Here is a 124,213-nt window from a genome sequence, read left to right as displayed (position 1 = left end):
AAGGGTCATTTGAAATGTATACATCTAAAATCTGAATAAATAAGCATTAATTGATGTATGATTTGTTAGGATAGGACAATATTTGGCTGACACACAAATATTTGAAAATCTGGAATCTGAAGGTGCAAAAAACTCAAAATATTGAGAAAATCGCCTTTAAAGTTGTCTAAATGAAGTCATAAGCAACACATATTATTAATGATAAATACATTTTTGATAAATATACGGTGGGAAATGTACAAAATGTCCTTATGGAACATGATCTTAAGATATCCTAATGATTCTTGCCATAAAAAAATCAACAATTTTGACCCTTACAAACAATGTATTGTGGGCTATTGCTACAAATATACCTGGGCAACTGATTTGTGGTCCAACATTTGTTAACATAAAAAACAATAATAATATTTGTATAATATTGTTTAATATGAATTAATCCTAATTAATTTTAAATTGTTGCGCTTCAGCTTCAAAACACTGGCACGTGATAAAGTGCTTGTGTTAATATTCCTGCATGTCTAAGCTGAGCTCAAACATGTTCAGAAGTGCATCATCTACCGTAGTGAATAAAAGGGTCATATTTTTAATAAAAAGTAATCTAATCCCTGCGAATTGTAAGTGCAATTTCACAAATCCTCCAAGAGCAAGTGTTAACAGTTGTCATGGATTGATAAAACAACGGAGAGGTAAATATTATTGAAAGGGCACAATTGTGGTTCCTCAGGCAATATAATCCTTGAATCAAAATTTTTCACTCGAAGCTTATGTATTTGACATGACCGATATGTTTATCATCTGTTTGCTTTTATAGCTGATGACACACTTTGATTTTAAAGGAAGACTTTTGCATTTTTTCTTTTGACATTAATCCTTGAGGTATAAGGTTATATTGTAAGTTGTCCCGAGGGCCTGCAGTTGCACAAATATTACGCCATATAAAATCCTTATTGACTATATAGCCTATCATAAAAACAGTTTTGTAGGGCAAAAGGAAATTTGTATTAGTGGTGTTTGTGATTTATTACTTTATTTGAATTGAATTGAAATTGAATATTACTTTATTGCTCATACTTATTTGGGTTTGGGATTTGATCTACACTTCTTACTCTACGTTTTTAATTGATTGTGTGCTTTGTGTTAATACTTAATCAGAGATCAGACTTATAGATATATTGATCTTTTGGGACCTAATACCCATAAAAACAGCCTGCAACCATCCTAGTGCCATAGTAGTGATGTATTTTAAATGGACAAAAAAATAGTTTGTGTGTATTACAGGCCTAATGGTTAAGTGGATATTTGGGACCAGTAATAATTGCACAGTGTGTGCCCTGAACTAAATAAATGTGACCCAGTCTATGAAAACCCCGTTTCACAAAATGCCTTCCAGGAAAATGAAGAGTTTCGTTGCAAAACGAGATAACCACCGTTTTTTTAATTGTTCAGAAATCTCGTTTTTTGGTTGTGCATTCCAATTAATTTCAATGCAACTGCAGTTGGTTTGTTTTGATTTAAACCTTCATAACTTAAAAAATACAGCTAAGTAGCACCATAAAACAAAATAATAACATGATAACATAATAATAAACATGTTTTGTCAAAAATGTTAAAAAATGGATTTATCTCGTTTTGCAACAAAAATCTTCAAATGTTCTTCTATAAATATATAAACATACAAATTTATCAAATGAAAGAACAGACCCTCTGCTTTTAATCAAACAAACAAAACAGAAAAAACATTTCATCCTATCTATATTTGTTCTCTTTTAAAACCTCTTGAATTTCTTCAAAAATACAACATTTTGAGCAAAAAGCTGAAATAACTGAATTTTGTAAAGGAATTTTGTTAGAGATCAGATTGAGAACAATTATCAAAATATACACAGAGTTTAAAAATAATTACATTTGTTTTTGCTTCAGTTTCTTTTTTTATTGGATAAGAGCGCCATCTAGTGAAAAACAATGAAAAAACAGATTACCGTAAAACTCGCCAAGAAAGCATCATGTGCAGGAAAATGTTTTCTCTTAATTGACAAGATAACTCATCAATGGTGGAGAAAGAGAAAAAGATTTTGAGGGTTCGCTTTAACATACCGTAATTTCTCAAATAAAGACCGGGGCCTTTATTTACTTAAACTGCGGAAGGTAACAGGCTTTTATTTGAAGCAGGCTTTTATTAGAGACAGGCCTTTATTTCAAATTCCATCTGTTTGATAAATAATTGGTTTAAATTAGCCGTTAAATTAAAAGCGATAGCGTTCTATAGAGATCATTCATTTTTTAACAGTATATTTTTTCAAGGTTGTTGAAAAGTCCGTCACTAGCACTAAATGAGACCCATCCAATGTAGCTACTGCCATCTATTGGCAGCTGTGCATTATGATGAATTTGAATGCATTTCAGAGATAACCAAGGCAGATGAAGGTGAGTGCTCGCGCAGTTGACATCTCTCCTTTTGAAACACGCTCTGGCGCGAATACGCTCACACTGTGCGTAACTAAACTTTGTTTATCGCGCGCGCGTCTCACCAAACGTACGAGGCATTTATAGTTGACGCGCTAAGCTCTCACTCATTTCCCCCGGCACTCATCTTTCCCCGGCCTTAATTTGAGACCGGCCTTTATTTGTCCGCGATGACCATGCCCCCGGCCACTATCAGAGGCCCGGCGTTTATTTGAATAACGGCTTTTATTTAAGGAATTACCGTAGGCTAATTGAAGTAGTAAAAAAATCCACCATGATTTACCAATATGCCATTTCTTTCTTTTTTTCCACAAAGCATAAAAGCTACAAAGTTAAAAATAGCCCATAATGTGGCATTCACACCAGACGCGGAGAGGCTGCAAAAACGCGCTATTCGTAATTGGATGCTTAAACATTTTGAGTTTACTCGCTTCATTTGCACGCGAAAGCCGCACGTGGAATTCTAGTCATTCGAGGCTTCTGTAACTCTGCTGCTCTAATCACTTAACTAATAGAGCAAGCTCCTGATTGGTTAACGCAGCGCGAATATCCGCCAAAGTTTAGATTTTTCAACTTGCGCGTTTCCCGCGGCAACGCTCCGCACTTCGCACGTACCACGCCGCAGGATGCCTATTTGCGTCTTTGCATTGACTTAACATATAAATCACTCGCGCTTGCCGCCTCTTTCGCATCTGGTGTGAATGCCACATTAACTGTGCGTCAACTGTGAGTTTCCGCCAAAGCTCAGATTTTTCAACTCAGGCGTTTCCTGCTGCAATGCTCAATTTGCATCATTTGTGCGAACTAGACACGCGAAGGAGGTGGATTTGCGTCTACCGCGCCGTGCTAAACGCGCGTGATGCCTCAACCGCGGCTGGTGTGAATGCAGCATTAGATTATGAGACACATCAGAATAAACAATGTTTGGTGTTATTGAGGCTATACGTCGGTTATGTCAATTGCACATAAAGTTTTTCCTTTGCGTGTGTGAAAAATTCACGTGCACAGAACAACATTGTCAAATCAATCTACGTCTACGCTGAATTATGCATGCCAGGCCAGTGGGTGGCGTGTCACTTGCACCCCTCCCTTTCGAAGCACAGAAGCTATTGTAGCCATCTCAGGACATCTCAGTAGTGACAAACGCGCTCTATAGAAAAGTTTGTCCGTTTAGGGCTACTGTAGAAACATGAAGGCACAAAATGGTGGCTTCAATGTAAGGGGACCCGCGGAGTGTGTAGATAAAAACATCTCCTTCTAAGGTTATAAAAACAATACAGTTTATTTTGTAATGTCTTTATACAACACTGAAAACACAGTTATCTATACTGCCCTCCAAAGGCTAAGTGCAGTATCTACGCAAACACTGAAACTGAGAAAAATGGCTTTAAAGTTTTTTACACCAGCCAGTCAAACATGTTACTGCAATTTTGGCACACACATTTCTCTGAAATGGGACAAAATTTAACCAGGAGACTTTGTCACAAGACACAACAGATCTCACAAAGCCCATTTTAACCCTTAACTCAATTTTGACCAAATGCGTAGTACTGTGCTTTCGCTTTGTAGGGCAGTATATTATATTGCATTGTTGTCTAAAGATCCTTCTAAAATTTACACACTGCACCTTTAAGCACCTTTATTTTTGAGAGCGTATAATGCATGAATTTTTGTTGGAATTTTTTGAGTCGTTTTGACAAATGAATGCATGTCGTACATGAATAACAGCTTACACATTCTGAAGACCATCTACTTTTGGGTTCCCAAGAAGAAAGAAAATCATGCAGGTTTGCAACGACGTGAGGGTGAATGAAGTGTATGACATCATTGCAAATGCTTGAAAACTATATTTCATCAATCAAACCCATCATTGCTGGAGTGAATTACTGCCTATTTTACTGCCTTTACATTTCATTTCCACTTTTGATGTATAGAAATCCAAGCTTGCTGAAGGATATTTGGCCTCAGAGGCTGAAGCTGAGGCGACTGGAAACAGTTCAGCGCAGAGGAAGCCAACATCTCAGACGCATAACACAGATGATATCTGAGCAGACATGCCTCTCTTCCTCCATTACCATTAGCGTAGAAGAGAAGAGAAACACGCCATGAAGGTGAAGAAATGAGACTTTATACATTACGCATGTCGTGTTGAGACCTGCAGGAGAAAAGACACAGGCATGATGATACTAAAGGTATCAATATCATGGTCTGATACCAATCGCTGTACCATCGGCAAAATACTTTTATGTAAAGGGCAACCTTGAGAGATAAAATGTAACAACTTCAATCTTTATAGCAAGAGCGGAGAGACGTATTTTCCTGATTATTGACCCCGTTTTACTGTGCACACAACAAGTCTTTTGTTTCACGGGAAAGTGAAAGTAGGCCACAACACGATTAAAGGCTTTTATAGTTTGTATTGATTAGTGTAACTTCTTTCAACTATCATAAAGCTCCTACATGTAAACAGTATAGGTGTAGAGTGCAGTTAAATGGGCCGTGACTGCGGAAACAGATTATAATCCCCCGGTTTCACAACGCTTAAGGTTATCCTGGACCAAGCTGTCTCAACAGAAAATAACATGCACTGACAGATCATAAAATATGCCAGTGCCATTGATTAGGGAAGTACTTTTGGGAGGGCAGTGGGGGCACTGCCCCCCCATACCAAAGCCAATTATGATATTGTCTGAGCTATTAATGAAATAAAAGTGTGAGAATTCATATTTTATTTGTCTTATCTTAATATTTTAAGGGATAGACTGAGAAACTTCATGCTAAAATAGTTTTGATTAGTTTAAACCATGATTAAAAGCCTGAAGCCGCACTTTATCGCTAATCTCACCTCCCCAGTGACAGCTTTGTACCTTATTTTGAGATTGCAGGGTGTGAATTTAAAGAAAGTAAGTGACATAAATGTAAGATTTATGCTTATAAGTTGCCTTAGAAATAATCTTCTGTTTGAAATAACATTATCAATTATGAACTATTATTAAATAATAAATAATAGATTGGCCATTGCTTTTTTTAGATGTGTTAGTTTTATGTCTCCTGTATCACTCAGTGAATTAATCAATACATTCAGTTATTATAAACAAAGTGAGTTTTATATGTGACCACAAAAGGAGCAAAGGTATATTGCAGCAATAGCCAACAATACATTGTATGGCTCAAAACACTTATGCCAAAAATAATTAGGATATTAAATAAAGATCATATAGCATAAAGATATTTTGTGAATTTCCTATGTAAATATATAACAAATTAATTTAGCAATATGTGTTGCTAAGGAACTCATCTGGACCACTTTAAAAGTGATTTTCGCAATATTTTGATTTGCATCTTTGCAAAATATTGTCCTTACAAACAACCTTATTTATTCAGATTATCACATTTGACAATATTTGACCCTTATGGTTTTGTGGTCCAGGGTTACATATAAAATGGATCAGGCAGGTGAAACCTTAAACATCAAACTTGCACCAGTTCCTTTAAAAAAAATCACTTGAAATAAAATGTCATTGGAATATAAAATGCAAAAAAAAAAAAAAAAAAAATTAAACAATATATATATATATATAATATTTGTGAATATAAAGAAATCTGTGAATATTTATCTTATCAATAGCTAGACAATAATCACTCATTAAGCGTATTGCATGAGCAAAATAACGCATTATAATTTATACATCATTGTAGTGTAATACAAACCAGTTGTGAATCCCTACGACTCTACACTTTCAAAACCTTCCCACTCACTTTCATTGCTAAAGTTTCTTAACAATTTTATCACACCTGTTGATTATAGATACGGTAGGATAGTAAATCTAGTGTGTAAAGATAAAGTTCCTGGTACACTTAATCATACATCCCTCAATACAATGCTATAAACATAAACTCTGTTCAAAAACCTAGTGAGCTACAGGCCTGTGTAGTGTTTCAAAAAGTTAGGACGCTGCCAAATAGCTCAGTAGGAACTGGAACAGAGCCTTTAAATGAGAGCAACATCTGTGTGTGAAGAGGGTAAATAATGACAATTATTCCCATTCGGAGCATTGAACCAGCAATCCGTCATATAAAGCAATGTGAGTCCGGAAACAGGAAATGTCACGGGAAGCACAGGACAGAAGACAAGAAGCGCTGAACTTCAATCTGTCCATGTTGTAATGTGTGCTCGGAGTGACAGCACTCAAAGCTTTATGAAGACAGTACAAGGAGCCACGGCACTCAAAAATTGCAATATGATTGGCTGAAACACCTGGGCAGCTTTCCCTCAGGTCCTCTCTTAGCTTTGTTTAGCCTCTTAAATGCTGGTAATGAAAAACAAAATTAATTAATACATTTGGAAGGGTGACATGAGTTTTCAATATTGTATACTATATTTTTATTTTTATATTGATGCGCTTTAATCTTATCACCAAACACATTTATTATTCACAGCTTGTCAGTCTTTTAAGTTATTGTACGCACCGTCCTTTTTGAGTCAGCAGGCATCCCGTCTATCTTGCGCATCAGTTCCTTCACCCATTTTTCTCTGGGATCAGCGCAGAACTTACGCCCATGTTTTAATGTGAAGCTGCCGAGAAAATGTATTTATTTATAAGATAAATGGATGGATAGATGGATGGACTGATGAATAGTTGGATGAATGAAAAGTTACTCACATAGTAGCTGAAATGTTGCAGCCTCCATCCATCTCCTGTTTTCTGTAGCTGATCACTTTGCTCCTCATTGAATGTCTGACTTTCTTGACGTACTTCAGACAGCAGTCCTCATACGTGCCTATATAACAATAAAAATACATTTGCAACACATTTGATGACCAACTAAATGGAGTATCACAACTTTACAGGTTTTCAAATGGATTTTAATTGAACATAGCTCAATTATAAAAAAAATTGATCAGTATATTAATTTTGAGTTTGATGTTATTGTAAATCTAGCACATGTGTATATCGTGGACCATATCAAAGCATAATGCTTGTAAACAGTTCAGTGTACTTTTGTATATACAAAAGCATTAATATTGTAGTAGTGTTGATGGCAAACTTGGCAAAATGATCTGTTCTTTATGGCAAAAAATATATTTTTTATATATAATTTTAAATATATTTAAAAAAATGACATTTTATATGATATTTAAAAAAAATCATTTTTTACCAATATATATTTTTTTGGCCATTTAAAAAATAAATATATTTTAAAGCATTTATATTCATGTTGCATTGGAAGAAAAACGTTGTATGTTACAAACCTGTAAACTTAACCGGTTTGAAAAGATTATAATTACATTTATTTTAAATGCAAAATTATACCTTTAATTTTATACATTTTATACAAACACTGTATGAGTTGTAAAATTAGAAATGTATTTGTTGCCCCTGAAACAAATTTTATATGTTAATTTAAGAAGGTTATATATTTTCAAATTAAAATGTATTTAGCATATATTTAAAACATATTTTTGGCCAAAGAAATACATTTTTTTTACCATACGGGGCTAATTCATGTAAAACACTTGCACATAATCATTTTTGTTACTTACCTTGTGCCTCTGTGAGGTACAGGAAACCCAGAAGGACGATGAAGACGATTAAGCTGAACCGCATGATATCTCAGTGTCTCTACTATAACATGAGACAGAAAATCAAGTTCACTAAACTGTACTGTACATACTAAAAACTTGAAACCACTATAAGCATTATAATCATGAAAGGCCTTTTCTTTCCTCTTAGTGAGCCTTGACCCTTGGAATCTGTCATCACATTGAGTGACAATAAAATGCTTACAACTTTACCGCTGATGCTGTAAAAAATTAACCTCAAATCTATAAACTCTATACATAAGCAATGTAAGTTCAAATCAGCTCTAAACATTGGCAATCTGCAAAATTCACTGAGTAATATTTTCCAATTACCTATTAAGAATGCTAAAACAAAAAAAAATCATGCTGTTTATTTGATTTTATATCAATAAGATAAGGAGATCTGTTAGACTTTTAAAACATTAAGATTTAGACTAAATAGCTGCTGTAAAATTTATTGCTTTTTCTTTTTTCGTCTACTCACCTGCAAGAAAAGATGAAAGTGCACGGTCTTTCCCCAAGACCAGAATTCTGTGCCCGTTTCCAAATTGCATTATATTTATTATGAGCCCAACCCTGACACCTGAGACAGGTAAAGCCACACCCATCTGACAGGTAAAAAATGAAAGCAATTGATGAGGTCAGCTTTCTCTAGAAAGTTATATGAAAGCAAGTAATGCGGTACAAAGTTTCATTTAACTTTCTCTCCTTTATTATTGTGACACAACATGGAAATTGTTTTTACACTGTAAAAAGTGAAAAGTTGGTTCAACTTAAAAAGCAACTTCAATTGGTACACCTTAAAAATGCCACTTTACTTCATTCAACTTGAAGAGCACCTATGGTCCGATTCACGTTTTTAACTTGCTTTGGTGTGTAAGTGTGTACTAGTACATGTTAATTATCAGAGGTGTATAATACTTAAGTATTTTAGTTACATTTTTCAAGCATCTGTGCTTTATCAGAGTGTTTGTCTTGGGAAAAATTTACTTTTCTTTACTAAAAAATGTTCACTACATTCTAAAGCATAAAATCATACTGTGTATTCATTATATATTGCATATTAAAATTGATTTAATGCCTAATTACATAAAAATTGTGTACTTTTACGTTCTTGAGTAAAAGTACGAAAAAAATTTTACTTAAGTAAAAGTACAAAAAATTACTAGATGTTTAATGTACTTAAATATTAAATATAAACCAAAAACTTGAAATTATGAAATGTAGTGGAGTAAAAATTATGATAAAAAGTTTTGGAATGTTTGTTTTCCAAAGAAAAACACTAATAAAGTACGAATAATTGAAAATTTACTTTTATGTAGAAAGTAAAAATACTTAAGTACTATACAACTCTGTTAATTATATGCAAGTACATACCCCAAAGTAAACGACGCTGCAAGTTATCATCTCCAACGTAAATCTCTTTTCTTGGACTACAACACACAGATTGTAGGCAACAGTTTACCTCCGGGTCTGTTGACGTAGAGAAGACCGACATTATCATAATTCCTCTTGCTTTTACTCACAGCCTGTAAATTAATTCCTGTCAGCATTGCATTGTGGGCGAATTTTTCAAACATGGTAAGGAGCGTCACATTTCTGGCTGACATCAGAGGTATTCAGACCAAACACAATGTACAGATTAGCTGGCCAATCAGGGACACAAAGCTTTTCAAATCCATGCGTTTCAGGAAAGAGGGAAATCTGGAGCTAAAAAATGTACGGTATGTGTTTTTAACCATAAACCACTTAAAAACATTGTATTTTACCAAATACACAAAATAACATTGTTTTTTAAAGCAATGAAATAGGCGCTCTTTAACGTTTTCACCTAAAGTGAAACACGTCACTAGGTGTTACCAATTAAAGTAATTTTTTAAGTTGATCCAACTTTTCACTTTTTACAGTGTAGATGTTAGGGGGTGATAACTTTTCCATCCACAGAGGTGCAAAAATCATTTGACATCCAGCTGACAGAATCACAAACTAAAGTAAAACCAGTAACAATGACATGAATCATGGATAAATTAGGATTAGGATGAAGAGTTAAGTTCAAAGTATAATGTGATTTCAGATAGCATTGCAAAAAGTTGTGGGTTCAAATCCCAGGAAACACACATTTTGGGGCAGTTTCCCGGACAGCACTGTTAGACTTAACTGTAATCTCTACAGTTACTTACCACAAAATGCCCAGTAAAATACCATAATTTTTTTCCAGTTCATTACTGTAATATGCATTGCATTATGGGTATTAACATTTAATTTACAGTGATTTACTGAATGTTTTGAATTTGCGGTAGACTGCTGTAAAACAACAGCAGTAGTGCTACTGTAGTTGAATAAAATAGTGTTATAATGACATGTGTGACCCGGGTTTGATTCCCCTTCAATGCAATATTTTTTTTAAAACTAGGTAACACAGTAAGGGTATTATACTGTAAAATGGAACTGCGGTAAAGGCATCATATTGTAAAAAACATGTACAGTTATGGTACTGTAATGGGGCAGTTACAGTAACTCACTGGCATCACGTAGCCAGTGAGTTACCGCATATATACAATAAAAAGTCTAGAAATGAGGGATCCTAGACTAAAATAAATGTCCAAACTGAAAACAACTTGCACTGACATATCTTAAAATACATCAGTGCCCTTTGTTTTGCCTACATATGCACGCAAGTAATGTTTTTAGTAAGGCATGTTTGTTAAAACTAGTTTGTAGTTAACAAGTAATGCCCAACTTTACAGCAGAAAATAATATGTTTACAGCCTGTAAGGGGCGTGAATTTTTTTGTAACTCATGCGTTTAAATTATATTAAGCCTTAAAGTTTTGCATATTTAAGGGCGTGGCCACTTGAGTGATGGGTGAACAGCCACTGCTATCACTAGAATCGAGCTAGGCGGGCGTGGTTTCAGACACCTCAGCTTCACCCAAGTCCCGCCTCTTTACCCATTATTCGGTTATTCATGAGTGATGCGTGGTGACTCGCGGCCAAGATGGCGACGACTATTTTAAGCTTCAAAAAAGCTCTTCACAAACTTATGGGTGACGTCACATACACTACGTCCATATTTTTTACAGTCTATGGTTTTTACACATGCACTAATCTGATATATTTATTACACGTTTTTAATAAAGTGTTTCTTTGTATCACTTTATATGAAGCTGACCAGCAATCTTCAATTTAAGGCTACATTTCCTTGTCTTACATAATGGCACCTCAAGGCACCAATTCTCGGTCAAGTTGTGTGTTTATCTTTGAGTTCTTGCCAGGCGTTGATGTCAAACACAAGCCACTGTGAGGCAAATTCTGGCCTTGCAGCGTGTTTTTTAAGCAACTTAATCCGAACAAATCGGTCTGTTTCAACTTGACTTCTGTCGAATGAGACTTCAAGCATTTTGCAATTCCACAGAACGCAGTGACATGAGCACTGAGCAATGCATCGGATTTCAGCATCTGAAGACACACTTGTGCTTTCATCTTAAGATGTTTAAATATCATGTTTCCCACTTTAGGAGCATTTCAGTGTGACACATATTCAGTGATAACTTACTTTTAGATTGTCAGTTTATTCATAATTGTTTTATCTAGTTTTGTTGGATTTGACTTCACACTGCGCAAGCTGTAACTTGAGCAGTAGATCTTTAAATGAAGTTCATGCACAAAAATGCATAGCAGGTGTTCATTTTACTAATGCTGAATTTCAGATTTCTAAAGTACTGAACTTATCTGCGTAATGTGTTTGCATTTATAGTCACTTTAAGGTAAATCTGTTAAAAAAAAGGTTGCATTGACTTTGTATTGCGAGAGGCTGCCTCCTTGTCATTTCTGGCTTATAACAAAAAACAGAATAATGCCTAAAAGCTGCTGTGTGACAAGATGTACAGCTAACAAACCCAAAAAAAAAACAGAAATACGTTTTTATAAGCTGTCGACCCCAAAAAACAAAAGTGGAAACAGGCAACTTTTCATACTACTATTAGTAGAACAGCGCCCACTAGGGGAAAACGCAGTCAGCAATCCACTATTTCTCCTTAAAGGCTGTGTTTTACGGCTCGACACCTAATAAAAACGTATTTCTGGGTTTTTTGGCTTGTTAGTTACACATCCTGTCACACAGCAGCTTTTAGGCATTATTCTGTTTTTTGTTATAAGTCAGAAATGACAAGGAGGCGGCCTCTCGCAATACAAAGTCAATGGAGACGGTTGGATTGTTTTCCCCCACGGTGGGCGTGGTTTTCAAATTTGCATAAATGCGCTGTCTCTATGGTAAATATTACGGCTGTCAATCGATTAAAATATTTAATCTAGATTAATCGCATGAAAAGTAAACTCGTGATTAATCCCTTAATTGCACATTTTTATCTGTTTTATATTTACTTTAAGTTAACACTTTTCAAGTTTTAAATACTCAGTTTTTTTATACGTTGGTGTGGACAAATATGGATGATTTATGCAAATGTATGTTTATTATTAGTAAAAGAGTCTGAAAGTTAAATAAAAAAGTTTAAGTTTTCACTGAGATTTAAGATTTTTTTAAGGTTCATAAACAAAATCACCGCATCCATACCATAACATCACTGGTAAAACGAATAGATTTGGCACACACAAAGTCAAAAACAATATTAATATATGTTTAATTTTTTTTCTTTATTATTGTTTGATTGACATTGAGACAAACAGCTTTAAGATCTACTGTAATGCAAGGATCTAATATAATGTTATACATCAGATATTTTTCCCCAACAGTTAATCAAACATTTATTTAAGACATAACAGATTATATCTGCATGAATTCTTGTCAAAACAGATATTTTTAAAACTGTAATTCTGTCTATGTGTGCATATATCGAAGTCACACACCTTTGTGCATGCTTCAGATGTGTCAGTCAGCACGAGGAAGATCGTTTTCGAGTCTTGTAGCTCTTAATAACTCTTTAACCATGAATCAGGTCCTGAACTTTATCTCATTTAATAACCAACCTTTTAACATCAAGCAAGTGCTGCACTGTATTTTCTAATTTTGTTTTAAAACAATAACCAAAATCTTAGACGTGCAAGTGAATAGACACGCATCATTTTAGATGTTTGAAGACTATTTACTGCCTAAGGCTCTGTCTCAATTTATCCAACAACATACTATGCCTTTGGTCAGAAATTGATCCTTCGCTAAGCCCCTCTCTCCTTACTGTTGCTATGCCGGTCAAGGATTTGCACCTGACAAGTCTATTACAATATGTACGCACCGGTGTCAGGCGTTCTCAAGGAGATAATTTGCCATTTTTGGTGAACAGGTGAAATATCTGAGAGAGCAAGAAAAAAGATACTGCAGTATGAATTTGAGGGATATATCCACAACATAATATGCAACCGATTAGAGAATAATTTATATCAAAATTAAAGCTAAAGTTTATAACGTTAGGTCTCTTCGCAAGCAGCAGTCGCCTCATACGCTGACCATTCAAATGGAAAACACGCAAATGGAGCTTTGTTTATGCACAGCAGGGTAAGGGAAATATGTGAAAATAATCTAATATTTAGGCTATAAATCAAACACAAGACATCAGCCTGACCACTTTGCAATGATAACATTTTCCCGCTTAGAACTAACCACGGGAGAGACGCGATCGGATTGGGGTACTCAGGGGTAGGCCGTCCGTTAAAATAATGCTAAAGTATTTTCAGTCAGCCTCCATCTTGCTTTCAATCATCTTATTTTACATTTAAATATATGCATTATGAACAAAGAACCGTCATTATTGGCAAGCAATGATGTACTGAGTTAGCTAGCCAGCTAACATTAGCGCCCTGCTGAAAAAAACAATAAAACCATTACAGAAAATTCTAATGGTTTTATTGGGAATTGTATTGGTTCTAATGGAATATGGCCCAAAACACACTACAGTGTATTGGTTTTTGTTGGTCTCTAATGGTTTGTATTGGTTCCATGTATTGGTTCTAATGGAATATGGCCCAAAAACACACTACAGTGTATTGGTTTTTGTTGGTCTCTAATGGTTTGTATTGGTTCCATGTATTGGTTCTAATGGAATATGGCCCAAAACACACTACAGTGTATTGGTTTTTGTTGGTCTCTAATGGTATGTATTGGTTCTATTGGTTCTATATATTGGTTCTAATGGAATATGGCCCAAAACACACTACAGTGTAGTGGTTTAATGGTAAAAGCTAATGGTTCATTGGTATTTTAATGGAAACCATTAGAATTTTCTGTAATGGTTTTATTGTTTTTTTCAGCAGGGTGTTCTCTTACATTGGCGCAAACGCGTATGTGTTTTTGTTAATCATGTCGATATTTGTTGTGAATTCCACACTGCTTGATCCACGTCTGACATTTCTCCAATTGGGTTTTAAGTTTCGGGAAGGGAAAAAATCCACCACTCCATCCTAAATCTTGGGATACCGGGTATTAGATTTACACAATTGGTATTCACAATGCTTCGGCATGTTTTCCTTGCCTGAAACCCTTACAAAAATTAACCATGGTTTTACAGTTAAAACCAAAAAACATGGTTGCTGTAGTAAAACCGTGGTAACCAACAAAATAACCATGATTTTGACAACTATGGTTTTTAAAAACAATAGTTAAACCATAATAAAACCATAGTTTGGCTGATAGTAATCAATGCACCAAAAAAACATCCCTGCTGAAAAAACAATAAAACCATTACAGAAAATTTAAATTTTTGGGGAATTTTATTGGTTCTAATGAAATATGGCCCAAAACACACTACAGTGTATTGGGTTTTGTTGATCTCTAATGGAATGTATTGGTTCTATTGGTTCTATATTGGTTCTAATGGAATATGTATCGGTTCTAATAAAATGTGGCCCAAAACACACTACAGTGTAGTTGTTTTAATGGTAAAAGCTAATGGTTCCATATTGTTTTTTTCAGCAGAGATGGTTACTACACTTTTACCACAATAAAACCATGGCTATTTTTCGTAAGGGAAGATTTTCAGACCCCCCGCGCCTGTTATGGTTGCCAACCCACGATTGGCCTGTGGTGGTTTTCAGACGTGGCTTAGCAAAGGGTCAATTGCGCGTTGTGTTTATCGCATGTTTTGACCTGCATAGAAAAAGTCAAAATTCCCAAAGATACAAAAATGGGGTCTTTCAACCACGATAGCAACCACCCAGAACACCCTAACAACCCACAACCCCAAAGCAACACCCTATAGCAACCAAGCCCTCACACCTTAGAATGCTGTGTAATAAAAACTCAAAAGATTGGATTCATTTATGCATTATAGATTTTCATTTTTAAGCTTTACCTTACACTCTTAAGATGATGCTAGAAAGGGTTATTTCAGTGATACCATTGATGAACCATTTTTTGGCTCCCCAAATAACAGTTTGATTCTGTGAAATATTGAAATAGGGTTGTTTCAAGAAATCAAAAGTGATATAATGAATAACTTGTTTAATGTTTACTTTGATGCATACGTGACTCCGCATATGATCTTAAAGGATGAATTGAAGCGTTTATTTCCCAAGCAAACTTCCCAGTATCGTGTGCCGTCTCAGGTTGTATCATGTTCTGACAGTGTTCATATTTCGAACTCTTCTGTCAGCACAACATTAAATCATGTGTTTTAAACATGTTGCCTCCATGGCGCCTCGTTTCGATTTTAGAGACACAAGAGCGCCAATATGGGAATGCGGGATCTTAAAGTGGCCATGTGATAGCTTGAGTTGTTATTTATGGGCTTTTTTGAGACAGTTATGCTTTTGTTTCTCACGAGTGTGATGTTCCAGACATCCGAAAGGTTATTTTTTGAAAGATCATCGAATTAAAAAACAAAAAATTTAAAAAATATATTTTGAATGTGTTTTATAGGTTATGTTGTGTTTTTATGTTAGGTTCTTTAATTTTCTTTTTCTTATATCATCTAATGCAGAAAACATTGATGTTCCCTTAAACAAATTAATGGATATATTTTACAGTATCAATGTAACATTTACCATGGTACAGTGATGGCAAACTATATTCCTTCCTCAGAAGCATTATAAGCCTATTCAATGTTGTAAGGATAGATTATATACATGCATGTACTGGATCGATATATATAGATTATATTGTAACACTTTATCCCACATGTTGTTCTGCCTTTTAAAGTTCAAGCTCAAGGCACATAAAAATCTCATTTGTCCAAACAGTGGCATATAACTGGCACAACCCAGAAGAGGGTGTGGAAGAGGGAAAAATGTTGGCATGTACAGCCCTCTTTCCCGTAAGAGATCAGGATGGGTTATTGGCGCTGTCGTTTAAGGACAGCACAGATGTATTTTAAACAAAAGATCACTTGAAAATGATGGTCTGCTGCCAAACGCACTAGTGCTGTTTTCTTTTGGCCTGAATAAACAAATATGCACATTGTCCTCCTCATGCTATAAGAATCCTTTACATGTTGTGCTTCTGAGGTCACTTTCTTAAAGGGGCCATGGCATGAAAATCTGACTTTTTCCATAATTAAGTGCTATGATTGGGTCCCTAGTGCTTGTATCAACCTAGAAAATTTGAAAAAGATCAACCCAGAAACTTAGTTTTGGTAAACCATTCTCTACAAGCACATGAAAAAATAGGTTGTTGAAATTTGGCTCTCCTTATGATGTCATAAGGAGCTCTTATTATAATAATACCACCCCTTAATCCAGTAATTCTCAAAATGTGGTCCGCGGACCCCTAGTGGTCCGCCAAACCCCCCCAGTGGTCCGCCAAAAGATGACCTAAACTAGGCAAGTGTTTATACAATCGTCACTTAAATAGATTTTTAATGCACTTGCAAAACTGTGATATCAGTTCTTGCCACTCTGTTTTAATAACGTAAAAATGGATCGGTGGCTAAACCAAAGAGGAGTCAAAAGAAGGATTAAGCGTCAACTGAAAGCAGCTAAAATCCACAGATCTATTAGTTTTGTTATGTACTAGTTTTTGTTTCATGTGTAAAATCCCTGTAATTTCAGTGATTTTGGACATTAAGGGGAACATTTTTTTTTAGTATTTTATTGTTACCATAAGTTACAACCATAAACTTCATATATCCACCACCTCAGTTTTAAACTAATGCCTCTTTGGAATGACATTAAGTGGGACCTAGGCTGTTATACGATGTTTAATTGCATTTTTTTTTCATATGTGCAGTTTGTTGTTCATATTAAGCTTATAACTCATTTCACATTCAAATGAAATAAAATTTATATAATAATTTCTGAACATAGCATTGCATTTTGTGTTTAAAAAATTAGTTTTTGACTTGAAACAGTTGCATATTAAACTTAAATTTAGCTTATCCTTCCTATTTTGTTGTTTTTGGGGGGCGTGTTAGAGTGGGATTCTGTTAGGTGGTCCTCAGAAAAAAATTGGAAGATAAAGTGGTCCTTGGGCATAAAAAGTTTGAGAAACATTGCCTTAATCCAACCACAGCACTGCCATTTAGTGCAGAGAAAAAAATAATTCACAGAACAACTGAGTTTCAATTTCAACAAACCACCATCATTGTGATCAGTGTTTGATCTTCATCAGCTCATTTGCATTTTAAAGGACACACCCAAAACGGCACATTTTTGCACACACCTACAAAGTGGCAATTTTAACATGCTATAATAAATTATTTATATGGTATTTTGAGCTAAAACTTCACATATGTGCTCTGGGGACACCAAAGATTTATTTGACATCTTAAAAAATTCCTGTGACATGGCCCCTTTAAATATTTTTAGGAGGAAGATATTGGTGTCATTAATCATAATCAGATCAGATTTGCCACAAGCAGAAAGACTATTTAAACAGTGCCAAAATCAGCCACAGTATTTCTGTCATAAATAATCAACTAATCTATGGGCGCACTCATATCATACCTAACCAAACTGTGCCCGAGCACGATTGTCCACCCTCCCTACTCCCCCCAGACAGTACTTTGACCGAACAAAGCCCCTGCTTTTGTCATTAGGATGTGATTGATTTGAAGAAAACAGGAAGTAAAGCACATAACACTGGAACCCATCGTGATGTTGAGTCTGTGTTTTGAGTATGTGTTTTGAAAAAAGTCAACTTCATTTTATAAGTTGTAGCAACTCATCGTCAAGATATATAATAGTAAATTGAAATGACTTGTAAATCTGAGTTGATTCAACAAAAAAAAATGAAGGCAGCAAAGATTTTTTTACAATATAGTCATGAAAGATTAAAACGGCCAAAAGAGCTGCAATCAAATCAATAAATTTTAAGTTTATTTAGGTATTTAAATAATGTTTTATTTGCCAGAAATCTTTCACATGTGGTCTACAAAAATAATGTTCTCTCAACTCATTATATCTGACAAAATTAAACTATTCTCAAGTGACATCACAAAAATGTAACCAAAAATGAAATGCACGTGTTACACTCATCTGATAAAAATAAAAAAAATAAAAATATCTATTGGAAACAGACTCTGCGATAGTCTTCAAACTTTTGATATGCCATTGAAATGGTTTATTATTTGTCTATTAAGCTTTTTGCAGACTGTATTGTGTTGTAGTTCTCGAGACCGGTCTCAAGACCACTTTTTAAAGGTCTTGGTCTCATCTTGGAATCGACTGCATTTTTACTCGGTCTCGCCTCGGTCTCAGACAAAGAGGACTCGGAATTTTATTTCAAGACCGGTCAAGACCACAACTGATGGCACATCACAAATTTTTTTTTTTTCATTAATTTTATGCAGGTTATTCAGGTTTGGCATATGATGTTGGCATTGTTTAAGCATTGTTTAAGTTTCTCCAAATGATAAGTTTTAATTTTATTACTAAAAACACCTGCATTGTGTTAAGTGGATGGCACGCCATGCAAAGACCGTTCAGAATAAATGGTTAAGTTGATTTCAGCTCTTTAGTGTTTGTTCACTTTTATTTGCATAAAGACAAAAATAAAATCCCACATATCTGCAATGCCTTTGATTATTTTATCAACTTCTCTGATGGCATACACACACACACACACACACACACACACGCTTGACTTGGTCTTGACCTGTCTTGGTCTTGATTCGGTCTCGACCCTTTAAAGTCTTGGTCTTGTCTCAGTCTTGGTCTTGGTCATGACTTGGTTTCGGTTAAGGTGGTCTTGACTGCAACACTATGTATTGGTCACTTATAAGATATTACAATTAGGCCTTGTAGATATCAGGCCTATAATGTGCACTGTTATCCTTGAACAAATAAGTATGCTTAACTGTACATAAATCCTGAAATATTCCCTCCAACACTGAAGTGTTTTAGTGCACAATTTGTACGAATTTCTCATTCATCTAGAAACTTTAAATTGAATCAATTTATCTTAGCTTCGATTCTAGCCTGTTGATTGACCTGTTTTCATCATGCATAAATTATACTGCCACTGTTAGGTCTGTGGTTTTGCTGTTTGCTGCTGGGCTTACACGGTGGTGGTACCCAATGCCATAAGTACTTGATATCTGAATGATTACAGTCTCAATAAAAATACAAATGTTTTCATTGGGCGGTACCCTTTCAAGTCTACCTTAAAAGTGCATATTAGTGTTTATTAATGTGTATATAAAGGTGCATATGGAACATATCTGTATCTACATACACATATTAGGACCTTTTTAAAAGGTACTGTTCTTGTGACAGCTTTTGTTCCTTTTTTTTTTTTTTTTTTTGAGAGTACACTGTAAAAAGTAAAAGTTGGATCAACATAAAAAAAATTACTTCAATTGGTAAAATATTGAAACATTTTTAACTTAAAGTTAAAATTTAGATTTAATTTTTTTTTTAAATTTAGGCGTTACCAATTTGATCCAACTTTTTACAGCGTGACAGCTTACTCTGTGCAAGATACAGTTAAATGCCTTAAGCGACCGACCAACATAATACAAATGCACTTTGAATACCTTATTAAGAATCGTGTATATTGGTTTTTATAATTAAAAGTGCTTCCATCATAACTGTGCCATTGGCTTTTCATCACTGCACATGTATATGTAAACACAGATCTCTTTAACTTTCTGTCTGGTTGGAATGCATAATGAAAAGTACCTTTCTGAACCTTTGATCCCCTATAATTTATATGTTTTCTCCTTCATTGAGATATCTTAATCTTTTAATCAAGAGATTATAGCTTCATTTTTCGTCTGAAATAATCACCCACATTTATCTTCATCATTTCATCAGAGGTATCTGCTGTCTATATTCATGTGGTTACATGGGTTTGCCTAAGGCTGGTTTGCACCAAATAAGTAAAACAACGCCTCACTGCTAGAATATTCTCATCTCATTAAATTCCTTATTTTGCAGGTTAACAAAATGAGGCGTTAGCTGCTGTTTAACTTTTTTTTATAAAAAGTGACACTATTTGCAGGGTTAGTCCTTACCATCCTTTAACCGTCACTGTCCCGAATGTGGAACTTTGGCATTACATTTTAAAACAATAATTTCTTAGTCTTAACCAACACTAATCTTGACAACCTATATATTGTTGGAAAGCTCTCAGATTGAGGTTTTCATATTTCATCACCATTTTGCAAAAATAATGTTATAGTACGAGTAAGTTTCTAAAATGTCACTGGCCAACAGGTGAGCCCAAGGTGTGTTTACATATTTACTATTAGATATCCTATAATAATCTTGACCACCTATATATTGTTGGAAAGCTCTAAGAATGCAGTTTTCATATCTCAAGGCCATTTGATGATAGAATGTAGTATTGACAGTCAGTTTGTTAAATGTCACTCACCCCGTTATTATTATATATTCATATTTGTTATATCCTATTATAAATCTTAAAAAATCTTGACAACCTATATATCATTGGAAAGCTGTAAGAAAATAGTTTTCATATTTCAAAGCCGTTGGATGATAGACATTTTGTAGTGACAGCCGTTTTGTTAAATGTCACTCACCCCGTTGGAATACATATCCTATTATAAATCTTAAAAAATCTTGACAAGAATCTTGAAAGCTTTAAAATTTTAGTTTTGATATTACAAAACAATTTTTTATTAATAATGATGCAGTGACAGTAATTTATTCATTTGTGATTATACAGCAAACCGTTGACACCTAGTGGCCTTTGTTGGTAAAACCACTAAAAGTGGCAAAAACCTCATTTTTAAAATTTGGATCAAAACTAGTTGAGACTTATGGCTTTATTTTTGTAGCATTTTGGGAGTAAAAATTTTTCATTTCTATGGGTTTTAAATATAAAATATATACTTTATTGCATTATTTTTATAGTTTAAAATTAACTTAAACTGCTATAACTTTTTTTTTTTTAGTTTAATATTCTCCATACACATCAGTGAAACACTTTAAAGCGTCTTCTTTAAAAAGAGACCAAGATTTTGCTTCTAGATCAAAGAATGCCAGAGTTATAATAATTTGAAGATGCACATAATTTTTTTTCACCCCCAGTGAAAGGGTTAAAACAAAGATACATTTTCTACACTGTTAAATAAGCACAATTGTTATAGACTATATCTGAACTTGTATTGGTTGCTAAAGACAGAACCTGCAATTATATTATGATATAAAATATATGGACATTTGAAAAATATATATAAAAATAATAATTAATATATTTAATCTAAAATATGCAATACCACAAAGCATCAATCTTAGCAATTTACGCCATCGTGTGGTCAGATATGATTACTGCATGCAGGCGTTATTTCCATCCTCTACTACACATGTCGCCATCAAGAAAATGCAAACACTATGTTTGTTTTGTAGTTTGTTTACGTTTGTGCATAGTAATGTGGGCGTTTAGACGGATACAAAGTCATTTTAAAGGGGAATTGTCATTTATTTGTTTATATTCTTAATATTCAATACAGTTCAAATCAAATTCAAAAATATACATTTAAAAACATGTTTTTTCTAAAATAGACCTGGCAGCAGTATATGTTCAAATAATATCCGTTTATAGTGTATAAATCTAATTAAATTTGATTATGTAGGCCTATTTCTCTGGTCTATTTGTATGTATAATGTTTATGTAGACGTAACATAATGTTATTATTTGTAAAATAATATGAATCATCATATAATGAACATATAAACATTACAACTAAATTTATAAAATAACAACTATTTACTTCGTGAACAAGTCCACTTGTGCCGCGGTGCATTGTGGGTGTGCGCGGAGAAGTAAAATGGCGGACTTGGCGAACGAAGGTAGGCAACCGTGTGAATTCGAGAAACGCGTAAAACAAAAGAAATGAACAGCCACCGTGATCCGTCCATGTCACATTTATGTTAGTTAAAGTGCCATGCATGATTTTGACACCGTCCGTGTTTATAAACGCCTCCATGGTGGAGCGCGTGCGGATGTTTAGCGCAAATTAGCCGACGAGTGGCTTAGCTTAGCGGGCTACTCACTGACAGACTCTGTGTGTATGTATGCGATAAAGCTAACAGGCTAACCCCGGCCTCTTTGCGTGTTTCTCTTTTTGATTTTTAGGCGGGTGGAAACGCACGCGCTTGCCTCAATACTCTCGCGCGCGACACACGCGTGCACGCTGTAACATCTCCAGAACGTTAAATCGATGCATGTCGAGCATTTCATGAAAGTTTTAACTGCACGAAAGATTAACATAAAGCATTTAAGGTTTTAGCATTGGCCTACCGATGTTTCTTTTAGATTGTTAACGTTACTGGTATGCGTACATGTTTAGGCATTTTTGCCGTTAGCGATCTCCTCAGCTAAGTGTGATGAATAATTAGACCCTGTCGAAAACGACATACATTTAAGACTTGATATACATTTATACACGGAGGTTAAGTGTTGGCATTTTGTGCTAAATGTGTTTTCTGTAAAACTGCTTTGCTCCAATCCAGACTGAAAAGGACAAATGTAATTGAAAAGTGATCTAAACAGCTAACATGTTAATAATCCTACAGATGACGTTTGTGTATTTAACTACATTTGGTAATTCAAGTAATCAGGTGGCATAGATGCATTTATTTTGGACATTATTGGCTTTTTGTAGTGTAACCTATTTTGATGCATTTACTTTCTGTGTTATTTAATTCCATAGTAAACAATACATTTATAGGCCAGCAAAATCTTTGATATTTGCATTTTGTTAAACAGTCCTGTTTTACTGTTCTTTGATATTAATTCTCTCCAATGCACAGAAATGAAACCAAAACTCTCGTGGGTGGGGTTATGACTTGCACCACTCGTGTTTGGGAAGACTTGTTTTGTTTCCATCCGATTTGATTTCACAATACGAATATGGTATAGATCTAAAGGGTGCATCGATTCGTGCACAAATCAGATTAGAGGTCCAAAAAAGTGTAACGGTACATTCACATTATGGAAGGCGTGTCTAAAGCGTGACATACAGCCAATCACAGTGGCCGCAACACACGTGCCTCTGTTCGCCGGGCTTGCTTTAACATAATTGGCTGGGTCTGCACTAGGTTATTTGCATAAGGCGAACTGATTGGCTGACGCACGCGTTGGCGCTTGAAAAGTTGAGAAATACGGACTACCGGTACCTCTGGGAACTTGACTGTCAATTTCGTCACCACTCCTCTTTGGGGGGAAAACAAACTAGACTTCACATAGACTTCAATACAAAATAGCGGAACAAAGCAACGTTCGTACACAGCCGACAGGCGTAAATAACTTAAAGTGACACTTTGTAGTTTTTTAACCTTCATAATATATTTTCAAGACCCTTGTGATGGTACATCGACTTAAAATAGGTTGAATGACATGTCTACCATAGCCTGATGGGGTCTGTATTGTTTTTACTCGTACTTTTAAACTTGAGGTTTCGGGTAGTAACCCAGGCACAAAACAAAAAACTACAAAAATCTGCTTTACGGCATACGTCGCATACGTCACTTCCTGCACTTCCTCAAATTTGGACGTGAGAGCGCAACTACTTCTTTTCCTGATGTTTTTGTCATGGCCGAAGCAGCAACTAAGAAAAAGAAACCCAAGGTTTTTTTGGAGGAGACCAGAAAGAGAAAAGGGGAGAGTGACAGAATAAAAAGAAGGATGAGGATCAATTATATTGGGCCAGCGTTCGCTCGCTGGTGTGAACTAAAGGAGGAGTAGGGTTTTCTGACTGATGCTGCTTGGCTCCATGCTTTTGTACTAGTAAGTAATGTTATATTGCTTGCATATATAAGTCCTGTCTGGCGGCCGAACACTTTTTTTACGTGAATTTTACTGGAGGCTACTGGAGAGTTTAGAGAGAGACTTATGTTACGTGACATTGTGGCACCGTGGTGGCGTCATGGACCTACGACAAGGCGGCTCCAGGTTCGATTCCCTTTTAAGTCAATATATTTTTTTTATATAAACTTTAACCAAGCGACCACCGTTACAACTGGCTTGCAAACGTGAGCTACGCAATCTTTTGGTGTTTGAAAAAAATAAAACCCATGAAATTATATTAAATGACACATGACATGCATGCTGGAAGGCACACTTTGTGACCTAAAGAGTTGTTGTCTTTTCCTTTGCGACATTGGTGCGGCGCTTGTGGCCTCTAGGGGCGCTAGACATGAAAAATACATGTCTAGCACCCCTAGTGGCCAAAAAGTTCCATGGTGTGCCTTTAAGAAATCACTCAATATAACATGTCGAGTAATTATATGTCCACCCTGCCCGCCATACAGCACGAAAGATACATTAACACATTTCATTTGGTCATGTAAAAACATGTCCCTTTCATTCTCCCAGCATCAAATTTGTGTAACAACGCTACCCAGTGGCCAAAGTGTCTTACCTGGACATTTACTCGTACCTCATCGAGTCAACAGGGAAGCCAGTGAATGATTTTACTTCGTATTTGAAAGTTACTTAATATATATTATGTGTCTATATTTAGAGTACTGAGTGCACTTTTCCGTCCAGCTATACAACTAACTGGCTAAGCGATATTTTCAAAATAGAAATACACATTTTGCACTGGGAGAATGAAAGGGACATGTTTGTAAATTGACCAAATTAAATCTGTTAATTTATCTTTCGCACTCTATGGCAGGCATGGTGGACATATAATAACTTGACGTGTTTAATCTGAGTGTTTTCTTAAGTTATTTACGCCTGCCAGCTGTGTACGAACATTGCTTTCTAGCTATTTTGTATGGAAGTCTATGGGAAATCTAGTTTGTTTTCCCCCAAAAGTGGGCATGAACGTGTTCGGAGACATTCTATGATGTTGCACCGGTTGTGCTATGTTCAGCTTCTGCCGTGAGCAAAGGCCATGACGTTGACGGATCCACAATTCAGTTCGGCAACGCATGATGTCACTCATTAAAAGTAAATGAGAATCGTTAACGTGTACGCCCCATGTGAATGTACCGTAACCGGCCCGAATCACATTTTACCTGACGTGTGTGACAATATTTTTTAAAGAAAGACCCGATGAGACAAACCACAGGAAATTAGATGCGGTTTCGACCTAAGCGAGTGGCAATTTTTTTTTTTTTTTTGGTATCTGACGACGACACCAAGCTAACCACTAAAATGTGCATTCAAAATGAATTCACAGGTCTGGCTCAATGAAAATTAACCTACCGCCAGCCACACTATGTCGCAAGCGCAAAAAGATGATGCGTTGGAAAGCGTTGAAAATGCATTGGTCCATTTGGCAAAAATACATTTATTTTAAATTACCCGAGACCCGATGCCGCTAATTTTATAATTGATTCGTGTCTGAAGCACACGCGAAACATTTAGACCCGAACTGTCTCGGGTCAGACCTTGGGTTTTCGGATCTAAGTGGACCTGCGAAGATCTCCTAAATCAGATCTCCCCCGGTCCAGCTGCCTCCTCATCCAGGGTTCCCGTCCACCTCTTGCCCTGGGGTGAAATGTAACCCCAAGCACACATGATTTACCCCCATTTAGGATTCTGATGCCCTGCAGTACAGCAGCCCGGAGTGATGAGGTCACCCATCATGAGGATCTGGCTGTGTGTGTGTCCATTGGATGCCTCACCGCATGACCCAATTACAATGATGTGTGTAGATTTGGAGTCGGGCAGATGGAGGAGAGTTAGATAGTTATTTGTTTAGGAAAAGTAGCTATTTACAGATTTGAATGGTGCTTCGTGGTGTGTAAATTAACTTGTTATTAAGGACATTTGACTTTTATCTGTATGGTTTGGTTTACAGCTCACTTCGACATTGCATGTATTCCCTCTTTGCTTGTGTGTAACATTTTTGTTTTACTACCCTGCAGTTTTGTTGCTGTCATGGTACTGCATCTAAAAATATCAGAGCCTGATCCGCCAGATCATGTGTCTTTGTTTATTTATGAAGCATGGTTTTTATTTTAAAACCATTTTGATGTGCCAGTAGCATCTTGTGTTTAACTAGTTTGCCTGGTTATTTTTAAGTTGATTTAGACTACAGATTTTAGGGGTTGGAAGAGGTTACAATTTACACACAGTTTAATATTTACAAACTTAGGTTAAAGTTCTTTATAGCTATTGCTCAACTGAGTTCCTCTTAAATGTTGTACGTTGTTGATAAACACACACACGTGTGACTACATGGTTCTGTTTTGTTTGGCAACTATACTGTTATATGTCTACTCTTAGAGATAAAGTTTTAAATATCATTCTAAATTTAGAAGAATAGCGGAGCCCACCCCACAAATACAATGATATGGAACAAAAATATCATTGTGATAACTTGAAGAGCCATGTTTTCAACAGCTGATGAATGACAAACACTGACAGTCAATCCAAAGCCATTCGAATTCAAAGGTCTTTAATTCAGAGTTGAAGGCGGGTGAGCTAGAGGTCTTCTCAGGTCCAATGCAATGTACCCAACCAGAATCACTTTTTACTCAAACACAACGTGCACATTTTTTTGAGAGACAAACCCACGAAAATTAGACCCTAGTCTGACCCGAACCATTGGCAATTGTTTTGAATCCTACTCAATGTAAACCGCACCGACGTGTCTGCATCTCTGCATCCATGCATGCATCAGACAGAAAGAAACCCCATTGGCTTGTTAGCATGGGCGCTGAAAAAACACCCATTATCGGATGAGAAAGTGTTTGTTGACAGTTTCTATTAGTAATATTAGCACAATGACAGATCGCGGTCATACCTGGAGTTGCGAGGAGGTGCGGGCGGAGCCTCAGAAATTAGCTGTCTTTGCCGTTTGTAGTGCATTAAAACAATGCAGTGTTTCCCACAGGATTTTGAGGATACTATGGTGGTGATGACGTTACCCGCTAATTAGCATATATGTGACGTCATCATGTCGTGTTTGAGTTTGATCTAGTGTTGGCACCTGAAATATGTTTCACTTCTACTCTTTGATCTGTATCTGTATTTGATCTGTATTATATATCAAATTATATTTTAAGCCGAATTAAGCTGTTTTAAATAGTGAAATAAAAATGTTAATGGAATCATGAAAATTCTATTTGTGGGGGCCAGTGTTAATTCTGTGGTGGGCCACCACAAATAAATCAATGTATCGGAAACACTGAAATGAACAGTTTGTCTAAAGCGCTGTATATAATCTATGTATATCAACCACGGACATTTGTGCAATTTTGTGCATGTTGATTCTGACCAATCGAGAAGCAGTTTAGGAAATACGTTCAAATACATGGCCAATGAGTGATGTGGATCTTATCACATGACTGAATTTTGGTTTGTTTCAACTAGTGCGGACCGGAGCATTTAGTGTCTGAATCGGTACATAAAATCACAGACGTCGTGTGGGACACGTTAAACCTCAAACGTCGTTTGGAACTTTAATCCCATCCGTATAGTGCTTTTGTCTTTGGAGCAGTTGCGCCTGCCTTTATAACCGTCCAGCTCACACTATTGCGATTCGTTTACCACCACTTTCATTATTACAATTATCAAAATAATTGATTAGTTGTTGCAGCCCTATAATACATCTGTTATCTATGTTTTGCTTTACTATTGTTCAAATTGTCTCTGGATAGATTAGACTCAAATGTTTGGTCAAACAGGGTTGTCTTTTTTATTTTCTATACTATTTATATTTTTTAAAAGCTAGCATGATACATAGCTTAACAGGTTGTATAATTTTCTGTGTTTTTTTATGTTTCACAGAGAAGCCAGCCATAGCTCCTCCAGTCTTTGTGTTTCAGAAGGACAAAGCCCAAAAGGTTTGTCTGCTTTCATCTGTATTAAGAAAATATTAATGAAAATAAACTTAATATCTTTATCTGTATTTAACATCTACCATGTTTTGAGTGAAATCTAGTCCTGCCTCAGGATTAGTCGCGACTAATCATTTGCAGAATAAAATAATTATTATACACAGTTCACCCACATATATTATGTAAATTAGTATAAATATTTATTATATAAATATACTTTTTTCTTAAAATTATACATGCATGTGTGTGTATTTATAAATGCATAATTATTATACACAACACACGCACGTATATTATGTAAACAAAAACTTTTATTTTGCAAACGATTAGTCACGACATACCAAAAAGATTTGAAATTGTTTCCCAAACTTTGATACAGAAATATTACTTACTGGGAATCATGTAGGCTTTCTTAATATTAGCCATTCTAGTTTTTTGGAATCCATGATGGCTTAAATATATGTTAATAAAGGCACTAGGTTAATTTTGTAAAGGCAGAAATATCCTGGGAAAAGATTCATAATCCATTATGTACACGGTTTTGTATTTTATCGCAGTGAAATTATGCATTTTTAATAAAGGTTCAGGCATAGCATATAATTCATGCCAACTTTCATCGTTGCCAGGTTCACCCACCAACTCTGGGTTCTAGTTTGGCTGGTATTGAGATGAGTTTCATCTGCCGTCTGACATAGATACAAATCATCTCCAAAATATGAATTCCCAGAAACCAATTAAGCAAAGCAAATCAAACAGTGCAATGTTTCAAATGGTTGTTTTTGACCCGGCCATGAAATCGTTTGAAATGTGAATCTTAAGATGTTGTCTTCCAGTAGACTTTGTTTACTTAGCCAACCAATTAAAATGTTTTTTTTTCCATCTGTTCTAGAGATCCGCAGATGGGTCGAGCGCGGAGGATGGAGATGGTGAGTTTACAGCAAGAAGTTACAGATGGATAAAGCTCAGTGTCATAATCAGACGCTCATGTTGTGTCAGACGAAGCTGTCTGCGAATTCTAGCTTTAGTTTCTGATCAGTCTGCCGAATTTGCTTTGCCCTCAGATTCGGATCGAGATGATGGAGAGTACTGTCCCCCAGTAAAGAGAGAGAGGACCTCATCTCTGACCCAGTTCCCCCCGTCACATTCAGGTGAACATGCTCTCAGTAATTCCTATACGGGTGATTCTCACGAAAACTTGGTTTTAAAAATGTCAAGCATGAAAATGTAAAAATTGCTTAAATTTCCTTTTTTTCCCACCAGACATTGAAAAACAAAGTCTGGAGTAAATGGGAACATTATTTTAAAAACTTTTACTTATCATTTAACACTTTTTGTAACATAATTTAAAAAATGAGTCCTAAAAAATCTCATTACCGCAACAGTCAGAAAACATCAACACTGACATATTTTCAAAATGACATGACAAACCTGAAAGAACATAATTTGGAGATTCTGCACATGCATTTAAAATCAAAGTATTATGCTTCTATTAATTAAATTAACATTTAATAAGCATCTGTTGCGGTAATGATAATCAAAATGTCGTGTAAGCATTCTGACAAGACAATATTTCAAATTAACTGTAAAAAAATGATCTTACCTGGTAGCCATCTTGAAGTAACTGGTCCATGTGCTTGGTCACTCAAAATCAAACTTTATTAAAATTCTGTATGTGTGCTTAAAATGTTCTCAAAAAGTGTTGCGGAGGATGAGAACATCAGGCATGGACACATCATTTTCCTAATTTTTCTTCATTATTATTATACATGAATATTCAGTAAATATTTTTTCTGTCATCTAAAGTAGTCTAGCAAAACATCCATTTATTTTTTTTTCTTAATATTTTTGTGTTAATTTGATTAAATTACAACATAACGCATGTTCAAACACAGCCGGACACATTGCGGTAATGAGAATTTCAGCAGAAAATGAGATAAAATTTCCAATTATAAATTCTTATGTTGAAATCACACATTGTGCAAGGTAGAACACGGTATTGTGTTAATTCTGATGCTTTTTAACGTTACTATATTACACATTTTAAAGCTAAAATCATTAGTGCCGTGGTGTTTCAATGGTTTCGTGAGAATCACCCATACACGGTCGTTCATTCTAATGGGTTTGACTGGTTTGTCGTTGTTTTTGTTTTATCAAACTGACAGTATAATACTGCATCTGTTTTTTCACCTGTTACAGTTCCCAAGAATAACATCTTTATGCCCTCAAGTTTATGCCAGTCTCCAACTGGCAATTCAGACTCTGAACCAGGTAAGAAATCACCATTATTTATTATCTATCATTCCAGTTTTCTCCTTTTGTGGCATTCACAAAAGTGGCACTGGTTTGTTATTTTACTGTGGTACCTCCGTATCAAATGTGCTTCTGTTTCATGTCACTTAATGAAGTTTATTTATCTAAACAGTTCGGGGGAGAAACATGGTCATGTAACTAATAAATGCAACAAGGTCTCTATATAAAGCCATCCCTCACTTCTGTCTCGTGACTATCCCATTTAAGGAGGAGGGAGAGCCCTCCCCTCGGACAACATGCCAAATATGCTTTAGTATCATATCTGATTACGTGTTAATACAAACTCGTGAAATACTGATGAATATGAAATGCATTATCAATGCTGAGATCAAACATACAGTAGTTGTTTTGTTATAGCTTGTGCATGCATGTGTATTTTTTTATTTGCACAATTATTTTATTTTAAAACTAGTTGATTAACAGGTACAACGTTATCCAATCACAGACCCAGCCTGAGTCTGTACTAGGGATGCTCCGATCGATCGGCCGCAGATCGGTATCGGCCGATAACGTCATTAAATGACTCGATCGGTCCTTGCTAAATTTGCCGAACTCCTAAACCGATCTTTGTGTTTACTTTTGTCAACATACGGCTCCTGAATGCGGCTGCAGTTAGAGACCATTTTTACGCAATGCGAGCATTTTTATAATTTGGATTTGGATTTCTCTCTTTGCCTTTGCAGAGATAAGTGAATTTTCTATGAGGACGCGATCCGATCAACAGCCCGACGCGTCTTTACATCCCCATCAAACAGTGTATACAACACACATCTATCGCGGAGAATTGCATCCTCATGCCAAAAGTTTATTATTTGCATGCGTTTTAAAGTTTTGAGCGTTTAAACTTTCATTTTCCTCACAGCTGCTCTCGTCCGCGTGAACGGAGGGATCTCTCTCACGTCTTAAAGCTACAGTAACCTAATTCATCTCTCAATAAAATCACTTTCTGCTTTTGACTAAGGAAGTGTTATACTTCATACGAATGTGTGTATGTTTAATTCATACAGTTTAGACTGTGAAGTGTTTTATTTTCAGCACTTTTATATTGCTTAAATATGATATATCAGGCCACTTCTTAATTTCATGATTTTAATCATTTTGTGTGTGCTCCCACGACTTGTGCTCCCAAGTCTTACATAAAGAAAAGGAAATGTGTTTTTATCAATAAGGTGGATAAAGTGCTAATAGTCTAAGCACAAACCTAACCAAGCACACCAAAGCCAAATGTTTTTAAGCTGGGCGCATTCAGAGGCCTGTGTGATACCAAGATCTTACAGGAAGTGGTCAGAGCAATTTTCTCTGATGGAAATGAGCCACAAAAGGAGAACTTTAGAAAGATGATGACTGCGGCTGTGTTAAGAATACTAGTGCTTACTGCACACTATCATTTAGTATCTGTTAAAAATAGTAGGTAAACAAACATTCGGTATGCAATAAAAAATTGTGCTATGTTACATTGTTCTTGCATTGACCTCACCACATTTTAGTTTAGTTCTTTTTCTCTTTTGTCAAATGTCGTTTTATTATTACTTTTGGTTTTGATTATTGTTTGACATATTGGATTGCATTGTGGTTTAGTATCTTACACGGTGTTAAAGGGGTCCAAAATAGTGTTTATTTTGAAAAGCAAGCGCTGTATGTTCTGTGATGTGACTAGTGCAGATGCATGCATTGCGGTGTCAATACTGGAACGATATATTGTGCGGCCCTAATGTACTATACATGGTGCATAAATATTAGTATGAACAATCTTACGGTGTCTTTATTGTTCAAGGCACACACCGCTCTGTCTGATGTTGTGTCTTAATGGAATAGTCCATTTTCTTAAAAGAAAAATCCAGATAATTTACTCACCACCATGTCATCCAAAATGTTGATGTCTTTCTTTGTTCAGTCGAGAAGAAATTATGTTTTTTGAGATTTTTCTCATTTTAATGGACTTCAATGGACTCCAACACTTAACACTTAAAGGAATAGTCTACTCATTTTCAATATTAAAATATGTTATTACCTTAACTCAGAATTGTTGATACATCCCTCTATCATCTGTGTGCGTGCATGAAGCGCTGGAGCGCGCTGTGACGCTTCGATAGCATTTAGCTTAGCCCCATTCATTCAATGGTACCATTTAGAGATAAAGTAAGAAGTGACCAAACACATCAACGTTTTTCCTATTTAAGACGAGTAGTTATACGAGCAAGTTTGGTGGTACAAAATAAAACGTAGCGCTTTTCTAAGCGGATTTAAAAGAGGAACTATATTTTATGGCGTAATAGCACTTTTGGGAGTACTTCGACTCGCCTGAAAAGTCCGCTCCCCTTCTCACTCTCATAATGGGAGAGGGAGGGTGTTACTGCGCCGAGTCGAAGTACTCCCAAAAGTGCTATTACGCCAGAAAATATAGTTCCTCTTTTAAATCCGCTTAGAAAAGCGCTACGTTTTATTTTGTACCACCAAACTTGCTCGTATAACTACTCGTCTTAAATAGGAAAAACGTTGATGTGTTTGGTCACTTCTAACTTTATCTCTAAATGGTACCATTGAATGAATGGGGCTAAGCTAAATGCTATCGAAGCGTCGCAGCCCGCTCCAGCGCTTACGTGCACGCACACAGATGATAGAGGGGATGTATCAACAATTCTTAGTTAAGGTAATAACATATTTTACTATTGAAAATGAGTAGACTATTCCTTTAACTCAACACGTAACAGTTTTTTTCAACGGAGTTTCAAAAGACTATAAACGATCCCAAACGAGGCATAAGGGTCTTATCTAGCGAAACGATTGTCATTTTTAACAAGAAAAATTAAAAATATGCACTGTTAAACCACAACTTTTCGTCTAGGTCCGGTCCAGCGCGACCTAACGTAAATGCTAAGTGACGTAGGGAGGTCACGTGTTACATATATAAAACGCACATTTGCGGACCATTTTAAACAATAAACTGACACAAAGACATTAATTAGTATCATTTTGTATTTTTCTTGTCAAAAATAACAATCGTTTCGCTAGTTAAGACCATTATGCCTCGTTTGGGATCATTTAGAGTCCTTTGATACTCCGCTGAAAAAAACTGTTACGTGTTGAGTTAAGTGTTAAGTGTTGGTGTCCATTAAAGTCAATTAAAATGAGAAATATCCTGCAATGTTTTCCTCAAAAAACATAATTTCTTCTGGACTGAACAAAGAAAGACATCAACATTTTGGATGACATGGTGGTGAGTAAATTATCTGGATTTTTCTTTTAAGAAAATTGACTAATCCTTTAAGAATGAACTTTGTGTGTTTGTTTATCCATGAGATTTTTATCTGGTGTTTCATAAGAGATGTTTACTTTAGTGTTTTTTAACGATTATTCTGTTTGTCTGTCCCAGAAGAGAAGCCTGTCGGGTTTAGGTTGAAACCTCCAACCCTCATTCATGGCCAGGCCCCAAGCGCAGGTAAGATCAACTCATTCCTGCTCTTCATATTTTACATGCAAATACACATGACCTTATACTCATGTTCAAAGGAGATCTGGGAAATTGTTAGTGTTGTAAAATACAGCCTGAAAGCATTAAGAAAAGGAATTGACTTCTTGTTCCTCTTTCGTACCCCTTTTTTTTATTGTCTTACTCTGCTGAAAGATCTTTAAATAGATTTCGAGATCATTTTAAGAAGTTAAATCTAAATTGTTTAAATTAAAATATTTAAAAACTCGCATACAAAAACCAAGTCATCTCCAACAGGCATAGTTTGCATCAGTAGCTATGAGTACATGCACAAAATTTTCTCAGTCCGATTGGAGGTTATGACAGTTCATTTGACATGTACCCTAATCTGATTAAAATGTTTGTTTACATGTACACTATATGATGACTTATCACTGCCCAAAACTAAACAACTAATAAATGAAAGCTAGTGATGCACCGATGTATCGGCCACCGATATTTATCGGCCGATTTTTGATGAATTTGAAACCATCGGCATATCGGTAATAGCACAAGAAAGGCCGATACCGATTGTTTATTAATTAACTGCATAAAGAAATCCATTATATGTAAAAAATGATTTAATGTTGTTAATAAAATAAATGCTGAATAGCAAAAACAACCTTTGAAGGTTGTCATGCAGTCTTATTATATTTGTTTTAGCTTAATTTGTGCCTCTCTTATTATGTTGGTCAGTTGAATGTTAATTAGATCCAATCCATGTTTAGTAAAAATAATTTGATGCAGAAATAAACTAGCTAATAGACCAACTGTGTAGTATTGTATACAAGTGTTTAATATCGGAATCGGCCAGAAGTTGTCTGTTTAAATCGGTATCGGCCCAAAAAAAATCCTATCGGTGCATCCCTAATGAAAGCCTTTAATTTTTAACCCACAGAAAAAAATCAGCTTATGGAAACGGTTTAAAAGTACCCCAAATCTAAAGTCCGCAAAAAACGCAGGGGACTTGGCAACGCAGCGTACAGCATCTTTCGTCGAGTTCACACTTTGTCTCTGGATAAATGTACAAAGTCAAAGTTGATTTGGAGAAAGTTGTTCTTAAGAAGATTTCAGATCTAGACAATAAAAGAACACACTTTCTGAAAGGCACGAAGCTATTTTTTTGCTTTATGTAGCCTAATGTTATAAAATACATGAACGCTGCAAAATGTACAGCATGTGATCCCATTACCTTGGGGTGGCAGTGGCTCAGTGGTTCATGTAGGTTGTCTACAAACCAGAAGGTTGGTGGTTCAATCTCCGGCCCCACCTCGAGGTGTCCTTGAGCAAGACATCTAACCCCAGCTGCTCCCGACGAGCTGGATGGCGCCTTGAATGGATGACACCGTCGTCGGTGTATGAATGTGTGAATGGGTGAATGCGAGGCAACTTGTAAAGCGCTTTCGATGGCCATAGGTCTATTAAAAGCGCTATATAAATGCCGTCCATTTTACCTTAATAATGCATGTTTCCATTGCCTCGCTATTGCATTTTCCCGTGACGAGAAAAAGTTATGCGTATATAAGAGGTTTAAAATAAGACGTGAACTCTTCTGCGCATGTGCACAATGTATTTTTGCATCCGATTAAGAAAATACTATGATTCACGCGTTTACATGCATACTTTTCTCCTGATGCTCGGACTGCACCACACCTTTTAATACAATCGAAATTTGCATCCAATCGACCTCAGTTTTATTGATTAAGGTGTTTACTTGACGGCTTTTCAATCCGATTGGTTGCATGTAAACGTACCTAGTGTTAGTCAACAGGAATCATCACCTGAATTGCTGGGATGTTTTTAGTTGAAGTTTTGGGGTGTGTGTGTGTTTATCCTGCTGTGTTTGGTTTCTGATTCAATCCGTCAGTAGGTTGTTTTTCAGGCGTTCCAAGTCAAAAGCCTAAGGAACATCAACGTAGTGTACTGAGACCAGCGGTTCTGCAGGCACCACCAGCCAAGACCCTCACGGATTCAATCAAGACCAGTATGTCCTTACACTAAACACTGCTGTTTCGTATAGTACTTCCCTGTTTTTAATGCATAGCTTTTCTTTTTGTTTTAATTTGTATTTGTTTTAATAATTTTTTTATATGTTCTTTTATGCACATGTGAAGCGCTTTGAATAACCGTCTTGTATGAAATCTGCTATGTAAATGAACTATTTTATTTGCCTTTCTCAAGCAAGTGGAGTCTTATGTATTTAGATTATTGTGTGTGACAATTCACTCTAGATTGACTGATTCCTGGTCATGTTATTCCAAATGAAAATTGTCTTTTCGCAGACTCCAGCTGTGGAACAAATGGCGTGGGGAAGTTTGATGATGCAGCGTCAGAAAGTAGTTCCGTTTTCCAGAACAACACAGAGAGCTCGGACAAGTCGCCGGTGAGTAGGGGTGGGCGATATATCGGTATAATTACCGGTATTGTGTCACGCCATGATATGGATTTTGCAAAACCGTTGATACCGGTGTTACATATTTATAAAATCTATTTTTGCACTTATCAAGGTTCCCGCAGGGTGTTAAAAAAACTAACCTTCAGAAGGTTATATTTAAGGCCTTAAAACGGCCAGATCTAGGACTTAAATTTAACTTTATGATTTTTTGTTTTTTAAAAGACCATGCGGGAGTTTACCCAAGTCTCCGTACCCATACCTCCGTTCCCGAGATGTGCTGTCTACAGAAACACAAAAAGAAAAGCTCAGATCGCACTTGAATCCATTTTTAATCATCATTTTTTTAAGAGAATGTAGGCTATTATAGTGCACGCAAATCCTGCCAAAGGCTATATTTCAGGTGTTGTGATCTGTATACAGTGGGTTTGGCAAAAAACAAGCCTGTGGCTTACCTAAGCATTGCCAGGTTCTGAAATATAGAGGACCCAAAAGTGAACAAAATCGACACTGCTTTATTAAAAATCAACTTAAACAGTCGGGACGTCACGAGGCACCAACAGCGCGTCAACAGTGTTACACATTTAGGAGGCTTTTCTTTACCTCACACACAGCTTCCAGCGTGTTTAACGGTGTTACTCCCTTTTTTTTTACTGCGCACTGCACTGTATGCGCTCTCCAGGTAACAGCAACGATTGCCGGGTGGAAAGCAAGAAATTAACGTAATAAACCATAATTTGCCAAAAAGTCCATTTATTTTCTATTTTTCGATTTTTTTTTATTTATTTTTTTTGATAGCGCAAATTAGGACTGGCCGGTATGACGGTATGTTCCGTTACCGCGGAATAAAATGTCAGACGTAACAGATTTTTCTATTCCGTCTATTCCGCGGAATGCAAATAAGTGGGCGTGGCTAACTCTGCCCACACGCATGTTAGACTTAGTGTGACGGGAGAAACATGTAAAATAATTCACTAATAAAAAATAAACGAGTTATTTGTGTAATTTTATAATAACTGCCAGTGAATCCACCGCGGGTCTCGCAGCGAGACTCTCTCTCTCTCTCCCTCGATCTGTGCTCATGCAGCCGGCCGGTTTCTCGTGTGCAGAGGTCGGTCTCTAGGCATGCGCAAGGAGCTGCGACGCCAAATAAAGGGTTCTTCTCGAACATAAAGCTAACAGTTGGAAAGTTTTCTTAACTCTAAGCAAGCTAAGACAAAACTCGCGTTTATATCAGTGACACGTGTGCTGCTGGAGCGATGTAGTTTGACGTGCCATTTGCTTATACAAACATTGATCGGAAATACGAGAAAGAGACGCAAATGTTAAGGTCTAATAGAAAGTAAAGGTGTCAAGACCTTAAAACAGACTTCATGATCATCACATCATATCATAGCACCTGTCATATTTATAATATCTAGGTATTCATCCTGTCTGTAGGTTTTTGCATATGTTTATACTTGTTCATTTTACATATTGCCTATTTTTAATGTAATGTATGCATAAATACAAAATACACTGAAGGCATACTATAGCTTCAATAGTCTATAAAATTAATAACTCAATTATAAACAAGATTCTGTCTTATCAAGACTTAATCTGTTGTTATCTTCTGGGCATTTTCACTTTAACATTATTAACTTTAAATGGCTCATAATTTAAAACTGCGGTGAGCATTTAGTTAAAAGCTAGAGTGAGTGGGAAATTTCTGTACATTTTTATAATAAAAAACAATTTAAACTGAAAAACATTTATACCGTGAAATATACCGTTCTGTGAAATAAAATTACTTTTTTCGTGGAATAGATTTTTGGTCATTCCACCCACCCCTAGCGCAAATGGTTAAGGAGTTACGGTTAAATTAAAGCACTTTCAGAGTCCTTTAGCGGATAACGTAAGCACCATACCAAACACATTAAAAACTGCTTTTAATGGTAAATTTCGTTTTCTTAATTCATATTTATTAATTAGAGAGGCTATTAAACAATACATAGTGCATATTTACGCAAAAAAACGTATGAGTGGAGTGTTTTTGGCACTGTGAATCTGCTGGTTAATTAAATTAAATGCAATAAATACATTTATTTATATAACTTGTATTAATAAACTGCTTTTATTAATGTGTTCAGGGATTAATAATAATTTTAAAGTGATGCAGCTGGCATCTCCCATCAGATGTTCATATTAACAACAAAAAGAAAACGATACTGAGCCAGGGTTATTATTATTATTTACAATTAATTAAACGTGCCTTTATGAGTCTTTTTATAAATCTTGTTCTTTGTATATTTATAAATCAAACAGACACAAGATATACACAGCACACAGTTTTAAAGTTGTTGGACGTAGTGTAAAACATTGTAATAAGCCACATACCAGCAAACGACAATACTAAATTCCATACTTTCATACTTACCATATTAGTGACAGTATGCATAAGAAGATGAGTCCACCCATCCACACAATGGTACATTTTAAAGGAATAGTCTACTCATTTTCAATATTAAAATATGTTATTACCTTAACTAAGAATTGTTGATACATCCCTCTATCATCTGTGTGCGTGCACGTAAGCGCTGGAGCACGCTGCGACGCTTCGATAGCATTTAGCTTAGCCCCATTCATTCAATGGTACCATTTAGAGATAAAGTTAGAAGTGACCAAACACATCAACGTTTTTCCTATTTAAGACGAGTAGTTATACGAGCAAGTTTGGTGGTACAAAATAAAACGTAGCGCTTTTCTAAGCGGATTTAAAAGATGAACTATATTGTATGGCGTAATAGCACTTATGGGAGTACTTCGACTCGGCGCACTAACACCCTCCCTCTCCCATTATGAGAGTGAGAAGGGGAGCGGACTTTTCAGGCGAGTCGAAGTACTCCCAAAAGTGCTATTACGCCATAAAATATAGTTCCTCTTTTAAATCCGCTTAGAAAAGCGCTACATTTTATTCTGTACCACCAAACTTGCTCGTATAACTACTCGTCTTAAATAGGAAAAACGTTGATGTGTTTGGTCACTTCTAACTTTATCTCTAAATGGTACCATTGAATGAATGCTAAGCTAAATGCTATCGAAGCGTCGCAGCACGCTTACGTGCACGCACACAGATGATAGAGGGATGTATCAACAATTCTTAGTTAAGGTAATAACATATTTTAATATTGAAAATGAGTAGACTATTCCTTTAAGGAAAAAATAGGAAAAGTTAAAAAATCATGTCTATGTCCAAACCTTCACTTATTAGTTACATAAGGTTAAAAATACAAATTTTGCCAGTAATTTAACTAAGGTTTAACTACAGTGTTTTATTTCGTATGGCAACATACCGTAATACCGCTAAACCGGATGGAGAGTGGAAAATACCTTGATATGAATTTGAGCTCATGCCGCCCACCCCTAGCGGTGAGATGCCAGGTTGATGTCTTGAGTTTGTCAATAGATGGAAATGCTTAATAAAAGCTTTCTTTTACTTCAACTGCTGGAGCATGGCACTGGCAACACAAGCGTTATGGGTTTAATTCTTAGCCCAATCCTAAACTTTCTAGAAAAAAATATGTAGTTGGAATGTACTGCATTTTGCTTTTGATAAAAATGACTGGAAAAAAAATATATATAATATTTAATATATGTCCATTTCTTTACAATAGAAATGATACAGCCACTGTCTTTTTTGAGCAAGAACATGCAGACATTAAATCATGTAAAGTCAGATGTGAAGTCTCAGCAGATTAAACCCTCACACAGACACTGATCGACAGACAAACACAACGCGTCTCAGACTTCACACGAGTTCACAAACGAACATTATTGTAAACCCAAAAGCAAACGCAGTAAAAGACAAATATAATGCATGCACTGTAAAAGGTTCAAACAGAAAGCTGCATCCTCCAGAGGTCGCATATGCAGGCTGCATACGTCATCAAGGTTTATTTCCGATCATTAACTGAGCATTACATTTGCATGTCGTGTGCATATTGCAACAATTTGCAGTTAACTAAATAATTAGTAAACTTTATAATTGTTAATAGTCTCTAATAAGACAGTCTTTATGAAGTAAATGCAGTTTAAAAATGCGACCTCCGAAGGATGCAGTATTTTATTGGAGAAACGGCCAGCATTTCACCTCCACAAGAAATCTCGCGAGACACATTTAATATCGCGAGATCTCGTCGCACGAGATCTTGTCACACCCCTAATATATATATATTTCTATATTTCTACTATGGAAGTCAATGGTCACTATCTGCTTTGTGTTTACCATAATTTCTCAAAATATCTCCTTTTGTGTTCATCAGAAAAAAGAAATTCATACAGGTTTAGATCAACATGAGGATAAGTAAATGATGTCAGATTTTTCATTTTAAAGTGAACTATCCTTTTAATGTAGCCTATTTCAGAAATACGCCAAAAGGCCGCGGACCTGGCAGCGTAAGTACGCTTAGCGCGCGGTGAGAAGCAGCGCCGGATAAACATGTAGCTTGTGTTGCATCAAGAAAAAGTGCCTAACTTTGCGTTGCATGCTTGACATTGAGCACAAAGCTCGCGCTGTGTGAAAAAAAGGCACCTGAATTAAATTATAAGCTCACAGCTGGCGCCGTATTAAGTTGACACATGTTTGTGCGGTGAGATGAAGAAGCGTTGTTTAATGATAAATGTCCACACTGTCCGACAGTGGTGCAGGAGCATGTGACCAACTAATCGATAATGAAATTCCTGATGAAAAAAGACAGAGACTTTTAAAAGGAGCCAGGGAAAAAAGACCTAATGCTGAAAAGTATTTGAGGCCATCCTGATGAAAGACAGAGACTTTTAATGACTTGAACGTATTAAGATTAATTTTGTTTCTTTGCAGAAGCGAGAAAAGGACGGTGAAGAAAATGGAGGTGGAAGGAAAGAAGACAGCAGTCAGAAGGACGGTGGAGTGGACTCGACATTTGTCTTTGGCCAGAATATCAAAGAGCGAGCAAAGGTCAGTGATTTCGTTTCTGGGCAGGGCTGTGAAGTTAATCGTTTTTTATTCAAATGATTACAAAACACGATACAGTGGGGCAAAAAAGTATTTAGTCAGCTACCAATTGTTCAAGTTCTCACACTTAAAAAGATGAGAGAGGCCTGTAATTTTTGTCAAAGGTACACGTCAACTATGAGAGACAAAATGAGAAAAAAAATCCAGAAAATCACATTGTCTGATTTTTTTAAGAATTTAATTATAAATTATGGTGAAAAATAAGTATTTGGTCAATAACAAAAGTTTATGTCAATACTTTGTTATATACCCTTTGTTGGCAATGGCAGAGATCAAACGTTTTCTGTAAGTCTCCACAAGGTTTTTACACACTGTTGCTGGTAGTTCGGCCCATTCCTCCATGCAGATCTCCTCTAGAGCAGTGATGTTTTAGGGCTGTCGCTGGGCAACTCAGATTTTCAACTCCCTCCAAAGATTTTCTATGGGGTTGAGATCTGGAGACTGGCTAGGCCACTCCAGGACCTTGAAATTATTCTTACGAAACCACTCCTTCTTTGCCCGGGCGGTATGTTTGGGATCACTGCCATACTGAAAGACCCAGCCACGTTTCATCTTCAATGCCCTTGCTGACGAAAGGAGGTTTTGAGTCAAAATCTCACGATACATGGACCCATTCATTCTTTCCTTAACTCGGATCAGTCGTCCTGGTCCCTTTGCAGAAAAACAGCCCCAAAGCATGAGGTTTCCACCCCCATGCTTCACAGTAGGTATGGAGTTCTTTGGATGCAACTCAGCATCTTTCTCCTCCAAACACAAGAAGTTGAGTTTCTACCAAAAAGTTATGTTTTGGTTTCATCTGACCATATGACATTCTCCCACTCTTCTTCTGGATCATCCAAATGCTCTCTAGCAAACTTCAGACGGGTCCGGACATGTACTGGCTTAAGCAGGTGGACACATCTGGCACTGCAGGAATTGAGTCCCTGGCTGCATAGTGTGTTACTGATGGTAGCCTTTGTTACTTTGGTCCCAGCTCTCTGCAGGTTATTCACTAGGTCCCCCCGTGTGGTTCTGGGATTTTTGCTCACCATTCTGGTGATAATTTTACCCTACGGGATGAGATCTTGCGTGGAGCCCCAGATCAAGGGAGATTATCAGTGTTCTTGTATGTCTTACATTTTCTAATAATTGCTCTCACAATTTATTTCTTCACACCAAGCTGCTTACCTATTGCAGATTCAGTCTTCCCAGACTGGTGCAGGTCTACAATTTTGTTTCTGGTGTCCTTTGACAGCTCTTTGGTCTTGGCCATAGTTGAGTTTGCATTCTGACTGTTTTAGGTTGTGGACAGGTGTCTTTTATACTGCTAACAAGTTCAAACAGGTGCCATTAATACAGGTAACAAGTGGAGGACAGAGGATCCTCTTAAAGAAAAAGTTACAGGTCTGTGAGAGAAAGAAATCTTGCTTTTTTGTTATTGACCAAATACTTATTTTCCACCATAAATTGCAAATAAATTCTTAAAAAATCAGACAATGTGATTTTCTGGATTTTTTTCCTCATTTTGTCTCTCATAGTTGAAGTGTACCTATGATGAAAATTACAGGCCCCTCTCATCTTTTTAAGTGGGAGAACTTGCACAATTGGTGGTTGACTAAATACTTTTTTGCCCCACTGTAATTAATTCAAGCGATTAATGTGCCACTTTTCCGTTTTTGCCGTTTTGTTTTGTGTTACGAATCTAGCGCGTCATAATTAGCTGCACCACGGCGCACTTTCTCTCGCACGTGCAGTGAGCTGTGCTTTCGCATCTGTCTGAAGTCAGATCGCTAAGTAGTAATCTAAGTTTATATTTATATGCAAGTTTTATGCATTTTAAGTGAGCGAAGGCCAACCTATCACTCGTGTTTAAAATATGAATAGCGTGCCACTGGACATATGTGTTTGTATCCACATCTGAATGCACAACTGCTAGCCTGTTGCAACAACACTATAAATGCATTGAATTAAGTACAGTACAACTAGCTCCCTCTAAAGACGCATAGATCATTTTTTACGTTTTAATGTCCCTCTTAGGTTTCATAAATCCCCCTGTACTAGTCATCAAGTTAGTGATGGTATGGGAAATAAAAATGAAAATCTTCTTATGATGACTCTATTATATGGTTTATAGAGCATATCAAATGATATCCAAATGTGGTAACCACATACCATACCTCTGCGATCTTCTCCATCCATATCAATACCAGCGATGCATCTTGTTAATATTAAATGTCTTTGAAGTAACTTTCTGCCTTTTAATGGATTCCAACATAAGTAACAAAACGGTAGTTTATTGATAACAGAACTACATGGTATTTCATAAAAAAGTGTAGTTTGTATATTATTATGAAAATATAAATAAAAATGTTTTTTAATTTTGTTCAGGACTACAAAACACTTAGGAAATCATTTCCTAAGCATCAAAATTAGGAAATTTTATAGACTTTCCAAAACAGCAGTTATGGTCAAAGGTTGCACCAAATGATTTGATGACACTTTAAAAAACAGAAAATTTACAAATGACGAATGGCTTTTAAAAACTTAAAGGATTAGTCAATTTTCTTTAAAAAAAATCCAGATAATTTACTCACCATCATATCATCCAAAATGTTGATGTCTGTTTTTGTTCAGTCGAGAAGAAATTATGTTTTTTTTTGAGGAAAACATACCAGGATTTTCTCATTTTAATGGACCCCAACACTTAACAATTTTAATTCAGTTTAAAATTGCAGTTTCGAAGGACTCTATACTATTTCAAACGAGGCATAAGGGTCTTACCTAGCGAAACGATTGACATTTTTTGACCAGAAAAATAAAAAAATATGCACTTTTAAACCACAACTTCTGTTCTTCCTCCGGCTGTGTGATGAGCCAACGCGACCTCACGTAATTGCGTAATGACGTGGAAAGTTCATATGTTACATATACAAAATTGCGGACCATTTTAAACAATAAACTGACACAAAGACATTAATTAGTATCATTAGACATACAACAACGTCGGAACGGTCCTTTTTCTCCACACTTGTAAACACTGGGGCGTAGTTTCGATACGTCATCCGTGACCTCTTGACGTGATGACGTATTACGTGAGGTTGCGCTGGCTCATCACACAGTTGGAGAAAGACGAGAAGTTGTGGTTTAAAAGTGCGTTTTTTTTTATTTTTGACAATCCTTGACAATTGTTTCGCTAAATAAAACCCTTTTGCCTCATTGGGAGCGTTTATGCATTAAAGGAATATTCAATTTTCTTAAAAGAAAAATCCAGATAATTTACTCACCACCATGTCATCCAAAATGTTGATGTCTGTCTTTGTTCAGTCGAGAAGAAATTATGTTTTTTGAGGAAAACATTTTAGGATTTTTCTCATTTTAATGGACTTTAATAGACACCAACAATTAATACTTAACTCAACACTTAACAGTTTTTTTTCAACGGAGTTTCAAAGGACTATAAACGATCCCAAACGAGGCATAAGGGTCTTATCTAGCGAAACGATTGTCATTTTTGACAAGAAAAATAAAAAAATATGCTCTTTTAAACCACAACTTTTCGTCTAGGTCCGGTCCAGCGCGACCTAACGTAAATGCGTAGTGACGTATGGAGGTCACGTGTTACATATATAAAACGCACATTTGCGGACCATTTTAAACAATAAACTGACACAAAGACATGAATTAGTATCAGTTGACATTCAACAATGTAGGAACGGTCCTCTTTCAACACACTTGTAAACACTGAGGCGTAGTTTCGATACGTCATCCGTGACCTCTTGACGTGATGACGTATTACATGAGGTTGCGCTGGCTCATCACACAGTTGGAGAAAGACGAGAAGTTGTGGTTTAAAAGTGCGTATTTTTTTATTTTTGACAATCCTTGACAATTGTTTCGCTAAATAAAACCCTTTTGCCTCATTTGGGATCGTTTATGCATTAAAGGAATATTCCATTAAAACTTAAGTATTGGGGTCCATTAAAGTCCATTAAAATGAGAAAAATCCTGGTATGTTTTCTTCAAAAAACATAATTTCTGATTTTTTTTTAAAGAAAATTGACTAATCCTTTACAAGTGAGTACATGCATGGTGGAATTACTACATATTTGGTATCTTTTTATGCATTAAAACAAATAATAATGCCATCAGACAGGAAATGTAGGTGTCACGTCATTGACTGGTGACTGTCTTTTTTATAGTTGGAGGAAAACAACACAGTCAGCAACTCAAAGGACGGCACACAAGATTCTGCGAGCACAAATTATTTCCTACAGTACATGGGCACCCCTAGGTAACCGACTTTTAACCTTCTTGAATCTTTCCCGCATGTTCTCTTTCTCTGGGTCAAGTATTTATGCCCGGTTCTGTAAACCTTTCTCTGTTTGGTTTTCAGCACTAACGCTGCCAACAGCTCAGATAAAGGCTCCAAGTTTGTCTTTGGCCAGAACATGTCTGAGAGAGTCTTGGTGAGTAAATAATCGGGTGTTTTTACTTCAGACAGATGTGACACTTAAAGGAATAGTCTACTCATTTTCAATATTAAAATATGTTATTACCTTAACTAAGAATTGTTGATACATCCCTCTATCATCTGTGTGCGTGCACGTAAGCGCTGGAGCGCGCTGCGACGCTTCGAAAGCATTTAGCTTAGCCCCATTCATTCAATGGTACCATTTAGAGATAAAGTTAGAAGTGACCAAACACATCAACGTTTTTCCTATTTAAGACGAGTAGTTATACGAGCAAGTTTGGTGGTACAAAATAAAACGTAGCGCTTTTCTAAGCGGATTTAAAAGAGGAACTATATTGTATGGCGTAATAGCACTTTTGGGAGTACTTCGACTCGGCGCAGTAACACCTTCCCTCTCCCATTATGAGAGGGAGAAGGGGAGCGGACTTTTCAGGCGAGTCGAAGTACTACCAAAAGTGCTATTACGCCATAAAATATAGTTCCTCTTTTAAATCCGCTTAGAAAAGCGCTACGTTTTATTTTGTACCACCAAACTTGCTCGTATAACTACTCGTCTTAAATAGGAAAAACGTTGATGTGTTTGGTCACTTCTAACTTTATCTCTAAATGGTACCATTGAATGAATGGGGCTAAGCTAAATGCTATTGAAGCGTCGCAGCGCGCTCCAGCGCTTACGTGCACGCACACAGATGATAGAGGGATGTATCAACAATTCTTAGTTAAGGTAATAACATAGTTTAATATTGAAAATGAGTAGACTATTCCTTTAAAGGGATGCTTTACACGAAAATAGGGCTGGGCCGATACCACTTTTTCATGTCTGATATCGATACCACAACCTTGAGTATCTGTCGATACCGATCCAATATCATCTCTATCGCTCTTTTAATCAATTAAGCTGTAAATAACACATGTGCTAGCCGTACAAAAACCTTAAACAGAGCTACAGAACTCAAACATTTTACTGTGCAACAAATGACTCAATGAAACATTGTGCAATACTGCTGCTTCATTTTTATTTTAATGTTTCAGATTAGTAGCAACATTTATAGTTAACCAGCAAAACAATTAATCATCAAAAATTAAATTTAAGGTGTAACTTTGGACAATTTAAAGTGCAACTTTGTGCAAATTCATGTTGCGCAGCAAGTTGCGCTTTACCCCAAGTTGGATCAGATTGTACTTCCCGGCTTATTCGATATTCGATCCTGCCATTTTTGCCAATATCGGACTAATGTCGATACTGAATATCGTATCGGCCCACCCCTACACGAAAACTGTAATTGTCATCATTCAGGGTTCCCGCGGGGTCTTAAAAAGTCTTAAAAAGTCCGAAATTTAGAAAGTTAAATTTAAGGCCATAAAAAGTCTTAAAAATGGCCAGATTTTCACCCTAGGTCTTAAATTTAATTAATCCAAGTCTTAAATTTCTTGTCTCCATTTATTCCCGAAAAGGTTGTCCGAAAAAAATAAAATGGTAAATTAAAATGCTGTAGAACAAATCAGTGACGGAGGAAGAATGTATTTGATGGGTGGGCCTCTAAAAAGAAAAGTTCTGCACTTTGCGTGTCACTGAATGTCACTTCAATCCAATTTTTAATCATTATTTTTTAAAGAGGATACAAATGTAGGCTATTATAATCCACGCAATTCATGCCATAAGCTATATTTCAGGTGTTGTGATCCGATTGTATACTGTAGGTTTGGCGAGAAACAAACCTTAAATGCAGTTTTTTATAAGCAAAAATCTTTTCTGTGTTAATTAATACTAGCCCGTGGCTTACCAGAGCATTTGCAAGGTTCTGAAACAGAGGACCCAGAAGCGAAAAAATCAACACTGCTTTATTGAAAATCAACTTAACAGTCAGGCCGTCAAGTCCCGCGCCATCAACAATGAGTCAACTTTAATGTTACACAGTTTTCATATGCAGCCTACAAATGCGACCTCTGGAGGCTACAGCCTTCAGATTTAGAAACGGCCTTGTTTGCAACACACAACAAACCACGAACAGCCTTTTAATAGTAAATTTCCTTTTCATTTCATTATTGTGTAATTAGAGAGGGGAATAAATGCGATGGCGTAATAGCGCATATTTATGCATATAACGTATGGGTGGAGAAAGTGTAAAACATGTTAACAAGGCACATATCAGCAGCTGACCATACTGATCTTCCCATATTAGTGGATTTTATTTGTCAAAAAAAAAAACTATAAACAAAGATATAATAAAAATATAATGTTTTGAGAATTTCTGAGATCATTGTGCCGCTTTGGTCTTAAATTTCACTCATAATGGTCTTAAAAAGGTCTTAAAAAGTCTTAAATTTGACTTTGTGAAACCTGCAGGAACCCTGTCATTCTCACACTCGTGTTGTTTCACACCCACATGACTGACTTGGTTCGGTGTGGCATACATTTTTTCTGGGGTCTGATGTAAATGGAGTCAAAACAATATCATAAATGTTTTCCCGTGCATCTTGTTCCAGGTCTTAAAGAGCATGATGGACGGATAAATGATGAACTATTCAGAGTTCCCACAAGTCCTTGAAATCCATATTATTCCCTTGTGTAGTGTAGGATAATATCATAAAATCTTTTTGCATAGTTGTGTTTGACAGATGAAAACGTCTCAAGTTACGTATGTAACTGTTGTTCCCTGAGAAGGGAACGAGACGCTGCGTCTCCCTTGATATACTTCCTGCGTCCCTGTAATGCCGTCTTTGGCAATATTTCAGATAGCGATATACTTCCTGGCTCCCGCATCACCCTGTCTTTGTTGTTAAGCATCACCATTGGTTGAATTTGATATACACATTCGGATGCACTTACCCCTGGAGGCGTCCCTAAAGTGTCACCGCAGTGACGCAGCGCGAGTTCCCTCAAAAGGGTAACAATGTATCTTTAAACGTAACACGATGTAACCTTGCTCTCACTTGAAATGTGTCCCCACATTTAGTCCTTGAATTTTAGGGTATTGGACCTGGAAAGTCCTTAAAAGGTCCTTGAATTTGAAGTTAACTAAGGTGTGGGAACCCTGACTATTCTTTGACTGTAAATTATTTAAAAACACGAGTAAAAACACAGCGGGTTATGTCTTGGATGTATTACGTATGTATTTTTGTGCGCTTTATTTTAGAGCCCACCTAAGGGAGGCGAGCCCTCAACAGAGAGCAGTAAAGATACTTCAGCTCCGGTCTCTGAGCCGTCATCGCAAGAGGCCACGCCTGAAAAGAGTATGTGCTTATTTTCACTGAGTACCATCACAAGTGCAATGTATGTACCATTGTTGGCAGTATGTACCATACAGTTGGGCTGCTTACAGTACAGTCCTGTTGATTTGTACATATGTGCACATAAAATATTTTTGTCCTCCTATGTGCGAATGCCAGATCACAGTGTGACCGAGTCTCTTGAAGAGTCTGCAGCCGCCTACACCAAAGCCACTGCCAAGAAGTGCATTCTCGAGAAGGTGGAAGTCCGTACCGGGGAGGAATCGGAGAGCAATGTCTTACAGGTGAAAGATGTTAAAAAGATTACCGGCTGGTCTCATCCTTTTATGCGTGACCGAAAAATAACATTACTCTTACTGGTCACTAAAAGCGTCATCAGACTAGCCAAAATGTACACGAGGAACAGATTATATGCAGATCTGATGTGAATCTTTTGTCCACAGATGCAGTGTAAGTTGTTTGTGTTTGACAAACCAGTTCAGTCGTGGGTCGAGCGAGGCCGCGGACTGCTCAGACTCAACGACATGGCGTCCACCGACGACGGCACCTTACGGTCTAGATTAGGTAAGAGACTTACCGACAAGCCCATCCCAACATTTCACAAGACTATGAATAGATCATCATCAACCAATCCGTCTTTCTCTTTATCGTAGTCATGCGAACACAGGGCAGTCTACGGTTGATTCTGAACACAAAGCTTTGGCCTCAGATGCAGGTGGACAAAGCCAGTGAGAAAAGCGTTCGTATCACAGCAATGGATACGGAGGACCAGGGTGTGAAAGTCTTCCTAATATCGGTAAAACTCTCCTTTAATACTTTCACTCACACAAATTGTCTACATTATGTAACTTCAGTCATGAAACCTTGAATTGTTTTGAGTTTGCATATCTTTTGCAGTTTATTCCCTTATACTGTTTGTGGCTCATTCTCATGTTTTACTGGTGTTTCTCAGGCGAGCTCTAAAGATGCCGGTCAGCTGGCCGCAGCTCTGCATCACCGAATCCTGGGACTGCGGAGCCGCCTGGAACAAGAGCCCGAGAGCACGCCCGCCCCGGCTGAACCCGAGATACCCCAGTCAAGCGATGATGATGAACCCGCTAACAATAACAGCACCAATAACAACACCGGTGCTGCAAACTCCAGCGTCAGCGGTACGATCCTTTTTACTTTGTGTGTGTATAAAATGGTTTGATTTGAACCTGAATAACTAAAACACCTTTAATTTAGAGCGACTTGGGATGTATTCACATTATTTGAACCATACCCTAGTATGTTTGACCCCAAAGTATGGTTCGTTGGGCTGGTGTGATCGATCCGTGTGATCGATTCAAAATCGATTCTTAAGGACCCGATTCAATTCAAAATCAATTCTTGACTTACTAATTAGCATATTTGTGACATCATTACGTCACATTTGCGCTGAAAGCCAGACTAGTGTTTGCACTTTTGCTACTAGTCTCTGAACTGTCATATACTGTATTTTAAAGGGACACTCCACTTTTATTTTTAAATATACTCATTTTCCAGCTCCCCTAGATTTAATCATTTGATTTTTACCGTTTTGCAATCCATTCAGCCAATCTCCGGGTCTGGCGGTACCACTTTTAGCATAGCTTAGCATAATCCATTGAATCTAATTAGACCATTAGCACCGTGCTTAAAAATAACCAAAGAGTTTTTTAAAACTTGACTCTTCTCTAGTTACATCATGTACTAAGATCGACAGAAAATTTAAATTTGCGATTATTATTTTTTTGGGCAGATATGGCTAGGAACTATACTCTTATTCTGGTGTAATAATCAAGGACTTTGCTGCCATAACATGGCTGCAGTAGGCGCAATGATATTACGCAGTGCCCGAAAATAGTCCCCTGCTATTAAAAAAGTTAACAAAGGGACTATTTTCGGGCACTGCGTAATATCACTATGCCTCCTGCAGCCATGTTACGACAGCAAAGTCCTTGATTATTACGCCAGAATGAGAGTATAGTTCCTAGCCATATCTGCCTAAAAAATCACAACTTTTAATTTTCCGTTGATCTTAGTACACGATGTAACTACAGAAGAGTCAAGTTTTAAATAGGAAAATTATCTAAACTCTCTGGTTATTTTTTAGCGCGATGCTAATGGTCTAATCTGATTCAATGGATTGTGTTAAGCTACGCTTTAAAGGAATATTCCATTTTCTTAAAAGAAAAATCCAGATAATTTACTCACCACCATGTCATCCAAAATGTTGATGTCTTTCTTTGTTCAGTCCAGAAGAAATTATGTTTTTTGAGGAAAACATTGCAGGATTTTTCTAATTTTAATGGACTTTAATAGAGCCCAACATTTAATACTTAACTCAACACGTAACAGTTTTTTTAAACGGAGTTTCAAAGGACTATAAACGATCCCAAACGAGGCATAAGGGTCTTATCTAGCGAAACGATTGTCATTTTTGACAATAAAAATATGTACTTTTAAACCACAACTTTTTGTCAAGGTCCGGTCCAGCACGACCTAACGTAAATGCGTAGTGACGTAGGGAGGTCACGTGTTAGATATATAAAACGCACATTTGCGGACCATTTTAAACAATAAACTGACACAAAGACATTAATTAGTATCAGTTGACATACAACAACGTAGGAACGGTCCTCTTTCAAGACGCTTGTAAACACTGGGGTGGAGTTTCGCGTTCGTCCTCTGTGACCTCTTGACGTCATGACGTATTGCGGTGACGTAGTGGGGTCAGCTGGCGCATCACGACCGGATCTACATGACGAGAAGTTGTGCTTTAAAAGTGTATATTTGTTTTTTTTCTTGTCAAAAATGACAATCGTTTCGCTAGATAAGACCCTTATGCCTCGTTTGGGATTGTTTATAGTCCTTTGAAACTCAGTTGAAAAAAAACTGTTAAGTGTTGAGTTAATTATTAAATGTTGGGTTCTATTAAAGTCCATTAAACTTAGAAAAATTCTGCAATGTTTTCTTTAAAAAACATAATTTCTTCTCGACTGAACAAAGAAAGACATCAACATTTTGGATGACATGGTGGTGAGTCAATTATCTGGATTTTTCTTTTAAGAAAATGGACTAATCCTTTAAGTGGTAGCGCCAGACCCGGAGATCAGCTGAATGGATTCCAAAACCGCTAAAAATCTAATGTTTAACTCTACGGGAGCTGGAAAATTAGTATATTTTCAAAAAAAAGTAGTGTCCCTCTTTAATGCAACTAAGTGCTCAATAATGTCATTCTTGTATACATATATTTTGTTTCCGTTGTTGGACATTAAAACCAGAAAAAAAAAGGATTAATAATGTTTTTTTGCTCTAAATGATCAATAATGATGAATAAGGGTCGTATCTAGTGAAACTATCCACATTTTCACGAAAAAAAAACTTTTTAACCACAACTTCTTGTCTTGCACCAGCCGTGTGATGCACCAGCATGACCTTATGTATTACGTAATCACGTCGAAAGGTCATGCATGATGTATGCCAAACTACTGCCCTAGTGATTACAAGTCCAGTGAAAGAGGAACATTCAATCATTGTTGCATGTGTAATGATACAAATTAATGCATTTGTGTCAGTTTATTGTCTAAAATGATCTGCAAGTGTGCTTTTCACATATGTGACACATGACCTTTTGACGTGTTTACGCAGTACGTAAGGTCATGCTGGCGCATCACAAGGCTTGTGCAAGACAAGAAGTTGTTGTTTAAAAGTACATATTATTATTCTTATTTTATTTTTTTTTTGGTGAAAATGATGATCGTTTCGCTAGATAAGACCCTTATGCATGACATCTTGGATGATCTAGTTAATTATCAGGATTTTTATTTTATGAAAGTGGAGTATTGTTTTAAAAGATGGTAAAGGAGTTCAATTTAAAGGGGTTAATCCAGTACTAAATAAAAGTAATAGCAATACATTACAGCAGCATATTTTTTGGAATGGTTAATCACTATTAAATAGCCAACATTGACCATCTAAATATTCACAATGTCAAAAAGATGTGCAAAGTGATAAACGGATCAATATCTAAGTTTTGTCAGTGTCATCTGATCACACAGTGATATACAGAGTTAACATCAAGTTCATTTCACTTTTAGGCAACTGTGAGAACAGCGAGACGGCAACATCTGAGAGCACATAGCACCCTGATCCACCGCTTCACCGACAACTGCCCACCAGGATTTTAGTGCAGGCATCTTTGTGGACAGCCCAGACCTGCACTGCCCCTCAGACCGGTGCTGTGGACCCCAGGGGCGGAGTCTCTCTTACCCAAACTTCTGTAGTTAATTTTCCCTTCTACATTTATTGTAAATCTGGAATTGATTTTTTTTATCATTTGGTTTGTTTTTAGTTCTTGTTTTTCCTTTTGGACTGCAAATAAACAAATTAAAGACAACAAAAAAGGAAAAAAAAAACACAGAGACTTCTCCATGTATGGCTTTGGACTTGGTTGCTCATCATATTGATGAGCGTGGGGCGTTTCTCCATTTAAACATGGCTCATCAAGACTGCTGTTTCTACCGTGGGACCGTTTTGTACGCATTCTCTATGTCTCTCTCTCTTTCTCTCTTGGGCGGCTCTTGGCTTCAGAACACATCAAGACTTGCAGGCTCTTGCATCATCACGTGAACCGGCCAATCAGCTGGCCGGTAGCACCACAGTCGCCCGACCTCTGATGTACCCCTGTGTTTAGTGTAGTCGTAACATATTCCCAAAATTCAGTTAACTTCTGGCAGTCTCACCATACATCTACTGGATATGCTCACTGGTTCTTAGGTTACAAGCTGATATACTTACTAGTCTGTTAGTTAGATTTCTCATCTGTTTAACGAATAAAGGACTAAACCAGCACAAGGACTCGTGCTGTAGTGAATCTGTTTCTAGAACTCTCGCCCCTTGTGTAAGAGAAAACTATCCTTACTTCAGTGTCTCTTGAAACATCAAAATGGTCTGTGTAGCGTAATTTAGGGGCAGATAATGTTTATTCGTTTTTAGTTGGTTTGATGAGAATTTAACATTTAAAACAGCATCTCGATATTTGTTTTTATTTTCCATATCCTGAGGGTTTGTATTGTGTTGGCCTTTTTTTAAATATTGGTTTACTATATTAACTTTTTATCTATTTCCATGTCATTGGAGACGATATGTTCGAAATGAAGATTATTCTTCGTGTGTTGGAAGTTTTGAGTTAATTTAGTCAGGAAAAGGACAAAAAACATGTACCCTTGAATGTTCTGTAAATTTCTATGCGTATATTATCACTTACTAGCACACGGTGTCTCCGACCTCCTTTACAAAATAAATAGTAATATCAAAGTAAAAAAAAAGAAACATTTGAAATAAATTTTTGTCTTATGTCGAAACGTGGGCCTCTACTGTAGTTCAATTTCTTAAAAGTGACTGTGAAAAGATAGGAGCAATTGAAAAAAAACAAGCTATCACTGTAAAAAAATTCTGTAGAAATTTGCAGCTGGCTTGCCGGTAACTTACCGTAGATTTAAATTTATGTTATTACTGGCAACATTTTGTTCAAAGTTAAATGAACATTAAACATTTACAAGTCTTTGTCTTTACAGAGTAAAACTAGAAAAACAGCATCAAGCTAAACATTCTGGGAAACAAAATCTGAAGCAAAAAAACAGAAAAAGTTTGATGATGATTTCTGGTTCCCAGAATGCTTTGCATGAGGCTGTTATTGTATAGTTTTATTCTGTAAAGATAAAGACTTATTAATATTTAAAATGTATTCAACTTTGAACAAACTCTTGCCAGTAAATATAACATAAATTTAAATCTACGGTAATTTACCGGCAACCCAGCTGCAATAACATTGTAATTTCTACTGATTTTTTTACAGTGTGTATTTTATATTAATTCATAATTTATTCATAAATTATATTTTTTACTTACCATGCATAAACACCATTTACTTAAATATACAAACATGTACATAAATGTTATTCACATATTATTGTAGCACAGATTGTGCTAAATACAGTGTTGTGTGATATTAGCCATTAATATGTTATAAGCAAATGAAAAAAGACCAAATGTAAGGGCATAACAAAACTTCTCCAGTGCCAATACCTAAATTTTTTAAACAATATTTTAAAAAAAAAACAGGAATAATGTGTGTTAAAGTTTTTATTTCAATGTATTTTTGATTGCCCTACCCCAAAAATGTCAGGTGGTATAACCAATAATTTTCTTTTTGCCAGATAAGTTTTAATGCGCTCTGTGTATCGTCATGATTGTTTGTTTACTTGAGTGGCATTTTAAATTATAATCCTAAAATATATTTTAAAGTGTAAAACAATATTTAAGCACAAAATTTAAAAAAAACAACAACAATAATATAGATGTATTAAAATTATTGAAATTATCTGAAAGTTTATTTCATAGGGACATTCATTGCACTTGCACACTTTTACAGGGTCCACGGGTCCATGAAATCCTTGAAAGTTTGTGAATCTGGGGGAAATAATTCAAAGCCCTGGGAAGAGTTTGAAAATATACATGCATAGATACAGGTCATTGAAAGTGCTTGAATCTATTTTATGCAACAAAAAAAAATTCTGGGAAAAAAATCATAATATTCCTTGTGTAGTGTAGGATAATATTATAAAAATTCTAGACTTCACATGTGCTAAATGCTTATAAATGCTTATATCTTCTGTATGCCAATGTTGATTCATACCAAAATGCTTTTTTGCATAGTTGTGTTTGACATGAAAACGTCTCTGGTTACGTTTGTAACTGTTGTTCCCTTAGAAGGGAACGAGACGCTGCGTCTCCCTTGCCATACTTCCTGTGTCCCTGTAATGCCGTCTTTGGCAATGTTTCAGATAGCGATATACTTCCTGGCTCCCGCGTCACCCTGTCTTTGTCGTTAAGCCTCATGATTGGTTGAATTTGATATACACATTCAGACGCACTTACCCCTGCATGCGTCCCCAAAGTGTCACTGCGAGTTCCCTTAAAAGGGAACAGTAACAATGTATCTTTAAAGGTAACTCAATGTAACCTTGCTCTCACTTGAAATGTGTCCCCGTATTTAGTCTTTGATTTTGAGGGTATTGGACCTGGAAAGTCCTTGAAAGGTCCTTGAATTTGATGTTCTGGGAACCCTGCTTTTACTTCCTGGTTGCTCCATCTGACTTTTGCAACTAATTTATATTAAAAAGGCTTCTGCTTGGATGCTTGTATAAATGTTTGTCTCTGATACAAAGTTAATAAATATCATTTTTAATTAGAATTAAGTTTTTGATCAAATATAATTCTCCTAGTTTTACACTGGTTGTACCACCTGACACAAAAAGTGTACCACCCATTACATTAAAGTAGCTATTTTCCAGTGCTTCAGAGAAATCTAAAATATTTTCATTCAGCCATAAGGATAACTTAGGGGTCCTTTGGATGATGTGATATCATGTTTACTGTTAACATTTGTTAACTTTTTAATAAAAGGCCCATGCTAGCGGTTGTACCACCCTGACATTTGAAAACATCCAAATTGTTGGACAGGTTTTTCAATTATCCCAACATTCCAACAGCTGTTTTGAACATAAAACAATTCCAAAGTATTTTAATTTGAATTTTTGAATAATTAAAACACGATTTTTAATAGTTAATTTGTACGAATGTTGCCTCTCCAACTATACTAGTCAACATTTAAAGTGGATCAAAAAAAGTTTATCAAAGTTGTCCTAAGACAAGAACGGGTATTAGGGATTGGTTTTATGTTTTAAACTTTTATAAATGGTTTTGATCCACTTCGAATGTTGACTAGTATAGTTGAGATTCAAAAACATAAATGAATATTTATTATTTAAAAATACTGAAAATGTATTAAAACTATATTGGTTTTATAGAATAAAGCGCATTTCATAAATAATTTTTACAGTAAATAATGCCCCAGAACACAAAAATCTGCATGTCATGTCATTGACCCATGATTGTTGATTATTGAGTGAATCTCTGCCAACATATATGGGTCATATTTCAACCAAAAATCAAAACGTATGTAAAATGTACTGTTTCTCCATGTGGGTGCCACATGGTGATGTACACAGTAGCTGGTGTTTTACATCAATTTTACATTATAGCAAAGCTAAAACATCCTTTTAATAATTTAGATAAAATTCACCATTTAACTACGTAACACCTATATATCAGCATCAAATGTTCAGTAACTAAATATGATTGACCATCACTTTGCGATAGTGGTGTAGTTTTGTGAGTGTTCACCAGATGGCGCTACACAAACAGTGTTTAAATAAGCCTTCCCACAGGAGATAAATTGCATCGATTTAATCAACGCACAAAATTAAAATGTTTTCCTCCTCTGCACAGCTGGTGTGATTTAACAACTGTTTGAACGCTGTTTGTCCGAGAAATCAATAAACATCTTTTGATGCTGACATCTTTCCAACCCAGATTTTGACGAGTGTCATCCAGTCACTTGCGTGTCGTACTTGTAATTTACAATTGAATTGACTGGGAGGAAATTGTTTTACCGTGGTATAAACGCCACGGTTGATGAAATTCAGATGTTCTTGTGAGAGCTCTGAGGGCTTTGCATGCATTTCAGCATTGATGGTCTTCAGGAAACAAACAAACAAACAATGTGCCACGCATTAAAGCAAGATGTAGAAATCAAAGGTTTATTGATAACAGACACAATCATTTGTACAAGTAATTATTTTAGCATAAGCACCATTTTACTATTTGGTATTTTAATGGCGAATCTAATGCACTGTATTTTGAGTTTAAGATGACGTGCAAACATGAACTATTTGATTATTTTCAGTGTTTGTCCAATGTGGCTCCCCAGCACTGCACATTAGTATACATACCTGATTTAATGCATCACTAATCTGCCTGTGTCAGATCAGTGAGATGCTTAAAATATCCCGAGGAGCCAGATTGAGAAACACTGATGTCAACGTTTCAGGACAGATCTGAATGGAAGGCCTCCTGAAGCGTGACTAGAGTTTCCATGCATTTTTCATCATGGTGATGAAATACTCATCACTGTCAATAGAGGCGCTGACTCCGCTGTAGTAGTTAATAAACTCCTCAAGCGTGACCTGGCACATAAAGAAACGAGGTGTTAGCACATCTGACTCATATAGATGCTGAAGGATATACCTAAATATAAAAAAAACTTGAGGGTTCATCTCAGCAACAAGACTGAAATGTATATTTAAGAAGGTTCTTGTTCATTTCTGTACGAGTAGCACATTTCAACAGAGACTGATGAGTTGCAATGTCATGCAGGTCATTTACAAATACTGTTGAAGTCTTAAAATTACAATAGCAGAATACATTGTTTTAATTCTAGGATTCTCGTGAGTGGAAATGCATTAGAAACTAGAAGGTACCTTGCCATCCTTCTCATACGGTGAATCAAAGCTGTCTAGGAAAGAGCGGAAAACTTGTTCCTCTGTCCATTCGCCGCTCTTATATTTAGGGTGATGTTTGCTGTTGTAAACACCCTGTAGATCTTCTATGGTCACAACTCCATCTCCCGTCTTGTCCAACTTCTGAAAAGCCTGGTTGATCACCTGCTTCCGAGCGTTCGACATGGGTGGCTAAAGCATTGAATCAGAAAAGTAGGAGGGCAATTAGCATAAAAAATGTTCTTCAGAGTAGGCGGATCTTAGTGCTTTAACTTTAATTGGTTGGGTACATAATACGTTTCTTAATTTAAACCTTAACTTTAGATTTTCAATTCAGTGGCTATTAAAGTTTGTCCTGCCCATGGGTGCTGAAGCACATAAATGGTTTTGTAACAGTCAATGTGCATTATACACTATGATTGATAGGGTTCTGGATCTTTACAAGCTTAGCATTGTGACATGCAATGTGTTTTTTAGTGCTGTCAAATTTAACGCATTAACTCTTTTCCCGCCATTGACGAGTTATCTCGTCAATTAAGAGAAAACGCTTCCGTGCCAATGACGAGTTTTTACGGCAATCTACACTGTTAGACTTTTTATTGTATATGCGGTAACTTACTGGCCCCATTACAGTACCAAAACTGTACATGTTTTTACAGTATGATGCCCTTACCGCAGTTCCATTTTACAGTATAATACCCTTACTGTAACCTAGTTTTAAAAAATATATTGCCTTGAAGGGGAATCAAACCCGGGTTGTAGGTCTGTAACACTACCACAGTGCCAAAGAGTCACTTGATAAAAGTTACTCGCCACACTCCCCAAGTAACCTCTTATGTCACTCTCCCGACACTCCGAGGAGCGAAATCTTGGCGCCACTAGTGTTTTGAAATCTTGAGGTCAAATTCAAATCTGACGGTCAAGCATTTATCCATAATCCCTTTCTTGTTTCTATCTACAATTCTCAATAAATTATTTACACTATAAATTTGCTTCACTGCTAAAAGCATAACAAATAAAATGTATTTAATTGCATAGATATATTTTATTTTTCCATTTTATATGCTTTTATAACACTGTTTTATTCAACTACAGTAGCACTACTGCTGTTGTTTTACAGCAGTCTACCGCAAATTCAAAACATACAATAAATCACTGTAAATTAAATGTTAATACCCATAATGCAATGCATATTACAGTAATGAACTGGAAAAGAAAATGATGGTATTTTACTGGGCATTTTGTGGTAAGTAACTGTAGAAATTACAGTCAAGTCTAACAGTGTATGTCTACGCTATTATCCACCAGGTGGCGCTCTTACCTAACTTATAAAACACTGAAGCATCAACTGATTCAAAAACAGCAAAAAATCTGTGTATGTTTTGATCTTCGTTCTGAATCTGACCGTTAACAAAAGTCCTTTACAAAAATGCAATTATCTTTTGCTTAAATTGTGATGTTTTTGAAGAAACATACTCATATTTGAGAGGTGATATAGGAGAACAAATGAAGATAGGATGAAACTTCTTTTTGTTTGAAAGCTGAGGGTCTGTTTTTTCATTTGATATATTGTATGTTTATATATTTAAAGAAGAACATTTTCTGGAAGGCATTAAACTTTTGTGAAAATCAGAGAAAATGCTGCCATTGACTGACAACTTTTTTAAAATGCTGGTGGGAAAAGAGTTAATAACACATTAACGTAAATTCATTTAACAACACAAATTTTATTAAAGTACGTTTAACACAATGCGCAATTTCTGATCCTAGGTCTAGCACATTGTTGGATAAATTGAGATGCAGCCTTAGATAGTAAGTAGTCATCAAAAGTGTAAAATGATGCGTGTCCATCCACTAGCGCGTCTGCGATTTTGAAATTAGAAAATAAAGTGCAGGACCTGATTGATGTTAAAGGGGTCATATTATGAGATTTTTTAAGATATAAAATAAATCTTTAGTGCCCCCAGAGTCTGTATGTGAAGTTTAAGCTCAAAATACTCCACAGATAATTTATTATAGCATGTTAAAATGGCAAATTTGTAGGCCTGAGCGAAAGTGTGCCGTTTTGGGGTGTGTCCTTTAACTCTTTCACTGCCAGCGTTTTTTAAAAAAGTTGCCAGCCAGCGCCAGCGTTTTTCATGATTTTCACAAAAGTTTAATGCCTTCCAGAAAATGTTCTTCTTCAAATATATAAACATACAATATACCAAATGAAAGAACAGACCCTCTGCTTTCAAACAAAAAAACTCGTTTCATCCTACCTTCAGAAGTTCTTTTGTAATCAGCTTTTGAATATGGGTAGGTTTCTGCAAAAACACCACATTTTGAGCAAAAAGCAGAGATAATTCCATTTTTGTGACGGACTTTTCATAGAGATCCCATTCAGAGCGATCTTTAAAACAGACACAGACACGCAGCTGCTTGCCATAGGGCAATACTTCCGGTTTTAAAAAGTTGCGGAAGGGCGCCACCTGGTGGATAATAGCGGTATTGCGGAAAGATGGAAATACTCGTCATTGGCGGGAAAGCGTTTTCTCTTGATTGACGAGATATCTCGTCAATGGCGGGGAAAGAGTTAAAATGCAAATGAGCGGATGAAATGCAAACCCTGATAACAATGATGGTGGTTTGTTGTAATTGAAACTTAAAGGGATAGTTCGGCCAAAAATGTTAAACCCATGATTTACTCACCACAAAATAAATCCAAACGGCTCCAGGATGATAAACAAATGTCTTCTGAGGGTAATCCGCGTGTTGTTGTTGTAGAAATATCCATATTTAAAACTTTATTAACGAAAATAATTACCTTCCGGTAGCGCCGCCATCTTAGTCGCGTCCGCATTCAAGATCAGAGCTTTACGCAGCTTACGGAGGTTTCTCTGCTGCTGCTCTGTGCCCCCGTCCTCTGAATTTGTCATACGTCACTGAGAAAAGTGCGTACACTACGCTAATACTCTCTCCTGAATAGAGGAGTCTAAGATGGCGGCACTACCGGAAGGTAGCTATTTTCGTTAATAAAGTTTTAAATATGGATATTTCTACAACAACAACGCGCGGATTACCCTCAGAAGACCTTTATTTATCATCCTGGAGCCATTTGGATTTATTTTGTGAAGGATGGACGCACTTGTTTTGGACTTGAAGGTCGTGGACCCCGTAACTTTACATTTAATTAACTGAAAGATCTAAAATTAATTTTTAGCGGTGTTATTGTAATTTGCCTTGCTACCTACCTCACAAAACAGGCAAAATCTGAACGACCTAATTTTTCACATGCTTGCAGAAAATGGCTTACTCAAATTAAGTTACTGGGTTGATCTTTATCACATTTTCTAGGTTGATAGAAGCACTGGGGATCCAATTAAAGCACTTAAACATGGAAAAAGTCCGATTTTAACGCTATGACCCCTTTAAAAGAGTTATTAAGAGCAACCTGATTTGAAAACATGCACACAGGCCCCGATATATGCACACATAGACAGAATTAATGTTTTAAAAATATCTGTTTTGACAAGAATTCTCGCAGATATAATCTGTTATGTCTTAAGTAAATGTTTGGGTAACGGTTGTGGAAAATATCTGATGTGTAACATAATGTTATATTAAATCTTTGCATTACAGTAGATCTTAAAACAATGTAAATGTCAATAAAACAATAAAAGAAAGAAAAAAAGCTTAACATATATTGGTATTGTTTTTAACTTTGCGTGCCAAATCTTACAAATCTTTAACTGGATTTTTTTCAAAATTATTTTTGCTGACTTTCACTAATAATAAATGTACATTTGCATAAAGCATCTATATTTGTCTATCATGCCCATATTGATTAGAGTATTAAAAAGTTAACTCATGATTCATGACATCTCCTGAAGCATGGGCATGCAAAAAAAGTTGCAATACTGTTATGAAAAAAATGGTAATTAACATGATCATAATTTCGTCTGTTACTTTTTAGCAAACTTAGATGAACTTTTGCATTCTCCAAACAGTGATGCATGCTTTTACCCTTAATTTTTCAAGAAATTCATCAAAGTTGATGGAACCGCTACCATCCTTGTCCATCATGGCAAATATCTGCTGGGCTTTTTCCTTCCCAACAGACACGCCATAGTTTTCCAGTCCTTTCTGAAACTCCTGGAAGTCCAGAGATTTACTTCCATCATCATCCATAATTCTAAACGTTCTGGAAAGAATACAGAGACAGGATTTGAGTTTATATTCTCAAATTTCACTCTTAAGCTTCAAATACATTTTTGCCCAGTTATATTTTTCTAGTGGCAGTATGAAATGGAATGATATTAAGAAAAACATCTCTGTTTATAACCCTCATAACCAGGGCCAGTTCAGCAAATATATAGTAAGCACCTTATTAGATGCTTCCAAAGAAACAATATTATTGGTAACAAAGGTTCGATCCCAGGGAAACACATGATAAAATTGTACATGTTGAATGCACTTTAAGTTGCAGAAGAATGTAAGTGTTTTCATTTTTTTTTGTTTTATCGAGTGAAAAATGATCTGGACCTCTTAAGATCATTTTCACAATGTCAGACTGGGATCAAACCAACAACTTTACAAGTTTGAATCTTAACCACTACAGTAAACTATTTCAGTTTGTTCTCATCACAGAATGTAGTTAATCACAGATGTACAGACGAAAATATTTCACACATGCAGCAGTACCTTCCAAGTCCCTTGATTCCTGATGCACCCTTAATAAGACACTGCTGTCTCAGCTCCTGCAACGCATCTGTACCCATTATCACCTTAGTTGAGGCTCTGTGGATCACAATTCAGCTATCTGCAAATTAATGGATGTAGATGATATAAATTAAATATATGAGCAAATATATTTTTGTCTTAAAACTCTTTTAGGCATGAGGAATGAGGTGGTCGCCAAAACGTTTATGGTAGTCATGATATCAGCAAACAAGGAAGTGTTTTATGTATCCAGTTATGTTGCCTTGGAAACATTAAGGAAAAAAGTGTAGCCGTGGAAACTGCAAACATACGCCGCAAATAAAATAAAACAGACGCTAACGTTATGTGATCTTTATATTATGTGATAAAAGACATGTTATATTGGATAGCAAGCCTTCATTAAAACTTTTTTATAAAGACAAGAAATAAATGAAAATAAAATAATAACACAAAAATCCGAAAGACAATAAATGAAGAAATCAATCTATCAGTATATAATATTATATAATATTTAGCTTGGTAAGTATATACTTATTATATTTATTCAATTACTTATATATATATGAATTCAAAGAGATTAAAGATGAGGTAAAGTTACCTAGTTGCGGTGATCTCCAGTGGCAAGCTGAGGGTCTTTTGTGTTTGTATCCCAGGTACACCTGCAGGTTCTTCCGCCTCTCGCAACTCAACTCTTTGTCTGATTGGCTCTCACGTCTGTCAGTCATCGCCTGACGAATCTTCCTGCGATGTGTAAAATGCTCATGCTTGTTTACACAGAGAATTGTTTTCAACGCAGAACAACGACGTTTCAATACAGGTAAAAAAAGAAATATGTGGACTAGTTTATATTAACATTTTGTTTTTGTACAAGCACGAACTATTTTGTTTTTGGGAACCTATGTAGCAAAAAAGTTTGCAAGTACTGGGACAGCGCAAACGCGTAACGGAAGTAACCGTTGTTGCCTAGACAACACATTATGATCAATCTCTCACACACACATCAAAACTCAGCTCGTGCATTTCGACTTTTTTATTCATCATTTCTCTTCTTATAATTAATTATATTTCTTATATACTACATACTGAAATTTAATTTATGAACAGTGAAGCTTTACTTATTCAATTTATTAATTTTGTGTAGCTATAACTTTACCCCTGCACAATGAGTTTTGGTGTATGGATCTGCATGAATTTTCGCTGGGATTAATCCATGATCCGGCTACTTACTTTTAGCACACTACGAATTAAGACATACATAATTGCAATTTCAAATACTATTTGGGGTAAATAGTATGCAAACTGGAATGCAAGGCACGACATGTTTTTACCACAAAATCAAAAGAAAAATTTAAATGAGAAGTTATATTTAAAAGGTACCCCGGTTATAAACACATGTATGATATAATATATTAACACTAGGATTGGCAATATGAATGTAAAAATAAAAGCAGTACAAATGTCATAGTTTTAATTAGTGATGCACCGATGTATCGGCCGCCGATATGTATCGGCCGATTTTTGATGAATTTGAAACCATCTGCATATCGGCAATAGCACGAGAAAGGCAGATACCGATTGTTTATTACTTAACTGCATAAAGCGATCCATTATATGTAAAAAAATGAGCTAATGTTGTTAATAAAATAAATGCTGAATAGCAAAAACCATATTTGAAGATTGTTATGCTGTCTTATTATATGTTTTAGCTTAATTTGTGCCTCTCTTATTATGTTGTTTGTCAGTTGAATGTTAATTAGATCAAATCCATTTTTAGTAAAAATAATTTGATGCAGAAATAAACTAGCTAATAGACCAACTGTATAGTATTGTATTAGTAGTGTTTAATATCGGCATCGGTATCGGCCAGAAGTTGTCTGTTTAAATCGGTATCGGTATCAGCCCAAAAGTATCCTATCGGTGCATCCCTAGTTTTAATAAGCATGAAAAAAATCTGTTTTTGATCAGAGGTTGTCATTTTGTTTTTATCACTATATATGACATCAATGGTTGCAATAAAACCCGTTCTATTAACGCTACAGTGAGGTAAAAGTGGTGAACAAGCCTTTAAAGGGGACATATCAAGAAATCTGACTTTTTCCATGTTTAAGTGCTATAATTGGGTCCCCAGTGCTTCTATCAACCCAGTAACTTAGTTTTGGTAAACCATTTAATGCAAGCATGAATTGCAATGATTGATTGAAAAAAGGTCATTGAAATTTGGCTCCCCTTTGTGATGTCAGAAGGGGATCTTATTATAATAATGCTGCCCCTTAATCTGCACTATTCAACCCTGGCACTGCCATTTAGTGCAGAGATCAGCTCATTTGGATGTTAAAGTCTCCATGAAACGGAAGTAGCGATTGCCTTATTTTCCCCGTGGTGACGTATATCCGAATGAAACGGCTTTTGAGATGAAATAAGGCAGGGCTGGATTTGAATTTGTCCATTGAGATCTGATTGGATCGTTTGAAGTTGGGTCGTGTTGCTAATTGCTAATCGCTGCGATCTTCTCACGGACCCCGCCCACCTGCCATACTTATGACCGGAAGTGAAGAGAGATCGTTTTGAGGAGGGGGGATTTGCATTTTTGATTAAAGATTATGAGCACACACGAATTTTTAAAAAAATAATGAAGCTCACAGATAAGTAATTTGTTAATAATACCACAATATTAAAATATATATATAGTTTTTCATTTCAATTTCATTGCGACTTTAAAGGACACATACAAAACGACACATTTTTGCTCACACCTATAAAGTGCAGGGCTCCATAACTTTTTTCACTAGGAGCACAGTGGCCCCCAACTGCAAATTTTAGGGGCGCAACCAGAAACTTTAGGGGCACACACCGTAAATCAATATCCTAACCAAATATTCACATTTCTACTAATTTCCACTTTATTACTAATAAACACGTTAATAATAGATGCAGAAAGTACAATGTGCTGTTTTGAGATTCAGTGTCACATCACAAAAAAAGGTCAAATTTACTGGTCGCACATGTGCGACTAGATGTAAAATTCAGTGGCACACTCTCAAATTTTGGTGGCAAAATGCCACCATTTGGTGGCAGTCTGGAGCCCTGAAGTGACAATTTTAACATGCTATAACAAATTATCTGTGGGGTATTTTGAGCTAAAACTTCACATATGTACTATGGAGACATCTAAGATTTTTTTGACATCTTAAAAAAGCCTCGTAAAATGTCCCCTTTAAAATGATTATTAAATGTTGGATTTTTTAAAAGTAATGACAGTTTAATGTTTTTACATTGTATTACTTGAAGGCAAATATAGAGTAAGCATTCAAGTCTTCATATTTGGGGTACCTTTAAACACAAGACATATTTAACAAGAAGCCTTTTAAAAATGCTGGGTTATTTTCACCCCAGCATTCATGCTGTAATTTAACTTATGCTGGTTTGTTTTAAACCAAAATGCTGGGTTGTTTTAGCCCATTGTTGGGTCAAATAAATTTTTTTGGTTAATTTAAACAGCTGGGCTTGTCCCTGTTTGACCCGACACAGGTTTGAAATTAACCCAGCATTGACAATAAAGAAAAAAATGTTTTGTTCATGATATTGTTATGAAAATAATTATTCTTATTATTAAGTATTTGTTTCTTTTTGCACGGTTGTCTTGAGATCTATCCAGTGGTGTTTTATGAATGACAGAAAAACTAAACTTGCACTTTAGTTAAGACTAAACATGTTTTTTGGGTGTTTGTGTTTACCATACTTTTGTTTTGACTTACCAATTTTACAGTTTAAGAGTGCAAATGCCGTCTCAGGGGAAGCAGTTGAACTGATTTTACCTGTGATGAATGTGGAAACTCACATCAGTCTTTCCAATTAGTAACACTTTTAGGAAGATTTGAATCTTGGGGCTCTTTAGACAAATAGTTTATTCTAATTTGTTTACTGTGTCTCGGCGGCTTTAAACAAAACCGGATTTCACAAAGTATGTTAGAGGTCACTTTACTCTCACGTAGAGTCAACAGATTCCATTCATGTGCACAACAGAGATATGCACCGGTACAGTCATGGTCTGAATGACGCCCCCAGAACGAAATGGCCCAAATCTGAGAGTCGCCTCACAATAGGGTAAATGTTTACCACCAATGGCAATGCTTGTATATGGCCAATTCCATGCGCATGTCAGCCATGGAAAATTTGCCATGGAAAATCAGTGAATGAACAAACCCCCCTTGAAATAGTTGATTTTGTATATTTCTAAAATTGAATTTTAGGGAAACGCATTGTTTATACACCACACATGAGGTGTATGCCAACACTGAAACATTTCAACCAGCCATATGTCATGGCTTTAAAAGGGGGATCAAAGGACTACTTATGTCAACAATAATAATTTTCCAGAAAGACTTCTGTGAAATATACAGTAAATGCCCACTTTGTCATAACAGCGCTCCATTCTGTATTTATAATCACAAACAATATTTATACAAATAACTCAAACCTTCTGTCCAAAGCTAATTTATGCCCATTTTAAATATGATCAGCAAATAGTCACCCTTATTTCGTTTAAACAACCATAATTATGAGTTACAGATGCATCAGTGTCAAATTGTAAATCAAAAATGGCAGAACAAAATGTTTATTTTTAGGTCATTTGATTTTATACTAGTATGGCCTGCAATCCATAACAGTGGGGTTTGGTTTTTGTCAGTATATGTCCACTGTTAGCACTAGCAGATATAACACACAAAGCATACTTGAAACGTTAGCCCTAGAGATGCATTCCAAAGTAAGCTTTTCAAAGCACACAGGATTTTATTAAAGCTGTTGGTCACAGACCAGGCATGCATCAGTTTGGTACATATTAAAATAGCAAGTTTGAAGTCTGAAGAAGACAAACAAATTCAGGTCACCTGTTTTACATGCTGAACAACTAAAGGGGGGCCGATAAAGGTTCAAGTGTGTCCCGACAATAGTTCATGTAAGGTTTTGCTTTGGCTTAATTTTCGCTGTCTGATAAGGAGACTTTGGTGCTGCAGATCTTGCTTAAAGCTCCACAGATGCCCAATAATATCCGATCTAATCTGCACACTGATCACAGCGTTCCCGTCCGTTGTGTGGTCTGATTGAGATCTAGAGTCATATGCCGTCATGAGCGACAGCTTGGAACCTGACAAGAGATCTGTTGAGGCATTCCTCACCAAGATCATAGAAATCTTCAAGAGAAACATCTTAACATTGGACCGCCTCAGTTATTCATTTTAAAGCTGGTTCAAACTGTGTTTCATGTCAATCATTTAATGGCTCTGTGTTTAAGATAATGTGGGTCACAATAGTAAACTGTGCAGTGCTTACAGATATCCTCATCAAGCTAGCAGTCCTAAAGATGATTCCTGATGTTATAGAAGAACCAGTTTTGGCTAAATGAGTCCACCTTTAGTGTTTCTTTAGATTATAAAAATGTAAGAATGAACTGGAACCTTTGACTGAGTGGGTTCTTGGGGAACCAAAAATAGTTGGCATCGCTGTAAGGAACCCTTTAAGAACCTTATGCAGCATCATTTGTGGACCATCCAAGCATTGAAATCACTCTGATCACATCCATTGACAGTTTTACTTGTCGACTACTGGCATGGACGCTCAAATCGTCCATCATACTGAGCCAGTATAGAGGACATTAAAACTGGACGTCTTTTGATCCAGTTTAGGCAAACAAATCATTTAGACAGTTTGTTGGGCTTGTGAATAACCAAGACCATGAGGCACTTGAAGTTTGGTTTCTGAGAAGAAATATATTTTTTTGCATCTTATCTAGTGAGAAAAAAAGCTAGGTGACACTTGGCAAACTTTTAATTCAAAGTAGTCATTTTACAAAGACATTGATAATATATTAGAGAGAGAAGAAATACTTTTAATATCTAAATACTCATTTACATGTATTTATTTAAGCAGACACTTTTATCCAAAGTGCTTGCATAAAGTGCAGTTTACAGAGCCAACTTGTTGATTTTGTTAACATATCTATAATATCAATAACAGTTAAATGTTTTAAATGCATGACATTGGTCATATGGTCATCATTACAGACCATTTTTCAATGTTTACAAGAACATTTAGAGATACAATTGACTTTAGAGTTTAGAAAAAGATTCGCTCAACTACTTAAAGGAAAACCAAGCTTACTCGTGTAACTACTTATGCACTGTCAAATATAAAGGTACGAAGCTGTCACTGGGGCAGTACCCTTTAAAAAAGGTCCTAATATGTACCATTTAGGTACAAATATGTACCTTTAAAGGTACATTTTGGCAGTTCAAAGTACTAATATGCACTCTTTGGGTACAAAGGTGTACCTTTTTGAAAGGGTACTGTCCCAGTGACAACTTTTGTACCTTTATTTCTGAGAGTGACAGTCATTAAATATGAAAAACATGGAAGTGTTTGGTGGCTTCTAAATTCATCCATGTTTGGAGCTATAGGAATTAATGGGGCTAGGCTAAATGCTAAAACATTCACTAGGGTGACCATACGTGCCATTTTTCCCAGACGCGTACTGGCCAGGATTTCAATGCGTCTTCCGGAAGTCGTATTTGTTGACCGCATACGCCATTAAGTTAAAAACATAAGACATACAATCGTAGTTTCATTCTTACCTTAAAATGTAATGGTTGTTTTTCTGTAATAATAATAATAATAATCCTCTATGACGTATGCGGTGGAATAATACAACTTCCGGAAAACGAACCTGAAATCCTGGCCAGGACGCATCCTGGAAGAATGGGACATATGGTCACCCTACATTCACAAGGCGCTGTACAAAGATTAAAAGCGCACACATTGAAGAAAGATAAGTATGTATTAAATTTGTCTAAGTTGAGGTAAGAACATAGTAAAATATTGAAAAACGGTGGTGTTTTCCTTTAAAAATATATTTTGTTAAAGCAACACTATGTAGTTTTTTACCTTTAAATAATGTCTCTAAAATTATTTCAGTGATAGAAGAACTTTTAACTGGACAAATTGTACTGTTGCTGCAACCTGAGCAGCCTCCTAGCTGCTACAAGCACACTCTGAAAGTGGCGGTGGAGGGTAGGAAACACACCCCCGCCCCTCCCCCTGCCTGCAGAAGAGTGTCTGATATCAGGCACTGTTGCGCTTTTCAACCACATGGGGGAGCCAGAAGTCATTTTAGATGGAAACTACATAGTGTTGCTTTAAAGTGCATCTATTTCATGTTATTTTGTGTATTTGGTAATTTGGTAATTAATACAATGTGTTCGCATTGTTTATGGTTCAAAAACACATTATTTTCCACATACCATATGTTTTTGTAGCTCCAGATTTTTCTGTCTTCCTGAAGCGCACTGATTTATGTACAAAACTCGATTTGGAAAGTGCTGTCCCTGATTGGCCAGCTAATCTGTACGCTGTGATTGGCATGAATACCTCTGATGATTATAACATGAATTTTCTACTTTAAACCTAAAATAATCTTAACAAACTATATATAATTGAAAGCTCTAAGAAACCTTTTTGTAGTAGTAATAAAGCAGTGACAGTAATTTATTATTTGTGACGTGTATGCTGCAAACCAATGACACCTACAGTAGTGGCATTTGTTGGTAAACCACTAAAAGTGAAAATGAAATGTCAAATCATTAATTTAATTTTATTTTTCAATTTGGCCAGAATTATGCTTCATCACTTTGAAAATGAAAATGAAATAATTTAATTTAATGTTTAAATTTTTATTTTATCATTTAATTTTCAAATTTGGGACATATTTTGCGATTGTATTTTTTATTTTATCATTTAATTAATTAATTTAAAACAGTCCAAATACCTTCCATAAAAGTGTGATAAAATTATCAAATTTATATTATACTTTATTGAATTTTTTTTTAAATAAAATGTATATAATACTTTATTGCATTATTTTTGTTTTGGTGACAGTAAAGGGGTTTTAATTATTGTTAAAGTAATTTACTTTTATTCCCATTTCATATATAAAATATAGATGGATAATTATATAATATATTTTTTGTTCTTAATACCACCCTCCCTTCTGTTTTGAGGCATAAAAACATACATAAAACATAAATATTTAAATTATTTTTAGTGTTTGTCTAATGATTACTTCATATTTAAATTGTAACATGAAGCATATAAAATGTTGCTAAAAATAAAATGTTGGCAGGAAAAGTAAAAGACTGAACTACTGACCTGAATTATTGCTGAGCTTGAAGTTTGCTCATAACATTTCTTTTAATTCTGTAACGGTAAAATCCAATGTGTTGGTAATAAAAAACTATTTACCTTATATTTTACTACAACACTAAGCTATGGAGTTTTTAATTTGGACTTTTAAGACCAGAAAACTATATATTTTTTATCAACAGAAAAGTAAAACGTTATTAAACACAATATAACCACTTGCATAAGTCAAGTCGATATTTAATAGATACACCTTTGGCAGTGAATAATGCTTTGAGTCTGTGTGCATAGCTCTGTATCAGCTTTCTACATCTGGCCACCTTTATATGCCACATTTTAACTCTGTGTTAGATTGCATTGAATTTTGTGAGTGACTAGCAAATTTCCAAGAGACCAACAGCCAAGAACACCAATAAAATCCCTATGGGATCTGGACTTTGATTTTGACATTGTTGTTTAAGACATTCCTGTATAGCATTGGCTTTATACTGATGCTTATTGTCCTGCTGGAATACAAATTCAGTCACAGGTGGTTTGCAGGTTTTTCTTCAGTTTTTTTCTGTGTTTATATTTTACCCTCATTTATTTCACATGGTAACATTCACATTAAAATGCTGTTGTTTATATCATTCACGCATTTGGCAAACACTGTTATCTGAAGCATTTACACCAAAACAGCATTTTGCCATATGTCCCAAAGGGTCAGATAAGTAGCGTGCTTTTGAGATCTATTCCCTGCACTAAAATGCTTTGCTCAGCTGTTTACGTGTCAAATAGTTTCTCAGATGTGTATGCTAACTTGTCAAGCCTGTTAATACTAATGTTTAATAGCATGAATATTAATGACTTTAAAGCGTTTACACTAGAGTCATAGGAATATTAATCACTATTATAACAACAGAGTGCTTTTTGTTGTGGGTGACCTCATAAATTCAATTAAATTTGTTTATTTGTCACATACAAAGTTATACACACGATACAGCTTGCTGTGAAATGTAGTCAGCGTGTTGTCAGAAGTGAGATGTTTTTATATAATGTAAATCATGCACATTTGTATTGTAAATAGGATTGAGCAGAATATAATTGAATTAATACATAAAGTTCACAGTTGTGTTTTTCTTCTGTATCATCAGGACACGTAAGTGGAACATGGCATTGAGTTGAGACCAGATGTAGGAGTTATAAGGAGCACTCAAAGGTGAGGAGAAATTGAAATTTTTATTCATTCTCTTTTCAATTAAATTGCTTGGTTAGAAAAACTTGATCTTACTCACCACTGAAATGATTGCTACACACCCCTGCCCATATCTCCCTCAGTTTTGTTGGTCTTCTGAATGAAGAGACCACCAAGAAGATTTCTTGGTGGTCTTGCATGGTCACTCAGTTTTTGAGGACAGTCTGCTCTTGATAGTTTTACAGCTGCGCCATGCTCTTTCAATTTCTTAATAACTGATTTATGTCTGATTCAAAAGATATTCAATTTGACTTGGAGATCTTCTTGAATCCATCCTCTGCTTTGGATTACGTTTTAGCAGAGTTGATTGTAGTGATGTTTTTTCTTCATGATGAAACGTCTTTCACTTTTTTGACACACCAAAATTTGGACCTTCCCGATTGATGTATATGGAAATTGTACTATGGAAACCCCTTGAGTGCACTCAATTGAAATGTTAATGGGATTTCTTAAACAATTTTTTTAGGTGTGCCATAAAACGGGGTAAAAAAAACCTTTTCCTGATGGCAGGAAAGCATATGCGGAGTTTGGGGGGGTGCAGGGGGAGCACTGCCACCCCAACCAGATTTGCTTCGCGCTATTAAGGAAATAGAAATATGATAATTCATATTTTATTTGTCTTATCTTAATATTGTATTCATTTCATTTCGTTTCATTTATTTATTAAGCACAAATAAACACAACAAAAGTTGACCACTGTGCTGTACAGAGCAAATAATAAAATAGACTAAATAAAATAGAAATCAGAACAGAAATGATATAAGAGACATCACCAAAATTAAGAAAATGCCAGACTAAAAAGATAAGACTGTATTGTAGTGGGTAGACTGAGTACCTCAAGGCTAAAATAGTTTTAATTAATTTAAACCATTTTTAAAAACCAATCGCTAATCTCAAGTAGTGCAGTTCCCTTGTTTGGCGGTATAGGTGCCCCCTCTGCCTATGCAGGAAAGCCAAATTAGGACTTAACCTCTTGAAAAGCTCCCCCACTCTATAGCCCAAACCATGAAAAGACATACTTTCACTAAAATGGTTGTTTTTACTAAACCATTTAGAGCGGTAATTCTCAAAGTGTGGTCCGCGGACCACTACTGGTCCGCCAAACCCCCCCAGTGGTCCGCCAAAAGATGACCTAAACTAGGCAAGTGTTTATACAATCGTCACTTATTTAAGTAGACTGTGATATCAGTTCTTGCCTTTCTGTTTTAATAACGTAAAAATTGATCGGTTGGCTAAACCAAAGAGGAGTCAAAATAAAAGATCAAGCGTCAACTGAAAGCAGCTAAAATCCACAGATCTATTAGTTTTGTAATACTAGTTTTTGTTTCATGTGTAAAATCCCTGTAATTTCAGTGATTTTGGACATTAAGGGGAACATTTTTTTTCAGTATTTTATTGTTACCATAGTTACAACCATAAACTTCATATACCCACCACCTCAGTTTTAAACTAATGGCTCTTTGGAATGACATAAAGTTGGACCCAGGCTGTTATAATATGTTTAATTGCATTTTTTGCACATGTGCAGTTTGTTGTTCATATAAGCTGCAACTCATTTCACATTTACTTTTTCGAATAAAAATTCATATAATAATTTCTGAACATAGCATTGCATTTGTTTTAAAGAAATTAGTGTTTGACTTGAAACAGTTGCATATTAAACTTAAACTTAGCTTATCCTTCCTATTTTGTTGTTTTTTGGGGGATTGTTAGAGTGGGATTCTGTTAGGTGGTCCTCAGAAAAAATTGGAAGATAAAGTGGTTCTTGGGCTGAAAAAGTTTGAGAAACACTGATTTAGAGCATAAGCATAACTGGTATCATTAGAGAGAAGACACTTTGAGCTTCATTTTCCAGGTTTCAAACTTATTTTAAGTTAAAAATTTAAAAAGTTAGAGAGACTGAAGTACTTTGGAATAAAACAATTTTTGCATAACATCTGTTTTATTACTAAAAAACTTAATGAAAAATATGTGTGTGAAACCTAGAAATGCAATGATGCCAAAGCCACAAGTCTAAAGAAGTTATATGTTTCACGTTTAAAGGTCAATAGGCCCAAAAATGAGGTTCTTGCAAGGGTTTTTGTAAGACTTGTGCCTTTTCTAAGTGCCAATCAGCCCCCAAATAAAAGTCTTTTGTTTACATGCATACACGTTCGTTTTTATATCCTTATGTTAGCATATAAAATGCAGTTTCCACACCAGGAAATAAAACGTCACACAAAGATTGTTGGATTGGTTATCTAATAGGCTTTATGCCCAGCAGCACTACATCCTGAACTTCAGCCAGCTCCTTGTTTCCTGTCTGCCATTATTGGACAAACTGATTAATCCAGGTGTGTCTGATTATTGTTGTTGTGACTACTGAGGTCAGGCACACCTGGATTAATCAGTTTGTCCAATAATGGCAGACAGGAAACAAGAAGCTGGCTGAAGTTCAGAAAGTAGTGCAGCTGGGCATAAAGCCTATTGACTCCATGTTCTGTCTATCATTATAATTTTTTCCATGAAGTCATTGGAGGAACGAGCGGGTCAAATGACATCACGATTTTTGACAGCGCTGTTCCGATATTATGTATTATACTCCCGCCTACTTTTTAAAACAAAGTTTGAAGGCGGGTTTATGTGTTTAGCGGAACCAAAGTGTGATCTCATATACAGTGTTACGACGTAAATAGTCCTCAGATTGTATATTATATTTGATTACAAGACGTTCATGTGATATCTGATGTAAACAACAGACTTTATATCTATATTTCACGGATTATACGCATTTGTGGGCAAAATTGGTCATTGGATTTATTCTATTAGACGGTTTTTATGGGTTATTCACACATCTGAAACGGACTGGATTTGACTCGCGATTGTTATATCAACACCAGGTTAGAAGTCCCGTTTATATTTAGCATGTTGTCATCTGGGTTTCTGCCACAAAATACTACATTTATGATGCTAGAGCATCTGTATCTCAAAACAGAGACCATACACTGATGCTAAAGCCGTAGATATTTTAAACAATGTGTAGTAATGTTATTATTATTAATGTTTGTAGATAGTAGGCTATATAGATTTTGTTAGCAGCGTAAAAAAACTGTCGTCATCCCGCCCACAAATTAGTGCACGTCGAGAGGTTAAAGGTGCATTGTGTAACTTTTAGAAGGTCTCTTGATAGAAATGCAATATAATATACAGTACATAACTATATTATCAGTGGTGTATAAAGACATTACAAAATGAACTGTTATGTTTTCAATACTTTAGAATGAGCCGGTTTTATCTACATACACCACCGGTCTCCTTAGTGACAAACTATTTTTTAGAGCGAGTTTTGTCACTAAGATGTCTCAGATAATGTTGTGTTTGTCCTGTGCCGGCTAACGTAGCTTCAGAGCTGTGGACTAAACCGTTGGTTCCCATTCTCATCACTAGTTGAAGATTAAAATCTACACAGTGGACCTTTAAATTTTAGTGCTGTAAAGCAACAAGGATATTTTTATAGTTGCATGTTGTTCAATAGCATTTCCTAATAAAGTTTTCAGAGCACAGGTGCATCTTAATTGATTTTTTTACTGTCAAATCACCCCAGAAACTAGCATCATACCAAAAGCTTAAACCCCAAAACTTTGTATACTAGATCACCCAAGTTTGTCCCATCAGAACTGAACTCTTCTGTTTGTGTCCTGAGATTGCAGCTTTGTAAATCTACACTCGTCACATCTGGTGCTTGAGCGTAAACAGGAAAGAAAATTTAGAAAGTCAGGAAAGACAAATAAGCAAGTTTTTTGTTTTAAGCTGGGTATGTTTATTCAGACTTTAGAAATTCCATTTGGCACAAGTGTGAAATAATAAATAAGTTTTTGACTCCCTCAGAACTGAAATATATCTAAATATGAATGAAAAGCATTTTGCAATAAATACCGTTTATCCACAATACAGATGCATTGCATCGACATTTCTGCTGTTGGTGTGAAAAATCCAACATTGCCAAAGCCGGACGTCACAGACCGTGAAAAGCTGACATGGGAAACAAACACGCACATACACACACACACACGCGCACACACTCGCATTCATTTAATACTGCCGCAAAACAATCAACTTATCTTTACACACAACTATACACAGTCAAGTCTACCAGACAGATATAAAGTCACTGAACCCTGTGTCGTATTTTTGGATATTTTTAAAAGTGAAAAAAACTTTGTTTTTTAGCTATGGGTTGTAACATACTATTTTATTTTTTACGTTATTTTCGGCGCTTTTTGTTCTTCAAAAGAAAATATGAAAGCTTGTCACAATTTTATTTGTATAACCAATCTGTCTGGTTGAAGCAAGCGATCACGTTCTGTATCCCATTAGCAAGCTTAGACACGGTTTAATCACTTAGGGTTCTGTTGGCTAGATGCCCTAAATTTCTAAAAACAGATCTAAAACAGATTGAAGTCCTGTCCATTGAGAATTTTCCACATGCCAAGATTCATTCGTTTACATTTGACAGCGTGGTAAAATTATGTCAGTTTCATTTCCATTAAGAAGATTGATTTTAAAATTCGGATGTATTGACAAACCAGATTTTCCGCCTGTTTTATGTTTATGTCTAGAGTACTACTGAACTAAAATGGAAATGAACCATATAATTGACATCATGTTTTATTAGCTGGTAGCTTTTTGCAGTAATTCTGCAGAAATTATCGGAAAGAAAAGAGTGGGCTACATTTTTACAACATGTTTCCAAACCACTAAGGGTTAAACTTAAACTAATACTTCAGCCAAATATCAAAATTACCCCACGATTTACTCACCCTCAAGCAATCCAAGATACTAATGTTCATCATCTTTCAGACAAACACATTTGGAGTTATTGTAGTAAATGTTTTTATTAGATTTATAATGATAGAAAACCGGGATCAGGAACAACTTCTGATGATTTTAAACCCTAAATAAGTGCATTCATCCTTTTTAAACCACATGGCTCCAATGGGTTAAAAAAATCCAGATTTCAAACTTTATAAACTTTTCTAGCTTGCACTTATGGATCACCTTCGACTCAAGCAGCAGAGTTTTACCATAGTAAGTGTTCGTTGCGCAGTGACTCTCGTGAATCGCGTGAGTCCAAGATGGCGTTGTTACCAGGAGCTAGTTATTAAAGTTTATAAAGTTTAAAGGGGACATATCATGAAAATCTGACTTTTTCCATGTTTAAGTGCTATAATTGTGCTTCTATCAACCTAGAAAATGTGAAAAAAGACAATAACCCAGTAACTTAGTTTTGGTAGTCCGTTCTCTGCAAACTTGTGAAAAAATAGGTAATTGAAATTCGGCTCCCCTTGTGATGTCAGAAGGGGGTAATACCGCCAACCACGCCAACCTAAATGTCAGTGCCAACCACGGTGCAGAGATCAGCTCATTTGAATTTTAAAGGACACACCCCAAAACGGCACATTTTTGCTTACACCTACAAAGTGGCAATTTTAACATGTTATAATAAATTATTTAAACCAGGGGTTTTCAAACTTTTTTTGTGTGTGGACCACTATTTGTAATCAAGAATTTTCGCGGACCACCTCATAATACCTCTATTAAATAAAACCTCTAAATAGGCTTACTCGCACTAAAACTATAACTGGTCATCACATCAGTACAACAGATTCTTAAAACATATTCTTAAAAAAAATATTCTTTTATATTTTATTTTGCCTTTACACGGACCACCTGCAGTACCCTCACGGACAACTAGTGGTCCGCGGACCACAGTTTGGGAATGGCCGATCTAAACAATATTTTGAGCTAAAACTTTACATATGTTCTCTGGGGACACCAAATACTTATTTTACATCTTAAAAAGGTCTTGTGAAATGTCCCCTTTAAAATCTGGATATTTTTCTTACAATATTGCATCAATTACCCGCAAAAGACCTTTATTAAGCTCTTGTCGTATTACCTCTGTGAATGATGAAAGCACTTTTTGGGGGTTTAGAGTCAGAAGTTTTTCCCTGATCCCTGATTTTTCCCATTATAAGCTTGGAAAGCAATAACTCGAAATGTGTTCATCTGAAAGATACTGGACATATCTATCTTGGATTGCTTAAGGGTGAGTATATTATGGGGTCATTTTGATACAGGTTTTTGGCTGGAGTATCACTTTAACACTTAGAACCCTCGACTATACTGTTGGCCTTTTATACTTGTCCAGAGACTATGATGTTTTTTCTGATGAGTAATACATTATACACCCCTCAAAACAAGAACTGGAATAAATGCTGAACTTTTTTTTTCAAGCACTACAGAAAAATGATTCTCATTACTGTAATATATTACTTATTTATATTATATTATATATATATAATGTATATTTAGCATAAATGGGGCAATTATATTTAAATATGCACAATTCAAAGGCAGAATGTATTATATTGCCATGCTATATACAGGAGCTACATTTTTTTGTATTACAGTAAGGAGAATCTGAGTTTTTTGCCCTTTTTAATTTACCATAATTTGAGGGAAGAGAATGTGTGCAAATTATCAGATAAACGTTTGCCTTTGATTTTGGGGTAAAGTGCTTGATAGGTTTTGTGAGGTTAACCCCTATGCTTTAAAATCCCAGAAACCAATACACTACATAAACATCTATAAAGAACAATATAGCAACGTAAAAACACCTACATGGCCAATTAAATATATTAAAAAGTATAATGCCTACACTGTAAAAAAATTCCGTAGAAATTGCAATGTTATTGCAGCTGGGTTGCCGGTAATTTACCGTAGATTTACATTTATGTTATTTACTGGCAAGAGTTTGTTCAAAGTTAAATAAATTTTAAATATTAACAAGTCTTTATCTTCACAGAATAAAACTGTACAATAACAGCCTCATGCAAAGCATTCTGGGAATCAGAAATCATCATCAACCTTTTTCTGTTTTTTGCTTCAGATTTTGTTTCCCAGAATGTTTTGCTTGATGATGTTTTTTTAGTTTTACACTGTAAAGACAAAGACTTGTAAATGTTTAACGTTCATTTAACTTTGAACAAACTCTTGCCAGTAAATAACATAAATGTAAATCTACGGTAATTTACCGGCAACCCAGCTGCAATTTCTACGGAATTTTTTTACAGTGTATACAAAAAGGTTGCAATGACACAAACGGCTAAAGTGTTTAAGGATAATTGAAAACTTCTTGAGTTTTAGGAGAAACATGACTGTAGTTCATTGAGGTCTGCAGTTTTAGAAATCTCAGTATGAGAAACTGGCCATTTGTCTGTTGTAAGCATATAAAACTTAGTACAGCTGTACCTCGAGAAGAATGTTTGTTTTGACATGTTTTGGCAAAACACATTTGAGGACTTGATTTATGGTTATTTATGCTTAACATGATATGGTTGCTATTTATAAGACACTCTTGAGAGAGAAGTATTTCACCTTCTGTGTACCTTTGATTCATTTTTGTGAATAGTGTAATCCAGATAGTGGGTGCGGTAGAGCTAGATTCATTGCATGTACATTTCTTCTAAGAAAACAAACAATAAAAAGAAATAAAGGAAGAAATGAGGTAGTTTTCACAGCTGTGTTGCACTTCATACTGCAGTATTCAGATTGGATTTATAACAAAAGCGAGCAGCTCTCGGTGTAGCCCTGTAACATACATATTTATGTATTTGATTAAGTATTATTTCATCTGGAAAAGTTTCAAGTGGAAGGCAAAAGAAGTCTCCTGCCAGGTATCGGTCTCAGAAAATTAAACCAACAACCCACCTTTGGTTTAAAAAGTGACCTCGTAATATTTTCAGTTTAGTGTCCAATACCCTGTGCCGGTCAAAAGTGAACAGCCCTCTTTGTTTCATAGACTTTCCACAGTTACCAATGGCTTTAGACCTTAGTCCAGGCTTTTTCTTCTTGTAATGGACTTTCTTTCATTTTTTTCCATGGTGGCATACTACACCCCCTTAGCATTTTTTAAAAAATTGCAATTTGCCCTGCGTTCTAGGATCGCTCCACGGTCTCTTGCGCATCATGCGGTAACACTTTCCAAAGTTACCGTGGAATCCTGCACAGCCGCATGCCCTGAAGTATATCCACTGATGCCATGGTAATGAACGAGCAAACTTCCTGAACTTCCCAAAATGTCATACGCAGCCGCACGCCCTTGCAGATACATTCTGAATGGTGTAGAATCTGTCTTTATTGTCAAAGAATGACATTTTCCTCTCGAACTTTGTAGGGCGACAGCAAGGTGTGTAGCGTGCCTTGTCTTTTTTTCCATTTTCCCGCCCTCGCCGGCCTTTCTCACTGGATGCGTTGTTCAACTGCAAATTTTCCATTACAAAGTCGTAGTTGCGTCGTTCATGGGCGCACTTGCCACTGCAGTACCTGAAGCGCACGGTCTCGTCGCTATCATAACCGAGACCTAAGTCGCTTACGGTCACCTCAAGCTCATGGAGAGAACATGGTTTCGGGCCTTTCCGCGCCCGTTTGGTCCTGCGTCCAGCCTCAGTCCCCATTTCTCTCTCCTTTTTGTCTATCAGGGTTGCGATCACCTTCTGTAGTTCACCCTCGGTGAAGCTTTGAAGGATGTAGGAGACTAGGAGAGAAAAACAAAGTTAATGTGGAACTCATTTAATTTATTAATTTCATTCATCACATTCATTACACTATGCATTTGACCGACAATTTTACCAAAAAGACCATGAACATTTGGAATGCTAGTGCAATTACGATTGAAGACCACTATAGGCTTCACAATATTGAAGGAAAATGCTTGCTAAGTGATGCGATATATGATATGCAATGTGATAATACTTTACGTTTGTAGACTCTATTTAAATGAAATTAAAAATGTTTTACATTATTACAGAGAAAAGAAATCATCACTCTTGCGGTTTTGGCAGTCTCCATGCCAGTTGTTGGCAACAGGCGTCCCGCGGGCCAAAACTGGCCCGCCAGCAAAATTATCTGGCAAACACCCACAAACGGATTATTTTATAGTTGCTGGTTCTAAAATAGATCTGTCATGACATCAACAGTTACTAACAAAAGCTATGTTTGACTTCACACATCGCTCCAAAAACCAACAGCAGATGATATCAGAGTAACGCAAAAGAATTTTGACATCAGATTCCTCGTATGATTTTTACAAATCATTCTCGCGGTACTTTAATGTCCTCCGCCTGTCAGTTAATGTAGCACCACATGAAGTCGAACACACTTAATCACTTTGTCATTAGTGATTTTGCCAAAATTATAAGTATGAGCATTTTTGCAGCAATGTTTAATTTTCTAGATAAATTTAAAAGTTCTGAAAATAGCCGTCATGAAATGTGTGGCATGAAAAAACGAACAGTGAACCATTAAAACGTTTGCATATAATGCAGGCCATAATATATAAAACATTTTCTCTCACCAGCTAGCTTAAATGTTAACATCACCCTGCACATGACATAATAGCATACCTTCAGCCAGAGGCGTCATGCCCATTTAAACTGAGGGGGCATGTGCCCCCTTGTTTTTTGTAGCCAAATGGATTTTGCATGCAACCTCAAAATCAAAGAAGCATCCATTAATCTGTTATTTGAATTCTCTAAAATTAGTTTAATATGAACAATATTATAATTTCTGTGCAGGATCCTTGTCACTTTTCTGAGTTTTTCGCCATTTTGATCGTGTTACATTACTTTATTCTGCTTTCTGAGGAATTAAAATGTGTAAGAAACGCTCACAACATTTCCAAACCCCAGTACGGTAATGTGCAGTTAACCTCCTTTATGTAGAAAATTTATGGTTTAAAATGGGACTGTCTCAACGTTATATTAGTAGAGATTTCTAGATTCATCTTCTTGGTACAACGCCAAAGTTCGCCAGAGTTCACGGGGGCGCGGAATCACACATGCTCACATATGAGGTAAAATTTGATGCATTAATGCGTTCCTCTAATAATTTTATCTACACATTTTTTTAAATCATTAATACACATTAAAATCAATCATGTGGCTATAGCTTATGTCGTTTTCGTTGTTTATATACTTTATAGATTTAAAATTACATTCATTTTATAGGATAATGTAGTTGTTGTGCAAAATGCATTAATGACACAATTAAACAAGTAATTTATTAAAACTTAAATAAATAAAACATGCCGTTTCAGATGTAAATATGATACCAATATGTCATTATTCCAATTAAATAGTATTTAATATGAAAGTTAGACAACACTTTTATTTTGGAGGTTTTTGCATGAAAGCAGGGGTGTTCAGATGGTTAGAAATGTAAGTGCCATGGAAAAGACTTAAAGCTCTATAATATTTCGTTTGATGTCTGTGTATGCACAAATTTCTGTGAGCTGTGCACACTGTGCCCCCTTAAAAAAATTAGGGGAAAGGCGCCCCTGCGTTCAGCATGCAAAAATATGCAGTTTGAGGATGCCAAGGAATAATTCTGAGTGTAAAAGTAGGCTACGTAAAAAAAAAGTTTTTCAAAATTATTACAATAAGTTGTAAGACTTCTTTGTGTAACAAGCAAATTAAAATTATACACATTTATTATTCACAATATGAAAAAAGGAAATAAAACTTAATCATGCCGTTAATGGATTTATTCAAGTGCTCTTTTATTTTAAATTTTTTATCCATCTCCAACATTGAAATTAAGGGAATGTTCCAGAACTAACCTTCCCTTGACTATAGCCCTTTCACACAGAGATTACGGAAAAACACGGAAAATGTGTCCGTGAATTGTCCGGGATCGTAAAGATCTCATAAAGACACGTGTCATATTTAAAGTCCTGTACTTTTCCACAGCATCTGTTTGCTAATATCTGTGATTTCTCCCTCAAAAAAACTCTGCATTTTAGTATATGGCAAGATCATAAGGAGCATGTGATGCGCTGCTCAGCTTCAGCGCTGATAGTGAGGAGCTCCCTGATCTCTGCTTCACTCCAGGACATTTCTCGTTGTGAATGTTGATCTGCGTTTAAATCCCTGTGTCAAAGAGCTGAACCATGATTTTTTTGTTGCGACGACACGCACGTCCTAACTACGGCACGCCCCTTACGGCATTGTTTCTGCTTCTTGTTTACGCAAGATGTGTTCTGTAAATGTTAAAGCAATGTTCTCTTTACGGAGGCGGTCCCAGAACATTTACGGGACGTGTTTGTGTTCACACAGAAGCGCCTCTGCCAAATCTATAGAATTATTTTGTGACCAAAGTGCTGTGTGAATGGGTTATGTTGTGGCCCACCATCTAGTGTCCACAGCTTTATTTTGCCCCAATGCCTCTGCATCTATCGATAACTTTGACTATGGATAACTTTTAAAGTATCAAAGTCATTCAGTTATTGCAAATTATCGCGGTATGCATATTGTATTATAATTATTTGTGATATACCGGTCTTGCCACCGTAGCATTTGTTATTTTACTGTAGGAGAGATATGGGAAATTATAAGCAAGAAATCACAGTTAAACTTTCCATTTGATCGTATTGCAATCTAGAAGAATCAGTTTGCATATTAAAAAAAATCTTTTTTTCACAGCACAACGGTTCTTCTGTTTTAAAAAAGCGTTTAAAATTTTTATGTAACACATAAAAGGACAGTTTAATGATTATCCTCCAAAGACCCAAGCTTTGGTTTGGCTTGCATTTTAGATTTCTTCCAGCAATTTGGGGTTAGAAAGAACCAATAAATAAAATAACCAAATATTTTTCTCTGAACATGAAGCAATGTCATTTGTCCACATTTGTGTACAACAGGTTTCACATTATACAGAATTAAGTATTATGGTGCAAACATCAAAAAATGTGTTGTCCACGTATGTGCACACACCAGGTCTTAGGAGGTTAAGATTGTAAACCAGAATTTCATCTTTAATAAGGTTTTTATGCATTTTTGCACTGACCTTATATTAGATGAGAGCCAGCTTTTCGTTGTGGTACAACAAACCTTAGCTATTACTTATGCTTTGGTCAAATTGCTTGTGTGATTATGTACATGTTTACTCTTGTAACCATTTTAACTCTTTCCCCACCAGCGTTTTTTTTTTTAAGTTGCCAGCCAGCGCCAGCATTTTTCATGATTTTCACAAAAGTTTAATGGCTTCCAGAAAATTTTCTTCTTTAAATATATAAACAAACAATATATCAATCAACTTCAAAAACACCCAATTTTGAGCAAAAAGCTGAGATAATTCCATTTTTGTGAATGATTTTTGCTAGAGATCAGATGCAGAGCGATCTTTAAAACATACACAGTGTTTTTTCTCTTTCACGCGAGGCGCTACTTCCGGGTTGTATAAGTTGCGGAATAATAGCGGTATTGCGGAAAGCCAGAAATTCTCGTCATTGGCAGGGAAGCGTTTTCTCTTAATTGATGAGTTATCTCGTCAATGGCGGGGAAAGAGTTAACACCAGGTTTAAAAAAAATGGACACATATTGTAGCTTGCAAGTAATAAACTTGATTTTTATATGGGTGGTTATTCATGTGAATTCATCATAGTCTGCCCTAAAAGCTTATAAGGTTTTTGCAATTTTTTATTTGTTGGTTATCCTATATCTTTGATATTCTTGTTCCTAGATACATCTCTGGTATCTCTTGCAATATCAATTAAATTCTTTTAACCTTTTCATTTCTTTTTCATCTGAACCTCCTAGAGCAGTGTTTTTCAACCCTGGTCCTCAAGGACCCCCTTCCAGAAAGTTTTAGATGTCTCCTTATTTAAAACACACGAACCAACTCATCAGCCTCCTTCCAGAATGTCTCCCTATCAAGCTAATAATTTAAATCAGGTGTGTTAATTAAGGAGACATCTAAAACATTCTGGAAGGGGGTCCTTGAGGACCAGGGTTGAGAAACACTGTCCTAGAGGCCCCGGACCCCTGTTTGAAAACCCCTGGTCTAGTGTGCCCTCCACCTTAGCCTTGGTATTTTACCTTAACTGTGTTCTTGTATAGAAACATTCCTCTAATAACTCTTAAGGGTGTATATATATTTGATAGAACATGCAGAATTTGTCGGTCTCTGCCCTTTATCATAACATAAGCAAAACCTTTCAGCACATCGGCAAAACCTACAATGTAGTTTAAAGAGTTTAAATCTAAGTGAGTTGACAGACGGTGTTTGTGATATTGATATGTGAGCAGTTCTGCGATCAGTTATTGACTGCTGGGACATGTAGTACAAACACACTTTAGGATCTGAAGAATGACACAGTAATTCCTGCCTGTCAGTCAATGCTGTCACTAAGGAAACATAACTTGTTTTTCTTACACTCGGAGAGAATAGAGGCCATGTCCTCCGTAGCTCTGACCGGCCGCCGGGGTGCTGATTTCCTCACCGTGGTTGTTGATGATGATGATGATGAAGGTGAATCATGTGAGGGTAATAGAGGTGATGATGACAGCCCTAAGGCCTTTGGGTGGGAAGGCCCGACAGGTAACGCGGTTCTCAGAAGCAGGAGGAAAAATGAGGCACCAAACAGGATAAAGAAGAGGGCGACCTCTTTCCATACCCTCATCTTAAAACAGCATGGAGCATTGAAACTCTGAAAGACATCAAACAAAATGATAGTTGACTGATCGAGTGTTGCATGCTGCATATTTCGGATAGCTGAATGAATGGGCATATACTGTACGCTATGAGAAGTGAGAAGAAAATGCCTCCCACCATTTTTGTTGTTGATTGAAATCAAACCCTAGTTATTTGGCACATATCTGTCACAGCTTGGCAAATTGAGCAGATTTCAACATCAATGTTTTCTTGACATTGTTTATGAAAACCTTGAATAACTGCAAATATACTGTTTTAGGTATGCATGAATATTTACTTACGCAGTGGAGCAAACGTGTCTTCGTTTATTTGATCTCTGGCTATTCCAAAGATTTTCATCTGAAATATCTGATAAATGTCTCTGAAATGTGTGGACTGTACAAGACTTCCCGAAAGTGATGGAAAATTTGCACTTTTAAATTATATCTTCATTTATCATTTGCTCAACCTCACACATTATTTTCTTTTGTGAAACGCAAAGTTTTTGTCACAATGTCTACATTTCTGTTTTTTAAACCAGTGGTTCCCAAACTTTTTCAGCATGCGGCCCCCCTTGTGTATGGTGCATTCCTTCGCGGCCCCCCAAAGAAAATTTGTGACAAAAAACTGTTCTAAAACTCAACATTTTAATAAAAAAAAACATTAAATTATACAAAAAATAGTGATTTTGGTTAGTAGCCTTATTTTTTTACGTTTAATTACACAGAAGGATGATAAATTAATGTATTTCATAAAATGTCATAAAACTGGGGCCCCCCTGGCACCATCTCGCGGCCCCCCTAGGGGCCCCGGCCCCCAGTTTGAAAACCACTGTTTTAAACAACAGAAGTAATTCATTTAAAGGATTCTCCACTTTCAAAAAAAAGATAATTTACTCACCCACATGTCATCAAAGATGTTTTTGTCTTTCCAGGATTTTTCTTAATTTAATAAACTTTATTGGACCTCAACAGTTTACAGTTTCAATGCAGCTTCAAAGGGCTCTAAACAATCCCAACCGAGGCATAAGAGTCTTATCTAGTGAAGTGATCATCATTTTCACACACACAAAAAAACCTTTTTAAACCACACACTTTTCACACAACTTTTCTTATTGCAATAGCCGCGTGGCGCGCCAGCATGACTTTACGTTTTATCTAGTGAAGTGATCGTCATTTAAAAAAAAAAAAACTTTTTAAACCACACACTTCTTTTCACACAACTTTTCTTATTGCAATAGCCGTGTGGCGCGCCAGCATGACTTTACGTTTTCTCTAGTGAAGCGATCGTCATTTTCACAAAAAAAAAAACTTTTTAAACCACACACTTTCACACAACTTTTCTTATTGCAATAGCCGTGTGGCGCGCCAGCATGACTTTACGTTTTATCTAGTGAAGCGATCGTCATTTTCACACAAAAAAAAAACTTTTTAAACCACACTTCTTTTCACACAACTTTTCTTATTGCAATAGCCGTGTGGCGCGCCAGCATGACTTTACGTTTTATCTAGTGAAGCGATCGTCATTTTCAAAAAAAAAAAAAACGAAACTTTTTAAACCACACACTTCTTTTCACACAACTTTTCTTCTTGCATTAGCCGTGTGACGCCCCAGCATGACTTTACGTATTACGTAATCACGTCAAAAGGTCACAAATGACGTGTGCAAAACTACCGCTTGTTTCTCACAGTTTCTGACGTTGTTATTGAATTAACACTTTTTTATTTTTCATCTGAACCTCCTGGAAGCCCCCCGGACCCCAGTTTGAAAACCATTGAAACTATAAACTGTTGAGGTCCAATAAAATCCTCAAAAAACTTTCGTTTCGACTGAACAAAGAAAGACATAAACGTTTTGGATGACATGGGGTGAGTAAATTATCAAGAGTTTTATGAAAGTGAAGTATTCATTTAAATAGCCAAACTAAAAAAAAACACCATAACAGTGTCATAAACAGTTTGCGAGCTCAAATTTTGATTCGTACTTCACACATAAATGACTTGGAGGTGAGCCCATGAGTCGTATGGACTGCTTCAAAGGTGTATTCATTAAATCTTGGCTGTAAAACCGCCATCCAGATTTGCTGTATTAACCAGAGCAGCTTGGATACTCAGCCTAATGTTTCTTTTGTGCTGCAGAAAAAAATGGAAATAATACAGGGTTGAGTAAACGATGACAGAATTTTTATTTTTGGGCGAACTATTCTTTATTGATTGAAACGTGCAAATTATACACACTTATGGGCTTAACCTTTTGCATGATTCTCTAGGTTTAATAGCATACCTGGCATATTTGGCAGAGTGCTTTGACCTCTATGTGGCCTAATACTGTTAAGTATACTACAATACAATGTAAAGAGTTACTGTCTGTGCAAACCAGTTAAAGAACGACATGTTCGGGCGACATGAATAGATAGAGGTTCTCTCTCTCAGGATGCAAACATTTTCACGTATTGTTTTCTCTTTCTAATTGATCCCTCATCTTTATGAAGGTGTGGAACATCCGCCTGGGTGGAGACCTGACATCATTGTAGACATGCAAGTCCTAACGATTAGTCGTATATTTCCTAGGGGGGAATGCTTTGTGTGCGGAGATGTTCCAGTCAATGGAAGCAGATTTGTTATGGTAAACAGACCTCCATCACTGTTGACATAAAGGGGTGGAGTTAACTCAAAAGAAATAAAGCTAACCACTCACTAATATGCAGGCCCAGACGGAATTCACAGAAATTTCTGGAATTTTTTCCATGCTGATTTAATGTCCGTTCACAACTATAAAGATTAGTAATGCATCGAATGTTCTGCAACCGAAAGTGCTTGAATATAATATAATTTTCGGTGTTCGGCCGAATAAGTGAATAGGCAAATTAAGTTTATTCATGGGTACCAAAGACGTCACTTCCGCCTTGCCCGACCCCATATTTGTGTCTGTCTTGGCATATCTAATGCACTAAATGGTCACATTTATTAGTTAAATTGAGGGTTTACCAGAGACAAAATGCTGATTGTACAATCTGAAGTTAGATGTCGGCTGCCATTCAATCCCTTCAGTTGTTCGCGATCGCTGAAGAGCGCAAAATCAACAAAATGTTGAATTTTTGGTATCCTGCATTATCTGTCATATTCTGCATTAAATATTTCCAGAAATTAAAAATGTCTCATAAAAGAACATTAATATCTCTGTCATTATAAATAGAGTAGACAACTTGGTGAATATTTTTGGCTTTAATTTATAACGCAAATGAACAATCCCTTTCATAGCACGCTGTATCTCGTTATCATTAACAGCCACGCACCCCACAGTTAACAGTGAATCACATCTTCTGAGCACGCATAAAACCATTATCTCTACTTTATACCACGGGTCTGTTGAATGCTGAATTCTGATTGGCTGAGAAATGTTCCGTGGGTATGCATTAATTTCTGATAACTGCACATCTAACTTGTCAAATGTCTTAAAAATAGGCACCAGAGCAATGTTTGTGGTAACCGTGGTATAAGAGGAATAATTGACTCCGGTCCTTTGAATTATTTGTAAATAATGCACACCTCGTTTCGCGTCGTGCCACATTACCACCTTGGGTGTACATTATTTTCTTATAATTCAATGGCCCGTCATCTATTATTCCTTACTTATACCACGGGCCTGTTGAATGCTGTATTCTGATTGGCTGAGAAATGTTCCGTGGGTATGCATTAATTTCTGATAACCGCACACCTAACTTGTCAAATGTCTTAAAAATAGGCACCAGAGCAATGTTTGTGGTAACCGTGGTATAAGAGGAATAATTGACTCCGGTCCTTTGAATTATTTGTAAATAATGCACACCCCGCTTCGCGTTGTGCCGCATTACCACCTTGGGTGTACATTATTTTCTTATAATTCAATGGCCTGTCATCAATTATTCCTTACTTATACCACGGGCCTGTTGAATGCTGTATTCTGATTGGCTGAGAAATGTTCCATGGGTATGCATTATTTTTTGATAACCGCACACCTAACTTGTTAAATCTCTTAAAAATAGGCACCAGAGCCAGAGGCGATTCTAGGGTTAGAGCTTTAGGGGTGCTGAGCACCCAATGAACTCCGCTGCCACCACCCGCTCTTTTTTCCTACAGAAACCAATAATATGTCTATTGTAAAATAGCTATCATTTTAACATTGGTTCAACTAACTCCAAAATAAAGATTTTTTGGAGACCTTTCGGGTATGAAAACGGGTCAGGGGTGAAAAAGATGAGAAGAATATTACCCCTCTAGGGTCCGGGAGCATGCTCCCCCTTAGAATTTTTTTAAAATAACATATTTTAAAGCATCAATCTGATGAGTTTTCAGATGCATTTTTTTGTCAACCTTTTTATTTCTAATTAATGGTGAGCTAGCACATTTTTGCCATTAATGCCATATTAAAGTCTCAGGACAAAAGGTGGGCTACACCAGCAGTGTGGGTATGGTTTTATGTGTATCGTTTTAAGCCTTTGTCAAAATGACAAATCTCCTAATTGATCACTTTTATGCCTACAACATATGGTAGGTTTATTAATAGTTTGTTAATTTGCAGCTTTTCTTTTAACAGTCCTTTAATTGAACCATTACCTTTACTATATGTCTAAAACAAAACACTTGTGACTCCTGCACTAAGGGTTAAAAACGTTATCCCCTTCATATTAGTCTACATGTGACAAACTAAAAAAATATTTATTGTCTAGTTTGATAGTCAGATAGTTAGTGATTTTAACACATAACTTACCGGTAGCCTACTGGTGGGGTATACAGTGATATATAGTTTGTTTTCACTCTGTTCCAAACACCATGTTTTCATGACGACTGACCAGAAAAGACGCACGTGATGTCATGTTTACATGACTCCCGATTGTTAAAATAAGTCTCAGATTAACGATAAATCATACAATAAACTTTAACAACGGAGACACACGTATGCAACTACCCACTGAGACGCACTGCATGCGTCTTGCGGAAGAACATTGTAACCGGCGCTACTTCTCTCCGTTTAAGTCTATGGACGAGTCACCCAGGTACTTTGCTACTCCGCAGCGCGCGGGTACCCGCCGGACTAAAATAATCCGAAAACAAACACTTATTATACGTGTGTACCATGGTGATTCATTATAAGACAAAAACACGGCTTGAAAGATTGATTTGTGATGTACTCGCTCATTGTAAACATTTTGTAAGATTTGAACAAAAAAGTTGCATCACAACACTTTTAACTGATTCTCACTCTGCGTGTGTTTCGCGCTGAATGACGGACGGGCTAAGCGATGCAGGTACAGAGAAGTAGAAGAAGAGGATGACACCATTTGCTAAGCGGGGAGGTTTTCATTTTGTACCTTATACATTTTAAACCACAAACTACGGAGTATGTTTTGGACATTATTTAACCTGGTCAAAGACGAACGAACATTTTAGAATAATTAAATCTCTTGCCCCAAGTTTTAGGGGTGCTGAGCTCCTTTTTAGGGGTGCTGAAGCACCCCTAAAAAGGGGCTAGCCTCGCCCATGACCAGAGCAATGTTTGTGGCAGCCGTGGTATAAGAGGAATAATTGACTCCGGTCCTTTGAATTATTTGAAAATAATGCACACCCTGCTTCGCGTCGTGCCGCATTACCACCTTGGGTGTGCATTATTTTCTTATAATTCAATGGCCCGTCGGCAATTATTCCTTACTTATTTCTAAGTTTAATGGGTAAGGAATAATTGACGACGGGCCATTGAATTATAAGAAAATAATGCACACCAAGGTGGTAATGCGGCACGACGTGAAGCGGAGTGCCGTTACACCGCAGGTGTGCATTATTTTCAAATAATTCAAAGGACCGGAGTCAATTATTCCGCTTATACCACGGTTACCACAAACATTGCTCTGGTGCCTATTTTTAAGACATTTGAAAAGTTAGGTGTGCGGTTTACAGAAAAATAATCAACACCCATAGAACATTTCTCAGCCACTCAGAATGCAGAATTCAACAGACCCGTGGTATAATAAGTTATAATGCATTATTTATTTTCATGATGATACACAAAAGTCTTCGTGAATCCTGCTTGGCGCACCTGTTGTCTCATATGCAAGGATCTGGTAAAGCAATATCATAATGTATTACAATTTATTGTTGTGTAGTCCTTAAAATAAGTTGCTGGGACACAAAAGAAAGTCTGCCGTCCATAACATCTCAGCGGGAACAAACGTGCACATGCAGAACTGTGATCTGCTACTTAATGTTATATTTATTTATTTAATAATAAATTTAATTATTTTCTCTGTACTTATAATATTATCCCTTACTGCTTACTTTGATTATTTAATTACTTGAGAACTTTTTACTATTCATTTAATATTAGGCAAGCATTTAAGTTATCCTTGGTCACTTCTGATTGAAGGCAATCCTTTATTCTTCTGATTTAACTCCTTTGGAATAGAAAAAAAAATGTAGTTCGGCGTTCCTCTGACGACTGTTGTTACAGCCAAAATCGCAACATATCCCGGGCAAATTGTAATCTTGTTGTGAACCTCCTGGGAGTGTTTTATTGATCTTCATCTGGTAGTTGTGGCTGCTGTGAACATAGAAGAAAGCAGGGGGCACACAGCTGTGACCGGACACAAAAATGGCGGCAACGACACACAGTGACGTCATGCGATCTGGATGAATAGAACAATAACGTTTTTAATGGACACCATCTAATAGCAACCAGTGAGAAATGTTACAAATGTTTACAAAATGAAAAATTTTGCGTATTGGGCAATGCCGATTCTGTGTGGCACTGCTAATTGGATGTTTTGTTGTGTTTGGTTGGATAAGATAAACAAAGGTCTGTGAAACCTAATTTAGTTCATGCATGCGCGTGTGTGCCTGTTTTTCTTTCACTTTCTCAAAAGGCCAAATTCTTTCACTTCTAAGGAATTTCTTCTTGTGATGATATTGTTTTCTAATGTGGGGGAGAACTGTTGCACGTGTCAGGAAATGGCATACGGGTAAGTTTTTAAGGATAAAACCAGACGGAGTGCTCGAAACGTTTTGGCAGACTGACTAAAGGTGGTCTTGCTAGGTCATGTGGGACGGTCAGACAAGCCTCATTTGCTGTGATCAGTGGCAGCCGGTGAATTCTTTTTTGAGGGCGCACGATGGGAAGCTCGTCACAACATGTATTTAGGCAGTCATGTGTGTGGTTCGTCATTTAAAAAAAGATATTTTATATGTGTCATGTAAACTTGTGTCATGTCAAAATAAGTGCCTGCAGCAGATGCGTCAACAGGGTTTATGATAAAAGAGACGCTCACGTTTGCCAAATACTCGCTTAATCTCATGTGTAATCAGAGTTTAGTTTCATGTTAGTGTCTTGCCAAAGTATTTTGTGAATGTGAGCGTCTCTTTTATCATAAACCCTGTTGATGCATCTGCAGCATGCACTTATTTTTAAAAGATTAATGATGCACATAGGTTCACATGATGAAACGAACGCATATTTTTAATTCACGCCCCTCGGAAGAGAAGTCACCGGCCACCACTGGCTGTGATTAAAGGGGTAGTCTTGGTTAAAAAAATATTTAATTGTCCGTGTATTTCACTCCAAAATAAGAAATTATATTATAAAAATAATACAGATGAAAAAACAAATTAATAAATTTTAATAAATATACAAATATATTATACATAAAATAATAAAACATTGTCTTACAGCAGTGATGCGGGTCAATGTATAAACAACCCGCATCCGACCAATGGTTTCAACTAACCTGCTCACAACTTGGACCGCAAAAAAAATATTGTACCCGACCTGCTTCCTGGCCTGCTTTTTTTAAAAGTAGTAATTGTTTAAAATAGTTAATTTTATCTTTATTTCAAATGACCCAACAGCGACCTGAATATCATTAAAAATATTTTTGGATGACTAGTTACCGCAGTTGACCGCAGGCACGCGCTCATTTTGGATCAACCCTTGCATCACTGTCTTACAGTAATAAGAACTATAATTAATATGTTAATGTTTATTTAAAAACAAGTGTGTGCTGTATGCACCGGTATAGCTCAGTGGAAGAGCAAAGCATAAGCAGTACAAATTGTCATGGGTTTAAACCCAAGAGACACACATACTGATAAAAATCTGATTTTAGTGTGAAAATGTAACTTAATGTTAAAAAAAAAAATGGCACTATGTGAAATACTTATATGAGCAGTTAATCTTTGCATGTTTTTGATCAAGAATAAAAGTGGCTATATCATTTCTGTTGTAACGAATTGGACAAATATTAAAGATTTAAATGGATTTAAACGTTGTTTGGTTAAAAGTAAGCGGCTAAAGTTTAGATTCTAAAGTGAAAGTAACAAAAGCGGGTCTGTTAGCGCCCCTGCAGGCATTTGTTATAATACATAATGCTGGTTTTTATTACAAAGGCTACTTATTACTGTGTTTACTTGTTTTGATACTTTATTTGAACAAATGATTTTTGCATCGTTATTATTATGTAATTTTGAAGGTTATTGCTAAATTGGGTCTATTTTTATTACCAAAAATATCAAAATACTTCATTTTCAATTAGCAAAATAATTGTTAGGGACAGTCCTTGATTAGTTAAAACATTTCAAAATAATGTGATTTCAGTTTCCCATTCATTTATTTTATCATTGAGGATTTCTTAAAACATATAAAAATCTCATCTTGTCTCGTTCTCATGAACCCAATTTCGTGTCTCGTCTCGTTTCGTAGATTAAGTGTCTCGTCACACCCCTATTGGAAAGTATATGGTTATTTTTGTTGTGTTTTGGTGTCTGTGTCGGATTTATTGTCTGTTTTCGAAGTTGTATTATTGCTATTCCTCCATGCAAACAAATATGGAAGTCAAAGCATATGTGAGTGGTATGAGCAATTTTAGCATTTTTATATAAGGTATAGGTCACAGTATTTTTACATTGCTAGAAATGCCATGGACAGTCTAGCTATTTAAATACGTTTGATGGACAAAAACAAAATATAAGATATCTTTAATGATTTGTATGGCATCAGTGTAAAAACATTTCACAATGCAACATTGCCATTAAAAACAAAAGGCTTAAAACAGTACAAAAATCAGTAATCAAAAGTGTAAAATAAGCACTAGAACTATAGATTTTAGTTTGAGCTTTATAATGCACCAGAGTTAGGATAATGAATTTTTATTAGTTGCCTAAACTATTTTTATTGAGATTTTTATATTATTTATTTACATGTTTAAATTTTCATTTATGCATGTGGCAGACGCTTTTATCCAAAGTGACTTATGCAGTGCATAATTTTTTTATCAGTATGTGTGTTTCCTCAGTCCAAACCTTTTGCGCTATTAACTCAATGCCATACCACTGAGCTATAACAGCTGCATTACTGCATTAAAATGCCATTCGTGAGATTATAGGCAAGTTGTTTCATGTCTTTTTGTATTATTCCTAAATAAATGTGCATCACATGTTTGTACTCCTTTAAACATTTACCATGGATTTACCATGCTCTGTGTTGGATTTAGTCAAAAACCGCCACGAATCTAATAACAACAAGTTCTTTTTTATCTTGTTAAGCTTTCAGCTGTTTCCACTGAAAATCTAGACTGCCAAAGCATTGAGATATAGCAGTACATGTACACTCCTACATCAATCAAGCCTTTCTTAGACTGCTAGTGTTTGTAAAGGCCTGTCCACTAATGATTTCTCGGCTTTCTGTCATTTTTAATCACTGAGCTAATAATCAAGCAGCGATTTGAGTTTTCAGAGACAGATGTTTGATGAATTGCCCCGTTGAGGTGAATAGCTGCCATCCGTGGTGATTATGAACACAGCTAACAGTTCTCTTTTAAACTCTTTTAAACTCTCACTATAGAGTTTGACAGATGCAATTTGTATGATGAATGATTGATAGTTGTTATATTATGATGTCAGCGAAAATTTATTGGTGTAAAAGAAGTGTTACCTCATATGTTACTTTTAAACTGCTCTGATCTGATTGGCCAGCATGTAATTAAGCCAAAGTCTGTCTGCAGCATACAAAACCGAATCTACGCTTTACTGCTTGCCTCTTAAAGGGATAGTTCACAAAAAAAAAAAAAACGATTCTGTCATCATTTACTAACCCTCAATTCTTTTCAAACCTGAGTAAGTTTTTTTTGTTCTGCTCAACACAAATGAGGATATTTTGAAAAAATTTTTTAACCAGACAACATCTTGGGCACCATTGACTTCCATAGCAGGGTAAAAGAATACTATACCGCAGAAGTCAATGGTGCCCCAGATGTTGTTTGGTTACAAACTTTATTAAAAATATCTTCATTTGTGTTGAGCAAAACAAAAAATGTGCATAGGTTTGAAACGAATTGAGGATGAGTAAATGATGACAGGATTTTTTGTTTTCAGGTGAACTATCGCTTCAATGGAAGTTATTACGAAGCGAAGTGCTGCTGGCTCGTGTGACCTAAAATAAAACAAACAAAAAGAATGAAACTGCCTGTTATTCAGGCTGCTGTCTTTGACAAGATCATTAATAAAATATATATCTAAAATTTTATATGTATAAATGATGTATAAATTTAATAAAAATTGTATTTATATGTAAAAAAAATGGTCTATAATATAAAAATAATAACAACTAAATGTTTCTTAAATATATACTTGAATGTTTGTAAATTTATAATAATTACAATCATAATAATTACACGGTATACACACATTTTATGCAAACAGGTCAGTGACAAAAACGGTTTGGCAAGATAAGAAATTCAAAAATCTTTAAAAAAAACTTGTTTTAAAAGCATGCATAAGGTTAACTTCAATGCACATAGTGTATTTATGTTAATTGTATGCAATAAAAATTACATTTGCAGCATTTTTGTGAAAGTTAAGACTTAATGGACCTGAAAATGTCAAATGGTGTAACCGCCAAATGCGCCAAAGAATGAGAAATATTAAATATTTGATCCACCTTGATGGCATGTAAATGTAATCATCAAAAAAAAAAAACTATTTACAATATAATTTTATTAGTACCTAGCCCCTAAGGTGACATTGGAGTAAAAAAATCTAAAGTTTAGTTTCATGTGCTCACATGAAACTTTCGTGTGCTCACGTGAAATTTTCGCATGCACACATGAAACTTTCTCTTTCACATGCGCATGTGATAGTTATGCGGCACGATAGTTTCACGTGTACCGAGCCCCTAAGGTGACATTGGAGTAAAAAAATCCAAAGTTTAGTTTCATGTGCTCACGCAAAACCTTCACGTGCAGAATTTTTTAAAAAGTTTAGTTTCACGTGCTCGCGTTAAATTATCACGTGCTCGTGTGAAACTCTCACGTGCGCACGTGAAACTTTTCACATGAAGGTTTTGCGTGAGCACATGAAACTAAACTTTATAAAATTTTTGCTCCATGTCACCTTAGGGGCTCGGTACACGTTTGCATGCAAAACTAAACTTTTAAAACAAAATTCTGCACATTAAGGTTTCGCTTGAGCACATAAAAAGTTTCACGTGAACACGCGAAAGTTTCACATGAGCACATGAAACTAAACTTTAGATTTTTTACTCCAATGTCACCGTAAGAGCTCGGTATATTAGTTATTTCTAAATGTCAATTTTTATGCCTTTTTGTAATATTTGTCCTGACATATGCTAAAAACCGCTCTGTTTTCTGTTTACATGCCATCAAGGTGGATAAAATATTTAATATTTCTCATTCTTTGGCACAATTGGCGGTTACACCATTTGACATTTTCAGGTCCATTAAGTCTTAACCTTCACAAAAATGGTGCAAATGTAATTTTTTATTGCATACAATTTACATAAATACACTATGTGCATTGAAGTTAAGCTTATGCATGCTTTTAAAACAATTTTTTTAAAAGATTTTTGAATTTCTCATCTTTCCAAACCGTTTTTGTCACTGAACCGTTTGCATAAAATGTGTATATACCACGTAATTATCCCCCAAAATATTCTTTCAAAATAAAATAAAACCAGAAATTTTAGACTTGGTTCTCAAAAACAGAGAATGTATGCAAGTAATCTGCAAATTTATTTTGAATTTTTAACCCTTTTACATCTAATTTAACCATACGGACACAAAATAATTAACGTCATGTTATTGGCCCAAACAGACTTTTATTTTGTATGCAATCAATTGTGATTAATAATTTAGCAGCCCTGACTAAATAGTGGGTGTAACTGCAAGAATGTTTGCTGTAATTTTGGATATAGCAAGAAAATTAGCAAATTAACTATAGTAGGCTAAGTGGTGAATGCTTCATGCAAAATGATATTAGGATGTTAAAAGCAGTGGCGGCCGGTGACTTCTTTTTTTGAGGGCCCTCGATGCGAAGTTCGTCACAACATGTATTTAGCCGTCAAGTGTGTGGTTCATAATTTCAAAATATGTGTTCTGCATGTCGAGAGATCCTGTGTGCATCACGTGTCTTGTCAAAATACTGTAAGTGCCTGCTGCAGACGCGTCTAAAGGGTTTATGATAAAAGAGATGCTCGCGTTTCCCAGATACTCGCATAATCTCATGTGTAATCAGAGTTTATTGTTAAGGGAGTGTCTTGCGTGTATTTTGAGCGTCGGTTTTGTGCAAAACACGTGATGCACATGGTTCACATGACGCGATGAACACATATTTTGAAAACACAAGCAACACACATGACACTCCGAACACATATTTTGAATTTGCGCTGCTCCTCAGATGAGCAGTCACGAGCTGCCACTGGTTAAAAGATCCTAGTTCCTAGTATGGTACTATTCACCAGCTATGTTGTTTTGAGTGGTTTTGGTGTGTTCCTAAAGTGGCATATGTGAAAGCAGCCGACCCCCAAGATTAATGTAATACCTGGGATTTGGAGTTAGTTTCTTACTGTAGGCTTATAAACGACAAAAATAGTGAGATTTGCAATTGTGTAGATCCTAAATCCACCGGAAAAGCAGCATATTGTACTGTGCATTACAGTTTGCATTTTTTCCCTTTCAGTTCTCATTTTTTAAAATATTAAAGATGTCCTATAGCAAATGTTTAAAGGAATATTCAATTTTCTTAAAAGAAAAATCCAGATAATTGACTCACCACCATGTCATCCAAAATGTTGATGTCTTTCTTTGTTCAGTCGAGAAGAAATTATGTTTTTTGAGGAAAACATTCCAGGATTTTTCTCATTTTATTGGACTTTAATAGAGCCCAACATTTAATACTTAACTCAACACTTAACAGTTTTTTTCAACGGAGTTCCCAAACGAGGCATTAGGGTCTTATCTAGCGAAACGATTGTCATTTTTGACAAGAAAAATAAAAAATATGCTCTTATAAACCACAACTTTTCGTCTAGGTTCAGTCCAGCGCGACCTAACGTAAATGCGTAGTGACGTAGGGAGGTCACGTGTTACATATATAAAACGCACATTTGCGGACCATTGTAAACAATAAACTGACACAAAGACATTAATTAGTATCAGTTGACATACAACAACGTAGGAACGGTCCTCTTTCTCAACACTGGGGCGGAGTTTCGTGTTCGTCCTCTGTGACCTCTTGACGTCATGACGTATTGCGTGGGGTCACGCTATCGCATCACGACCGGATTTAGACGAGAAGTTGTGCTTTAGAAGTGGATATTTTGTATTTTTCTTGTCAAAAATGACAATCGTTTTGCTAGATAAGACCCTTATGCCTCGTTTGGGATTGTTTATAGTCCTTTGAAACTCCGTTGAAAAAAAAACTGTTAAGTGTTGAGTTAAGTGTTAAATGTTGGGCTCTATTAAAGTCCATTAAAATAAGAAAAATCCTGCAATGTTTTCCTCAAAAAACATAATTTCTTCTCGACTGAACAAAGAAAGATAACAACATTTTGGATGACATGGTGGTGAGTAAGTTATCTGGATTTTTCTTTAAAGAAAATGGAATATTCCTTTAAAGGAGCAGTGAATTAAGGAATCAATTTTAACTTTTGTTTTTGTTATTGTACTTGTACATCATATAAGTTTCAGAACTGAAAACTTCTGAATATCAAATATCACCCAGAATAAGCCCAGAAAATGCCAGGTTAAATGCCACAGTCAAGCGATTTAGATTCTGATGTGCGCTTACCGTGTTGTTACAGTCATTTCTAGGCCTGTCACATTTGAAGATTTGTTGTTTGCTACTTCACCCATATGCATTGTCATTTATGTGTATCATCTCTTGTGCATAGAACATCTTGCGGCTCGAATGGCTTAATCACTCCTGCTTCCATTTTTCCACATCGGATGTTTTCAAAACAATTCCTCACATGTAATGACTGCGGATTGAAAGCTTTACTATATCCAATCATAGCAGTGGGTGTTTACTTCCAGTCTTCAATGTGACCCGCCCATTAAAACTAGGTTACAAAATACCTTATTACTTATAGCTTTAGATGTTTTTGAATGTAAAAACCATGCGAATGACACGTGTAGACCTCAGACAACAGTATTAAAGAATAAAAACGCCCGATTCACAGCACCTTCAATAAAAAGGTTTTCGCTGGAAGGGTGTGTGTTTCTGTATCCTTTGAACCATAACAACATATTGTAGGTCAAATCAAATTTTATCAGTTATCTACAGACAGATTGTTTACCAAGAAATTCCATGTTATCCTGTCACGGTTTACATGACAGATGACCGATTTTCTAGAGAAGTGTGCGTTTAATCTGATGAATGAAGAAGTCCAGAGGACTCTGCACGGGGGAAAAAATGATTCATTGAATTTACTCATTTTTTTAAGGTAAGTGGTTGCAATCAATTTATTTAAGCTACAATTTAAACAAAAAAGATTAGTAAAGTCAAATAAAATACAAAACTTTTGTTTAAATGTAGCTTAAATAAATTGGTTGCAACCACTTACCTTAAAAAATTGATTAAATTCAATGAATCATTTTTTTAAGTGTCCTGGCGTACATGACACGATGGAATATTTGGGAATAAACGGACATTGTGTTGTTGTTTGGCATCACAGCAGGTATTGATGCCAGCCTTTTAGCTTTCTCTGCCAGTCCAATGTCCTGCTTTCCAACAGATATTAGCATTCAGTGCATAATTGAATATAATTAGGGTGTGATATAGGGGTGGGTGGCATGACGTGCCGTATCCGCCATGTGAAGGTAGAAAAATGACAGCTGTATCATTTATTGATGATGTATTTATTAACGGAAAGAACGGCATTACCTAATTGTCTTGGAGTAATGGGAGAATTCAAAGAGGGATATGTCCTAAAATAAAATCCCATTCACACAGCACTTTGCTCCTAGAATATTTCCGTAAAATTGGCAGAGGTTTCTGTGTGAACACAAACATGTCCCTTAAATGTTCTGGGATCGCTCCCATAAAGTGCACATATAACGTAACATAACATTCACGGAAATCATTCTGTGTGAACAAGAGGCAGAAACAATGCCGTAAAGGGCGTGCCGTAGTGAGGACGTGAGTGTTATTGCAACAAGAAGTTATGGTTCAGCTCTTTTAACATTCACGACGAGAAATGTCAGTAAACTGGATTGAAGCAGAGATCAGGGAGCTTGTCACAATCCGCTCTGAAGCTGAGATCATTCACCAGCATGACAGAACAGCACATCACACACTCCTTATGATCTTGTCATAAACAAAAATGTATGCGCGTGGTTTCTCCAGAGAGAATTCACGGATAATTAGCAAACTTCAAACGCTGTGGAAAAAATATGGCACGTGGCTTTACAGGATCTTTATGTTATATGTGCGAATGCACGCCCAGATTCTGGAAAATCATTGGCAGTGTGAATGAACCAAAAATCAAATGATCACAGAAAAATCCATGATGCATTTTCGGTAATCTCTGTCTGTAAAGGGTGTAAGTCAGATGAGGAATAACTTGTGGGTTTAATGACCACTTTTTATAGATTTTATAGTTGCAGAGCATTAAAGAGACTTCTGCTGAGGTCACATGTACATTTGCGTTTAAAGACTTTGACTTTTGACAGATTTTAGAGTGGGAACTGATTTATAATAGTAGTTTTACTGTTTAGGCTTGCAAGGCTGTTTTACACTAATTCATACTACGAATAATCGTGGTTTGTCTTTATCAAGTTCTACATACAGACAGAAGATAATCAAATGAAATGAATTACTCTTATTAGTGAAGCATTGGATTTTATTTATGTATTGCCAGATGGTATTTAATACACAAACCTTTATCATTAAAGGCACGTAAGAACTTAGTCACTCTTTCTACACATTTTCTGGGTGGCAGAATGAGGTCGGGAACACACTCAAAAGATCAAGCTGGGATTAGCACTAATGCGGCTTGCTTTATCTAGCATCACGTGGGCTAACACCTGGGATTGGCTTGCGGAGTGTGAAAACAGCCGTCCCGGCTAATCCGGCTGTCACCTCATCCTGTGGATTCACGCATATATGCTAGTCCCATAAACAACACTACACACCAAATACAAATATATCAAAGAAATAGTCACAGCATTTTATGTAAGATTAAGAAGAATTTAACTTGAAATGACCTTGTTTAATTAAATCGACACTTACCCAACTGTATGCAACATATTAAGAGTTTCGTTGCAAAACGAGATAACCACCGTTTTTTTTAATTGTTCAGAAATCGCGTTTTTTGGTTGTGCATTCCAATTAATATCAATGCAACTGCAGTTGGTTTGTTTTTATTTAAACCTTCATAACTTAAGAAATACAGCTAAGTAGCACCATAAAACAAAATAATAACATGATAACATAATAATAAACATGTTTTGACAAAAATGTAAAAAAATGGATTTATCTCGTTTTGCAACGAAACTCTTCATATATTTCTACAGTATAGACACAAACTTGCTTAATATGGAATCTGTAATGTATGCACTAATCTATACACTCACATCTACGACACTGAATCTGTAACTGAATCTATGACCTAATTACTGATTTACAATCTATACATGTACAATTATGCATAACGTAAAATCTATAGCTACAGTATGCTGAATATAGAATCTACCATATATGCAAACAAATATGCATGATATAGAATTTATATGCAAACTATATTTAATTTAAAATCTACTGTATATGCACACAGCTATGCATTATATAGAATCTGCAAAATCGACATTAAGCTATCATATACAATGTATACTAGGGATTGACCGAAATTGATTTTTTTTGTGCCGATACCGATTTTTTTTTCATCAGCCTAAGCCGATGACCGATACAGGCTGACGATTTTCTTTAGCCGATATTTGGAGCCGATACTGCTTTTGCTCACTCATTTTACATCATAAAAATGACACGATGATGCCAAATGTTACAAGTCTCAATTTAAAAAAGTAGCATTTATTGAACTTAAAAAAAAAAACTATATTTAACAAATAGTAAAAACAGGTGATGGTGCTATGGAACCATGAACTGCACTCTTCACAAATCGAGGAACTATCAGCAAAGGATATTGATTTCTAGCACTTTACTACTATATATATATAGAGAGAGATGAGAAATAAAACCCCGCTTTGTCCAGCTATGATCAGCTGTTAGGCCGAGCTTTCGATGTTGTCATGGAAAGGTTGGTTGTTTTTAGTCACATGACCTGCAATCGCTTGCGGCTTCCAGCACTCTGTCTGTAAATAATGCTAGAAAAAAATTGGCAAACACAGCAGCCACATATCGGCTTATAAACATAAAACTCGCAAAAATTGCCGATATATCGGTCTATTACTAATGTACACAACCACTACTATACATGAAATAGAATCTATAGACTGATCCATTCCTGATACACACATAGCCATGCACAATACAGAATCTATACATCAGTGGTTCTCAAAAAGGGGGGCCGCAACATGGTGCCAGGGGGGCCCCAGTTTTATGACATTTTATCAAATAAATTAATTTATCATGAATTCTGTGCAATTAAACCTATAGAAATTAGGCTACTAACCATCAGCACTACTTTCTATCATTTAATATGTTTTGTTTAATTAAAAGTTGAGTTTTAGAACAGTTTTTGTCATAATTTTTTTTTGGGGGGCCACGAAGGTATGCGCCGTACACAAGAGGGGTTTGAGAACCACTGCTATACATAACCATTTTTATAGAATCTACCATATATGCAGACAAGCAGGTTTGATATAGAATGTACTGTATATGCACACAGCTATGATATAAAAATCTGCAGTATAAGCACCAAGCTATGATATACAATCTCTATCACACACACCGCCGTACATAAAACAGAATCTATGGTCATTTCTGATGTACAATCTATAGACATACCATTCATAACCATGTTTAAAATAGAATCTACCATACAGCCACCTTATTTTCGAACATGGTGTGACATATTTTCTTTTTGTTGTGCGAGACTTTCGTTTCAATAGCCATCCGGTAGAACACAATGTCCTAGGAGCAGGCACAAAACATGATTAAAAACCATTATGGAAAAAATTTACTACACCCGTCATGTTTAACCCAGTGTGATGATGAAATAAAGAAGTGGCCTGATATCTCAAATAAATATATATTTGATTATTCGTGTTGTTGCTCTGAGTTGACGGGTCTTGGATTCGCAACTATAAAAGTACAGAGTCATACCTGTACCTGTGCAGTGGGGAAGTCAGTCAGAGTTTGTACACGAAAAATCCAAGAATTCGAGTTTTTACCTTTTTCATGCGTATGTTTAAAATGTCCCAACTGTCTCGCAGGAGTGAGTTTTTGTAAACAGCATTTTTTAAATGACTGTTATAAAGTTTGAGTTTCAATCTTAACACATCAAGATGTGAATGTGGCGCTTCCTCCTGACAGTCAGCAGCAGTATCAACACATTATTTGAGTTATTTGTTCAAACCATATAACATATTAAACTATTACATGTATTCAGTATTGTTTTTCGCTTCTTATGCACTAGAGGAAGACATGGACAAGTAATTTAGGAAGTGACTTGCTTTTTCATTTAAAACTTAAAGTACGGCAAGCACATTAAGAACTATTAAAAACATTAACTAATAAGCAGTTTGTGTTGCATATATTCTATTCTGTAATCTGCTTTGGGAAAAAAACATTTTCGTTATAATATATAATAGCAAAATAAATAAATCAGCATATTTTCATCAGTATAATATTAGTTGTTTTTGAACAATTATTGTATTTATTGTTTGTTTCTATGAAAGGTTTTACTGGATGGATGTGTGGATATGACCATGGGTGCGTGTGCACCACATTCAGCTCTGGTGTGTGGGTTATGGTCAAAACAAATGTTTTGTAGAGATTTACTCTGTTTGTACTAACTATTATGGCAACCTCTAACTGCACAAATGATGCAGTCTTTTTGGATTTCATAATAAACATTAAAAAGGCAGTCAAAACAGCACACTAGTGTCCCTCGCAATACAACTACCATTAGTTTTAGTGGCTCACCGGAAGTCTTACACCATAATAAGGTGGATACAAAACCATCTTCTGTATATGCACACAACAATACATGATATAGAATCTATACACAACCATTCTTAACCATGCTTGGAATCTATACACAAGCATCCTGTACAGAGTAGTATTAAATCCTTCATATCTCCAAAGAGTCTTTAGTTTTATCAGATTTATAAAAGACAGATTAGCTCTAGAGATTCTTTCCGATAACGCAGAGAAACATTCGGAAGGACGAGTCACGAGCTGCAGGAGGAGCGAGTCACGAGTCATGCAACTCTATTCAACACTGGATAACTTATGATTTACTACATGTTCATACCATTTACATTATATGCATAGGTGCCGAATTACAACATAACACAGAAGTCTTACCCCATGCAACTCATGACCCGGCTAGGACTTTTCAGTGTTAAAGGAATAGTCAACTGATTTTCAATATTAAAATATGTTATTACCTTAACTAAGAACTGTTGATACATCCCTCTATCATCTGTGTGCGTGCACGTAAGCGCTGGAGCGCGCTGCAACGCTTCGATAGCATTTAGCTTAGCCCCATTCATTCAATTGTACCATTTAGAGATAAAGTTAGAAGTGACCAAACACATCAACGTTTTTCCTATTTAAGACGAGTAGTTATACGAGCAAGTTTGGTGGTACAAAATAAAACGTAGCGCTTTTCTAAGCGGATTTAAAAGAGGAACTATATTTTATGGCGTAATAGCACTTTTGGGAGTACTTCGACTCGGCGCAGTAACACTTGCTATTACGCCATAAAATATAGTTCCTCTTTTAAATCCGCTTAGAAAAGCGCTACGTTTTATTTTGTACCACCAAACTTGCTCGTATAACTACTCGTCTTAAATAGGAAAAACGTTGATGTGTTTGGTCACTTCTAACTTTATCTCTAAATGGTACAATTGAATGAATGGGGCTAAGCTAAATGCTATCGAAGCGTCGCAGCGCGCTCCAGCGCTTACGTGCACGCACACAGATGATAGAGGGATGTATCAACAATTCTTAGTTAAGGTAATAACATATTTTAGTATTGAAAATGAGTAGACTATTCCTTTAAACAAACACATGCAAAACTCTGTTGCTACCCCGGATAAACAAACTATATCCATTGTTTCCATAATTCTGGCTTACTTCTCCTTACATCCAAAAACACACTTCTTATGCTTCGTTTACACCAGCCGCAGTAGAGTGTGTATTTCAATGTTAAGTCAATGTGAAGACGCGCTGAGGCGTGTCTGGAGGTCTCGTAGAGCAGATGAGGCTTTGGCGCGGAAGACGCGTTTCCCCTCATTTGCGCATCTAGTTTGTGCATTTTGTGTTTGATGCGAATTGGCGGCTGACACCCGAGTGGAAAAATTTTAACTTTGGCGTAATTTCGCGCCACGTTATCCAATCAGGAGCCTGCTTGCTGCTGTGGCGGCAGCCCCGCCCAGAGTCCCTCATTCAACATGTAGGAACACTTGATATTGTCCGTGAGCAGTCACGATGCGATTTTGACGCCTGAAACGCGGTTGGTGTAAACGCAGCATTATTCTGTGCCATTGTTGAGTCTTAATATAAAACAAAGCTGCCACATGAAGTGATGCCTGCCTGTGACTTTTAGCATCCTCGTTTCTCCTTCTCCCGCTGATTGACGTGTAGGCATGCTTCTCCAGGGGAAGTGCCCATAAAAAGAAATGATCCGTATAGCTTACCCCTGATACGTCAGCTGGACCCGTATTCAAAAAAACTTTAAGAATTTTGCATTCGGCATATACTCTGTAACACGTCCAACTGCTTTTTTGACACTTTGCCTATGTTTATCATGAGGAAACCAACTCTTAAACTGTGTAAATAATTCAGAATGCATGAACTTCCGTTACCCCCCCCCCCCCCCCTTTAATTTGTGTGTCACTGTGCCGTTTAGTTCCAGTGTAGTAGGCAGTGTTGTGCATTTTGATCCCTGGGTGTGGTAGTTTCTGGACGTACAGTAAGCTGTGCTTTATTTAAATATAATCCCACAGATTCACTGAAAGTTAATTAAAGTTTGGTATTAATAGCTGATCTGTATATAACAAAACATGAAAAAACTGACGTGTCTTTATGAATGGACCGCATACAAAATGTTCATGATCTAATGTAAAGATCAGATATGTACATGTTATTTAACTTACTTTAACCTTAAATGAATGATGCCACACCTTCGACCATTAGATTTGTGTGTTTGTAGGGATAAACAGCTTCCATGGCAACTAACGCATTGTGTTATAATGCAGGTTATGCTATACATACAATTAACACAGTATAATTTTATTAGATTGTAGTTGCTAAAGTAGTTTACTACAATTATTGTAATAACTCCATCATTAGTTTGTTTGGTATCTAATCTCTGACAAATCACAGATAAAATCTCTTTATTATGTCAATTAAAGCATTTAATTAAGTTTTGTTAACCTACATTTTCCCCATCAAATTTTTTTTTAAGTTTTTTTTATATAAAACTTTCACTTTTTACAGTGATTATTTTGTTTAAACATCACTAAGATTACACTCACCTAAAGGATTATTAGAAACACCTGATCAATTTCTCATTAATGCAATGGTATAATGGTGTGGGGGGTGTTTTCTTGGCGCACTTTAGGCCGCTTAGTGCCAATTGGGCATAGAGACAGAGCGCAGCGCGTCACAACCTGAAAACCACGCCCACCGGGGGGGAAAGCGATCCAACAGTCTCCATTGACTTTGTATTGCAAAAGGCCGCCTCCTTGTCATTTCTGGCTTATAACAAAAAACTGAATAATGCCTAAAAGCTGCTTTGGGACAATATGTACAGCTAACAAGCCAAAGAACACAGAAATAAGTTTTTATAAGCTGTCGAGCCGTAAAACCCAGTCTTTAAGGAGAATAAAGTGGATCGCCGATTACGTTTCCCCCTATTGGACGCAGTTTTACTAATAGGAGTACTATGAAAAGTTGCCTGTTTCCATTTCTGTGTCTAAACGCTCGTTTTTTGAAGTCGACAGCTTATAAAAAATTATTTATTTATTTTTTTGGCGTGTTAGATGTACACCTTGTCACACAGCAGCTTTTAGGTATTATTCTGTTTTTAAGTTTAATCTGTAAATAAGTTTTTATAAGCTGTCGACCCCAAAAAACGAGCGTTTAAAGACACAAAAATGGATACAGGCAACTTTTCATAGTACTTCTATTAGTAGAACTGCGTCCGCTAGGGGGAAACGTAGTCGGCGATCCACTTTATTGTCCTTAAAGACTGGGTTTTACGGCTCGACAGCTTATAAAAACTTATTTCTGGGTTCTTTGGCTTGTTAGCTGTACATATTGTCACACAGCAGCTTTTAGGCATTATTCAGTTTTTTGTTATAAGCCAGAAATGACAAGGAGGCGGCTTCTCGCAATACAAAGTCAATGGAGACGGTTGGATTGATTTCCCCCCCGGTGGGCGTGGTTTTCAAATTTGCATAACGGCGCTCTGTCTCTATTGTTTAAATGCCACGGCCTACCTGAGCATTGTTTCTGATCATGTCCATCCCTTTATGACCACCATGTACCCATCCTCTGATGGCAACTTCCAGCATGATAATGCACCATGTCACAAAGCTTGAATCTTTCAAATTGGTTTCTTGAACATGACAATGAGTGCACTGTACTAAAATGGCCTCCACAGTCACCAAATCTCAACCTAATAGAGCATCTTTGGGATGTGGTGGAACGAGAGCTTCATGCCCTGGATGTGCATCCCACAAATCTCCATCAACTGCAAGATGCTATCCTATCAATATAGGCCAACATTTCTAAATAATGCTTTCAGCACCTTATTGAATCAATGCCACGTAGAATTAAGGCAGTTCTGAAGGCAAAAGGGGGTCAAACACATTATTTGTATGGTGTTCCTAATAATCCTTTAGGTGAGTGTAGAGCAAATGTAAACTCATGGAAGTCTCTCCTGTGTCGCGAATATTTCATATAGAAAGACCCAAAAATCTCACCAATGCCTCTTTTAAAGTTTCAAATCAGATCTCTATGATGTCAGAGACTAAGCTCAGATTTTCCAGGTCTGCTGTTAAGTTAATATTTTTACATGAATGCAAATATCATCATGATACTACAGATTTCTTACAGCTCCATATTCTTAATGCATTTTAACAATTGTCTCATTTGTTTCTATTTTGTTTTCTTTAAAGCAATTTTATGAGAAACATCGAGGTAAATAACTGGTTAGCATACTAAGTATCATGACATCCCATCATCCATAGACCCCTAAATATTGAATGTAAACCAAACACACATTCAGGCTCATTTTCAAATTGCTTTGTAAACATTTGACTAACTCCATTAGCATCTGTACTCAGAAATCACATACTGATGTGTGAGTCAACAGCTGTAAATGGCATTTAGTTTGTGTGTTTGGAGGTTGGCCAACGCATGTGTGGACGCTATTCATGAAATGTAACAGCTGTTACATACTGAACCTGTGAAAGTGTGTAAATCTGACTATAGCTCTGACATTATAACCACTGGTTGCGTTATGCTAAACTGGGGGTGGGTGATACTGTATGACCAAAATCTAATATCACAATTAGATTTCTTTTATATCATGATAACCATATGTATCATGGTAGAGTTTTATTTTAATACGGTTTTTATATTTGTATGCCATTGAATTTTCATAATTCTCACAAAAAACTTAAACAAGCATAAAAACAAAAAACCAAACATAACTCAAGCTCACTAAAGACAAACAGTCATTGATGAAATAAGGATAATAAATTTATATACATAATTTAAGACCCAAGTCCGGATCCAATACACTGTTACACATGCATTTCTTTTTTCAGCTGTTTACTTTCTCTTAAGACCTTAATGGCCGTGTTTATGAAAGTTGCAAAGACGGGAATTTGGACGCATGTGTGTATTTAAGTCCAATACAGCGGAAAAATACTCACAAGCTCAATGAGCAGAGGATTCACGCTCCTCTCACACAGAAACAGCGCAGGCATTAAGCACTATTGTTTGTGTTTCAATGGATTAAATACGTTTACAAATGTTACGTTTTTGTGACCACGCACACACCAACATGACGTGGGCGTGTAGTCGCGATAAAGACAATGGGCCCTATCTTGCACCCAGCGCAATTGACTTTGTCAGTGACGCATGTATCATTTCGTATTTTGCACTGGCGCACAGCGGGTTTCTCCCTCCACAGACGCACGTCGGCAAACTAGGGAATGAACTTGCGCTCCCTGGGCGGTTCAGCGCAAAAAAGGAGGCGTGTTCCGGCGCAAACCATCCCTAATGCTACTTTGCAGTTTCAAAAAACAATTGCGCTACTAAGAAAAAAAAACCAGTCTAAAGTCAGTGGCGCGTAGTTCATTATGCTATTTTTAAAGGGCGCATGCTTGACCAAATTGTATATCGTTCACAACGCGCACACATTTTGCTTATCTAATCTACACAGATGCAACAGTTATTTTTGCAAATCATAAATTGTTACAATAAAAAATATTAACACATGAGATAAGGGAAATCATAGTGGTGAGCATTGTGGTGATAGTTTTTATTTATTGTGTGGCTGCGTTTAAAAAATTCTCATGCAAATAACGATTAAAATATTTTCATAAGTTTGTTGTGTGGCTGTATTAAGTTTATTTTATGTAAATAATAATTCAAATGTTTTCACAAGAAACCTTAATGTATATGAACTTGATTTGTAAGTGTACTTTGGGGTTGGACCTTGCTTGCGTTTCTTGGGTCCGATTTCAAAGCCCCAAACCCTTTCAGCGGTGAGGGTGGACGCAGCGATGTCCTCTGCTGGTGTCAGGTCATGTGTAGAGGCAGATCCACCTCCCGTTACACGGCGTGCCCGATTTATGCTGGCAAGCTTGGGATTCCCCCGTCTCCTGATATCATTGTAGCGGATGCCAGCTGATGAGACAATTATGGCTATTTCCTCTCACGCCTGTTTAACCGACGCTGATTTGGGCGGGTTTCTCCCATCCCCATACAAAACAACTTCTCTGTCTTTGACTGCTCTTACAAGAACGTCGGTCTCCTCGGCTGTGAACCGCTCCTGGCGTGCGCCTGGTAAATCCGTCATAATAATAGCAACCCGCCATGGAACTTGCGCCCTTGCGTTTAAAGGGAATGTTGGATAGCGTTCTGATTGGTTTATTTGACGTTACGCCCAAACCACACCTATGAATAATGAACCTACTTCAGACCAACCCCTTATTGATTTGTGCCATGGCGCAAGAGTTATTTCTACCGCCGGGAAAATAGCAACAGCGCCCAAGATCCGCCCACAAAGTCACTTGCGCTTTACGCTTCGCACTTGCATTTCAGATCGTTAAAATAGGGCCCAATAGTCCAAAATCTCTACCAGTTGACAAATTCCTACTATTTTATCATACCTAATGGTTTATCGCCCACCCCTATGCTAAACTATACAGTACATGTCTGTTTGCAGATGAAACATAAACATTGTAGCTGCCAGCATCTGTAAGACAATTTTCAAACATCTCAATGTATACAAGTGATGCGTCAACAATTAGACAAAGTGTTGGAGAAGGTCACAATTGTGATAGCTTCTAGTTTACTCGAGGGTCGTAACCACAATAGATATTAAGGGGAGGTTTGCAAAGCTTGGGAATTTAGGAAATATTCCAAGTTGGAGTCTTAAGAAATTTAAGGACATTTTTTGTACTTTTGGGGTAATTTATACAAACTGTATTACATACAAAAATTAGCGTTCTTTACATCTGATTTAATATCATATGTGTGCCACAATTTCCATATATTCCCATGTAATTTCCATGGAAAGTTTCCCAGACATGCCCCCCCCCCAAAAAAAAAATCAGAAACTTTGGTCTTTTTAATATTTAATGTTTTGGTCTACTCTCGATGTTTAAGATGAGGTTAGGGCCTTGGTTTACTCCTTTTGGGGCTTAAACCTTTTTTCCTATGTCTCATGACATCAAAGTTTGCTGTCACTAATTGATTTTACATTAATTTCAATCTTTGGCATAACCTTACTATGTTCATTCTAAAAATGGCTGGGTTATTTAAGCCATGTTGGGTAAATATTGGACAGAACACATCGCTGGGTTAAAATTGACCTAGCACTGGGTTGTTTTAACCCAAATGCTAGGTTATTATAACCCATGGTTGCATAAAAACAACCCAACATTGGGTCATTTTTAACCCAGCGGTGTGTTCTGTCCAATATTTACCCAACATGGCTTAAAGGTGCAGTGTGTCAATTTTAGCAGCATCTAGTGGTGAGGTTGTGAATTGCAACCAATGGCTAAGTCCACTGCTCACCCCTCGCTTTTGAAACGCATAGAGAAGCTACGGTAGCCACCACCGTAAAAAACATGTCATCGTCGGAGACAACTTAGTAAAAAAGTTTGTCCGTTAAGGGCTTCTGTAGAAACATGGCGGCACAAAATGGCGACTTCCATGTAAGGGGACCCTCAGTGTATGTAGATAAAAATGTCTCATTCTTAGGTAATAAAAACATAACGGTGCATTATAAAAAGGTCTTTATACACACCTGATAATATAGTTTTGTATATTATTTTGCATTTCTGTCAAGAGATCCTTCTAAAAATTACACACTGCACCTTTAAAATGAACCCAGCTATTTTTAGAGTGTTCTTTACATTACGTAGGATGATTTTATGTAGAAAACAGAAATCACTTAAAAATGACTTTAGCTGCCAACACTAACATAGTCTCATTAGAATACAGTTTAATAAAGCCAGATTCTCTTTCGTCACTGTAAAATGAAACTATGTTTTTGATTCTGTGACGCACAATGGAAGTGCATGAAGATACAGACGAAGCATTTTTTTTTACCAGTGTCACATTCCTAAGGTTTTGCTATTTTCACATAATCTGGCCTGGCCTGTATCTTTAAAGCCATGAAATGGACAGTTTAGTTGAAGAGTTTGATTTGTGGACCCGTTGAGGCAGGAATTTGATAGCATCATCATAGAGTAACTACCTTTCCAAGGTTAGTACAGACATCTCACCCGCTCTGTGAACACTGGAGTGGATTTCCTGTCGTCTCTCTCCCCTTTTCTTCGTGGCTGGCAGTAAAAATGTGTCGTATGTAGGGGAAGCCTTAAACATCTGACAGGCATAAAACTCCAGATGTACGATGGAGGGACGTGCGCATGTGCATCGTATGATTGATAGTCGACAAGGACATGACCTTTATTTATATCATCCTGTACTGCAACACTGTTTTAACGATGTAAACATAATTTATAACTTGCAAAGTTGTTTTGCTGGATAACAGTTATGTTGTTTGTTATCATAAATTGATTTAATACATTTGTAAACCATAAATCTGTTGCGTTGCGTAATTTCACAGTCTGGAATTGGATCCAAGGAGATAAAAGAAAGATTTTGCTTTTATTTGTAAAAATGTTGAGTTTGTTGTCAATTCGGACAGTTTGCATGTCGGAGATACTGGGTTATTTCAACCCATGGCTGGGTAAAATATGGGCAAACCTAACCACCAAAAATTTCCATATTTGACCCAGCCATGGGTTGAAATAACCCAGCATCTCCAACATGCAAAACTGTCTGAATTAACAACAAACTCAACGTTTTCTGGATTAAAACAACACAGCATGGGTTAGTTTAAACCCACTGGATGGATTTGGGCATATTTTCCCCAACCATATAAAAAACCCAGCAAGGGCACTATTAGAGACTGGCATAGTTGAGGGTACATTTCTCTGAGCATGTGGGTAAATGGTTGGCATTGGATGGATTTGACCATATTTGACCCAACCATGGGTTGAAACAACCCAGCATAGGTTAGGTTAAACCTACTGGATGGATTTGGCTATATTTGACCCAACCATGGGTTGAAACAACCCAACAAGTGCACGATTAGGGACAGACATATTGCAGCGCAGCTTTCTTCGAGCATGTCGTAGCAGGACAGATAATGAAACAAAGCCAACAATTGAAGCTCATCTATTTGAACAAAATGTGTCAAAGCGCATGTGTGGTGTTTTGTGTGGATGATGCTGCACCTGCGGTTGCATTTAAAGCCCTGAGGTCATTGAAGTGAGTTTGGGTGAGAGCATCGATTTTACTGTGACCTTTGTCTTCCTTGTGAACTAAGCCTGATTGAATCCCAGGTAACTGGAGTTGAAAGGCTCAAGTGAATATAAGCTTAACCTGCCATACCTCCGAATTGCACCAAATTACCTGTGATTAGGTCATCGTTACTGTTTAGTTACCATACACCAACTACATTAAAGACGAGTTGATAAAAAATAATTAATCTTAGTCGTCAGGGCCACACGATTATGACAAATCATAATTGTTAATTATTCGCCATGGGTGTTGTAAATGCATTTATTATTGCCGATTAATAGCTTATAAGTTTTGAAATGTTTTAACTTTTTAAAGCAGCTGCATGGTCAATTCATCCAAATACATCCAAAACTAAGTAATAAAATGTTAAAGGAATATTCAATTTTCTTAAAAGAAAAATCCAGATAATTTACTCACCACCATGTCATCCAAAATGTTGATGTCTATCTTTGTTAAGTCGAGAAGAAATTATGTTTTTTGAGGAAAACATTGCAGGATTTTTCTCATTTTAATGGACTTTAATAGAGCCCAACATTTAACACTTAAAACTTAACAGTTTTTTTCAACGGAGTTTCAAAGGACAATAAACAATCCCAAACGAGGCATAAGGGTCTTATCTAGCGAAACGATTGTCATTTTTGACAATAAAAATAAAAAATATACACTTTTAAACCACAACTTCTCGTCTAGATCCAGTCGTGATGCGCCAGCGTGACCCCACGCAATACATCATGACGTCAAAAGGTCACAGAGGACGAACGCGAATCTCCGCCCCAGTGTTTACAAGTGTGTTGAAAGAGGACCGTTCCTACGTTGTTGTATGTCAACTGATACTAATTAATGTCTTTGTGTCAGTTTATTGTTTACAATGGTCAGCAAATGTGCGTTTTATATATGTAACACGTGACCTCCCTACGTCACTACGCATTTACGTTAGGTCGAGCTGGACTGGACCTAAACGAAAAGTTGTGGTTTAAAAGAGCATATTTTTTATTTTTCTTGTCAAAAATGACAATCGTTTCGCTAGATAAGACCCTTATGCCTCGTTTGGGATCGTTTATAGTCCTTTCAAACTCCGTTGAAAAAAACTGTTAAGTGTTGAGTTAAGTATTAAATGTTGGGCTCTATTAAAGTCCATTAAAATGAGAAAAATCCTGCAATGTTTTCCTCAAAAATCATAATTTCTTCTCGACTGAACAAAGACAGACATCAACATTTTGGATGACATGGTGGTGAGTAAATTATCTGGATTTTTCTTTTAAGAAAATTGACTATTCCTTCAATAGCAAATAATTATGGGAGTTAGTAAAAATCCAAAACACACTGCTAAAGGATTCAGAGCTGTATTTGGTGCTCAAACATATTGCTGAAATGCACAGAAATAAGCACAAATGGACAGCTGTCATTGGGGCTTTTGGTGATTATGTAATTGTTTCACCTCTCGATTTGTTTTTCGAATAATTGTGCAGCCCTACTAGTTGGTATTTTACAGTATACTCAGTATCACACTGGTAAATAAGAATTAACCCTACATACACAACATACAAAGGTGTACATTCAATTCCTCAAAACTCAATATTTAGCTCTACAGGCATCTGCTTGCCAAAAAGTGTGTATAAAAATAAGACACCGTCAAGCTTCTTGAACTTAAATGGACCTTGTAGTGATGTATGCGGACCCTTAAGGCCTGGCTGTCTTGAGAGCATAGACGGGTATTAAGGTTTCTTAAGGGACTTCATTCTGGGGTTTGTCGTGGTGTAATGTTAAATACACTAAACAGGGATTTCCTGTTCGTGTCTATTGAGTATGAAGCAATATAACATCTGATCGAGATGTCAGCCCTCACTAAAAGAAAAAAGCGTACTTTCCCCAACTTAAACAATAAACAAATACAGAAACATCCACATTTTGATTCAATTAACGAAACAGCCTGTTTACTGTAGTATACTTTATTTTTCCTATAGTAAACTGTACCATATTATACTAATTACTAACTTTGTTAATGTATTTTGCAGAATGACTTAGTAAATTGATAAACTGTAGTACAGAGTATACTTACAATTTTATTTAAGTATAAAAACACTATCTAACAGTTTACTACAGTAAATACTAAAGTATACTACAGTATTTTTTTATGCGAGCAATGATGTCTGCTTTACATTAGTGCCTTAAAGTACTGTAACTGTAAGTAGTAGCAGCTTACACTAACAAAAAAGTTGTGTCCTTACCAAGTGGCCAGCTAAGCCAGACTTATCAGGATGGCGTTGCGTCGGTTGACCTCAGGCAACAGAAGGGGAGCGCAAATCCCTCATGGGGAGCGGAGAGGAAGAATTGGAGGTAATAGCCCGTGCTGTCTTTCCACACGTTATATCCATGTAATCGGGTGAAAGAGCCTTCTGTGTTCTGAAGGGATGGGCTGGATTTATTTGTATGCCTGTTAAGTACTATAGGAGTATTCTCTGTTTCATCATGACTTGTTCCTGAAATGTTTACATCTCAATGTTTTCCGGCCACTCCGGAGGTGGACTCAGAATGTCCTCGTCCTTTGGCATGGTTGGTTATGTGAATCAAAAACTAGCAGATTGTGGTTTTCCGGTCGAACATAAACGAGTTTAGGGTGGCCTGCTTGGGTCTAGTCTGGTTTTAGGATTTTAGATCTGAAACAGAATTTAGCATCGTGTTAATCAGACAGCAGGTGGAGTTTTGCTCCAAAATATAATGATTAAATAAGAAATGGACTGTTTTAACCAATATTTATGTTTGCTCTGTATTTTATGCTTATTAGATTGTGTTGTTAGATTAGCCAGCTTGATCTCACGAGAATTCATATTTTACCTGTAAATTCATACAAATGCAAAAATGTATGATTATCATAAAACCAACAATAACAAAACCTAACCCCAACGTCAAAGGGGCAAAGGCAAATCTTACAATAATTTACGAATGTGGTCATACAAATTAACCACCTTGTAAAATAAGTACGAATTGCCATGAGATAGCGTTGGATTAGCAACACCCCTTATGAAAAGTAACCATGTTTTTTTGGTAAAAATGTAGTAACCAGGTTTTTTGGTGTATTGATTACTATTAGCAAAACCATGGTTTTATTAAACAAAACCATGGTTGTCAAAATCATGGTTATTTTGTGGTTACCATGGTTTAACCATGTTTTTTTGTTTTTTGTTGTAGTAAAACCATGGTTGATTTTCGTAAGGGACACTCTATGAAACACATCTCTATGAACACATCTCTATGATAAGGCTGATTATTTGCGTTGGTGTCTTTGTAAAGCTTTTTTAATGAGTTTAAACTCAGTTCGGATGCTTACTTAGATGTCACACAGCGAGGAAACTCAGTAGGGTTGAGTGGAGCCAATGATTTTTAGTGTCCTGTTACTACGATGAACCTTTAAAGGACTTAATTCTTTCCAGACCTCATCCCTCATCTCCTGATGTGAGGTTCAGAAATAAACCAAAGTTGTGACCCAATTTTAAATTTCTGTTTAAACTTTAAACCACACAGTAGCTGTGTGCTGACTTTTTTTCAAATCTCAAATCACAATGATAAGGTACTTAAACAGACTAAGCTTATTTCATGTCCACTTACCATGTGCCATTTGAAGCTTCCAGTCTATCCAAACCCAGGCTTGGTTTCCTCATACAGCCCGGAGTCTTGTAAACGTAAGATCCCTGTCTGTGTTTAAAGCGATGTTTGAGAGCAGGAGTGTGCGTGTGTATGTTTTAGGGTGTGCGTTTGAAGAACTCCCCTTGCTCCCTGTCAATCTTTCCTCCCTGGATTCAGACTCCTCCTCTGCCAGCATGCTGATCGCTGGCTGGCTCAGATTACTGTTGACTATAATTACTTGCATCAAAGTCTTGGATCTTCCTCTTTCTTATTGGACAGAACATAAGGATGCTCAAAACCAATACGTGACACCTGTGTGGGACAATTCATACTGCTTACAGTACAGAGCAGACACTGAATCAACAGATTGTGTGCGACTGTTTGTGCGGCCTTGAGTAGCTGAGTTTCCATTATCCTTTAAATTGCACAAACTGACATTGCAAATAAAAAATACGGCCAATGGAAACATTTGTGCAAAATCTCCCAGTGCAAAAAAGTTTTTATGATTTCACAAGATGGTTTTTCAGAAAAGGTGTATTTCCCAAAACTATAATGGAAACATTTCCAGGTCACCTGATGCAAGTAACATAATGGTTATTTGAAGATGACGCGGTATGTACTTAAACCTCCCAGAAACCCCTCAATACGTGTATGCTCCCAAGTATAATGCGAATAATATTTGGATAATACTCCTTCCCAGCAAACACAGAATGTTACCCTAACGTTAGTTTTTGGTAATCTTTTGGTTATTTTTTTTGGAAACTAAATAATAACGTTCTGGGAACGTTCTTTTTAGGGTTTTTTTAACGTTCCAATAACGTTGCAGGATGGTTATTTTTAAATAACCTAAAAATAACTTATATATAACGTTCTCTAATGGTTTTTTGTAACCATAAAATAACGTTGCAGGATGGTTATTTTTAAATAACCTAAAATAACTTATACAGAACGTTCTTTAATGGTTATTTTTTGCAACCATAAAATAACGTTCCCATAACATTGCAGGATGGTTATTTTTAAATAACCTAAAAATAACTTATATATAACTTTCTCCAATGGTTTTTTTTTTGCAACCATAAAATAACGTTGCAGGATGGTTATTTTTAAATAACCTAAAATAACTTATACAGAACGTTCTTTAATGGTTATTTTTGCAACCATAAAATAACGTCCCATAACATTGCAGGATGGTTATTTTTAAATAACCTAAAAATAACTTATACATAACTTTCTCTTATAGTTATTTTTTGGAACCATAAAATAACATTCCCATAACATTGCAGGGTGGTTATTTTTAAAATAACCTAAAATAACGTTTCTATTACATTGCAGGATGGTTCTTTTTTAAATAACCTAAAAATATCTTATACAGAACGTTCTTTAAAATTTACCATTGTTGTAAAAATAAATAGCGCCTTACTGTGGTAAGATCTTTTAACCTAAAGTAAATGAAATGTTTATTTATTTGTCATTTCGTTTTTACTTCAAAGTCTAACATTATTTTAGCGATTTATTTTTTCTTTTTTCATTAGTAACTTCAATATGTGAAAACGAAAATATGTTTTAATGATTTCCATGAAGAGAATATGATGTTAGAAGCTTTTGATTATTGTAAAAACTGAGAGCTAGCCGGCTAACGTTAAACTGTTCTGTTAACCTAAAGTAAATTAAATGTTTATTAATTTGCAATAAATATCTGTTATACGTCTTTTTTATGGTGTTTAAGTCACTAGTTATTTATTTATAATTGATAAAGTATAATTTTTATTTAAAATAACCTGTGTTATAACATATTCATATAATATTTAGACAATTTTCCCAGTAATAGAATAATTTAATTATTATAGATTTTGTATTAAATAAATTGTTTTATTACTCCTTATATGGAAATGTGTTTTACTTATTTTTGATAGATATGATATATGTTAGTTTTTGGTTTCCAGAATATTATTTTCCAAGGTTTAGACAGAAAAGTTTTCTTTACAGAAATCAAACTTTATTTTTAGGTTAGTTCTAACGTTCCTCTAACGTTAGAATAATGTTCTTATAAAGTTATGGGAACGTTAAACTAACCTAAAAAATTAAGGTTTCTCTAATGTTATGAGAACATCATTCTAACGTTAGGGGAACAATTATACTAACCTAAAAATAACGTTCTACTTTCCTGGCTAACTAAAACCAATCCTTGGAAAATAACGTTATGGGAACCAAAAACTAACATTAGGGAAACGTTTTGGGAACCAAAAATTGTTAGCTGGGTTTCTCTTTTGATTTAAAATAGTGTACTATTACCCCCAAGAAACACTTATACATTGCCGCTCCTAAATATAAGGCCCTTTCCGTGACATTAATGTTTAGATAATACTCTTACATCTCCTTCTGTTAAAAATAATGCCTTGTGTGGTGGATGTGATATTAGTAAACCCAGAGGCGTCATGCCCATTCAAACTAAGGGGGCACGTGCCCCCTTGGTTTTTTTGAGCCAATGGATTTTGCATCCAACCTCAAAATCAAATAAGCGTCCATTAATCTGTTATTTGACTTTTAATCCATTTAATATGCACACTATTATACATTCTGTGATGCATCCTTGTCACTTTTCTGAGATTTTCGCCGTTTTGATAGTGTTTTGATCATGTTACATTACTTTTATTCTGGCGGCAGCTGGTGCTGCAGTCAGCGCAGTCGCAGACGTCATCAGCGTCTGGGCGCGCTCACGAGCTCTCTCCTGTTGCTGGCTTGCTGCTGCATTTGGCTATCTGAGGAATTAAAACGTGTTAGAAACGCTCACAACATTTCCAAACCCCAGTACGGTAATGTGCAGTTAACATCCTCTGTGTGGAAAATGTATGGTTTTAAATCTGACCGTCTCAACGTTATATTAGTAGAGATTCATCTTCTTGGCACAACGCCAAAGTTCGCCAGAGTTCACGCGGGCGCGGAATCTCACATGCTCACATATGAGGTAAAATTTAATGCAAAAATCCGTTCCTCTAATAATTTTATCTAAACATATTTTTTTAAAATCATTATTGAACATTAAAATCAATCACGTGGCTATAGCTTATGTCATTTTCGTTGTTTATATACTTTATGGATTTAAAATTACATAAATTGTATATGATAATGTAGTTGTTGTGCAAAATGCATTAATGACACAATTAAACAAGCCATTAAGACTTGAGTAAACCTACCAACATCAGTCCATGTGATGTTTAGAATGACTTATCCTGAGAGGAAAAACTAAGTTTTAGTCGCGTATCATCAGTTAATGGAAATGCTGTCTTTTGTCGCCATTTAGAAAATAACACTAAATTTGCGCAAATCTGCAATGGAAATATCACCGCAGTCGATTGTGATGTACTCGGGCTGTTTTCACATACTTTGGACAGTTTGAATCATTGTAAGTCCTACATACAAATGGGTTGGGTACACCCAAGAGCACCTTTATTATTGCTAAAAACAATGTTATTTTGTATATTTTAGTATAATACAATGTTTGCGTGGTTTATGGTTAAAAACACATTATTTTCCACATACCATACATTGGTCTTTCCTACATAACCAATCCCAGGAAGTAAACTGTTGCCTACAATTCGTGTGTTTGTTGTAGTCCAAGAAAAGAGATTTACGTTGCAGAAGATAACTCGCTTCATTGTTTACTTTGGTTTTGCATATCATTAACATGTACTGATTCATACCTACACATCAAAGGAAATGTAAAATTGTGAATTGGACCATTGGTGTTCTTTAAAGGAATTTTTTGTATGTGGTAATTGCAAGTTATAAGTTGTATGATGTTGTTTGATTATGATAAACATGAATGATATTTGCTCTAAATACCATTCGAACCAAATAGTTTCATATTCTTGGAATTTGGTACATCGGTGTGTTAACGTCCAAAATGGCAACATGATGCAGAGTGCAACTGAAATAAATACATTCACATTTACACATGCATTTATTTTAGATGCTTGAATTCAGAGTGAAGGCAGTGTTTTTGTAAGTATAGGTGTTACCTGGGAATTAAACCCACAACCGATGTGCTGCCAATTCAGTGCCATTGGTGCTACAAGAACACATCATTTTTTCTCATAGTTACCATTTCTGAAAAGACAGGCTTGGAAAATCATTTCACGGGCACAATGTAAAGCCAACATAAGCTTGGACTTGACATACTGGTGAGGATAACTTGGAGACATTTTGCTGAAATGTTGCTTGGCTTGCTGTTCTCCATATGTTTCTCAGATGCAAAGAGCTGGCTATATCACTTTTTATACATGATGCAAGTACTGTATCTTAAAATTTATGACTTTTAGGCAAAGACGTAGTCTGTCAGGGAGAGATCAGCACATAGGAGACTCAGCATTGCTCTGCGGGAAATCAATACTCAGATTCATGATCCCTCGGAAACGCAGCAGCTCTTGAGTATAGTGTGTTAAAATCAGCTAATGTAAAGCAGATGGAAGACCTTCAGAAGAACTAAATGTCTAACTGTATTGTATCGAATGGCACACTAATTGCTCTATTATAACCTTGTCAAGTGTCAGGTGTGTTAGGAACGGCACACTTGTGTTAAAATAAATCATGTTTATTTAAAGATCACGCATGGAATTGTTTAAATACTGTCTTAGTGTATCATATGCATCAAGAAGTATAGCACTATAACAAACCAAACCTCAAATAAGGTGGGATCAGCTTTCAATCATTTTTGGTAAATGCATTTATACATTTGCGAAGCTAACCATAGAGCAACATATTTCTTGTAGATTCGCGTACATTGGTTTTTTGTAGTAATCAAGGGCTTCATTGAATTAGAACCCAAATTTTGCTAACCTTGAGTAAAAAAGTGGAACCTTATGTCTCTCTCTTTCTCTCTCTCTCTCTCTCTCTCTCTCTCTCTCTCTCTCTCTCTCTCTCTCTCTCTCTCTCTCTCTCAAACCGTGCATTGTTATATAGTTCTCTGGAAGTTGCGCTTGCTTACCTGCAACAAATGTGTTCATTTAAGTTTTCACGCACTTGGCAGATAGTCTTCCCCTGAACTTCCTTTATTGCAGTGTATCACACATTTACTGAACCAAGAAAAGAGAACTGACTTTGAAAAATGAAGTGTCGTGAGATGTTGAGATGACAGATGGGATTTTCACATGTAATGTTCATGGGAAATCCTCAGTAAATGGTATTCAGGCCAGCGATGGCATCATTTTCTCAAACTTCAGTGAACTTGTAAAGTATTTGGACCGAGTTAACATGAAATGACACATTCCAGTTTTCTTCGATATGTGATGCATTTCCAGATATTCAACACATGAATGTGAGTATGCATTAGACATAAATGCACATTAACTCTTTCCCCACCAGCGTTTTTTTAAAGGTGCCAGCATTTTTACAATATACAAACATACAATATATCAAATGAATAAACAGAACTTTCAAACAAAAAAGTTTCATCCTACCTTCATTAGTTCTCTTTTTATCATCTCTGAAATATTGCTCAAAACACCAAATTTTGAGCAAAAAGCTAAGATATTTAAATTTTTGTTAATTTTTGTTTTTTTGTTAAAAGTAGATAAAAAAGCAATGGTGTTGTAGAAATGTAGTAAAGTAAACGTTCTGATAATTTGTTGCAAAATGTAACGAAGTAAAAGTCAAAAGTATGCACTATAGATTCTACTTAAGTAAAGTACAAATACGTGGAAAATTTACTTAAATACAGTAATGAAGTATTTGTACTTCGTTAACTTACATTCCACCACTGCCTAACAGGATGTTAGATAGCTAATCTAACTGCGCCGGAAGTGGATAAAAAGTTGACAAGTCCCCCCCACGAAATCCGGAAGCGTGATATTGACAAAGAAGCGTTTCTCTTAATTGATGAGTTAACTCGTCAATGGCGGGGAAAGAG

The 124,213-nt window shown here is 36.2% G+C and overlaps 4 protein-coding genes across 8 annotated transcripts; 1 reads left to right on the top strand and 3 right to left on the bottom strand.

Annotated features, from left to right (window-relative positions):
• Positions 1–5,817: 5,817 nt before the first annotated feature.
• Positions 5,818–8,553, bottom strand: LOC141362404 (C-C motif chemokine 21a-like). 2 transcript variants are annotated; one of them, XM_073864417.1, is made up of 5 exons: positions 8,532–8,553; positions 8,009–8,090; positions 7,128–7,245; positions 6,934–7,039; positions 5,818–6,773 (listed from the first exon to the last, which is right to left on the bottom strand). In XM_073864417.1, exons 2-5 carry the CDS (start codon positions 8,070–8,072, stop codon positions 6,759–6,761), a joined length of 303 nt encoding a protein of 100 aa, XP_073720518.1. In that variant the 5' UTR covers positions 8,073–8,090; positions 8,532–8,553; the 3' UTR covers positions 5,818–6,758. The 2 variants fall into 2 exon arrangements, with proteins under 2 accessions (XP_073720518.1, XP_073720517.1); XM_073864416.1 differs by lacking the exon at positions 8,532–8,553 and having other exon boundaries at positions 8,009–8,168.
• A 13,618-nt stretch (positions 8,554–22,171) lies between these two features.
• On the top strand, positions 22,172–54,447 carry LOC141349051 (ran-binding protein 3-like). 2 transcript variants are annotated; one of them, XM_073864506.1, is made up of 17 exons: positions 22,172–22,245; positions 28,145–28,200; positions 29,084–29,120; positions 29,256–29,342; positions 30,391–30,462; positions 33,878–33,943; positions 35,856–35,957; positions 36,256–36,356; positions 41,224–41,340; positions 45,576–45,667; positions 45,770–45,842; positions 48,985–49,081; positions 49,238–49,362; positions 49,522–49,642; positions 49,732–49,874; positions 50,031–50,229; positions 53,182–54,447. In XM_073864506.1, exons 1-17 carry the CDS (start codon positions 22,224–22,226, stop codon positions 53,223–53,225), a joined length of 1,554 nt encoding a protein of 517 aa, XP_073720607.1. In that variant the 5' UTR covers positions 22,172–22,223; the 3' UTR covers positions 53,226–54,447. The 2 variants fall into 2 exon arrangements, with proteins under 2 accessions (XP_073720607.1, XP_073720606.1); XM_073864505.1 differs by having other exon boundaries at positions 35,844–35,957.
• A 2,932-nt stretch (positions 54,448–57,379) lies between these two features.
• On the bottom strand, positions 57,380–63,924 carry LOC129443174 (calcyphosin-like protein). 3 transcript variants are annotated; one of them, XR_012368242.1, is made up of 6 exons: positions 63,785–63,924; positions 63,169–63,286; positions 62,491–62,668; positions 58,468–58,677; positions 57,940–58,173; positions 57,380–57,684 (listed from the first exon to the last, which is right to left on the bottom strand). XR_012368242.1 is itself a non-coding variant. In XM_055203621.2 (5 exons), the coding sequence occupies exons 2-5, from the start codon at positions 63,243–63,245 to the stop codon at positions 58,072–58,074; spliced, it is 567 nt and encodes a 188-aa protein (XP_055059596.2). In that variant the 5' UTR covers positions 63,246–63,286; positions 63,785–63,924; the 3' UTR covers positions 57,721–58,071. The 3 variants fall into 3 exon arrangements, 2 of the variants coding, with proteins under 2 accessions (XP_055059596.2, XP_073720608.1); XM_055203621.2 differs by lacking the exon at positions 57,380–57,684 and having other exon boundaries at positions 57,721–58,173; XM_073864507.1 differs by lacking the exon at positions 57,380–57,684 and having other exon boundaries at positions 57,721–58,173; positions 63,169–63,273; positions 63,786–63,919.
• A 15,829-nt stretch (positions 63,925–79,753) lies between these two features.
• Positions 79,754–118,550, bottom strand: LOC141362422 (neurturin-like). The gene is made up of 4 exons (XM_073864472.1): positions 118,291–118,550; positions 116,913–117,341; positions 85,865–86,138; positions 79,754–81,188 (listed from the first exon to the last, which is right to left on the bottom strand). The coding sequence occupies exons 3-4, from the start codon at positions 86,109–86,111 to the stop codon at positions 80,734–80,736; spliced, it is 702 nt and encodes a 233-aa protein (XP_073720573.1). The 5' UTR covers positions 86,112–86,138; positions 116,913–117,341; positions 118,291–118,550; the 3' UTR covers positions 79,754–80,733.
• Positions 118,551–124,213: the final 5,663 nt, after the last annotated feature.

The sequence above is a fragment of the Misgurnus anguillicaudatus genome, unplaced genomic scaffold (assembly GCF_027580225.2).
Source record: "Misgurnus anguillicaudatus unplaced genomic scaffold, ASM2758022v2 HiC_scaffold_26, whole genome shotgun sequence".
Taxonomy (NCBI): domain Eukaryota; kingdom Metazoa; phylum Chordata; class Actinopteri; order Cypriniformes; family Cobitidae; genus Misgurnus; species Misgurnus anguillicaudatus.
Note: the sequence above shows the minus strand (reverse complement) of the source record. Positions and strands in the feature narration are given on the sequence as shown.

What these genes read in the sequence shown, in the direction of transcription:
- LOC141362404 (XM_073864417.1), bottom strand. Translation starts at nt 8,072, where the DNA reads ATGCGGTTCAGCTTAATCGTCTTCATCGTCCTTCTGGGTTTCCTGTAC. An exon ending in GTACCTCACAGAGGCACAAG is followed by an intron (nt 7,246 to 8,008) that starts GTAAGTAACAAA and finishes ATTGTTATATAG; the next exon opens with GCACGTATGAGGACTGCTGT. An exon ending in TGCAACATTTCAGCTACTAT is followed by an intron (nt 7,040 to 7,127) that starts GTGAGTAACTTT and finishes TTTTCTCGGCAG; the next exon opens with CTTCACATTAAAACATGGGC.
- LOC141349051 (XM_073864505.1), top strand. Translation starts at nt 22,224, where the DNA reads ATGGCGGACTTGGCGAACGAAG. An exon ending in AGAGCTCGGACAAGTCGCCG is followed by an intron (nt 36,357 to 41,223) that starts GTGAGTAGGGGT and finishes GTTTCTTTGCAG; the next exon opens with AAGCGAGAAAAGGACGGTGA. An exon ending in ACATGTCTGAGAGAGTCTTG is followed by an intron (nt 45,843 to 48,984) that starts GTGAGTAAATAA and finishes GCTTTATTTTAG; the next exon opens with AGCCCACCTAAGGGAGGCGA.
- LOC129443174 (XM_055203621.2), bottom strand. Translation starts at nt 63,245, where the DNA reads ATGGGTACAGATGCGTTGCAGGAGCTGAGACAGCAGTGTCTTATTAAG. An exon ending in AATTTCTTGAAAAATTAAGG is followed by an intron (nt 58,678 to 62,490) that starts GTAAAAGCATGC and finishes TCAATGCTTTAG; the next exon opens with CCACCCATGTCGAACGCTCG. An exon ending in CGTATGAGAAGGATGGCAAG is followed by an intron (nt 58,174 to 58,467) that starts GTACCTTCTAGT and finishes TTTATGTGCCAG; the next exon opens with GTCACGCTTGAGGAGTTTAT.
- LOC141362422 (XM_073864472.1), bottom strand. Translation starts at nt 86,111, where the DNA reads ATGAGGGTATGGAAAGAGGTCGCCCTCTTCTTTATCCTGTTTGGTGCC. An exon ending in GGCCTCTATTCTCTCCGAGT is followed by an intron (nt 81,189 to 85,864) that starts GTAAGAAAAACA and finishes TTTCTCTCCTAG; the next exon opens with TCTCCTACATCCTTCAAAGC.